The following is a 114660-nucleotide window of genomic DNA, read 5'->3' on the forward strand; positions in this document are numbered from 1 at the left end:
CCTGTAGAATTTCAAGATGTGCCTAACACCAAACAGCCCAGATGGAGCGGGCAGTTTATTGACCAGATTTTTGGCCATGGAGGTGAAGTAGATGTTGAGATTTTTGGCTACATCAAGACTGTCAGTGAGGAGGGTTATGGGAGTTTGGATGGATATGTTGCTGAGTTTAGCACCACAGCCTAGCTGGGTTTTAAATAGTTTCCATAGATCTCGTGGTTTGTGGATGTTTTCCTCAACTTTCTCATCCAAGTAGTTTTTTTTTGGCAGAAAGGATTAAGGAGGTTGTCCGATTTCTCAGTTTATTAGCCTCTAAACTGACTATTTCTAATTTGGCTTCAAGGTGTTTATTGGGGCCTTTTTTGAGTTTGTGATTATATTTGCGTTTCTCAGAGTATTTTTGTCTCCACCAGCCGAAGGCATGGGGGAGAATATGTTTTCCCCTCCGTCCGTCCGTGTGTCCGTCCGTCCGTCCGTCCGTCCGTCCGTGCGTGCGTGCGTGTGTCCTCGCAGTTTGTGTGCAGCTAATCTCAGTCGCCGTTGGCCCGGTTGCTGCCAAAGTGAGCACACACATTCCCTGGATGCCAATCTAGAACCTCTGCCTTAAATATTTCAAATGGGCTTTTTCTAGCGCCACCTAGTGGCCGATGTTCGCAAGACACATTTCTGTGCACTACTCTTACAGATTTTGTCCAAAAATCCTACAAATCGGTAGGCAGTATCTCGACAGTCATGTGATCGACACGGATTTGTCCGATTTTTCATATTCCATCCTGATTGGCTAAGATTGGCTTCCAAAGTTTGTAGGATTGAGCCATTTGGAACAAAATGCCTCAAATCCCAAACGCGAAGTGCAATTATCATGAAATCGCGCACACACGTTCCCACTAGGTCGAAGAAGAAATGCCACTTCAAATTTTTGAAATCAGCCTCATGGTGGCGCTATAACAGGCCGATTTGTGGTTTTACCTATAACTCCATCGATCAGTTTCAAACTTTGTAAGCGCATTCCCTAGAGGCCAAGGAAAAACCCTTTCCCTGCATTTTTCACATCAGCCTTTTATAGCGCCACCAGGAGGCCGACTTATGTAAAACACAATTTTTCCTATTATTCCTTGAGATTTTATCCAAAAATCATGCAAATCGGTACACAGTATCTCTATAGTCATGTGATCAAGTCAGATCCGTCTGATATTTCATATTCCATCCTAATTGGCTAATATTGGCTTCCAAAGTTTGCAGGATTGCTCCATTTTTGAACAAAATGCCTCAAATCATCAACGCAGCTTGCAATTACCGTGAAATTTGCCACACATGTCAAGGAAAGAATGCTACCATTTTCACATTAGACTGTTATAGCGCCACCAGCAGGTAGACTTTAGCAAAATACATTTTTGGAACACAATGCTTCAAATCATGCATGCAGCGTCCGATTGCCATGAAAGGTCTAAGGTGAAGAACATATGCCACCCTTTTTACATTGGCCTATTATACAGTAGCACCACCAGGACGCAAGGCCTGGTGGAGACCTGTGCTCGGAAGAGCACTGCTTCTAGTTTAAATAGATTTGTTTAGACCGAACAGAAAGATGCCATGGTCTGATGTTTTCCTGCTGGTTTCTGTCAAGGACTGCATAGTTCTTTTACTAATGTGACTATAGATAGGCTACTGTTGTTGTCTCCACCAGCCGAAGGCTGAGGGAGAGTATGTTTTCCCCTCCGTCCGTCCGTCCGTCCGTCCGTGTGTCCGTGTGTCCTTGCAGTTTGTGTGCAGCTAATCTCAGTCGCCGTTGGCCCGATCGCTGCCAAACTGAGCACACACACTCCCTGGATGCCAATCTAGAACCTCTGCCCCACATTCTTCAAATCAGCCTCATGGTGGCGCTATAACAGGCCGATTTGTGTGGCCTGGTTGTTACCAGCTAATCTCCGGCGCCGTTGGCCCGATCGCTGCCAAACTGAGCACACACACTCCCTGGATGCTAATTCAGAACCTCTGCCCCACATTTTTTAAATCAGCCTCATGGTGGCGCTATAACAGCCCGATTTGTGTGGCCTGGTGGAGACCTGTGCTCGGAAGAGCACTGCTTCTAGTTTGTCTCTGAGTTTCATTGATTCACAGATTTCCGAATTCCACCTTGGCTGTGAGCGGGCTTTAACCCTGACCCTACGCAAAGGAGCCACTTCGTCTAGGGTAGTGTTGAAAATGGATTTAAAGCCCAGCCAGGCTTTATCGACCTGAGTGCTAGCTAGTACTGGGGACCAGTCAGATTTCTCCAGTGTGTGATTAAAGGCTTCGCTAGAGTAGGTTTTGAGGTTTCTAGCTTCAACTGTTTTGTGGCCGTCATCTTTGGACTTATGTATTTTACGGGTGCAGTAAATGATATCATGGTCGCTTAGGCCACCACATTCAATAGTCCCACTCGCGGAGACTTTAGATTTGTCTGTGGTTACAATGAGATCTATGGTGGTTTGAGAGTTATCTGTAACCCTAGTTGGCTTGGTGATGAGCTGAGTGAAACCCTGTTGATTACATAGCTTATTGAATTTTTTGAATAGAGGAGCTTCTTTACGAAGCATGTCTATGTTCCAATCTCCAATAATGTATTTTTCAACATTGTCCACCAATGCAAGGCTCTCCTCCAGTAACTCACAGAAATCATTTTGGTCGGGCGGTCTATAGATGGCACCGATTAGTATGTTTTTAGCTTTCTTAAGAATCACTTCCACCCATACAGTTTCTAAAGACCTGTGTTGTAGGTCAGGGCGGGGGATATACTTAATACTGTTACCACCACCAAATCTGTTTCTATCATTTCTGATTACAGAGTAGTTGTCAATTTCGATCTGAGAGTCAGTGATAGAGGCATCAAGTTTGGTCTCTGAGAAGGTTAGACAATGGACCTTACCTTCGAGAATACATATGCTTAATTTGTTCAAATTTAGCAAACAAACTGTTAATGTATCATGCAATTCCAGACGGCAGATTCGTCTCACCATGGGAGCCAGACCTGCAGCCGGAAGTTTGGTGGCCTGCATTGGATTCCATGGAAGTCCGTGGAGAAGCTCATGAACAAACCAACAACAAACAATTATTCTGACTGTCTTAGACCTTTGTCAAATAATCACTTCTGGTAAATAAAAGATATCATATAAAACTTTTTTTTCTGCTATGTTACTTTTCAATGTGCACACTGTGCAATTTCATAGAGGTATCTAAAGAGTACAAAGGACGTTCTGAACGTGCCAAGGATTTAGTGTTGCCATGTGTGACTTTGGGCTTATTTGTCTTTGTCTGTGAAGTTGCTTGTAAATATTGGTTGTTGCAGGTGGCGTCTTGGGAGTGTGTGTGTGGGGTGTGTGTGTGGGGGGGGGGGGGGGGGGGAATCCACGTCTCCACGACCCCCAGGGGGTCCACGGAGGTCCTGCAGGGGGTCCGCGAAATTATGATTGATGAACATGAATAAATAAATACATTTCTTTCACTCTTTTCCCCCCAAATGTATCTTCAAATATCTTTTAAAACATTTTCCACATTTATGTTAAAAATAAAACATGCCTACTGTGCAATTGACATTGACATGTTGATAGTATTATTGACATTGTTCTCAATTAGGTATGCCTATCATGTTTAAAATAAAAGTATCAATTTGTTACATATGAAACACAATGTTATACATGAATATAGCCTACGAATGTTCAATCTGCTCCATCTGATGGAGCAGGATTGAAGACCCCTGTTCTAAAGTGAACAAGTTGCTTATTTCTTTATTTTTTTATTGATTGAAGAATGTATTAGAAGCCTGGAAAACGTACAGTTTTATGACAGTAGGCCTACTTGTAATCATTGGTACAAGGTCAACTAAAAGGAGATACTAGTAATATTTTAAGCCACTTTATGTATCTCATAACATTGAAAGAGACCGATGGAGCACAGTAGGCTACTTTGCATAGGATATGCAGTAACAAGGGAATGGGCTTTTTGTTGTTTTAACCAGTGGTTCTAAGTGGTGGTGGTGGTACCAATGTTTTTTTACTTGAGTAAAAAGTATCATCAATATTATCAATGTTTCGATCATTTGAGTACAAAGGAGTCCGGACCCCATGGAAACAAGCCATACTTATACTTTTTTGGAAAAATAATTTTAGCAGAACTTGTACTGTACTGTAGCCTACCTGTCTCTGCAAACTGTAAGTAATCAATCAATACAGCAATTTAGAAATAATCTCACAAGTTAAACTCAGGAATTAAAAATGAATGATATTAAAATATAATTAAAGTACCAATATAGAAAGTGCTCATTATGCAGAATGTCGCATTTGACAAGTTATCAAAATCCTAGCAGATCTATAGCTTGTTGATGGTTATTTTCAATACAGCAGTAAGTGCTCATAAAAGCCTAGTACCTGCCTGGCCCTAGTTGGTTATTTTGGTCTTGTTTTCCTAGGCCTGGTTGCTTATTTCTAAGAACCTGGCAACACTACTAGAAACGATACATGACGGAGGATGACGCTGTTTAGATGCTTCAATAAAATTATACAGTGTGCACATAAAAAAACAATTGATTGGAAAACAACCTGTGATATGCATTCTTTTATATTCCTGGACCGATTAACTGACAAAGGAGACAAACGTTCAGAAATATTTTATTCACAAGCATGGTCCAGCTGGCTGTCATCCTTCTGCCATGGACTCCATTGCAGTTCACACAACTTCCGGTCCCAGTTTTGGCTCCCATGAGCATCAATGGCGGATGCCCAGCCGTTTTGGCGACCATACCTTCTTATATAGTTATCTTGCTCTTATACCAGAAATACTCGAAGTGCAAACATATAGCAAAGGAATTACCCACATTTCATAGCGTTACTAGGGGAATCAGCTGGATCCTCCAAATGTCAAACAGGTGAGGTCAAATATCGGTATAAAAGGGTACCGTATAAATAGCTGTTGGCCGTTTATCAGCTACTTATCAGCTACTGTACACCGGACTATTGGGGGTTAACCAAAACCCTCTGTACGTAATTGATAAGGGGTCTATCCTTGGTGGCCCTTCTTTTTTTGTCTCTACAGTCTAAATCTCGCCACAACACGATGTGTTGTGAACTTGTAGATTGGCTCTTTTTTAACAGAATGTGAAATATGTGAAATATGTCAATCTTAGGCTAGAACAGGAATGCTGGGGGTCAAATGGTTTAGTGCCTTGCTCAAAGACACTCTCAGCGATACCGGTTCAAAGTGAACTATTGTTCAGATTTTCCACTCATATCTTCCCTGCTGATCAAGGAAATGACATAGCCCGCTGGTTCTCAAAGTCAGGTTCAGGGGCCCAAATGGACCCTTATGGGTCTGTATGGACCCTAACGTGTCCACTCCACTGGGTTCCATTTGTACTCTCTCAGAGTTACAGAACCTTATGGGTCCATGTGAAGCCCTAGTGCAGTGGTTCTCAACCTTTTTAGGCCCCAACCCCCCAAATAATAATATTTGAACGGGGGACCCCCAACCCTCATAAGCACTTACAGTTGAGGCATTCCATTTTGTTGACAAGGTCTTAAAAGTCCCCAAAGCATGTGTTGTAAGCCTATTTCGGGTTATTTGTTCTTTTAAATTTAAACCGTATTTGAAGTGGTCAAACTAGCATGTTCAATCTCCAAGAAAATCCTGATGAACTCAGATATTTCATAAAAGCAAAGATTAACCCAGCTGGCGTCTGGCATTAAAAATGGCATTTAAAAATATCCTTTTTTGTCAGGGCTTGTGTGGCTGACTTTAGCATTAATCTGCAATTTCTTCTCCTGGTTGGTTGTATGGCTACCAAAACATGATAATTCTGCATTATTGTGCAAATTGTTTATGAAACACAGTGCTAGTGTGTGTGTGTGTGTGTGTGTGTGTGTGTGTGTGTGTGTGTGTGTGTGTGTGTGTGTGTGTGTGTGTGTGTGTGTGTGTGTGTGTGTGTGGGTGGGAGGGGGAGGGGGGGCTCCTTACACACTGTTTCACAAATCGCAGGTTAGGAATTGTCTTGAATGCTTTTCAGTTATATTCAGTGATATTTTATTTTGCTTTCATCCATGTGTTTTTACTGTCCTGTTTCTTTCCCCCTCCATTCCAGGAGTCCAGAAGTTGACCATCAGCCCTGATGGGGGCTCTATCGTTGTCATCAGTAATAAGGTCAGAGGGTCGGCGTGCGTCGTGTGTGCCGATCAGGGGGGCTCTCGACAATGTGGTGCGTCTGTGCGGTTGAGCGACGCCGGCGCTGCCTCTCTGGAGTTCAACTGCTCCAGACCTCAGGATGTATTCGCCGTGGAAATTCTAAGATACATAAGTATGTGTTTATCAGCTGACTGCTCTGTAGGCCAATGCGAGGAATGCCACGAGTTGTGAGCTTGTTGATCGACTATTTTCGCTGTGCAACACTGTCATGTGATGAAGTATAAAATTGATTCGACTCTTTACTGACACGTTGTGAACTTTTAGATAAGCTATTCTTGCCTAATGTTCCCCTTTTACTATGGATGCTAGGGTTCAAGTGGTTAATGGTTATCTTACCTAAATTATTTGATATAAAGTATCATAATTGATCTACAAGCTGTCAGTTTGTAGATCGGCTATATTCAATTATTGTAAGATTATATATAAGATCAAAATAGCAATATGTTCAGAAACAACTTCCATAAAATCGTAATGTTCTTGGATATTTCACATAAAAGCAAAGGTTAAAGCCTCAATCTGTGATTTATTCACCTGGTTGGCAGGATGTAGAACAGCGGAAGTAGAACAGTGGCATGGCTCAGGGGTAGAGAAAACGCTATTAGAGCACGAAGGGTTCCCAGTTCGAATCTGGGCTCCCCCTGAGTTAATGTCGAAGGGTCCTTGAGCAAGACTCTGAACCCCTAATTGCTCCCGGTGAGTAGGTTGGTGCCTTGCATGGTTTCCTCCACCACCGGTGTATGAATGTGTGTGTGAATGGGTGAATGTAATGCACAATCTATGTAAAGCGCCTTGGATAAAAGCGCTATATCAATGACACGATGTGAGCTTTTAGATTGGCTATTTCCACTATCAATGTTCTTTTTTAAGTATTAAGTTGACAAATATGTCAGTCGTTTCTTTGTATATTTAGGTGTCATGTCTGCCATGTGCAACTTCAAAGCCTTCAAGCCAAACAGGAATGTAATTGTCATAATCGTGACAGCCCTATTCACAAATCACACATTAGGACATTGTCATTCCATTTAGCTTGAATCCCTGTTCTCTTCCCAGAGTGCACCACAAAGCTCTGTGACGGGATCGTCCTGCTTGAAACACCGGGCTCCCTTCCTCTGTCGGACTTCGTCCGCATCTTCACCTGGAACCTGACTTCCTCCTCCACGGTCCTGGCGTTCCGAATAGACTTCACCAAGACGGGCCTCCGGCAGATTGAGTCCACGCAGAGCTGTCCGGACATGCACACGTACATCCTGGAGGCCCTCCGGCCGCCTGGGCAGGAGGTGGCCATCATCGGAACCTACTGCAGAGACGGAGCCGTCCGCGGGGCTCAGGTGCAAAACCAGGGCCGGTTTTCCCTGAAAGTGCTGGCCAAGCAGAAACTGCAAGCTGCACTGTTTCCCGTGTCCGTCGGGGAGAAAATCAAATGTGAGTTTGTAAAATCCATGAATCTGCATTTTATATACCCCCTCTGGTCATTCATCTTTATATGGATATGTTTTTACCTACCTCTGGTTAGACTGAACTGATTTCCTTTTGGGGAATGTAGACTGTCAAATACTGTATGTTCAATTCCAAAATACCAGTTTTACAAGCTGAAAACGCATTGCATTGTAGCTTGTTGGGAACTACTTGTCGTACGACGAAGTATATATACTGTAGGGCTTAACTAGTTAAGACAATGCCCCCCCCCCCCACCTCTGTTCTTTTTACAAAACAAACATACAGTGCATTAACCTAGTCTGAGGCTTTAAGACAAAGCCAACGTGTTCCTGACAGTCTTCTATTCCCCTCCTCGTTCTCTACCTGCAGCACTCGCCAGTATCCAGGTGGTTTTAAAAGAGGGGACCTCCTCTTCAGAGCTGCTGTCTCCAAACTACCCCGACAGTCTTCCAGATGACGCTGTGATGGAGTGGGACATTCAGGTCGCGGCCAAACACAGTGCCACAGTTCAGTTTGTGAACCACACGCAGCCCCGGTGTCGAAAGAGCCGGGCTGCCATGGAGTACCTGACGGCGGGCACACCGCCGGGCAGAGCGGCGTCCGTGCTGGAGCTCGCAGCCCGCCAGGCAACGCCCATACGGGGCAACTTCTCCTTGACCCTGAGCAACTGTGACATGGACAGGAGCCGCGCCAACTCCCCCGGACTCTCTGTTCACTTCAAGGTCTCTGCTCTCAGGACAAGCTTCCCAGGTAGGGCTGTCACGATTATGACATTTTACATGACGATTAATTTTCTCTCAAATAATTGCGATTAACGATTTAATTGTGTTTTTGTCGTTGACACAATTACATTTCTGTTTGGCTTCTAGGCTTTGAAGTTGCGCTTGGTAGATATGACACATAACCTAAATATACAAAGAAATTACTGTAATATTTGACAACGTTATACTTAAAAAAGAAGATTGATAGTGGAAATAGCCGATCTACAAGCTCACAACGCCGATTATGACAAATAATCGCGCTTACTGTATGTCAAATAATTGCGATTAGACGATTATGTAATAATTGTGACAGCCCTGTTCCCAGGTTTGCAAAGCAGTGACACTCCGTTACAAGTAAAAGTCTGGAATTCCAAATTGACTTGAGTAAAAGTTCTCAAAGTACCAAAAGTAGAAAATACTCATTATGCAGAATTCTTCCCGTTTCACATGCACTTTTCAAATGTATAGAAGCATATACAAGCATTATGAGCTTGTAGATTGGCTATTTTCAAGTAGCCGAAATGTATATAAGGCTGAAGTGGTTAATTTAATATTCTTTTCAAAATCTACAAAGTATAAGTTCTAGTAACGTTTTCAAATAATTATAGTGGATTAAAAGTACAATATTTGCCTCTGAAATGAGTACAAGGCAGGCAGCCTCGGTGGATAGCTTTAAAGCACAGCTCAAGACCTATTTCTTTACTCTTGCTTTTAGCTAAATTTTTTAATCCCTATGCTGCTATTGACGTCCGCACGGCTCTGCACGAAATTGTTCTTCAATGTTCTATGCTTTTATTTTTTCTTGCTTTATTGTAATCATTTTACTTATCTCTTTTTTATGTATTTTTTATTTCTATTTTACTTTTTCTCTGTTAAGCACGTGTGCTTCATTTTATGCTCTGTAAAGCACTTTGAGCTGCATTTCATGTCATGAAAGGTGCTATACAAATAAAGTTTTATTATTATTATTATTACAAGTAAAAGTACAGAAAATTGGAAATACTCCAGTAAAGTAAAAATACCTAAACATTGTACTCAATTCCAGTAAATGTACTTAGTTACTTTACAGTACACCACTGCAAAGTATGCGATACTGTCGTTGGTATTGGAAACGTTATCATCGCTTTATGTCCAAAACCGGTCCTTTCAGTACATGTAAAAATAAACTTGACTTTAGTCACACGCTTGTTATTACATTTAAATCCCACAGACTCACTTTTACCCTGGTGTCCCTATTCGGGGGCGTGGGAGTATAGGTGGACAAAATACAATAACAGCACATCTACAAGCTCATAACACATCACATCGCTAAGCACTGTGAGCTATAATATTAGCCTGATAAATCAGTCCGCACATTACCACCCCCTGTTGGTGGGTGGTGTGTAGTGTGGACTGACCCCGGAGATTAATTATTTTATTTATTCTCGCCCGAAGAGCGGGCGAATTGAATGGGCCAATCAGGGCTGTAGACTTGGGGCACATGGTAGGCTGGTCCGGTCCCAGACATACCATAGCAGCAAGCATTGATTCTTGGTGTGACTGAGATGCTCTTGATGACAACCTTGCATGTTAGAACATCGTACAGGATGATGTCACCATGACACATTGCCTCGTGGCCTTTATATGAACTCTCATTGGTTAACTTAGGGGAGCTCCGGCATTGCAAATCTGTGCTACATGGCTGGCAGCGTCGGGCTTCCGCACGCACGCACACACACACACACACACACACACACACACACACACACACACACACACACACACACACGCACATCTGATGTGTTTCTTATTATCATGTGCAGTGCAGTGCAGCGTCGACCTGACCAAGAAGAAGGGCCTTTCTCTGAACATTGAGAAGACCACACCGGACTCTGACTGTGAGATGCAGATGGACTCCGTCCCCCAGGGGAAGATCAGTGTCCCGGCAGGAAAGCGGGCCCAACTGTCCTTCCAGGACTGCTACCCCGAAGACCTTCTCATAGTCGCCAGGCAAATCATAGGTAACTTGTTCCCTCCTAATGTTCTTTGAGTGTGGCTGTAGCAGGTTTAATTTCGCAGACTAAAACTACAGTATGACGAATAATGTTTGGCGACTACCTTTTTTCACTGATGAAAACTAAATAAAAACTGAGCTATGATGACTAAAACTAAGACTAAATATATTGACTATTTTGTCAACAAATAAAAACTAAGACAGGGAGGGACTAGTGGAGAAGAGATTCAGTAGAACTAAAAGACAAGTCATTTTATCTTTGGTTGCGCTCGGATGTTGCGCTCTGAAAATAGCGGATCTGAAAGCTCACAACGTGTCGTGCTGTGACGTGTTGTGAGCAACAAAGTATAAAATAGGCCTTTGCGATGCCATCAAGGCCTGCCAAAATAAACTTTCGTCGACAAAATCAACTGTAGATTTAGTCGACTAAAATCTTATATTTAGTCGTATAAACTACAGTAGACTAAAACTAAAACATTTCAGTTGTCTAAAATATGTCTAAAATTAAATGGAATTTTATTTAAAGACTATAACAAAATGTGCTGTCAAGTGTTAACACTGGGCTGTTGTAAAGGGCTGTCCATACTGTCTCCGACCACCAAACCTTTCATCAGAAAGGTCCGGTTCAACTAGAAAATTACATCACGCTGCTTCTGAGAAGCATTACCCCGAAATCCGACATCTGTATCTCTGCAATTATGCAGCCGATGAGTCCTGATTTTTAAACTCGAAAGGTTTTAAAAAAATTGCTAAAAGGTCACAGCTCAGTTGTTCTCTTTCCTGGCAGGACATGTTTTCTGTTTACTTAAGAGTTGGAGAGGACACAAAATACTATGGCACGCATGGACTTGTTTTCAAGACTTTTCAAGGAATAGAATCTCCACAATCGGGATCGGCATCGGCAGCCATTCATTCTGACATCAGTCAGGCTCTAGTTGTAGGTACAGTATCAGACTGGATCACCAAATCACAGCTCCATGGCGTGGGTGGTTGACCACCTGTGTGACTCATGTCACACATAAGTTACAGCAACGTTACAAACTTCTGCTCTGACTCATACACCTTTTTAGCTCTATGTATTCACACACAAGCTCACAAAGCGACCGCTTTGTGTCATTTACTGCTCATGGCATCATAGGTCTTCCTAATTGTCATGCAATTATTATCTGTGATATACTGTACTGTGTATCACCTTTTCGAGAAAACAGTTAGACTTTTTCATTCGCTGATTTGGAATCACAGTTTCACACTTCAACGTGACTCTCTGGTCCTACTCCTACTATCTCACCCTCTGATATGATTTCTCTAAAGAAGTGCTTCCCAAACGGTGTGCCGCCTGTGAGTCAAGTCCTGGTGTGCCTTGGGATTGCAACCACACATTAATTTACAATACAACTATACGAATTGATTGATTTTTTTACTTTTTTGAAAGATGCAAACGCTCCCAAATTTGACTGAGTGTGTATGTAGATATGTATATAGACTACGTAGCATTATGTAACTACGGTATGTACAGTATGAGTATACTGCAAACAGCTACAATACCGATGGGTGACCAAGTGGCGCTGTTGAGCAACCGACACACACACACACACACACACACACACACACACACACACACACACACACACACACACACACACACACACACACACACACACACACACACACACAGGTTTGCAATTGCTACTTTGTGGGGACATTACACATAGTCTACTATCTTTGTGGGGACATTCCATTCATTTTTAACCCTAACCCCAACCCTAACCCTAACCCTTAACCTAACCCCTAAACACCTTGTGGGGACCTATTCATTTGTCCCCACTTGTTTTTTTTCCTCCGATTGTACTATCTTTGTGGGGACATGAGGTCCCCACAAAGTAGTAATTCCCTGTCCACACACACACACACACACACACACACACACACACACACACACACACACACACACACACACACACACACACACACACACACACACACACACACACACACATTCCTCTCATACACACACAGGCTTAATGAAATTAACTGCTCTAATGCACCGCTTACTTCAGTACTTTGTGCCCACTCATTTAGAATAGAATAGAATAGAATAGAATAGAATAGGCCCTGGCCCCCGGCATGGTGGTCCGGGCTCCCTAGGACTTGACAGCGTGTCACTCTAGCCTAGCTTAGCCATACTATATTCACACTGCAGTTAACTGTGTGAGTGTGTGAGTATATATATATATATATATATATATATATATATATATATATATATATATATATATATATATATATATCCTTTGTGTTAACATGGGTAGATAGAGTTTAGCTGTGCTAGGCTAGTGTCACTCCCCATCTCTCTCCCCATTTCCTGTCAGTCTACTGTCCTATCAATAAAGTCATAAAAGCTTACCCCCTCCCAGAGATTAATGGGTGCCGAAAATAATAGAATAGACTTTATTTGCCATTTGCACGAATGCATAGGGAATCTTGGATCTCAGGTGAGCTCCAAGATATACCAATACAGAGGCAAGTTATATACCGGTACTATAAAATAAATTGGTGTGCCTTGGGCACAGAACCACGGTTTGAAAACCACTGTTAAGGTGTGTGTGTGTCATTTCTCCAGAATGTCCTGAGCTCAGAGGATTCTCCAGCCCCTTCGCCCTGACTGTGCCTGACCTCCGTAACTGCCCTCCCGCCCCGCTGAGCAGCATGACGTGGACCCTGCGCCCCCCGCACCACGGCACCGTGGAACTGTGGCCGTCCGCTTCCACCGGCCTGCAGCAGTCTCTGCCAGAGCAAAGGTGTGTCCAGAATTCTGCATCAATTAGTAATTGTTGAGGCAAACTGAGTCTTAGACACTTCCAAGTTTAGGGAGCAGTGTCCACAGAATACTATACTCCACGATACTCCACGAGCATGACAACACACCATAACAATACAATAAAGACATGAGAACAAAAGACAAATCATAAAATATGTATTCACACCAAATACAGTATATAATAATCATCACAATATTGCTGCCAACAACATTTCTCCCATATACAGCTCAGCCATTTATTAGGGAGAGCATACAGGGTCATATTTACTCCTTATTACTGGGGAGACATACTGTACAGTAGCCTGGATCAAGCCCATAGACCCCACCCACTCTCTGAACGGACATGCAGCTTCAGTCTGATAATCAGGCTAGGGGAGACATGTAGTGTACTGGTTTGTGTATTATTTTATATTAGGTTTTATAAGACTTGTTTGAGCACGTTATTGTCTTTGCGTTGAGTAATATGTTATGCAATACCCCCTTGTCTATTTGTAGTTGGAAACGATTGTCCAGAATACTTGTTAGTAGACGCGACTCTCGTAACGAAAGCATTGATGCCTTTATTAGGATTGATTCTACAAGGTTGGGACACATGCATGCTCAAACCAGTTCTATATTCTGGGACAGAGTTAATGTAGCTCCTGAGTTGCAAATAACAAAATTAGATTGCCGTAAACTAAATTCAGATTGTAGTTATTTGGAATGATTTTAACACACCATCTTTATTTAGGTCTTGAATAGTCAAGATACGTGCTTTCCACAACTCAAGCTTTTCCATGGCAAAGAGATTAACATTTGGAGAGGAACGCTGCTCATTCGTCTGTGTCTGACAACCCAGTCCTTTACGACCTGACGTTGAATCGTTACCACAACCAACCATGAGATGTCCATGTTTACATTGTTTCACCTAAGCTGTTTGTCTTCATGACGCTAATGACAGGACGTTTGAGCACACAGCAAAGATAGGTTCAAACATTGCGGGTGGCAATAAATTATACATGCAAGCGCTCCGCACATGATATACAGTACAAAGCGCTCCTATGCTCATTGCTCATTAAGCGCTTTCTGTGGGCACAGCCAATAATACATCAGAATACAGATCATGGGAGAAGGGCATTAAACATTCAGGGTGGTGGTACAGTAGTTCTTTGGAGAATGCAGGGAAAGAGAGTACCGTATATCGTTGCTGTCGGGGGCAAAGACCTCTTATCTCCATATTCTTAACTTGTTGTGTTTTTTTGTAAATTGGTGCCCTACTTGATCATACTACAGCAACGCACTGAAGCATCAAAAGTAGCAGATCCATAAGCTCGAAGCGTGGCGCGAAGCAACAGGTTTTGATTTGCTACCTCTGCTATTTTTTAATTTGAATCCTGATAAAGTAACATGAGGTTTCTACCCGACAAAGACAATATGCAAAGATAAGAGAGGAATGATCAGATGGTCAGACATATCATAAGGCAAAAGGTGAGCAACATAACAATATACGGTGTGATTCTACCACAATTCTTCCTCAGGTGCAACAACAGCGCGAGTCTCAAAATCTCCGAGGACGACGGCACTTCTGTGGGCCAGTTTTGCCCTCAGGGGCCCGTGCAGAAGATGCAGATCCACAGCAACGTGTCCGTCGTAGTTTCCAGGTCGGGGGACAAAGAGCTGGTGGCGTCACAGTCACTGCTAAATGCCCGTTTCAATAAGGAGATTGATGGTGAGATTTCAAAACTGGTGAAACATTTTCAATCAGGGACTGGGAATTAATTGATAACTCAAGCGTTAATTATGCATTGTGTATGTTTTTTTTAATATATATATTCATATAGTTTGTCTCTCGGGCCATTTTTACAGAGAGATACATATTCACTCCCAAGAAAGGCACCACCACCCGTTTGGCCACGCCAGGCTGGCCGGCAGGCATGAAGCCCTACTCCACAGTGGCTTGGATAGTCTCGGTGCCGGCCAAGATGGAAGCCAGCATCAAGTTTGCCAACGCCAGCCGGCCCAAGTGTGGCAACCGGCACACTAACATTGGGGTGCGGGGCCTGAGCTCCCCGGAGGAGATCTACAGCCGCCGGGAGGACGAGGCCACCTCTGATATCCTCGTCTACGAGACGTTCTACCTCAACATGTCCAACTGTATGCCTGAGTCGGGACTCAGGCATACAGTTCCAAAAAATGCTAAATTAACTACTACAGTTTCAAAACCCTGTTGTCTGTTTGTTCAACCAGACCTGATCCTGACCATCGTCCTGAGTGTGGTGGCAGTCCTGTGTGTTCTTACCATCACTATATTAGCAGTGGTCTGTGTGGTGATCAGGTGAGAGCGTCATCATCGGCTAGACTTTGTATTGTTATTGATGAGCAATGTTTATCACAAGTTAGTTTAGTGAAGTTGTAGTTATTATCAGCTATTGCTGTGTACTTACTTAAAAACCCATAAGTAAGGGATAATAAACGACGAGCCATGTGGTTAAAAACAATGCTTTGCATCAAGTTGTTTTCCTCTGCAGAGGGCATTGTTTTCTGTTAACCTCACAGCAGAGTTGATCGTCATACATTCATATTGGTAAAATGATTATTGATACTAGATTGTCTACTTTACTCAATCAATTTCCTGTATGTTTTCCTCTGTCTGTATTGTAATACTCTGAATTTTTTAAGTCTGTCCCTGACAAATACTGAATATAGCAGTAGATGATAATTTCTGCTATGTGGGTGGGTACATGAACCTATTAGATCTTAGTTTTCAAGGATCCATCTTAATTTCTTTTTCACAGAAACTCTAAATACTGTTCCTCCTTCCATCCTTCATACAAAACAGGAAAAAGAAGAAAAGGTTGAGCCACCAGGTGTCCATCTACAACCCTAATGGCGCCAGCTTTCTTCCGGGGCCCAACGGCTTCCCCAAGTCACGGGAAGACAACGAGTCGCACGTCTACGCCTCCATCGAGGACGAGCTCGTTTACACACACCTGCTGAAGAAGGGCGAGGACTCTGAGATGGAGGTCTATGGGGAGGTGGACACCTACCAGCCCTTCACGGGCCCCACAGACCTGCCTGGCCCGTCACGCTCAACGGGGGGGCGACGCGGAGCACATGAAGGTTGGAGTCTACCAGTCGTATGTGCCCCAGTCTCAACAGGCGCCTCCGCTGCCAAACAGACCCGCGAGCCACGGCCCGCCCATGGTGGACAACGAGCTTTACGGCACTGAGATTCACGGGAAGGCGGACGGTTCCTCCCACCACAGCGAGGAGGTGGTGCGTGGGCCCAGGTTGGACCCCGAGGGAGGGGACTGAAGAGGTGATCGGAGGCGATCTTATCACTCTGTTGCAACTTGACCACCATGAACTGTAAGGTAACCCCACCGGCATCTATGTGATAAGTTGTGATTTTACTTGAAGGACAAAAAGGAAACGGTCTTCATGCCCACATGAATTAATGTTCTCAGTCGCCACAACTGATTTCAGTCATTTTATAAGATAAACGATAAACTAGAAATAGATACATGATACATCAACACATTCTCACCCCCAAGGTGTCAGATACCTGACGCCCTGTCAAGTACCTTACTGCTTCAAGTAGGAGACGCTTCGTGTATGCCCAGTGGTCTAAGAAAAAAGGTCATTCCCCTAGTGGGATTCGAAACTGTTCCTGATCACGCCATCCTGATCCTGATCACGCCACTATTATCCACAACATACAGTAACACTCAAATGGTCGCGGATATTTCATAAAAGTAATGGTTAAAGTTAAAGGTAAATCATCAGATCAAGACTATGGTATTGATCTGACAATTGGCAAAAAAGTTAGAAATTGGAATGTTTGGAAATTGGGTTGTGCTGCCTTAGAATTATGTTTTATGACTGTATCTGACTATAGAAATGTGAATTCCTTGGCCGGGAGGGTTTACCAGGCTAGGTTAAAGCCTCTCAATCTGCAATTTCTTTAACTGGCTGGCTGTATGTAGGAACAACGGTTTACAATTACATTACCTAAACATAATAATTCTACATATTATTTTGTTCATTGTTTAGGAAACAGAGCGCTAGTGTGGGGGGGGGGGGGGGCTCCTTTCTCAAATTTCATAAATCACTGATAGAGACTCAATTGAGATTCGTTTTTGCTTTAAGCCCTTTCAAACTTGTCTATAGCCTCATTGGGCGAAGGCACACACTCAGTTTGATTATCAAGTTACCTTTATGCCTGATCTATACTTGGTAAAAATATACAATCGGCTATTTTTGTAACGCAGTGCTGGTGCGTTACATTCACCCATTAACACACATTCACAGAGACAGCCATACACCGAACCACCCTCTTCAGGAGGGCTTAGGGGTTCAGTCAGTGGATGTCTTGCTCAAGGACACTTCAGCGTGAAGCCAGTAGGAGACAGGAAAGAAACCGGGAACCTTTCGCTTCCCAAGCGGACGCTCTATTGCCAAACACATCCAGCGAGGCTTTTGTATTGTTTTTAACCAAAGGAATGTATTTAATTTGTGTTTGTATTGCTGTTTTGTACATACCTTTACATGAAATGTTACACTAAATAGGCTACATGTGTACAGTGTATGTTTCCAGTGTCTGAGAGTGCTGCTTACATTTTGTCAAAATAAGTAAGATTTTGAATCAGCCAAATATGCCTTATGGACAGCCATACAGTAATGTACTGTATGTATTTAATTTGTGTTTGTATTGATGTTTTGTACATACTTTTACATGAAATGTTACACCAAATAGGCTACATGTGTACAGTGTATGTTTCCAATGTCTGAGAGTGTTTCTTACGTTTTTGCTTACGTTTTGTCAAAATAAGTAATGCTAAGATTTGTAATTGTACAGTCAGCCAAATATGCCTTATGGACAGCCATACAGTAATGTACTGTAATGTACTGTATGTGTAATGTACTATGACCAAGAAACCAGAGTCTTGATGGTTTAATGCAGTGATTAAATCAGACATACATGTTTCTTTGGGTACCATATCTTGGTAGTAGGTACTGTTGAAAGTAGAGTGACCTTGTTGGTCCTAAAAGTCTAATAGGGATGGTCTAAAAACAAAAGTAGTTATTCATTACCAAATATCTTGTGAAAAACCATGAATGCTCTTGCATCATTCAGTTCAGAGAAGCACCTACAGAGGGAGACATTGCATTCCTCACTCCCATAGAACCCCAATGTTGCTAAAAGGTTAAATGTATCGTGTGCAGGCTGTTCTATAAAGCAGTGGTTCTCAAGGTGGACCCCCAGGGGTCATTGAAGGGCTCCAGGGGGTCCCCAGCAAAATGTGTTAAAGCTTTTCAGACAGGGGTCTGCATTAGCCAAATACATACATAAATGTGGGGGGCCTCAACGTGAAAATGTGCCCATAAATATGACAGAGACCTGCATGTGCATTTGTCAGCAGAGGAGGACCCTGAATTTGGGACAGACACTTGCTGAGAGAGCAGCTTTACCACATAATGACACAACTCCTCCATGTGCTATTAAACCTGCTAGCCAACTGGTAATTTTTAGTGTGCAACCACCACATAATCACAATGTAGCAGTAGAGGTGGAAGAAGTACTCTGATTGTGGACAAAGTGTTAAATAACTCTTACACTCTTATAGTACTCATTGCTATTGAGTTTGTGTTCAGTAGCAGGAGTGTCTCTCCAGCTCTTTATTAAACAGAAAATGCATTTTCAAGTCAGGATATACATTACCCAATCATCAGGATAGAGAACTCAAGACAGGATAAAATCAAAATATACTCAAAGGAGCTAAAGTAAAAATATGCTTTAATAATTATTAATAATCTAAATCTAAGTACTGTGCCTAATAGCTTAAGTTGTCAAAGACACACATGCACGCACACATACCGTACATATATTTGGATACTTGTCCAATGTCTCTTCATTCACTGAGGTACAGAGGAGGTTCCTCCTTTTAGACCTGACAGTGTGTATGTTCACGCTGCTATTTAAAGCACCAACGCAGATTAAAATGATATTAAACACTTCATCATCATCCAGCGTTGTTAGATCTATTTCTGGAGCCGCATGCTGGCTTCTGCCGGTGTCTCTATCAGTGAACTGTGAATCCTACAAGCACAGGAGAGTACTGGAGCACAGAAGAGCAAACAAACAATTCAAAGATGCATCGTTAGGTTTAGTTTTTTTTTGGTTTTAATATTGTTAGCTGACTGGCAGACCTCACACTCATCTTGGGCTCAGTCTACAGTGATGATTCAAAACCACTGCAGAATCAACAGTGATAATATTAATATCACACAGCAATTTATGTGTAGTAGTGTTAGTTGTAGTTCTATTTTGGTCATTAAAAGCAAAAACAAAGTACCCCCACAACCTGTTCATAGATTCCATATAGTTTCATCGTTTGACAGCACAATCATTGTGTATTTTGGATTCATGTCAATTTGTGTTTTCAGATATTTAACCATTTGAACCGTCAATAGTTACTAACCTTGACCTTTCACTCTGTAATTAGTCTGCTCTTTTTCCCCCTCTACACCAAACCTAGCGACCACTTGCTGAAAGCGTCCTTAGGGGGTTGGGTTCTGGTTTAGTGCTGCTAACCAGAAAGAAACACAGCAACAAGTTGTATTTCTCAAAAACCGATTAGATAATTACATTTCAATTTTCATACACAAATAACACTAATTATTAGTGTTTATAGTTACTGTAATACTTGTTCTGCATTCCAAACTACTGTAAAATGTCTTGTATGAACATCAAAAGGGAATGGTTTGTTAAAGGAACAGAGACCTTTTGACTTTGAAGCATAACATTCCTCAACCTCATACTCAATAGCACTGTGCAGATTTGAATATTTCTCTCGAACGAATGATGTAGGCCTACTGTAGTCTGTAGTTACAGGATATAGACGGCATTCAGAAGAGGATTGAGGAGGCTGCATCATGCCTCTCTAGTCTAGACCAGTGGTTCTCAAATGTTTTCATGTGAAGGTCAGGACCCTCAAATGTATGTATTTGGCCGTCAATCGCCATTTTAAAATACCTTGTCATGGCAGGGACCCCATAAGAGAAGATTGTCAAACATTGTTTAGCAGATCTACAAGCTCACAACGCGTATGTCAGCTTGTAAATCTGCTCTCTTCGAACAGCAGGTCAAGGACCCCACTTTAAGAAGCACAGGTCTTTAGACAATATTGAACTCGCAAACAGAGGCCTTTTCGGCACGACAGCTCTCGTCGAACCACTTTCCATTGGCCGTGGTAGAGAGGATGGCGCAGTTCTGGCTGCGGCCCCCGTCCGGCTGCAGCGTGATCTCTGTCTCCCAGTTCTTGAAGCGCACGCTGGACCCCGACTGGTCCACCCAGTGGCCGTCGGTCACGATGTCGTTGAGACCCAGCCAGATGTGCTCGTCGGTGCCGATGCTCTGTCGCACGTAGTCGTGCAGTGCGTCGTTCTCGTCTCCAGTCACAGGCGTGCTCAGACTGCCGCCCTTGGCGATGCAGTCGTCACTGGCGCCGTGGTAGGTCTTCTTCACCGCATCGGCCAGAAAACACTTGCCGAGGATCTTCGTGCCTCTCAGGCAAACTGAAAAGGGAAAGGAAAGGGGAGACCTAGGTAATACCGTGGGGGAAAGTTAGGGCCGATGCATACTCATCTTTTAAGGCCAGTCCATACTCTCGCCGAAACCAAACTTTTCTTCTGAGAGTTCCAACTTTCCGACGTGCAGATTTCAGAACTCTAATTTGGTGTAATGCTTTCCAGAAGTCGCGATTGACGTCATTTTGTAGTCGAACCTGACCTTTCCGACGAAAAGTTTGGTTTCGGAGAAAGTATGGACAGGCCTTTAGAGCCGAATTTATTTCGGTTCGATTCGGGGAGTCACAAAATCTCGGCAACAAAGAAAACAGCCGAACTAATGGCAGTACCCTACCTGCCCCCCCGAACCTCTGAATATTGTCATTGTAGTTTGGACAGAGCTGAACTGAAATAAATTCCGCTCTAAAAGTGGAGCATGCATCGGCCCTTAGTTGTTTAAGCTTCAACTTTGCTAATGGCTGCTTAGATGGTTCTGATGAGGGCTCCGGGGGAGGGTAACCGGAAGACTCGCCCCCATGTTTTTGAGGTCGTCGGATTTGACCCAGGGTGAGCATGTTCTGGGGTGAGCGTTCTTGTATTCGGGGGGAGCAATTAGGGTTTAAGTGTCTTGCTCACGGACACCTCAACACATACTGTACAGTAGCTGCTGGGGCCAGGAATCGAACCAGGGATCTTGTTTCCCAGGTGGCCTCTCTACCCATTTAGCTACAGTATAGCTGCTAAAGGGGGTAAGAAGAATGTTCCTTCCATCCTGGCTTTAAAGTGCAATGACACTTATTATTTTGTTAGGGACAGCCCCACACCCAGAACAGGTCATCGGGTGACACTGGACACACTACTTGAGTTGTAAGGCATGTGCGGGTGAAGAAAAAGTACATTATCGTACAGGAATTACAGTCTAGGATCTATAGTACTAGACCTTACCCGTTCGAAGATATGTGCTGCAAAATATGTGCAGAGTGTGGGTTATGGGGAAAGTAACTGTAACTGCATGGTGCGTGCGTGAGAATATGTGGGAGCATCATAATGTAAGGAGCAGCCCATGGAGGAGTGTATATTTATGATGGATACAAATGATTTAACAGCAAAATTAGGTGAATAGAAGTATGAGTATGTATGTGCTTGCTCCACATAATTTTTCCATACCCGTTGGAAGATGAGACACATTGATTGATTGATTGAAGGCTTTATTAGAAGTTTGCATAGGAAAATGTACAGATTCATGACGGTACAGTTCACTGGTACAAGGTCTACTAAAAGGAGATCCATGAAAAGACTAAGCTTATTTGAACAGGAAACCATTTAAAGGGATATTCCACTTTCAAAAAACCTTTTGTCATTGCATGGTCTAATCAGGCTTGTATGAACACCCTGAACAGTTTTTAATTTTATTCATTCAGTATTTAGATATTTGATGTAATGTTATCAGGCCCTCCAGGCTCAGGGCCTCTCCCCACACACACTCATTGTAACTTCAAACTCCATTTAAACCATAATAGATTCATTAAAAACACCCATTATTTTTTCTGGTGACTCATACTACCCTCCTAATACGTGAGCAGGCCGTGTTTTTTCCATAACATTTTTCATGTATTTTTTATTATTATTTGGGAAAATGGAAAAAATTAAATACAATAAAAATATATAAAAAAGAAATGAAAAACGTTATGGAAAAACCACGGCCTGCTCACGTATTAGGAGGGTAGTATGAGTCACCAGAAAAAATAATGGGTGTTTTTAAATAATCTATCATGGTTAAAATGGAGTTTGAAGTTACAATGAGTGTGTGTGGGAAGAGGCCCTGAGCCTGGAGGGCCTGATAACATTACATCAAATATCTAAATACTGAATGAATACAATTAAAAACTGTTCAGGGTGTTCATACAAGCCTGATTAGACCATACAATGACAAAAAGTATTTTTTGAAAGTGGAATATCCCTTTAAGTATCTCATATAACATTGAATGACAGACAAATAGAACACAGTACTATGCAGTAGATATTAAGAAAAGGAAAACAAAAAGAAAACAGTAAGTCTAAACAAACAGTAAATACAAGGAAGGGGCAGGGGAGGGGAGGGTTGGGCTAGGTTTTTACCAGTTGCGAACGGCTGCTGCCTGTAAGTGGTTTTTCAGGGCAATTTTAAAGGATGCTAGTGATCCACACTCCTTTATGGCCTTCGGTAAGGCATTCCACATTTTTGTGGTATAGCAGAAGAACGAGTTTGACCCTTTCTTTGAGTTGACTCTGGGTTGAACGTGATCTGTGGCACTGCCTCTGGTGTTGAAATTATGGACATCCTTAACGTTTATAAAGTATTTTATAAACGCCTTCATCAGGCATGATGCCTGATGAAGGTCTGAACGACCGAAACGTTGTATTAAATCTATTGTGAGTGAAGACAGTGTGCGGGACTCTTCTTCTCCATTCGTCAGTATTTGAGCCAAAACCCTAACCGTAACTGCTAGGCTGCTAGGTTATGGTTGAGCTCCCTCCCCCACTGTTCTGAACGAGAAGAACTCATGATACATTTGAGTACTCTAAACTATTCTGATTATAGCTTTTCAACATTGTTGCATATATTTACAATTATGTACCTTTATGTTGATATTGCTATACTTGGAACAAATTATCTGAGAAAAAAAACCCTGAAACAAATTTTAACTTATGTTAATGTCAAATAATATTAGCATGGTCATTTACAATGAGTAAAATATACTACCCACATGTGGGTAAAATATATACTAAATAATAGTGGTTGACCCAGAGCTGAGTAAAAAATTCTACCCAGGATGTGGTAGAATATCTTACTACGTGCTGGGTAGAAAGGACCTACCCATTTTTCTGTGTAAGATTTACTACTGTTGGGTAGGTCCAATAGTTGCCCAGGGGTGGGTTATAATACAACCCAGATCGGGTTATTTTCAACCCATCCGTTTTTAGTGTGTACCTTTTTGAGGTTATGATTTCATCCAAAGAGGATGGACTCGGTTTTTCCCAGGTGAATTGATAATTTGTTGTCGTTAAGCCATGTGCAGATCTTACTCAGTTCACCCGCACACATCACCCGTTGCATTGATGCGTGACCCATGCAGAGAGAGAGAGAGAGAGAGAGAGAGAGAGAGAGAGAGAGAGAGAGACTGCCACATTCCTAACTGTAAGAGATGTGTGTGTAGGCCCGGGGCTACAGATCCCATGGCCTGGAGGAACGGACCGTAACCCTGACAACAGGCTGTAGAGCTGTAGAGTGAAGAAACGCTAATAAATAGCTAGAATTTGGGAAAAATGGATTTCGGGCTCCGTCACCGTGTGTATAATGCTAATGGCCAATGCCATGTTAAATTTGAGATCAGTCGCTGAAGCGAGTGAATAGATAATCCATTGTGTGAGTGACCTACTGACTGACTGACTGCTCTCCCTAATTAGTATATGGATATACTATATAGTTCATTTACATTTAGGTTGAAACAGCTCACAAGTCACTCTTTTAGCACGTAAACAAGCACAAATAAAAATGATTTCACCAATACATAGAATCACAAAACCCAATAAAGCATTTATTTTTCATAAAAGAACTCTGGAATGATTGAAAGTCGGGAACGATGCCAATTGGGAATGCAATACCCATTGTACCCGCTGTCAGAGATCTCGTTGTACACGTCTGTCTGTGTGTGTCCCTTTTGTGCCATATATGGAGATCCCTAATATCATCAGCATGCTCATACTAGGCCTCTCTCCATAATTTGGAGTTAATACGGGGTCATACAACAATAAATTCAGCATCACACTGCTGTTGCCCTCCCCTCCTCCCCCCCCTGTCATCCCTGACTAAAGACTAAAATCTACGGAGCAGCTGCTTGCCATGTGAAGATCCTCTTTCCCTCCCACACATAACATCACATTTATACTGATGCTAACACTCATACTGGGCAAATAAAGACCACTCATGGAGCTCAAGTTTTAAAGTTAGGAAAGATAGGAATAATTGCTACCGAGTGTTGTTGTTCAGTAACAGCCAGGGGTCCTTCAGCTTTTTAGTAAACAGAAAATATATAAACCAGCTGAGAGAACCCCACAAAGATAATTCATCAGCTAATGTGTTCCATTTCCAATTTTCCCATGTATTTGTTTCATCACTTCCAATCAATGTCACTTTTTATCTTGTTTATACTATGTGAGCTCTGGATTACATTGATCAATTTGATATCCCGATCTGGGGAAAAAAGAAGAAAGAAGAAAATCTGTTTACTTAAACTCTCAAACACACACAGTACCTGTTTGTAAAGCTTGCTGCTCTTTCAGTAAATTCAGCTCCTGAACAATGTCATGAATCTGTGCCTTCATCTCCTCAATTGCAGCATTGACCGCAGCATCTGTTTAAAGAAGGAGCCAAATGCAACATAATTAATCTACAGCAAAAAGCTGCAACAGTATTTATGATAAAGAATCAAATGTATGAAAGTAAAAATAAAAATAAACATATTGTTTAAAAAAAAAAAAAGAATCAAATGTGGTATTCCGGTCAAAGATTCTCAAAGCCATTGCTATGTTTTGTCAAGATAAAAGCAATCTTACCCTTTCTGCCATTCTTTTTCTTTGGGGAGTTCTGCTGGAGTGTGGATTGTGCCAACAGGACAACACACAACATGAGGAACACATCTCTAGTATCCATAGTGCTCTGCTCTCAGTAGCAATGCAGTAGTAAATCCAGTTGTTAATGGATGGAAGGTGCACAACAACAGCTCTCTGTGGCTACGAGTACAGGACACAGACCGCACAGAGTGTGTTTTACACAACGAATGGCAGCACGGGGTTGCATGAGGAAGACTTATCTCAGAGAGAAGAAATGTTTTACAGATGTGGAACAGCCGCTTTGTGTTTCTTTTGAAATGGTGACAAGAGATAGATGAACAGTGTTGTACGCTGTGTGTTTTAACATGTTTGGGATGGCTCCATAATTATGTTCCCAAAGTACTAGTTCCAGAATACCAGAACTATGCCCAAGTGCACCAATTACAGCAATATTATATTGCTGATTAGGGATCAATATATTTTAAAAAGGAAAGGATTTCAACATATTTAATAATAAACACACAAGAAAATGCTATGTTCTAAAATGCAGATGCATTGTTACAAGTTCTAAAGTGTTTGGCAGATGGCAGTCACCTGGAGGTCCATTAACAAGTGACGTATGTCTGCCCATTGAACTGGCTATTGTGTTATTGTTGAGATCTGCACCAGGGCCACAAGTTGGATGTTGTTGGGGGAAAGTTCTCCCAGACAGACCCCCACATCTGGTTCCTCTTACTGGACTGGACAGGGTCCAGTTGACACACGCATGGAGAGAACTTGTGTAATGAAGCAACCCTGTTTTGAACTTTGTATTTAGCTTTTTAGGATGGTTGGTGATGTCAAAAAGTCTTCTCCCTCAGGCAAATTCATGTTTTCCTTAAGCTTTTCGAGGCACACCAAAGCCTGATCTTAAAGCAAGATTAGAACAGACAGCGTCTCATAGTGCAACAGTGAAGACCACTGTAGGACAAAACATATATTGAACAATGTGATATAAGATAACATTTAACATATTTATAAATATACCCTACATTACATTGTAATGCATAACATAAGGTACTGTCTGTACATTATTAGTACCAATACTTGAGTCAAAGTACTGCTGTTCAGATATTCAATAATAAATGCTCAATCAAATAGTGAACCTCAAGTGAAAGTTGCTCTGTTAACTTTTTTTACTTGAGTTAAAGTTAACCAAAGCGTTGCTTTTAAAAAATATTGAAATAATATAAGTACAAATTACAAATACATTTTCTTTTTAATATCAATACTTAGAGAACATTGTAACTGAAGACTCACTGGTATAATCAATGTGCTACACAGAGCCTACAGCATAGAAATGCAAACCATTTTATGAAACAAATAAGCTAATGCTATACAGTAGGCTATGTATAAAATCTACTGGCAACAGCTGCCTGTCATATCAAGTTGTGTAGAGAGAGAGAGAGAGGGAGAAAGAAAGAGAGAAATTGTGAGTTTTGTAGGTAACTTTACTACGCTATATTTGACAATAACGGATTCATAGAGGCTGTCTGGGAAACAGAAGGTACCCGGTTCATGTCTCTGCCCCAGAATGATACAACTTCTTACAGCCTTTATGCTAGTCCATGAATGACTGGGGCTGGGAGCTGCACTATACAGCTTGGAAAATGTGTTTCTGCAATCTGCATCTCTCTCTTTCTTCAAATACAAGAGTGTTGTTCGGCTATGTACTTATCATTGTCCATGTTTCAACCGAACCAATAACGCTTGAAGGACATGTAATTGTGTTGTTTCTTGATATTTCTGACATGCCAGTCAGATCAAAGAGGGTTCAGTAGGATGGAGGAGTCAGGTAGGAGAAAGGTGGTGAACATGGTGTCAGACAGTCTCACAGACCAAGGCTCTGGTTCACATGAGGCTACAGGAGATACACATTATAATTCTCTCTCTTCTAACATCCTTACTACAGTTTAGAAGTTTGTCATTCGCTATTTAAAGTAGTTGTTGGATAAGGATTGATTGATATCAATATAAAATTACATTTTAGTGTTAGACAACACTTTCAGTTTTAAAAGTGTCAAGGTTATTTTGTTTTGATCTAATAACTAATTACCCGTGACGAGATGTCTCCACTCCAGGTCTGTACAAAGATGTTGACCAGGGAAATGATATCTCAATAAATGTCAGACTGCCCTGGACATTGGATAACGCCAAAGACATATCTGGCATTTGTCCTTCTTACTACTAGGCCCAACAACACGAAAACATCTGATGTCCATTGTTATGTTATAATTGTCCAATCAGAATGCGACTCATGTATTCTGTAAATCCATATATCTGTGAAAATTATGTTTTGTATAGGCAGAGAAGCTACGATGGGTGAACGTACTTGCTGTACTGTACAATTTGAACTCTGAAGTATTTTTTTCAATACATCTTACAGAAAAACGGATTTGCACAGTGTGTGGACTCATTTCTTCTGTGCGAGTACTTTAATATTTTGGGGAAAACTGTCTATTCATATGGAATATAATAATCTTTCCATCAGTAGTAATTGGTACCAATGGTTACAAGGGACAATCCCACCATGTTGAACCAATGACTATCAAAAAGAAAACATGAACATTAGAGCTCGTTCCTTCTAGTGTTTAATTTCTCATCTCATTTCTCATGGCAAATGTATTCATTGTTCTTTGCAATAAACCATTATAGCTGCACATATTAAAGTGTGTGTGTGTGTGTGTGTGTGTGTGTGTGTGTGTGTGTGTGTGTGTGTGTGTGTGTGTGTGTGTGTGTGTGTGTGTGTGTGAGTAGGCTACAGATTTGTATTTGCACTTCTTGTAGCTGTCCAGCAGATGGTGGTGTTTGTCTCAGTGAATGTCCAGCAACCATTTCAAGTATACCTGATTGCAGGCCGCGGCAAGGGGCGGAGTGAACGCGGCAGGGGGCGTCGTGAACGCGGCAGGGGGCGTAGTGAACGCGGCAGGGGGCGTAGTGAACGCGGCAGGGGGCGTAGTGAACGCGGCAAGGGGCGGAGTGAACGCTACCGTAAGTGAACGCGGCGGTGGGCGGAGGCGTTTGATTATTGTCCACGACATTGCAAGCGGCGCGGAGCGCCGCGCGAGTTACGAAGCCGTGGTGAATGCAATCGTTATATTTATGCCCAGGCCGTAAGGCCTGGGCAAGCCCACGATAAACATCAGCATTGATGGCTGAATGGATAGCGTCGCCGACTTGAGTGCCAGAGATCACTAGTTCGAATCTCACCGTCGCCCCACTGCACACGTCACCGAAGCCCACGGTAACCGCCGCGTTCACTCCGCCCCTTGCCGCGGTCACTCCGCCCCGTGCCGCGGCCTGCAATCAGGTAAGGCTCAACCATTTGGAACAGTCAGGGTACCAGGGTGTCAAGTAGTACAATTTTGAGATATTTGCAGGCCTACTATTTGAGTATTTCAAATTTCCAATACTTTAACTATTCTCAATCTCCACTACATCTCGGTTCCAAATATTGTACTTTTACTCCACTACATCTATTTGAAAACTGGAGTTGCTAGTTACTTTGCACGTGTTATAGTTTCCCATTAAGGAATGATTATATTATATTATATTTCGCTCATATTATGTAATGATCTAATTCTAAATATCTGTATTTATTTATTGAGAATGAGATGCATAGCAGTATGGACCAGGGGTGGGCCATGGATGTTATTGACAACAGTGAAGACCAATGGGACGTCGCGCTGAGGCTGTGCCCCTTGACGCAGCCGGAAGCTTCTGTATTTGAACCAATGGGCAACGACGTTACTTGCACGCGTATATTTTTTTTCTATTGTAAATAAACGAGTGACAGAGACGTTGGTCAACGAACGAATGACAAATATCAGTGAAACATTCCACAGTCTCTCGTTAAACGCTTGTGATTTGAAGGTAATAATAACTATTAACGTAACTAGGCTACTCTTAGCATTCATAATTATCCATAGCGACACAACGCGAGTATATTTAGGCGACAAAGAGGTAAAGCTGCAAGATGCTTACTAATGCTAATAGCTAGCTTGAATGAGCAACAGCTGTGTCAGTTAAACATAACCGTTACTTGCTTATGAATATGAATATATATATATATATATAATTAGTTGTTAACTTTAGCTTTTGTAACCAATACTATGTCAGTGTAATAGCACTTATTGCTAACTAAACTAGGTATTTTAGTTCAGCTGCACCTAGCTAGCTTCCACTGTGGTCTGTGTCAAAGAACGGGAGAGTGTTTTCTGCAGGTGATTCAGTCCGAGTGTATCAAAGGGTGCGTTCGGAAATGCGCACCGGGTGTGGTTAGGTTTAGGCATAGTTTTACAGAGGTTAAGGTTAGGGTTAGGCATAGTTTTACTGAGGTTAGGATTAGGGTTAGGTTTAGGCACTCACTACACTGAGCACACACCCGGTGCGCATTTCCGAACGCACCCTTTGATACACTCGGACTGAATCACCTGCGGAAAACACTCTCCCGTCAAAGAACTATTCCTTTTTAAAATGGGACTCTAATTCCCACAAAGCAGGCTTAGTAATTGCCTAGCTGCGTGTGTTTTTATTTGCAAATCTTCAACTGCAGTGTCATACACAGTACTTTAACAATTTTACATGGAATCTTCATGCAAAGAGATTTGCTACATTGGTGGATCAGTGCCCTTCTTCTTTTTCCAACGTTTAATTTGAAAATGTTAATGAAATATAACTTTGCCAAGTACTTGAGGCGGCCTATATTTTTTCAAGCCTCGGATTAGAAAATCTCAAACAATTCTCTGAAGAAATATAAATAACCTCTGACGTCGTCTTGACATGACAGTATCTGTGTTGGCAGGCTGGGTTTTGCTAGTTACTAGTTCTAGTTGCAATACATTTATTTAACTAAGTGATAGTTTGAGTTAGTAATGTTATTCAACCATCAGCAAATGTATGCAATTTATTCCTGACAATAATTTACAAAGCCTCCCCATCATCTGCCACAGTGAAGTCTGCTGGTTTCGCAGAGGGCCTCAAAGAATGTACATATAATCCACCACTGAAATAATTATGTAGTATCCTGTGTAGTCCTATGCCTGAAATCAACTTCTACATGTTAAATGTTACCCATCAAGTTTTGTGTTGTGATGAATACTGATAGCAATAAAGCCAGACCAATATTCAGATCCATCTATATATATATATTAGTGTAAAAGTTCTTCTGTAATATGATTAAAAAACTGAAACTTTCATATAGTGAAATATTCAAAATATTATAATATTATGAGACCACTCAAAAACACAAGGATTTATAATACAGAAATGTCAACCGTCTAAAGTCAAAGTAGCTTGAAGTCCAGTGTGAAGTTTCTGCAGTCAGTGATGATTTGGAGTGATATGGCATCTGCATGCTTTTTTACACAAAATGTGGATGACATCGTCACATCGATTATACTGCCTATGTGTCCCAGGTTGTTCCCCTTTGGCTTCCAGATTTTGGGCATGTCTTTACTCTTTATAGGTGAAATCTCACCTATAATTGTAAAAAGAAAAGGTCATAGGCAACCTACAAGCTTACAAAATCAGTTTTTCAGAATTCAGTTAAGGGAATATCTTTTATTACATTTTCTATTATTGCTGACTGTGTCATGTCTGTGTATGTCAGGAACCCACTAAGGAAAATAACATGCAGTATTCAAGCATGCTGTATACTTGGCCAATAAAACACTTGTAATGATGATTTGCAGACCTTTGCTGTTCTTCTCACCTGCCTTTTTGGTGCCGTCATTGGAGAGATACAGTAACATCGTGCCACGGAGTCTGGTGGCCAATGACAACAGCTTCACCTGCCAGGCAAAAAAAGAGGAGCACCAGCCTCACTGTCACAGTCACTCCACGACACGTCACCTAGAAAGCTGTCCTCAGCAGAGCTCTACCCGCCCCGCCCTGTCCCCTTCAAACCCCCACCCCCATCGGTGGACTCTCCGTACTGTGTAGACCACTGGAAGCTGACATGTCAGATTTGAATAGAGAGGTGGTGGATTTGGTGTGGGGCAGACCCGCAAGTGGAGGAGTGTCAGCCTCTATCTTCCGTAGATGGGCACAAGGTACGATGTTTAACCACTTAAGACCTATGTACTTACACACACAGCGAAAATATTTGTATCCGTGTTTGGGAGAGGGAAGCCGTGCAGGGGAGGGTGATAATTGTCATCGCACATAATCCTACGGGATGGGGGGGGGGGGGTGGCACCTGTCAGCAGGGAGTGTTGGGCGTACAGATTGCAGAGTATGACGAAGGCTCTACGTCTCCTCACTGGTAGGTGAGTCATTAGGATACAACAGCAGTGATGACACATAAATGTGTGCGGGGAGGAATTGATTGGCATAACAACTGAATCGTGTAGAAATAGAGGTAAAAGCAAAATATCCCATAGCAATATCATGTATGAGTTGTGTACTTTGCTGATGGTCACACATTGATTGTTTTCATTTATACTTTTTCACATTGTGAAAATTCCACATGTGAACCTCGTACTTGGTGATAAAGTGTGTGTGACGGTGATTATGTTTTGTGTGGCAGGGTTTGTTTTCAGTGAGAATGAGCCTTCAGGCTTGGAGCAGTTAGAAGGAGGACCCTGTGCTGTCATTGCACCTGTTCAGGTACGAGCCACATATCTGCATAGACAGACAATTAATGGACAGACTGGTGTGCATATTATCGGAAAATTATAAATACTTCACTATTGATTTGGTTAATCTTCCAACATTTATAATATGCAGTAGTACCGATTATCCTAGTACTTGGAGGCAAGTCTAGTCCATGTCGTTCAAAGTTATTTGGACAACACGGTGTCCAAATTGATCTATCTTGTTAGATCGTTTCTGAACTGCCGCAAAGGTATATGTGTACCTGTTTGCATGTGCTTGATTCAGGGTTTGTGTTTGTTTGCAGGCCTTCCTTCTGAAGAATATTCTATTCAACAGAGAAAGTTTAGACTGGAGACAGATGACAGGTAGGTTGCCACTTTAAGACTGCTTGACTTCCAGTTGTGTTCTGTGATGAGTCATTCTATAATGTACTGTACTACTCGTATAAAAGTATCTACTGCTTATGGCAATGGCTTACTTGTGCAGAATGACTACTTACAAGTATTTCTATCACACTAGTTCAAATTTATTGTAATTATGCACTGTGGTAATAGTTGGTACTGTGATAATGACACATTGATAGCTTTTGCTTGCATCATAATCATCCATTGTGACCGAAGGTCGCAGATTAGTATGTGAAATGGCACCTGCTGACTCCGTCTGGTAGCTTTTCCTTTTTGTACAATATTCCTGGATTCTTTAAATAAATGCTCATGTAAATGGCATATTTGTGAATAGTAATAAAATTCTTCCAAATGGAGTATATTAAAACAGGAAGCATATTATACATTACTGAATGAGGACTCTGTGCTTATCATTATGAACACTGAGCGTTTTCTTTTCTGCAGAGGAGGACCAGAAGACGGCTCTGTGCTCCACTCTGAGTGAGATCCTAGAGTGTGCCTGCTCTGGTCCCTCCACCACCTACTGCCTGGTGTCATGGGCTAAAGGACAGAGCCCTCACACCACAACACACACCTCCAACACGCAAACACCTTCCTCACACATGCAGGGCACGCCAGAGCCGGAGAGCAGCCAGCCACTGCCGGACCAGCGACAGCCCAGTATGTTATCTGTGGAAAGGCTCATTTATACTTACCGTTGTCACTCAACAAAAAATATTTCGTTTTAAATGAAAAAGTATGCAGTCAATATTTTAAAATATAACTACAAGGCGCTCGGGTGGTAAAGTGCTTGCTTACCAACACGGAGGTTGTGGGTTTGAATCCACCATGGTGCAGCCCAGTGTTTGGGGGAGGGAAGCCAGGCGGAGAGGGTGATATCACTGCGTGTATAACTACCAGCTAGGGTGGCACCTGTCGGCAGGGAGTTTTGGATGGGAGGAGTAGGACAAAAGGCTCTGCGTCCTCCCAGTGGGGGCTCCTCCAGTCAGTTGGATACAACGGCAGTAACTACACAAAATGTGTGTTGGGAGACATTAATTGGCAACAACTAAATTGGGGAGAGAAAAGGCTAAAAAGTACAATAAGAGTATCACTACAGTTAGTTAAATGCATGTCAACTCATCGTGTGTGTTTGTGTCTGTGTCCTTTCCTATGTCTAGCTGCTTTAGCTTCTGAAGACCTTGGCTTTGAGCAGTTTCACAGTGTTCTACAGTAAGTGAACTTCACTCTACTCTACTGCGGCAGGGTTTCCTGCAGCACTTTATTGGCCAGGGGGGCCCCCTGGCCTAAAATCTGTCCCCCCTGGCCAAGAGACAAGAGTCAACCTCTCATTTTATGTTGAGGGCAAAAATAAGAATTAGTCTAAAATAAGGGAATTAATTTAGTTGTGTTTTCCGTCATCATGGGCACATTTATGTGTTATGTGTTCTTTATAGGGCAAAATTAAGAATTAATATTACAAATTAAGTGAATTAATTACTTGAATTAATTAATTAATTATCAAAAAACTTTGGCGCACACGCTTTGCGCGTGCGCCATGAGATCCCCCCTGGTCAAGACTTTTTCCTGCAGGAAACCCTGCGCCTACAACTACTTCTACCCTCAACCATCTACTCCACCACCCATTTTATTCAAGAACTAAAAACGCAAACATTGACAAAGGATACAGATTTTGTGGTCGACATTGTCTTCACAAATGTTGAGGACACAATAGTCAATGTGTTGTGCATCCAAGCATTGACACTAAGGCTTGCCCACCTGCCCCTGGCAGGTAAATACAACTTTTGGGCAGGTGAAGTTTGCTTTCAGGTTGCCCGACTGGGCAAGTGCTCATTTGAGAGGGGACGCAACACATGACATATCTGTCTAAACACCTATATGTGGCCAGCACGCTCTGTCTTCTGGTCTGTGGAATGTCAAAAGTGTGAAACCATACAGCCATATTCAATCATAGCTATGTAGGTATTTGGAGGTATTGAGGTATTACATTTTTTTATCGCACAGCCCCAGAAAGTAGAGAAATTAGTGTTAAATTGAGCGTTAAGTAAAATCTTAACTAATGCAGTATAATTTTATAATGGAATTTGTATAATATTGAACTGGTTAAACTTTTCAGTGCTCTGGGGCTCCCGGCACTCATCTCATCCTTCTTGCTTTCCCTGCGACTCTAGATAGGAAATAAACAAGTGTCCACCACTGAAACAATATGCCATAGACCGTAGCATAGGACAGATGACTTCACTGATAGGACTTTCCATCACACATTAAGAGAAGCAGAGACAGAAGACAGACTCCCTACAGAAAATAAATGATTAGAAATGACTTTATCCATTGTTATGTCATTTTTGTTTTATGTTTTCTTTTCAAAGCTGTATCTGACTTAATTCTCAAAGACAAATAATTAATTGTTTTTGTGAAATACCATAGATATTATAACACTTTATGGGGTGTATATATACTGTAACCCTTTGCCTTTGACACCAACCTTACCCTAACCTAGTTCTAAAACCCATCCTCATCCTCACCCCCTCTTTACATGCATGTCATGTATTTCCTCATGTGTATGGAATTGCAACATTGCACCATTTTTATGTATTTTTATTTTTGTGTTTATTTACTGAGAAGCATGTTGAGGTTCTCTGTGTGCCATCATGTGATATTATACACTAATACCATAATACACTTTAATTTGTATCTTACCATTTACTATACTGTTTATAATCCAGCTCAAAGTACTTTATAAGCAGCAGACATTATACAGACACTGTGTGTGTGTGTGTGTGTGTGTGTGTGTGTGTGTGTGTGTGTGTGTGTGTGTGTGTGTGTGTGTGTGTGTGTGTGTGTGTGTGTGTGTGTGTGTGTGTGTGTGTGTGTGTGTGTGTGTGTGTGTGTGTGTGTGTGTGTGTGTGTGCGTGCCCTACAGTAAGCGGTTGGTGCAGACAGTGAGTGAGCTCAGAGAGGAGGTGCTGTCTCTCTACCACACCTGGAGGGGGTGCTGTGGAGTCCTTCTCTTCCTCTATTCTGTCATCCTAACCAAGGTACAACCCCCCCATGGTCAATTACTTATACATTGCTATATCTCTGGATACATGTCCATATACAATAGTGTGTGTGTGTGTGTGTGTGTGTGTGTGTGTGTGTGTGTGTGTGTGTGTGTGTGTGTGTGTGTGTGTGTGTGTGTGTGTGTGTGTGTGTGTGTGTGTGTGTGTGTGTGTGTGTGTGTGTGTGTGTGTGTGTGTGTGTGTGTGTGTGTGTGTAGGGTATAGAGAACATTAGGAATGAGATTGAGGACACAGAGGAGCCTCTTATAGATCGTCTCCATGGCCATGGCAGGTACAACAACTCACCTTCTCACCTCACACATCAGTGAAGAATTATAATAATAATCCATTTTAATGCCAATAATGACGTTTGATGAATTGAACACAGCACTAGAAACATGTTCGCAAATGTGCATCACAATAAAGAAAATGTGCATATCAAAAGGGTTATTCCTATGTTTCGTATCTCTATTTAAATTTGTGTCATACTTTCTCTTTCTGTCTGTGTGTATTTTCCAGTCAGAGCCTGGTGAATCTGCTAGTTACTGGCCATGCTGTCTCTAACGTTTGGGACGGAGATAGAGAGTGCTCTGGCATGAGTAAGTTAACCACTTGAACCCTTGGTGTCACAATTCTGCGGGTGAACATTAGCCAAAAATAGCAGATCGGCGCTTTGCCAACTCGTTGTGAGCTCGTAGATCAGCTATTTGTGGTGAAGACATTTGGGGTAGAGGAGGGAAAAAGAGCCCACATAAACATGCATAGAGTACACCCATGTACCACACACATACACTTGCGAACAAACCTGTATAAACGGTATAAGGGCTGAATAAATGACTATTCATTCATTCAACCTTTATTTAATTTCTCGAAAAGATCAATTGAGGGAGATCCTCATTTACAATGATGCCGAGATTACAAACAGAAATTAATACAGAAAGAAAACAGTGATGACAACAATCAGTTAAAACAATTACATACTTGTAATGCACGGTTATTAAGTAAACTCCTGAAATGACCAACAGATGCTAGGGTACTCATCCTAAAATCTTGTTGCAAGAGATTCCAAGAATCAGGTGGGTGCACTAACGCTAAAGGCAGTCTTTCCCAGTTCTGAGTTAGCAAAGGGGACCTTAAGGACCAGCCAATCGCTGGAGCGAGTTTGAATGTAACTAGGTTTCTCACGTAGCATGGAAGAGATGTATGGTGGCAGTTTTCCAACCAGGCCTTTATAAATGAAGAGATGCCAATGATAGTTGCGCCTCTCCGACAAAGAACCCCAGCCCACCATACCATACAGGTCGCAATGATGAAATTTGCACCAGTAATAAACCTCAAAGATATATTATGTCTCCATAATCCAACACGGATAAAAATGTAGCTTTGATGATCCTCTTTCTACAAAACATGGGGAAACTAGTTTTATTTATATAGAGGCAGCCAATCTTTTGGCGGAGTTTTATAACAAGATTATCTATATGGTGTTTAAAATTGAATTTGTCGTCTAGCCATATGCCAAGGTATTTGTATTCTGAAACCTTTTCTATACTTGAACCATTGGTGGTGGCAATGTTCCCTCTAATTTTTTTTTCGGTCTGAGCAAACACTCCAACCTTCTGAGCACAACTTGAGCACTGATGAGCAAATATGTCGAGTGCACGAGTGTATACTGCGTCAGTGTGTGAAGTCATGTCAAGTTATGGCTTATTCAAATTTTATTACAGAATAAGTAATAGCGGTTCGACTACTGTTAATAAACTGTAGGCTACTATTGGTCAGTTAAATTTAAAAAGACGGGGGGAAAAGGGTTTTATATCCATTATTATTCAGTATTAGGCCTACAGACTGATTTCCCCCCTTGGGATAATAAATCTATCTATCTTATATAGTATATACACATGTTGACAGCATTGTGTAAATACAATACAAACAATGGGCCTAAATATGAGTAAAAAGTAACAATACATTGACATATTGATATTGACACATCTAAAGAAGTGTCATTATTATGAATAAAATACAGTCCAAAAGCACTATGTGTAGCCTACTGTATGTGCCAAAGTGCCAATGTAAGCATGCATGCGAAAATTTGGTATAGGCCTACCATTTCACACTCAATTTAAATTAACACTGGCTTTTGACCTTGTAGATTGCTTTCCCAAAAATTAAATCATATATGACCTAAGCTAGCCCATAACATTACAGAGAGGTGGACTCTCTCCCTAACCCTAACCCAATTTATATTTTTTATAAAATCAACAAGTTAATTTAACTCGTGTGGGGTTCCATTCGTACACTCTGAGTTACATATAGGGTCCATTTGGTTCCTAACTTTTGCTGGGGACCCCTGGAACTACCTCAAGATCCCCGGGGGTCCCCAGACCCAATTTGGGACCAATGCATTACAGGACATTATTTTTGTTACTGTAACTCGTCATGAAGGTGAGACGCCAAGCTTGTCAGCTCCAGAGAAACATTGCAGTTTTAGTTCATACTGTACCTGGATGCTGGATGGAGGAGTAGTGTGTACTGTAGGTCTAATCTCTGCTCTGCACAGGCGGGGGATTTCTTTATGAAACTGCACATTAGCAACCATGGTCCTTTGAGCTTCTGATACGCGAAGCAAAGCACATGCGTTTGTTTTGTTTTGGTAGCCTTCCCTACACAGCCACGCTGTCGCTGTTGCTAACGTTAATGCAACATAGAAGATGTAACTGAGAAGGTTTTATGACGGCAATAAAACAATTTAGTCGGAAGAAGTCTGTGTTTACCACACGTGCCTGCCTGCATGTGTGTGTGTGTGTGAGAGAGAGAGAGAGAGAGAGAGAGAGAGAGAGAGGAGGAGGGGAGGCGAGCGAGAATCGAGTCGAGTGACGGAGACAGAGCGAAAGGGAGAGAATTTGGCAAGAGGGGGGAGGCAACCAAGGCACGAGAGAGAGAGAGAGAGAGAGAGAGAGAGAGAGAGAGAGAGAGAGAGAGAGAGAGAGAGAGAGAGAGAGAGAGAGAGAGAGAGAGAGAGAGAGAGAGAGAGAGAGAGAGAGAGAGAGAGAGAGAGAGAGAGACTTAGCGCTGCCTATGTACACAAAATAATCAACTGCTGCGTTTCACAAATCTATTGGTGTTAATCTGCCGTGCGCTATGAAGATTTGTCGTGCGCGGGCGCGCATGCGCGCAGCTTAGAGGGAACATTGGGTGGTGGTGATACGGAGGTTGGAGAGGTTTATGTTTGGGGCGTTTCAGAAGATCATGTATAAAGACACTAGTCCTTGCCCGTTTGAACATATGTGCTCCGAATTATGTGCAGTTTGGGTAATGGCATGTGCACAGTATATGAGAGTTTGAATTTAGGAGTCTCAGAAGTAATGTTGGAGAACCCAGACGTATCAGTGATGTCAGTCATCTCCAAATTTGGGCACAGTTTCAGGATGCAGCTGTTACCATGGCGGCGGCGCATGCGCAGCGCAGGCGGCGGTATCAGTGATGTCAGTTATCTCCAGATATGAGCACTGTTTAGTACAGTGATGTCTGGTATATCAGACAGACGTTGGGACAGACAGACATTCGGTTGTTTATTATTAGGATTTTTGTTTCTCAAATGCCAAATTATATTTTAGTCATTCTCCTTCTTCCTCCATTCTCTTTCAATTATAAAATGATTATAATTGAAAGAGAATGTCTAAAATATATGGTAATTCTAAGTATTGTATGCCAGTGTCAACATGCAGAAATGGCCACCAGAGGGTGCTCATATCACACAGTTGTAGGCAGCTGTCATATTTCTGTGGTCAAGTCCTGTACCATGAAGTGTGTTCAGGATTTCTATTATCTATAATATAATATAATATAACCTTGATGGAAAATAAATTCAGTGTACACTTTTTCACTGTTACACTCCTTGTTTATTTTACATTCTCTCTCTCTCCCTTCTGTGTGTTTGTGTGTGTGTCAAGTGTTGCACGGGATCCATAAACAGGCTTCAGTGGGTTTCCTCACTCTCATGGAGTCTCTACGTTACTGTAAGGTATGTACACACACACACACACACACACACACACACACACACACACACTGGTACAAACAGAGATGAATACACAAGTTGATGTGCACACACAAATCAACACACTGCATATTATGCATACTGTACACACATAATATTACCACACATGCCCTTCTACTAACCCACATGCATGCACATATAGATATTCATCCTACACAGATGCATATCCGACATGCATGCACGCTCATGCGTACACATGCGTATACACACACACACACACACACACACACACACACACACACACACACACACACACACACACACACACACACACACACACACACACAGAAAAGAGTCTCTGAGGACACATAGTTTAAAGCTGTACTATGTAACTTTTTTTATAAAACAAATTTTAAAATTGTCCTAACTGTTAAATCGCTAAAGTTTTAGAACCCCCACTCCGTGAATTTCAGCTCTGAAAGCCTTTTCTTTATATGTTTTCTACTGACCAGTGACCGGGGCGGTCATTCGCGCAAAAATTGCGTCATCACACTACCGGCCAATCACAGCGAGGGTTATACAACTGCCGGCCAATCACAGCGCAACTTGAAGTGGGGTCGCTATGGCAGCCATATTTGTTGTCGCCTGTTTGTACCATCCCTTCTCTAGGTAATTTCGCCTACCAGGCAGGGTGAAGGAGTCCGTATCTCTGGAATTACTGAACGCACAGGAACAAGGGACCCCTTAAAAGATAGATCTCAGCGAGGTGGAGGCAGACGCGGGGGTCTGAAGGCACGAAAAACGTCCGAAAGACGCGGACGCGACCGCGGTTTGCTATAGGGCTAATGACCACTAGTTGGGCATCTTACACAGTATAGCTTTAAGTGAAAGTGATAACCATTATGAGTAACTACATTCTTGTTTATTGGTAAAGAGTGAGTTGACATTTAGATAGACCCTCTAGAGGTGTGGGACAGCTACAAACACAAATAAACACACGTCACACATTCTCACAACTCTCACATACGTTCTGCACTGTAATTGTCTCACACAAACTGTATTGCACGCTCACCAGCACAAAACGCATACTGTACACACAACTCGCAAGGGGTGTGTGTGTGTGTGTGTGTGTGTTTGTGTGTTCATCATTTGTGTGTGTGTGTGTAGCCGTGTACACAGTGAGAAACCAGGCCACAGCCACAGCTCCCATGTGAAAATATGTGTTTTGAGGAACGATCTCGGCTGACCACACACATCCCGAAACACAAATCTACACTCCTGTCATTCCCATCACTCCATCCCCTCTCGTGTCTCTCGCTCTCTCGCTCTCTCTCTCTCTCTCTCTCTCTCTCTCTCTCTCTCTCTCTCTCTCTCTCTCTCTCTCAATTCAATTCAATTTTCAATTCAAAGGGCTTTATTGGCATGAGAAAACATACGTTTACATTGCCAAAGCAGAAGTGTATACAATACAATCAGAACAAAATATGTACAGGTGAAAACAGTTTTCATGCATCACGGTTACGTGCAGGCAGAGCAGGGATATATTCATTGGTTTTTAAGGTGGTCAGGTTCCATTTGATATCCTTCTCCTATCACAGCAGCTCACGAATCTTGCTGCTGTGTTTGCACATTGTTTTACTTCACCCAGCAGGTATGGGAGTTTTTCATCATTGGTCATGTTTTCAAACTCTCCTTGTGTGCTTATAATCTGTGGGAAGTATGTGTCTCTGATGTCTTGGTACAGTGGACAGGTGGTTAGGAAGTGTAGCTCAGTTTCCACTTCATTTTGTGTGCAGTGGATGCAAAGTTTGTTTTCTCTAGGGAGCCAGGTATGCCTATGACGTCCTTTCTCGATTGTGCTCACTGAGTCTGTACTCTCTCTCTCCCCTGTCCCCTCTGGTCATTACCTGTACACAACCATGTTCACCAAAGTAGAATGCAGGAGAGATGGTAAAAGTATGCACAATGTGACATTTTGGACCAAAGATTACTCTGACCTTTTTTCTTTTGTCCCTGTGGGCTAGCCGTTGCCAAAATAAGCCTCGACACAGAGAGCGTGGCGATTCTGGTGCCTGGAACACAGTAATGTAGTGAACAAACAGACCAAAACTAACTATAAATCAGACTTAAGTCAACAACACTATAATTAGTTGCTTCTACAGACTTGCTGCCATGTTTGTGAGGTGACACATACTCTTTCTCTGCATTTCTATTTTATTTTAATACAGTAGAGACTGTGAACAGAGGGACGGGCGGGGGGGAGGGAGGGGGCTGGCTAGCAGCAAAGAGCCTCGGGTTGGACTCGAACCTGGGCCGGCTGCTTATTTAGCGTGAGGTGACACACATTTCTTTTTCTTCTTTTTTTTAATCTGATTGTCAAGTGAACTCTAATCAAACACATCGATATAGAATGTGAAATTAGCTTCTCTTCCATCACTGGTGCTAAAGTGAATGAACCAAAGAGAATGTCCTAAGTACTGTAGATCAGAAAACCCATCCGAGACAACAGCATAATGAGACTTCCATCTTGATTGTTCAAAGGCAGCTGTGGTTTCACTGTATGTTTCACTGCACGTTTCACTGCTTGTCAGATATATACATGTCTATACTGTCTCATCTGATATATACATTTTCGAACTAAACCAATGTTCCTTTTCTACTTAGTTGCGCATTGTCCGTCTACAAAGTGTGTTTTGGAGAAAAGCAACCAGTGATGACAAATGAGTAGCTTCAAATGAGCTGGATGCATTGAATACATTCAGAGCTGTTCACATGAATCTTCATGTTTGACTTGCTGTCCCTCTTCTGCCTGTAGGAATCTATTGATTGACGTTATCCTATGACAGTTGAACACATCCTGTGTTCAAAGACAGGCATACTCGAAGCATTTTAGAGTGCTAAATGAATATCTTCTCTAAATCCTATATTCACAAACCTCTAAACCAGACTTAATTAACAAATTGGTCTGCAATAACTTTAACTAAGTTAAAGTTGTACCATGTAACTTTTTTTATAAAACAAATCTTAAAATTGTCCTAACTGTTAAATCGCTAAAGTTTTAGAACACCCACTCCGTTATTTTCAGCTTCTGAAGCCTTCTCTTTATATATTTTCTTCTTAGCAGTGACAGGGGCGGGATTTCGCGCCAAAATGACGTAATCTGCATCATCTGTATACGTTGTGTATACGTTGCCCAATCACATCACCGATCATGCACACATGGTACACTACCGGCCAATCACAGCTTATCTGCTCTGGTCTCCAGGAAGCGCCTCCGCTTGGCTACAGTGTTTACCATGGTGAAGGATTTTAACCTCTTAATCCACAAATTCTGGCCAGAAAATTACGTTCTACCATGCGTTCTACCCCTCCACGGATTACTATCGGTCGCGGTGGTTTGCGGCGCCGCTCCAGTGGTCCGCGGCGGTGGTCCGCGACGACTCCGGACGAAAAACGTCCGAAAAAAGCAATAGCGCTACTGACCACTAGTTGAGCAACTTACACAGTATAGCTTTAAGAGACATTTTGATAGAGCAATTTGTTTGGGTGTTTAGCAGCAAGGGGTGTTCACTGTTCAGTTGAAACTCTTATCATATCCCCATACAACAAAAACATTTTATTTATATTTTTTCCGTTTCAATGACAATGAGTTTGTGTGGTACTGTATGTGGGTTTGTTCGATAGAGCAGGTCTCTTCTGCCTTTAGGAACATGGTAATGTTCTCCTGAAACTCTGCTCAACTTTAAACAAATGCTCTTGTGATTGATAGTGAAAACTGGTGGGAATTGGACATTTCATCTTCTGCACATTTTTGTGTGTGTGTGTGTGTGTGTGTGTGTGTGTGTGTGTGTGTGTGTGTGTGTGTGTGTGTGTGTGTGTGTGTGTGTGTGTGTGTGTGTGTGTGTGTGTGTGTGTGTGTGTGTGTGTGTGTGTGTGTGTGTGTGTGTGTGTGTGTGTGTGTGTGTGTGTGTGTGTGTGTGTGTGTGTGTGTGTGTTCGTGTTCTAGGTCGGTGCGTTCCTGAAGTCTCCAAAGTTCCCTATTTGGATTCTTGGCAGTGAGACTCATCTTTCAGTGTTCTTCGCCAAGGTAAGTTCAACTCACCCATACACACACACACACACGCTGTGTGTAATGTTAGCAGCAGGTTAGGAATGTGTCTTAGCAGTGGTTTGGTCATATATGGACACCTACATTTGTTTCTTGGCTTTTCAACTGTGTGCACGCACACTTGCAAGCGCACACACACACTATGTACAAATCACACAGTGGTCTGACTGTGTCTCCGTCCGGGTGTCTAAAGCCTATCATTTATACACAATGGTGTCACAGATTTCAGACACTTTCTTTACATTATTTTCAATGTGTGACACCATTGTGCATTAAGTATAAATCAGGCTTGCTTTACTCTTTACAAGTTATGTCTGTCGGCTTGCAAAAAAATAGTTTTCTGTGGATGAATTTGTATTCGATGCAGCTCTGTTTTGAATGCTTAAGTTTAGACCCCGCCCGGCCACTGTATAGAGGACTGGAGCAGTGATATCAACCGAATATAAATAAATAATGCACACTTTGGATTTCTGACCACTGACACACGATTTTTGTATTGGTGGTGTCTCAGGGAGATCTAGGAGATGCAAAAACGACCACAACGAACTTGGGCAAATCTGTGTGTTTGTCGCTTTCTCCGCAATGGCCTCATTGAACTCTCTCTCCCTCCACTACTGTCTGCCTTTCTGTCTCTACATCACTGGTTCTCATGGGTCTTGGGACGCCAAGAAGTCCTTGTGGGGGTTCCAGGGGGTCCCCAGCCAGATGAGCCCCATTACATTTTTCGGCGATTCGAAAATAGCCGATCTGCAAGCTCACAATGCTTTGAATCACGGGCTTATACTGTAGGTGTGCTGTTTTCGTAAGCCTTTACTTATGGCACCAAATCCTTCAAATGGGGGTCCGCGGCCAAATATACATTATCAATTTCGGGGTCCTTGACATGAAAATGTTTGAGAACCAGTGCTCTACCTGACCTGGCCCTGGCTCCATGTGTGATCAGTTTCACTCTCTTATCCGTATAGTAAGAGAGCCGAGATTATCCAGGACACACACACACACACACACACACACACACACACACACACACACACACACACACACACACACACACACACACACACACACACACTCCCATAACAAAGGGATCAGATGATTCGTACCTCTGCCCTGGGACTCAAGGTTTCTCTCAAGTTAAAACAACAGAGCTGACCTCACTTAGTGTGATCATACTACACCTCGTCACATCACAGACTGTGTGTGTGCACGCGCGTGCGTGTGTGTGTGTGCGTGCTTGGCTGCTTGCACATGCAAGCAAACAGTCACACTGTGTGGCCTGTGTTTCTGCATCAATGCATGTATTTGGTGTGTGCATCCATACACATTATCAACAGCATATCTGTTTGTGTGCATGTGTACAGTATGTGTATGTGTGAGAATCTGTGCTCAGCCTTGTATCTGTTGTGTGTGCGTGCATGCACCCTGGAACCCACACAATTTATCTCATCTATCTGTACATATGTAACTCTATACAGCTCCGCAGTCCGCATATTGATAATCACCCGCTTTAGGCAGAGCCAATCGATTCTCCTTCCCAATAGAGCGGAATGCAGCGTGACACAGCCACCACCATCATCACGATCAACATCATGTTCAGCGCCGAGCCACACCCTGGCTGCTACCTTGATTACAGCACTATTCCATACACATGATAGCACATCATTCATTCACTCACTGATGACTTGCAGCTATTACTATACAGCTTCTCTGGCCATGGTGACATGTTCATACACACACTGTCACTCACCCACACACACACACACACACACACGCTTACACTCATACACTCATCTGCACACTCGCATTCCTGAGAGAGGGAACCTGATCCTGATTAGCATTTGCATGTGTGTTTGTGTAATGTGTGCGGGTCTGCGCGCCGCGTGCGTGTTTCTGTGTGTGCGCACGTTGCAGTGCCCTCAGGTGCATGGTTTCCTGTAGGGAATGTGATCCCAGAGTTCCCATCTGGATCCGTTTGTCCTGCTGGAGAACAGGGAACACACGCGCGCACACACACACACACACACACACACACACACACACACACACACACACACACACACACACACACACACACACACAGCTGACCCTAGTCTGATTATAGACAGAGAGCAACAAATCCATGCCCCTGCTTTGTTGTGCTGCAGACCAGAGGTTTCATTACGGTGAGGTTAAAGGGACATCCACAGGGCGAGGACACTCTGCTGCTTGAGCGGAGGCAAATTAAGAAGCTGTCGCTCTGCCCTTTTAGCTTGGCACAACTGTTGTTTGACACTTTTTCAGCTGTCAAAGGGTCGATGGAGTATGATTTGGCCTTCAGTTTCAGTAATGTGTTAACCTAATATCGTCGCTATTTATTATGAAAACCTGCAGATCATATCCGTCCGTCCCTCCGTCACATGGCGTGATGCCTCAAGTCACGCTGAGGCGTAATGCCTTATTAAAAGTTAATGAGGCGTCACATCAGATCATCAATACGCGTCCTTGTCCCTTTTATGCCCATATATGGAGATCTCTGATGTCATCAATATTAAGCCCATATCTGGGAATGCCCTTATATGGACATATTGTGTCAGAGTAGGTCGGGAGTGGCTTGTTGTCGGTATCAGCCGGTAACACGCGGGAGTCTGTCCCCGTTACAATGCGCTAGACCCCTGGGAGATGGACTGCTGAGGTGGAGCGCCACACCTACCATCAGCTCCCAGTACTTGCCGCACAACTTGCCAAGCCGTGCTACTCATACGCTGAGTTGGCGGTGCCCGGAATCGAACCCATGACCTTGCGGTACAAAGGCGAGAGCTCTACCGACTGAGCTACCCAGGCACAACTGTGTCAGTCTCATGTGGTATATGATGTCAGACATCTGTGATGTCAGAATTCGGTCAGCTCCATATTTTGGAAAATATGGCCAACTTAAACAACCAACGAGGTCTCTGCATTTTTTTTGTCAAAGTTGATCCCATACCTAAGCGCCAGCGCTCGCCCAGCAGTCGTCACCCAGGCAGATGCTTACACACGCCCATGTGCACATGCCCATGTGTGCGCGCCCATATGCGCGACCACGTTTTGTAATATATTTTACTAGCCCTTACCCGTTCAAAGATATGAGCTCCAAAATGATGTGCAGTGTGTGGGTTATGGGATGTGCACTGTGCATACAGTATATGAGGGATGGAAAGTAACTTTAACTGGTGCTTGCATGATAATATGTAGGAGCATCAATGTAAGAAATACCCGTTTCGTTTAATGGCTACCCCCCCCCCCATCCCCCCACCCGCCTGCGCACACACCCGCCTGCCTACACACACACACACACACACACACACACACACACACACACACACACACACACACACACACACACACACACACACACACACACACACACACACACACACACACACACACACACAGAGAGAGAGCTGGTTAAACATGTTGCCTCATGCTAGATGCAGAATAGATGTGCCTCATGCTAGATGCAGAATAGATAGTAGATACACCATAAAAATGCTAACATACAGTATACGATTTGTGAAAGTGACAAACGGGCTTCACAGTTATGTTAGGTGTGTTCATATGCTAATGGTCATGCGATTTCAGATCAATTGCTCCAGCCACTGAGGAGAAACGCTGTTTCAGACAGACAGACAGACACTCACTCAGACATTCGCAAAATTATAGTATAGATATTGTACATAACTTCATGTTTGGTAAAAGTGCTTTTAAGCCTTTTCACTTGAACATTTTAAGGTATTTCACTTGAAATAATTTCTGGGATCATTTTAATGTCTACTCTGGGTATAATCGGTTATAGTTTTAACCATATTATGAAAACATGCGTAGCCTACATGGTTCTGGTGACTGATATTGTCCTTCTAATGTGTCAGGGGGCCTTGTTTTTTTCCCTTTTTCAATTACTTTTATTTTATTTTATTATTCTATTCCTGCATTATGAAATACCAGTCACCAGAACCATGTACATGTGTTTTCAATGAGTCTTAACATGGTTTAAATTGAATTTCAAGTTCAATGGGTTTATGTAGATGGGGAGCGTGTCTGATAAAATCAATAGAAAATATTGAATCAAGGAAATTAAAAACTGTCTGGGGTGCACACAAAAGACAATTATAAAAAGAAATTTTAGGGCTGTCGCAATAATTGCATAATGTGCTATAAACATGCCAACTGCAAGGGGTGCAAACTGCAAAGACAACGAGCGCACCAACCGCAGTATTGCATGTATCTACCAATTTTTATTCAAATGCACTATTTGTACTTTGTGTAGCCTAAACAGTTTGTTACATTTGTTTTGAATCATAGTTGTTTTGGGGGAGGGAACAATAGAAGATCAGTGTTTCCCTATATGCATTCACCAGCGGTGCCCGGCTCCTCTCCAGAGCGAGAGGAGAGCGATGCAGTCGCATTACTACAGTATGGACTTTAAGCTCGACGATTTTCAGGACGGCAACGCCAGGCGGAGTACGGCTGCTATGACGCAATCGCCGTAACAGTCAAAATCATTAAGCAAACAGCCGTTGGCGACAGGTTCCCACCCCTTTTACTGAACTCTTTGGTTCCCTTGGCGACGCGTCTATGCAGCAGACGTTGTAGCCACTACGTGAAAAGGGAGCTTCTGGCGTTGTAGAGACGGCTGCGACAGCAGCAGGTTTATATATCGAACACTGATCCATTTCTGGTTACCGGTGCCGTCTGCCGTAGCCGTCAAAGCTGAGGCTTCTAACTTTTTGTATGCAAGATCTTTTTGGATCATACCAATGTTGTTTCCTTGCTCATTCCAATCGAATGATTGGTGTCAACGGCGTTGCTTGCTTTCTTGACAAAACAAATATGATTGATATTGAACTTGATATGCTGTGATCAGGTAAGCGCAAAGTTATTGCCTGACAAGATTATGAAGTGATACGCTGTTCCTGCAAATAAAGGCTTCAACTTAATACAGACTATCTTCTGCATAAGCTGCTGAGTTTATAGATCAGCTATTTTCAAAAACTAACTTGTAAAATGTTAGCTTTAGAAGATGAGGGGGGTAGTCGCCTGGTAGTCGTGCATCGTGCACAGAAGTTGACTGTCAGTGAATGTCTTGCTATTTATATTATTAAATCACTACATAATGTTACAGTATATCATTGACCTAAATGACGTTACATCAACAACAAGGATAGGATGCTTAAAAAAGGTCCTGTATCAGATGACTTTGGACAGATGGAAAACCTCAGTTTAACTTGCAGAGTGATGCATTACTTTACCTGGGTTACATCTTCTGATCGTTGTACTTGAATGTTGACACACATGAAATAATAATCCCGTTTAGTGTTTCAGTAGCACGATCCTGCCACAATAGGCTACAGCTTCTAGCGACGACGTTGCCACAAGCAAAACCCAAGCCCCCAAGGTTATCAATTCACCGACCGGTATCGGTGGTTGGGGAAACCCTGTGCTATAGAGCACTGTTTCCGTAGAAAGATTTGTATGGATTTTAGTAAAATATCCCCTTTTTTGTTTCCTAAGTTTATACAAAAGAAATCACAACTTCTCATCAATTAAAAAACATTTAAGAAGTAGTGAATATAGCAGATCTACAAGCTCACAACATGGCGTGAAGTGACATGTTGTGAGCTTGTTGATCAGCTATTTTCACTAGTTTTGGGTCCCTCTTTTGGGTCATGAGGTAAAAAGTTTTGGAACCTCTGCACTAGAGAACCTCCATGTTTAGCTCCAGTTCTCAGCACAGCAGCATTTCCCAGACTCTAAACTCTTAGAAAAGCTTATGTAGCTTTTAGTAGCAGATATGGATCCATTCCCTTACAAAAGGCACTGAACCTGATCCCCGTCTGTGATGTGACAGCGGCTCCTTGTGTCGCCCCCCAGAGACCACTGTCTAATCCCCCCCCCCCCCCCCCTCTCCCCTGAGACCCCAGTCAGTGTGACCCAGGCTTTCAGACCATCAGCCTAACTGCATTACGGGGCTTTATCTAATCTACCTGCACAAAGGACAGCCCCCTCTCTGCTGTCTGTTTTACTAATGTATTTGTGCGTTCCGTGCGCGTTTGCGTGTGTGTGTGTGTGCGCGCGTGTGTGTGTGTGTGTGTGTGCGCGTGTGTGTGTGTGAGAGAGGGTAGGTGAGATGTGTGTGTGTGTGGTGGCACGTAATGGGATCTGTTTTTGGACAAGTGTTTCTCGAGAGACGGCAGAGGAGGGAGAGAGGGACAGAAAAGTACAGAGGGAGACGGGAAGAGCGGAACAGAGATGGGTAGAAGCTGTACATGATGGATGAGATGTGTCTTAGGGTCATGGTTGGACCATTATGTATTCTAATACTGGTCTTACCTTTAAAGAGCTGCCTACCCATTTAAAAGGCTTTTCATTACAGTGGTGTTCTTTGAAATGGAGGCTGGACACTTTATCAACTTCACAATGTTATTTTTCAATATGAACAATCTAACAGTAATGTCATGCATTGATTGATTCATTTATTAACACATTGCAAACGGTACAGCAACTACAATTTTGCAAGCAATGCTAAAAGTAGGGACGTGTAAAAGTGACCAAAATGAAATTCGATTACTATAATTCAACCACGATTGTAACTAAAGTGGTGGTGAAATAACAAAATGTAGAATAAATAAATATTACACTCAAAACTAGGTATCCTCTAAGTTGTAGTTACTATTGGTAAGAGTTGGATTATCTTATTTATTTTCTTTTCTCTAATTACTATCTAAAACATGAACCCTTGTTGTAAAAAAAAAGTTATCCTTTAACTGTGTAGCAATAGCTTTTCAGCTTCCCCAACACACACACACACACACACACACACACACACACACACACACACACACACACACACACACACTATATATATATTTACATCACTTGTGGGGACATTACATAGACTTCCATTCATTTTTCTGAATGAAGTCCTGTGGCCTTACCCTAACCTCTATCCCTAAACCTAACCCTAACCGTTGTGGGGACCTACTATTTTGTCCCCACACTAGAGCGTAGCATGGGTCCTCCAGGACCCGATAACCTGAGACCCGAACCGAGACCCGAGCCGTTTCGGGTCTAAAATATTCACTTGTCCCTCGGGTTAGGGTAGGGTAGGGTCTAATTGCCTCGGGTCTGTTCGGGGCTGTCCAAAATGCAGGATCCGAAAAGGATCCGAGAGGACCCGCGATTTAAACATATATATCCTTCAACTTTAAAATATATATTGTTTTTAATGAGACATGCATTGTAATACGCTCCCAAATCCATATTATCGTCTGTTCTGGCTTATTGAGTGAGTCCCGTTCAACGCATCCAATCTCAAGCGTTGCGCTGCTGCTGCAGTGAAAATCACGGAGGGCTTTTTTTTGCGAGGTGAAATACAAACAAAGGCCACCTGGCTGGAAGATGCAGGTTGGAACGTCATTTAGCCTATATGGAACATGTTTCTGGATATCATCTGTGGGGACAGGCGACATAAAGTCGGCGAAAATCTGTCTATCTGCAACACAAACGCACCGACGCACGCAAGCCAGCTGAGTCTCGTCTCGTCTCTGTGATCAGCCACGTGCACACATAGACATAAAAGGGGGCATGATCCCCTGCCCTTTTATCCATCTGTAAAAAGTGCCCTCTTCAGACCATGAATGATTTTTTTTTACATTGGTCAAATAAATTCAAATGTCCCCGGGCACTTTCCACATCATAACTGAAGGCTGCATTCAGGAGAATGCAGCCTTCAGTTACATTTCTAAAAGGCCCTTTTAGAAATGTCTGCCTCTGCCTCTCTAAAATTCTCTGCACGCCCTGTCTGTGATTATTCTGACGGGCAGCCGAGAGCGCAGGAGGAGGAAAGTTGTGTGATGCGAACTGTGGTGTCGTGGACACTACTGGACAGTAACATACTCACTGCCTGGACATGTTTGTGTTTGTTGTGTGATGTCATGTCACTCATGGTGATTGTTGAACTAGGGACTGAGTTCAAGATTTTCTGCATAATGCACGGCTTTGCACGCACGGCATGCGTCGCAACTCTCCGCCGATGGCTCGCCTATTCTGAGGGGCGGGTGAGGTGCGCTCAGCGCCACTCACTGCGCTGTCAGCGTCTGCTACTCTCAAAGTAGCCTAATATTGGAAAAATAAGCATAATATAGCATCGGACAAAGACTCTGCAAGATCGGCTCCTTTTTCCCCGGGTCCATTTTAGGGTCGGGGCCAATTTATTTCGGCTCTGGGTCCAATTTAATTTAGCTCCGGTTCGGATCGGATCCAACCACTATCGGATCCATTTCGGGCCGGGGCTAGAAAATCTGTAGTTTTCTTGGGGCCGGTTCGGCTCGGTCCAAATTTCCTCGGTTCCATTTCGGCTCGCATCCCATTTTTTGGACCCGTGCTACCCTCTACCCCACACTGTCAGAGGTCCCCTACAGGTGACTGTGTGAACATGCGTTTAGTCCCCATAAGTATAGCTAGACAAACTCACACACACACACACCTCATCGCTCCCTCCTGGGACAGGAAGAGAGGGAGGTTGATAGGAAACACAGGGGGTGGAGAGAGGAGGAAGGAAGGATGCGACAGCCACTGAGGGAGGTGAAGAGTCTCTTCTCTCCTCCCATGACTTGTTTCATCCTCTTCTGTCATCCTTCTCTCTCTCCCCATCACTGTGATGAGATTCACAGGCCTCATCTCAGCCTCTCCAGAGAGCACTATATACTGTATGTGTGTGTACAGTAGCACTGTAGGTCTGTGTGTGTGTGTGTGTGTGTGTGTGTGTGTGTGTGTGTGTTGTGGGTCAGCGATTGGTTGTGTGCAACAGCAGTCGGCCTCTCTGGTCCTCAGCGTCCCTCGACACACGCACGCACGCACGCACGCACGCACGCACGCACGCACGCACGCACGCACACACACACACACACACACACACACACACACACACAAAGTTGTTTTTGGCTTGCATCTAAGTAATTACTCATTATTCTCAACCCTCTGTCGCTCCATCTGTCTGTTCTGTTCATCCTGCTCTTGATAAGATGGCGAGTAACACACATACACAGAGCACAAACCGAAGACTTATTGTGCAGGGCTGCATAGTTATGAATATTCTGTATCTCCTCTCCTGCCTCTCACTCAGGTTGTTTCAGATAGTTACCTCCATCCGACTTGGAGAGGGTTGTCCATGCATTTATAACTTCAAGGCTAGATTATTGCAATGGTTTATATCTAGGTATTGACCAATCTGCTCTCAGGTGTCTGCAGCTTGTTCAGAATGCTGCTGCTCGCCTCCTTACTGGAAAGAAAATCAAACCCAAGTTTGAAGTGAACGGTGGTGCATGTGCATGTGCGTGTGTGTGTGTGTGTGTGTGTGTGTACGCACGCACACACATTCTTCTCCTCTCTCCAAAACAAAACGTGTGTGTGTGTGTGTGTGCGTGCGTGCGTGCGTGCGTGCGTGTGTGTGTGTGTGTGAGCCATATTTTCTCACTCAGGCCACCACTGGCATTGCAGTTGATGGTCAGGGCAGGCTAGACTCAACAGCACCTCTCTGGTCAAACAGAGGTAGGGTCAGGCTACATACACCTCAGGCTACATACAGACAGACAGACAGACAGACACACACACACGGATACACACACGGCCACGCTAAGGAGACGGTGTGACCACCGCTCAAAAAGCGTGACCCATATAACACCTATTCTGGCCCTACTTCATTGGCTCCCTGTCCGCTTAAGAATAGATTTTAAAATGTTATTGTTTGTTTTTAAAGCCCAAAATGGGCTGGCCCCCCTATACCTTTTGTGATTTTATCCAGCCTTACATACCAGCCAGACCTTTGAGGTCGGCTGACCAACTGATTGAGCATGGTGCCTCGTACAGGACCAGAGGTGACCGTGCCTTTGCTGTGGCCGGTCCCAAACTTTGGAATGCTCTACCATTTCACATTCGCTCCGCACAGTCCCTGGGTGTTTTTAAATCCTTATTGAAAACCCATCTCTTTTCCTTGGCTTTTAATACTGTTTAAACATGTATGCCATGTTCACTTTGTTTTCCAGTTCACCTTGATATGTTGCTTTGCTTTGGCTTCTTCTTTTCTTTTGCCTTGTTGTTTTTAATCTGTTCATTTTTTATCTTTGTTCTTGTTCAGCACTTTGGTTTCGATTTTGGTCGTTTTAAAATGTGCTATATAAATAAAGCTTGATTTGATTTAGTTATCTGGTTTCTGTTTAAAACTGAAGTACCTTACATTTGACTTTGATATGGGACTTAATGGGAATTAATTCTCCAGTCAGTATGATAGATTTGAGATGCACAATCTATTGGTCGGAGGTGCAGTATGTAATGCATGCATATGTAGGAACAATACCACAAATTCAATAAGGATGCATTTGAAACGCAAAAGATGGTCTGGTCTCCTTCATAGTACAGACCTCAAGGCCTGCTTCTTTGAAAAGAGAAAACATAAGCTCACATCAGACACAGGGATGGGCTTATGCCAGGTTATCATGCGTGCATAAAAAGGTAGACACTTCCTCCGGCTCTGGGTGTCTGTGTCGAGGGCGCCATTGTGAGGGATTCCTGTGCATCACAGAAGGGGACATTCGGTAGGCCCAGCGTGATCTACCCAGTAGATAGGCCAATCAGAGGCAGGTGGAGGTAGGTTTTTTGGTAACCCAGGGTGTAGTCGGAAATGGGAACTGAGGGCACTGATATGCACTCTGGTCGTTAGTTTCCGTCCTCCCTTTTTTACAGGTCGCTCCAATGAACTGCAGCAGCGAATGAGGCGTCACTGTCTAGGTTTTTGAGCAGTGCCAACCGCTCCTACATCTGGCTTTGTGTGTATGTCCATCTGTTCGCATGTCCGTCCCACATAGCTTGGCATTGACCAACCTTCGCAGGGCGCTTCCCCCCCGGCTCCACTGCAGCCATCGAGCGGCGTGTCAGCGACAGCGTCAACGCTGGGAACGTTCCCTTTTTAATTCATTAATAAGGGTGCTCCACTCGCTGCGTTCGGTGCCGGTGTCAGGCGCCAAATTCATCCGTGCACATTCTTTTTTTTTAAAGAGTGTGTGTGTGTGTGCGTGCGTGCGTGCTGGAACACATTACCATCCTGCCCCGTTTCTCATTGTTCAGCCGTACATTAGGACTCATTAATAATATGTGACAGGTCAGACCTGGTCCATTGTAAGTAACAGGATGAAAGGCCTGTGTCGGTGTCAGTGAATTCTAGTGTGTTATAAAGACACAACATGAGATCGCTCTCATAAGTGTGTGCATGTGTACTGTCCCCCTGTGTTGTGGTCCCTGTCACTTTACTGTGTTGTGGTGTTTTGCGTACTGCGTTTATAGCCTCGCTAGAGCCGGTGCTCCAACGATGGCCTTGTCTGTCCATCCGCCCGTCCACCACGTCTACCACTTTAGTTCCAAGCAAGATATCTCAATAACTAGGTGAGGGGTTCCCAAACCTTTCCATGCCAAGGACTCCCAAACAGCCATAGCTGTGTTGTGTTCTGTGAGACTGTGACACTATGTTGTGTGCTGTGTCACCATGTTGTATTGTGTCGTCCGTTCCCAGGCTGCTGTGACTGTTTGGTATTGTCTCCCCTCCATTCTCTGTTCAGTCTTTGCCCGTATCATCTATGACAGCAACATTAATCACCTGCCTACACTGTCTGTCACACCTGCAAAACACACACACACACACACACACACACACACACACACACACACACACACACACACACACACACACACACACACACACACAGTCCTCTGTAACCAGAGATACTGTAAGTCCCCTTCACTCACTTTATCTCTATTTCCTAGTGTGTGGAGGCAGACACGGTTGGGTGAACAGTTTTATCACCAACCTACTGTACTTACACACATATACATTCCCTTTGTAGTCTTTTGGGATGCAGTTGAGGTTAGGTGAACGTTTTATTAGTCCATCTCTGAACTCTCTCTCTTGCACTGCAGATGTTATGTTCTATTCGACCCTACTGTATGTGTAAAATCTGACAACGAGGTGAATCGTTAATATTATACTGATGTGTAATGTGACATCATGTAGTTTTATTGGCAATAACATTGTCTTGTAAAACTAAAACATTGCACTGTCATCTGTCCTTTCCATTATCTAATGGACAGTATGTTTTATATTGGTACTTCTGTGTCAACTAGTATAGTTTATGTATGTACAGTACATCTATATCAACCAGAATATTACATAGTTATCTCTGCCAGGAGATCTGTCCACAGATAAAATCACATAATGCCAGGTCTATCAGTGTCAAATTGAATTATTCTGCATTACACTGCTTAAAGTGCTTATACAGTATAGGCCTTCTCAATAATAAGCAGGACTTGAATTATTACATTAACTTCTGCAAAGAGGAGATCACAGAGTAAGTTGCAGTTTAGTGAGAGGAATGCTATATGAACTAATTTCTTGTCATATTGCTCTCCTCAGGAAATACTACATAGGTTTTAAAAATAGAACATTACATTATACAATTAGCATCATTGCTAAATTTGATAAACGGTACACTGCATAGTTACCTTCAACAGAAAACCCTGGCTTGTTAAAGTGTGTTTATCTTCTGCTCTGCAGCAGATCTGTGAGTTAGCTAGTTTAGACAACAGTTTGACAAACCAATAAAATTAAGGGGAACACACGCCGGCCGCGGAAGGCGCACGTCAAAACAGCCGCCCACAGTATTTTCATGAACTAACCCACACCAGCGGTATGCCGCCGCGCCGATACGCAGCTGTTCTATTTCTAGGCACTGCCACGCGTTGAAAATATTTTTCCCCACCAGGCGAGCGCCACGTGGCAGCGCACCGCATCTTTGCGCGCGGTGTTAACTTCACACGTGTCAATACTGTGACGCTGTGCAGCCGCCCGCGGTCGGTGTGTGCTTCCCTTTAGCTGGTTTTGTCTGAAGTATATTTTATATTGGTATTTTACATCTGTATCAGCCAGTATATTTTATTTTATATTGGTACATTTGTGTCTGTGTCAATCATATGTTCTATAATGGTACACCATTGCAAATTGCAGTAATATTTATCATTCATTGGCCTTTACTACTGTATATGCCGGTTGGCGTTAACTAGAAGAAAAACACAAAGTCCTTAAACGGGGAAAACCACCCATTGAAAATGGGTGGTTTTACCCTTAAACATGTAATAGTGGTTCCCAACAATGTGCTGAGGGACATCGGCACATTAATACTGCAATGTACTGTACATAATTTACAACATACAAAAAGTTGTTATTTTTAAAATTGACTATACAAGTACTTACTCTTTTCCAATACAGATGCAATATTTAAGACTAAAAAAGAATATTTACTTTCGGTGCTGCTTATCGGTTCGTAGACGCACCACTGCACCAGTAAAAAAAAAAAAAAGACGTGCTATCCGTTAAAAAAAAGCTTTGATGATTACATTACATAATATATCTTCAAAGACGTATTTGGCTGTGTCAGGACCTGTCCCCGGTTCCCGAGGCTAAACTAACGTGAGTTAAGTGACAACTTGTATTCCTCCAAACACACACACACAGACACACAAGCACACTCACAATCAGGGGACAATCCCCCTACAACGCAGCGTGTTGCGTTGCCAATCAATCAACAACAACACTGACTGGCAGCGATGCTAGCAGCATTACTAGCCCATCCACCAGTACAGCTGAGCCCTGATGGAGATGAAACATTTATGACAGCGACACAGCGTGGCATTCATCTGAAAGACTGTACGGCAACAGTGCTTGTGTTGCGGACCCCCGTGTCTCTCTGGGTTATGTTGCAACTGCAAGCTCAGCTCTCTCTCTCTCTCGCTCGCCAAGCTGTGTTCTTTTGTCAAATCTAAGCTGGCAAATCTAACACTTCGGTGGCCGATCTCTTCAGAATAAGCTATGTTGCGCTAGCAGCAATAAGACTTCCAGACAGTGGTCGATTTCTTAATGCAATAAGACTTCCAGACGGTGGTCGACTTCTTAATCTCTTCAGAATAAGAGTATCCTTGAAGACATTGAAATATGATTTCATTTGCATGATTCATTAAAACTGTAAATTAAACATTAAAATTAAATGAAAAAAAATATGTTTTTGTGTAAAAACCAAACCATTTTGGAACCGAATTAGGAACCATTAGGAACTGGAACCGGACTAATAGGAAAAATCCAAACGATACCCATCCCTATTTAAGACACACCCAGATATAAATATATTTTAACTACTTTCAACCTGGCATCCCTATTTGGGCATGTCATCCTCATAATTTCTCAAAAGAGAAGAAAGGGCGAAAATGGAAATCTACAAGCTCACAAACGTGTCACGATGTGTTCTTTGAGGTTTTGACTTTGTCCATTTGGTGTGCCTTGGGCACAAAGGGATTGATAACCTCCTTGTCATAAATCATGTCATACATGGAGGCCTTGTTACTCTCTTTCTGTACCAACACATGTTCGAAGACATTGGCCTGGACCTTTGCTTTGTCCCTCCTGTAAGGAGATCCCCACAGACACACTCTGTGGCCACTAACAGCCTCTCAGCACACACAATAACCTGCATGTATGGAGGGTGGAGCAGAGAGGACACGTACACATGCAACAATGAGGAGTAACTGTACCCCCACCCCCCCCACACATGTCTGTCCCAGACTGATTTTAGAGAAGAAAGGAAAGGAGAGAAGGACAGCAGAGCGAGTGGAAGGGTGAGGAGGCTAGGAGGGTGGGCACTCCAAAGTGAAGTACCTACTTATGTTCACAGAGGTAAGACAACAGGACTGGAGGGAGGGGAGAGGAGAGGGAGAAAGGTATTGTGGTGGCGTCCCACTCATGACTGGATGGAAGGAAGAGGGGGAAACAAGGAAGGAAGTGAGTCAAACAAAAGTGAAGTGCCCACTCGCATCTGGAAGGAGAAAGAGAAGAGTCCTGACAGTTCAATTAACCCTTCGAGAGGGTGAAAATGTACCCATAAGCGGATAGGGTGTACAGACCACTAAAAATGCTGAAATAAAGTACAAGCTGTATTCTCTCTTTTCATTAGAACCTTTTTTTTGTTCTGTTGGCATCAAGTGTACCAACTCCTCTGTGAATATTCTGAACCCATCCTTTGTACTACTGCTGATAAACATTAACGTTACTGCCCTAAAACTAGAGCCCGAAATGTAAGACCTGTTCCTAAAAATAGACACTTTAACATTGTCCAGGAATCCTCCCCCATCTCTCTGTCCTTGTGATGACATTTGGTTCTAATACAACACACACACACACACACACACACACACACACACACACACACACACACACACACACACACACACACACACACACACACACACACACACCCTTGCTGACAGCCAGGTCTTTTTTTGTTTTGTGAGGCTGTTGACTCTTCCAGAAGCCTTGTTTGAGTTCAATAAATAGTCTCTGTTTCTTCTCAGCAGGAATGTTCTGCATTACACTGTTCCATCATATTTGGCCCATTGGCGTGGTCGGTGTGCGTGCTGTTTTTAACTCTTTTCAGGGCAGTTTCCTACACTGTGCGTGCGTGCGTGCGTGCGTGTGTGTGTGTTTTATCTGTGTAGATGTAGATGGTCAGTACTTGTTGTTTTGCAGTCAGGGTGGAATGTGCTCCTTGATTTCATAAGACACGCTCGCAAAAACTTGGCATCAATTCCACCGTGTGGCAGTGCATGTGTGCATTCAGAGATTGCAGGCTTGTACTCTAGAATAATCAAATAGAAGCAGGCAGGGGACAGGTCTAATAAACAAACACACACACACACAAGTATGCACACCTTTATAAATACAGACATGCACGCACACACACAGATGCATGCATTGATATACTTGTAAACGTGCATGCATGCACACACACACACACACCCTGTTCCCTGTGGAGTGTTCTCTTCGTGGCATGTTTTTCCAGTGTTGCAGTGTCTTCCATTTAAACGTGCACATGCAGACAGGCACGCACGCACACACACACACTCCCCGTGGAGTGTGTTCTCTCTGCAGTGTCTTCCCAGGCCTGTAATGAAACCACATCAAAGACAGCAGGCCAGACCTGTCATCGCACAGACATACAGTAAACACACACACACACACACACACACACACACACACACACACGCACACACGTGCGCGCGCACACGCACACATAAACAAACACAGATATACTGTCAGACACACCGATGCACTCATTCACAAGTAGAGAGAGACACAAATGTGTGTTTGTCTGCGTCGCCTGCGTCTGAGTCACTATTTGTCACATGATCATTAGCATCTAAAACGTGTGTGTGTGTGTATTTGTGTTGATAAGGGGTCTTAAGTCTTGTCTGCCACATGCACATGACTGCAACAATAGTATTATCGGCGTGTTGTTCTTGGTTTAATTACCAGGTGACGTTATTACCTCTGTTCTGATTTGGGGCGGGTGTAATAAGCTGTGATTAGCTAGCTGACTTGAGTTAACTGCAGGACTTTAGTCTCATCCCCCATCGTCTGGCTATGCGAGACTAGCAGGACTATAGCAGTGGTCTGACGAGGTTCCGACTTGTGCACTTGTGGCCATATAATGGCCTACTTGTGTGCCAGCAGCGCACGCTGACGCAAGTACTACTTTCGGTGGTCTGTATGTATGTTGGTGGAAGTTAACTTTCCCACCCACTTGTTATTTATTTCAGGTCCCACTTGTTTTGGTGGTGACGTCATCAAGAAAGGTTCTCCCTAAATTTCAAGGATGCCCGTAACTCTTGAGAGTATTCAAATGGAACCAAATCGACCATTTGGATCCATTTGTATACTCTTGGGTACCTTGCTCTTTACTGTACTCTGTTCTTGTTTCTTTTATTTTAATTTTTTCTTCTTACTTCTCTGTAACTTTGTAAATAACCTTATAATTCTGTGCTACCTCTGGGCAACTGATTTCCCCCCTTGGGATAATAAAGGTTCAAGGTTCAAGGTTCAAGGTTCGTTTATTTAGTGTCCCTGAAGGGCAAATGGGTTACAGCGCCATAGACAACAGTACATCAAACAATACAATAAAAACAACCAAAAAACAGAACACATGTAGCGGACAGATACCTTAAAAATAAAAATAAAGTGCACATGACCATAAAGTGCATGCATTAAAGTGCCATGCAGAAAGTGCACATAGTACTCATAGTACTGGAAAGTGCAACTCTTATAGAAGGCCTAAAGACAAATAAAGTGCACGTACCTTATTAGGAATAGGTTATCTCCTGGACCTACCCATAACAGCGTTCAATGCGCAGATAGACACAGGGACAAATGAATATTTGTGCCTATCTATCTATCTATCTATATATCTTGAGTCACAGCCCTGTACATACTATGTAGAGATGTTGTGATTTGTTTTATTTTCTTCCCGATCTGATTCCGATACCCACAACGTGCCTATCAACTTCCATTAATACTTGTTAAAATGCTGCCACAAGTTAGTAAAATAACAATGCAAATAGTACAGTAAGAGAATAAAACAGTTGTGAAACATCAGCAAGTGACTAAGTAGGTTGGAGAGGCTTATTGTCAGTATCAGCCGAGAATGCAGGTGTCTATCCCAGTTACGATATGCTAGACCACTGGGAACTGAAACATTCAAAATACAAAATAATTGTCTACTGTAAATGAAATATCATGTGATTATACATAATGTGGTATCGGAACTAGAATGGCATTCTTGGTGATACTGATACCAGCATTTTAAGCAAGGTAATAATACATCAGTACATCAACATCAATACATAAATGGAAAGAAATAGTAGGTTCATCTAAGAGAAATAGGTAGACCAAGCACCTATTCAGTAAAAACGTAAATTAAATATGATCAGAAACATTTAAAAATGTTATCTAAATGGCATGTATGGTCATTGATAAAGGCCCATATTGTAAGAAATGGTTTTATATAGAACCTGAGGGTTCTCTGTCGCCACAAAAACTGTTCCATATGGAACCGTTGCAGTTTCTACAGAGCAATACAGTAAGTCATTTAATGACTATAATATTTCTCAGCCTGTGGTTCAGGGCCCGACGGTGGGTCGAAAACAATTCCACCCAGACCACAGATTAGTAACAGCACAGGGAAATGTACATTGTGTCACGACTTAAAAGGAGAAGGTCAGATCCAGGTTCTATGGCTTTACGTTACTGTACTGAGGCCAGCTCTGTACTAAGTATTAATGCTACTTTTCAGCACGTCTCTCCCATCGGGAGAACAGCCTGACCCCCTCTCACCTCTAGAAGTGAAACTAGCTAATGACAAATCTACTGTGTGATTTATGGAGACTGTAACATTAACACAACTGACCCCACTGGTCCCTACACGCTATATGACACAAAGTGTGTGTGTGTGTGTGTGTGTGTGTGCGTGCGTGCGTTGCGTAGCGTACACGCAAGTGAGAGAGAATTTCTGATTGTTTAAAAAGCCAGCAGCTGGAAGACATCTCCTTTCAATGTGTCCCTAAAACCTCATCCACACACCTCTCTCTTTCGCGCGCACGCACCCTTTCTCTCTCGCACTCTCTCTGTGTCTTTTTCCTTTGTTCGTCCCATCTCTCTCTCTCCAAATCCCCTCCACAACTATGCCCTCGATGTGTCTTTCTCTCCCAGTGTATATCCTGAGGACTCTCCGTCTTTGCTCAATTATCTACATAGTACATACTCAATCCATTCAATTCAGTTAGCTTCATTGGCATTACATATTACATAAAACGGGTCACAACAACATTACGTATTCAGTATAATAATCTATAGAGAGTTTTAAGTTTAACATTATATATTAACAATAATGAAAACAAGTACCCATCCTCTCAACTCCATGTGCAATGTTTAGCTACCCTCAGTAAATCTTTGTGTGCAGTTTGTTAATAAAGCCACACAAATCACAATTTAGTGTTCAGTGGCGCAGCCTCACTATATAGGGAAATCCAACACCATCGTCCTGCATTGGCAATCTGGCTGTGTACACTTATAGGAAATGCACAGAGTGGTGGCGCCATTTGACGTAAACATTGAGCTGTTACAGTAGATGGAAACCGTCATGGACTGTGGTGTTGAAACTTTTTGGCATCGTCGGTGCTTCTCTGTAAATTAACATTGCAGATGGCCATTTCACTCAATGTTATGAAGGATATTTATTATTTTCTAGATCAGCTTTAATGAAGTTAGATGAACAAGCTTTGTTTTCCCTCCAAAACACACACGTTAAGGTCAGGATTGGAGGGATTGAACTCTGAGAGGATCAGATGTGTTCCCAGCCCGTCAGAAGAACTGTCACATGTCACTGATAATCATTTGTGTTCCCCTCAGGCATTGTTGCTCTTCTAAGCTAAAGTCAGCAAACAAACACAGTAGATGTGAACCATAAATCACAGTGTATCTCTTAACGCACCACTTCCTCTCACTGTGTTTACAGTCCAAACACGGTGTCTCACTGCATCACTGCATCACTTAATAACCCAATAGAGTCCACTGATTACACAGAAAACACACACGCACGCATGCATGTACACATTCATAATATGCATGGACACAACATACAGTATAGACACTCACAAATAGCAATCATTATTTATTTATACACAGATCTCTCTCTCTCTCTCTCTCTCTCTCTCTCTCTCTCTCTCTCTCTCTCTCTCTCTCTCTCTCTCTCTCTCTCTCTCTCTCTCTCTCTCTCTCTCTCTCTCTCTCTCTCACACACACACACACACACGGTCTACATTAGCTGAGCTGTACACCATGCTCCACTGCAAGAGTTGTTGTTGACTGTTAGCAGACAGATTGTATGTGGTACATTATGTTTTCTGCCTTGAACAGAAATTTTAAGTTTATTTTTCTTGCATGACTTTCTATGTTTTCTTACCCCCCTGTGAAGCATTGTGAGTTTGTCTGTGTGTGAAATGCAGTGCACAAACTAGAATTGACAGAGTCAATTTTGACAAGTGTGCCTGCAGCTCGCTAAATGCGCGACCTTGTGCGGCGGTTTGGACTGTGAGACCATCCGCCGAGTCGTCCGTGTTTCGTTTTGAGAGGGTCGGTCCCCCTGAAAAACGCGTTCTGGCACGAAACGGTTACGTTTCGCGCGTTTGTGACGCCCCCTATGGGTCGAAGTGGAAATGCTTTTGGGGATCTGTTGAGTATGCTACCCGCGACCTGTGGTTGAAATTTAGTGTCGACTCGACCTTTTGTTTGTGAGTTAGGGCAATTTTTTGCCAAACGGGCCCCTCCCGCTAACTTTGGAAGCGTGTTACGAACGAACGGTATGGACTATCGAAATATCCTTTGACTATGTTTATCGCGTGGCTTCATAGATCATGTGTACCGGTTTTTAAGCCATATGAAGAAAATATGTAGGAAAAGGAGCAAAAAGTGTGTTTTGGAGAAAATTCAAGATGGCGGAAAATCTATCCATACGCAAATGGGCGTGGCCTATATGGGGAGATGCGTCATGACCCAAGGATTCCAGGGAAAAAATCATTTTAATTTTCCGACCTACGGTTCAACAGTTACAGGCCAAAACGTAAACTGGGCTGTTATTACGCCACCATGAGGCCAAATGACACTATTATTTTTTATTTAATCCTTGAAATCATTATGAACCTCCTCGCCAAGTCTTGAAACTGTAGCCCCTATGGTTTGCGAGAGAAAATTAATTGAATGTGAGTTTTGCGATTCCCATTATAAGTCAATGGGGAAAATTAATTCACTAATAAATTAATATCAATTAAACTATAGAACCTTTCTCTTAGCAAGTTACTAGCACACGATTCCCGAGTAAGCCGGTCGTTTTGATATATGGCGCGAGTGTGTGGTGCAAAAACTGTGGGAGGAGTAGCGTGCCAAACTTTGGGGAATTGTATGGACAGAAAGAAAGAAAGACTTAACTAGAATTGACAGAGTCAATTTTGACAAGTGTGCCTGCAGCGCGCTAAACGCGCGACCTCGTGCGGCGGTTTGGACCGTGAGACCGTCCGCCGAGTCGTCCGCGTTTCGTTGTGAGAGGGTCGGTCCCCGTGAAAAACGCGTTTTGGCACGAAACGGTTACGTTTCGCGCGTTTGTGACGCCCCCTAGGGGTCGAAGTGGAAATGCTTTTGGGGATCCGTTGAGTATGCCACCCCCGACTTCTGGTTGAAATTCGGTGTTGACTCGACCTGTTGTTTGTGATTTATGGCTGTTGTTTGTGAAACGTGCCCCTCCCGCTAACTTTGGAAGCGCGTTACGAACAAACGGTATGGACTATCAAAATATCCTTTGACTATGTTTCTCGCAAGGCTTCAAAGATCATGTGTACCGGTTTTTAAGACATTTGAAGAAAATATGTAGGAAAAGGAGCAAAAAGTGTGTTTTGGAGAAAATTCAAGATGGCGGAAAATCTACCCATACGCAAATGGGCGGGGCCTATATGGGGAGATGCGTCATGACCCAAGGAATCCAGGGAAAAAATAATTTTCATTTTCCGAGCTACGGTTCAAGTGTTACAGGCCAAAACGTAAACTGGGCTGTTATAGCGCCACCATGAGGCCAAATGACACTATTATTTATTATTTAATCCTTGCAATCATTATGAACCTCCTATCCAAGTCTTGAAACTGTAGCCCCTATGGTTTGCGAGAGAAAAATAATTTAATGCGATTCCCATTATAAGTCAATGGGGAAAATTAATTCACTAATAAATTAATATCAATTAAACTATAGAACCTTTCTCTTAGCAACTTGATAGCACACCATTCCCGAGTAACCCGGTCGGTTTGACATATGGCGCGAGTGTGTGGTGCAAAAACTGTGGGAGGAGTAGCGTGCCAAACTTTTGGGGAATTGCATGGACAGACTTAAACTAGAATTGACAGAGTCAATTTTGACAAGTGTGCCTGCAGTGCAGCTCGCTAAACGCGCGACCTCGTGCGGCGGTTCGGACCGCGAGGCCGTCCGCCGAGGCGTCCGCGTTTCGTTGTGAGAGGGTCGGTCCCCGTGAAAAACGCGTTCTGGCACGAAACGGTTACGTTTCGCGCGTTTGTGACGCCCCCTAGGGGTCGAAGTGGAAATGCTTTTGGGGATTCGTTGAGTATGCCACCCCCGACCTGTGGTTGAAATTCAGTGTTGACTCGACCTATTGTTTGTGATTTATGGCTATCGTTTGCGAAACGTGCCCCTCCCGCTAACTTTGGAAGCGCGTTACGAACGAACGGTATGGACTATCGAAATATCCTTTGACTATGCTTATCGCGTGGCTTCATAGATCATGTGTACCGGTTTTTAAGACATTTGAAGAAAATATGTAGGAAAAGGAGCAAAAAGTGTGTTTTGGAGAAAATTCAAGATGGCGGAAAATCTATCCCTACGCAAATGGGCGGGGCCTATATCGGGAGATGCGTCTTGACCCAAGGAATCCAGGGAAAAAATAATTTTAATTTTCCGACCTACGGTTCAACAGTTACAGGGCAAAACGTAAACTGGGCTGTTATAGCGCCACCGTGAGGCCAAGTGACACTATTATTTTTTATTTAATCCTTGAAATCATTATGAACCTCCTCTCCGAGGTTTGAAACTGTAGCCCCTATGGTTTAAGAGAGAAAAATACTTGAATGTGACTTTTTGCATTGTCCCATTATAAGTCAATGGGGAAAATGAAGCGTAGTTTTTTGCCAATTACGTCGCCATGGTAACGCGGATCGGAAAGAAAGTTACTAGCACACCATTCCCGGCCGAGCCGCACGTTTTGATGTATATATTGCGCGGGTGGCGTAAATGGTGCGGCACTAGTAGCGTGTCGAAGTTTTGAGAGTGCGCTTGTAAATTCAACACTAGAATTGACAGAGTCAATTTTGACAAGTGTGCCTGCAGCGCGCTAAATGCGCGACCTCGTGCGGCGGTTCGGACCGTGAGACCGTCCGCCGAGTCGTCCGTTTTTCGTTGTGAGAGGGTCGGTCCCCTCGAAAAACGCGTTCTGGCACGAAACGGTTACGTTTCGCGCGTTTGTGACGCCCCCTAGGGGTCGAAGTGGAAATGCTTTTGGAGATCCGTTGAGTATGCCGCCCCCGACCTGTGGTTGAAATTCAGTGTTGACTCGACCTATTGTTTGTGATTTATGGCTATCGTTTGCGAAACGGGCCCCTCCCGCTAACTTTGGAAGCGCGTTACGAACGAACGGTATGGACTATCGAAATATCCTTTGACTATGTTTATCGCATGGCTTCATAGATCAAGTGTACCGGTTTTTAAGACATTTGAAGAAAATATGTAGGAAAAGGAGCAAAAAGTGTGTTTTGGAGAAAATTCAAGATGGCGGAAAATCTATCCCTACGCAAATGGGCGGGGCCTAAATCAAGAGATGCGTCTTGACCCAAGGAATCCAGGGAAAAAAGAATTTTAATTTTCCGACCTACGGTTCAACAGTTACAGGCCAAAACGTGAACTGGGCTGTTATAGCGCCACCATGAGGCCAAATGACACTATTATTTTTTATTTAATCCTTGAAATCATTATGAACCTCCTCTCCGAGTCTTGAAACTGTAGCCCCTATGGTTTGCGAGAGAAAAATAATTGAATGTGCAGCAGCAGCAGTTCCTGGTGTGTCAGGTGACTGGGGGGGAGAATTTCTTGGATAGAGCGACATCTATGGACGGGGACCTACAGATAGGTTCTAGAGGCTTCCAGCCTGCCGCACTTCCAGGGGGTGGGAGGGGGCAGCGGCCTTCGGCCGCTGCCTGAGCACGCAAGTCCGGCTTGGTGCCGTCCCCTCACCTCGGCGCCTGACTCTGGCTGGAGCTTTACAAAAAAAAAAAAAAAAAAAAGTTGAGCTGACCTGCGCAGCCTGCGTGCGTGCGTGCGTGCGTGCGTGCGTGCGTGCGTGCGTTCAGTGCAATGTGAATGCATCTGACTTGGGAAGATAGATAGATACGTAATACACATGATATTTCCACAGGGAAGTCATTCACAAATGAACTAATTATTGATATAGGACTGTCATAGGTATACAGTGTCATTGACAGTACAGTCACTGGTACAAGCTCAACTAAAAGGTGATCCTAGAAAAGACTAAGTCAGGGGGAAACAATTTAAAAAATAAAACAATAAAAACAGCCGATCTACAAGGCTGCATGTGGGCTTGTGGATCAGGGACCCCCAGATGTAAAAAATGAGCACATGTGCTCACACGTCACACTTGTCCCCTGCTCATATCTCCCCAACCGTTGCCCCCATCCATGCCAGATTTTACACACACTCCACTTGCCTAACATACTACAACCTCCAAGGACCCCCGGAGCCCCAGGGACCCCCAAGTCCCTGGGGGACCCCCAGATGTAACACATGACCAAATGTGCAAAAATGACCAAATGAACACCCCAACGGGGCTGCTCACGGCCATTTCCTTGGGACCACCCACTCCTGGTGCTCCAGAACGGATGCAAAAGTGGTGGCGCCCCCAGTGGAGGACCCCCTGCCACTGCAGCACACATAAAATGCCGTAACTCGGCCTAGCAGCGTCCGGGAGAGCCGGGGCCGGTACCTATTCGTCCGCCACGGCAACGCGGACACCCCACCCCTCATTTCTCACATGCCCCTATTCTAGCGCCACCTTCAGGCCGCTTTTTATAACACCTTTTCCGACACTGCTACTTCTCTAAGTAATGTGTTTTTGTAGTGACTTTAAAGCTATATTACTCCACTTTTGTACAGTAAAATGTTACCAAAATGTTATCAGAGGTACAGTAGGACGTTCTTAGGGGATTGCCGTTGTAATAGTGAACAGAACTATTATGGTGTTTTTTCAGTTAAATCTCAAAGTCCAGAGATTTTGACTAAGTCACATGTTTTTGTAGTGACTTTAAAGCTATATTACTCCACCTTCTAAATAATGTGTTTTTGTAGTGACTTTAAAGCTATATTACTCCACTTTTGTACAGTAAAATCTTACAAAGATGTTATCAGAGGTAGAGTAAGACATTCTTAACACTTTGACTGCCACAATGTTAAGGGTTTTAAGGGTATAACCCTTGCCACCATAGACGGCCATTCATTTTTGACGGAATAAATTGAAAATGGTAGGATGTACGAAAATTGACAAAAATTTCAGAGAATATAGAGTCGGAACCTTAGCTTTCACCATAAAAATTTCGTCCTGCTGTGGTGTTCTGCTGTGGAGAAACCTGAGGGAGAGCGAAAGCTGTACAGATGAAAAAGGAGCATCAGAAATTTACTTTCTGAGATAATTGAGGTCAAAGGAAAAAAACTTTCAGAAGCCCTAGAAACAAATTGGTAAATGGTACAAGAACACACAGTACCTCTAAATGACGAACAGGGTGCCGGCCATAATGCTGTAAAAAAAAAAAGTTAAAAAAAGTTGTACCGTGGTCTAGTTATAAGGCAGGAAAGTGGAAGAAGCCAGGAGACTGACAGAGGCTCTTTTTTCATCTTCCCAGGATGAAGGAGAGACAGAGTAGAATCCACTGTGTTTTGACCTGGGATTTTTTATTCAAGCCTTCAGTTAGACATCAGACATCTCAAAAATAAAGATAAAAACTCTGATAAAGATTTAAAAAAAACTTTACATTGCTGTTTCACTTCAGTATAGTTGTAGATGTGTTCCATTGCAATCATCATTTTAGTCACTTCAAACTAAAACGGTCAAACTACCCTGAGCAATTCAAAGTCATAATACATAAAATTAAATAAAAATGTATGTACATTCATATGGAAATGTTTGTATTGACAAATTCAAGCCAACTGCGACAAACTTCACCATGTTAGAATCCAGACCAGGCAACTGCAAGTAAGAGTAATTATGAAAAAAAAAACATAATTACCATAAGGTATATATAATTATTTGCTATACATTTTATATACACAGGTACATATATTTCCAAAATAGCAGATCTACAAGCTCATAGCCCGGCACCGCGCTATGAGCTTGTAGATCTGCCATTTACATATGATGCCTAATAGCCGATCTACAAGCTCATAGCCCAGCAAGGCACTATGAGCTTAGTATTTTCATGGCTCTCCTTTTAGTAGACCTTGTACCAGTGAACTGTACCGTCATGAAACTGTACCTTTTCCTATGCAAACTTCTAATAAAGTCTTCAATCAATCAATCAATCAATCAATCCCTTCTTTGTATTTACCTACTGTATGTTTTTATACTGTTTTTTATTTCCCTCTTTTTTCCTGACTATATCTACTGCATAGTACTGTGTTCTATCCGTCTGTCATTCAATGTTATATGAGATACTGCAATGGTTTACTATGGAAATAAGCATAGTCTTTTCATGGATCTCATGATCTCCTTTTAGTAGACCTTGTACCAGTGAACTGTACCGTCATGAAACTGTACCTTTTCCTATGCAAACTTCTAATAAAGTCTTCAATCAATCAATCAATCAATCAATCAATCTCTCTCTCCCCAACTTTCTCTCTTGTATCATGGCTGTAAGGTTTATTCTAACGCAGTTGGTTCTCTAGCGAAAAAAAAAGAGAGAGAGAGAGAGAGAGAGAGAGAGAGAGAGGGAGAGAGAGAGGAAGAGAGAGAGGAAATCTGAGCAGGCTTAGCAAACAACGTTGGCACCGCTTCGATGGGTTACCTTTAGAATAAAACACGATAAAACTATAAACATACAATGAGGATTACCACTGGGATTCTTTTTCGATCTCCATCTCGCTGGATTGGTCAGACTGCGACGTTTGCGAGTGACTTATAGTGGTTGTTTTGCTGGGATGTGTTTGTTTTGCACTAAATGGAGCATCTGTCCTCCTTTCTCACCAAGCTAAGCTAAAGAGGCGTCAATTGGGTATGGCAAGCTATGGCAGCTGCCATACCTTGGCTACAGGGGGAATATAATAAAATGTACTGTAATCGTGCCTGTTGTAAAGTTATGGTAACATGACTGGTGTCTTGCACGCGAGCCTCGCGCGCGTGAAAGACACCAGTCATGTTGCCATAACTTAGCTTTTTCTGAACTGACGCCGCTGAGCTAAACGCCCTGCTCGATCGGTGGTCCGCGCGCGGACCACCTGTTGTGATCCGAGATGAGCATAATCATCTCTCATCTCATGCTTGCTCTTGGAGCGACGTCGGCGACCGCCCCAAACACGCCAATACACCACTGTATATCAATCAATCAATCTAGCAACAACCACTTACTTTATATAGCAGTTCTTTTCGCTGCGACGCCGCGGCTCGGTGGTCCCTGGTGGCCTGGTCGATGAACCATGACGATCCAGTAAAACTTTTCAGATAACATGTAACGGCTGTAGAAGTAGTCCTCAGTAGTATAGTAAAGCACTAAACTAAACCCCCCCCCAAACACATGCTGGCTGCTGCTCCTTCCGTGAATGCCGTCCATCCAGCAATCCCAGGCCTGGGGAGGACGGTCATGTACCAAATCACCATGGTAACACAAGGTAACACAAGCTGATTGGCCACACAATGGTAACCATGGTGATTTTAGTCATTCCAGGGCCCAGGACGGCTGAATCCAAGCGTCAGTGATACATATGCTCCTAATCTTGTGTTTAATAAAAAAAAGACATTTATGTGGCATATGCCGTTCGTGGCGGTGAAGGGGGGGTAAAAACGTATGTGGCATATGACCTCCGTGGCGGTCAAAGTGTTAATGGATTCCCATTGTAATATTGAACAGAACTATTATGGTGTTTTTTGAGTTAAAGCTCAAAGTCCAGAGATTTTGTCTAAGTAATATGTTTACGTTTCGCGCGTTTGTGACGCCCCCTAGGGGTCGAAGTGGAAATGCTTTTGGGGATCTGTTGAGTATGCCACCCGCGACCTGTGGTTGAAATTTAGTGTTGACTCGACCTTTTGTTTGTGAGTTAGGGCAATTTTTTGCCAAACGGGCCCCTCCCGCTAACTTTGGAAGCGCGTTACGAACGAACGGTATTGACTATCGAAATATCCTTTGACTATGTTTATCGCGTGGCTTCATAGATCATGTGTACCGGTTTTTAAGACATTTGAAGAAAATATGTAGGAAAAGGAGCAAAAAGTGTGTTTTGGAGAAAATTCAAGATGGCGGAAAATCTATCCTGGCGCAAATGGGCGTGGCCTATATGGGGAGATGTGTCTTGACCCAAGGAATCCAGGGAAAAAAGAATTTTAATTTTCCGACCTACGGTTCAACAGTTACAGGCCAAAAGGTAAAGTGGGCTGTTATAGCGCCACCATGAGGCCAAACGACAGTATTATTTTTTATTTAATCCTTGAAATCATTATGAACCTCCTCTCCAAGTCTTGAAACTGTAGCCCCTATGGTTTGCGAGCGAAAAATAATTGAATGTGAGTTTTGGCAATTCCCATTATAAGTCAATGGGGGAAATTAATTCACTAATAAATTCATATCAATTAAACTATAGAACCTTTCTCTTAGCAAGTTACTAGCACACCATTCCCGAGTAAGCCGGTCGATTTGACATATGGCGCGAGTGTGTGGTGCGAAAACTGTGGGAGGAGTAGCGTGCCAAACTTTGGGGAAAAGTATGGACAGACTTAAGTAAGTAAATATGAGCGATAACAATAAGTCTGCCCATGCTATGCATAGGCACACTTAACTAGAATTGACAGAGTCAATTTTGACAAGTGTGCCTGCAGCTCGCTAAATGCGCGACCTTGTGCGGCGGTTCGGACCGTGAGACCGTCCGCCGAGTCGTCCGTGTTTCGTTTTGAGAGGGTCGGTCCCCCTGAAAAACGCGTTCTGGCACGAAACGGTTACCTTTCGCGCGTTTGTGACGCCCCCTATGGGTCGAAGTGGAAATGCTTTTGGGGATTAGTTGAGTATGCCGCCCCCGACCTGTGGTTGAAATTCGGTGGTGACTCGACTTATTGTTTGTGATTTATGGCTATCGTTTGTGAAACGGGCCCCTCCCGCTAACTTTGGAAGCGTGTTACGAACGAACGGTATGGACTATCGAAATATCCTTTGACTATGTTTATCGCGTGGCTTCATAGATCATGTGTACCGGTTTTTAAGACATTTGAAGAAAATATGTAGGAAAAGGAGCAAAAAGTGTGTTTTGGAGAAAATTCAAGATGGCGGAAAATCTACCCATACGCAAATGGGCGTGGCCTATATGGGGAGATGCGTCTTGACCCAAGGAATCCAGGGAAAAAATAATTTTCATTTTCCGACCTACGGTTCAACAGTTACAGGCCAAAACGTAAACTGGGCTGTTATAGCGCCACCATGAGGCCAAATGACACTATTATTTATTATTTAATCCTTGAAATCATTATGAACCTCCTCTCCAAGTCGTGAAACTGTAGCCCCTATGGTTTGCGAGAGAAAAATAAGTTTTGCGATTCCCATTATAAGTCAATGGGGAAAATTAATTCACTAATAAATTATTATCAATTAAACTATAGAACCTTTCTCTTAGCAACTTGATAGCACACGATTCCCGATGAAGCCGGTCGATTTGACATATGGCGCGAGTGTGTGGTGCCAAAACTGTGGGAGGAGTAGCGTGCCAAACTTTGGGGAAAAGTATGGACAGAAAGACTTAAATAAATATATATGAGCGACGGTTCAAGAGTTACGAGGTAAGCGGTCCGTTATAGCGCCACCATGTGGCCAAGTGGAAATGCTTTTTGGGATTCGTTGAGTATGCCACCCCCGAACTGTGGTTGAAATTCAGTGTTGAATGGACCTTTTGTTTGTGATTTATGGCTATTGTTTGCAAAACGGGCCCCTCCCGCTAACTTTGGAAGCACGTTACGAATGAACGGTATAGACTATCGAAATATCCTTTGACTATGTTTATCGCGTGGCTTCATAGATCACGTGTACCGGTTTTTAAGACATTTGAAGAAAATATGTAGGAAAAGGAGCAAAAAGTGTGTTTCGGAGAAAATTGAAGATGGCGGAAAATCTATCCTGGCGCAAATGGGCGTGGCCTATATGGGGAGATGCGTCTTGGCCCAAGGAATCCGGGGAAAAAATAAGTTTAATTTTCCGACCTACGGTTCAACAGTTACAGGCCAAAACGTACACTGGGCTGTTATAGCGCCACCATGAGGCCAAATGACGCTATTATTTTTTATTTATTCCTTGTAATCATTATGAACCTCCTCTCTGAGTCTTGAAACTGTAGCCCCTATGGTTTGCGAGAGAAAAATTATTGAATGCGATTCCCATTATAAGTCAATGGGGACAGGTAAGGGTTAATTAATTTCTTAATAAATTCATATCAATTAAACTATAGAACCTTTCTCTTAGCAAGTTGATAGCACACGATTCCCGCGTAAGCCGGTCGATTTGACATATGGCGCGAGTGTGTGGTGCAAAAACTGTGGGAGGAGTAGCGTGCCAAACTTTGGGGAAATACATGTGTGTGTCCATGTCTGGCTTAAGTATGAGTGATAACAATAAGTCTGCCCATGCTATGCATAGGCACACTTAACTAGAATTGACAGAGTCAATTTTGACAAGTGTGCCTGCAGTGCGCGACCTTGTGCAGCGGTTTGGACGGTGAGACAATCCGCCAAGTCGCCCGTGTTTCGTTGTGAGAGGGTCGGTCCCCGTGAAAAACGCGTTCTGGCACGAAACGGTTTCGCTTCGCGCGTTTGTGACGCCCCCTATGGGTCGAAGTGGAAATGCTTTTGGGGAAACGTTGAGTATGCCACCCGCGACCCGTGTTTAAAATTCAGTGTTGACTCGACCTTTTGTTTGTGATTTATGGCTCTCGTTTGCGAAACGGGCCCCTCCCGCTAACTTTGGAAGCGTGTTACGAACGAACGGTACGGACTATCGACATATCCTTTGACTATGTTTATTGCGTGGCTTCATAGATCATGTGTACCGGTTTGTAAGACATTTGACGAAAATATGTAGTAAAAGGAGCAAAAAGTGTGTTTTGGAGAAAATTCAAGATGGCGGAAAATCTATCCCTACGCAAATGGGCGTGGCCTACATGGGGAGATGCGTCTTGACCCAAGGAATCCAGGGAAAAAATAATTTTCATTCTCCGATCTACGGTTCAAGAGTTACGGGGCAAAACGTAAAGTGAGCCGTTATAGCGCCACCATGAGGATGAGTGGTGTAATTATTTTTCGATTTATTCTTAAAATCATTATGAATCTCCTCTCCGAGGTTTGAAACTGTAGCCCCTATGGTTTGCGAGAGAAAAATACTTGAATGTGACTTTTTGCATTGTCCCATTATAAGTCGATGGGGAAAAATTAATTCACTAATAAATTAATATCAATTAAACTATAGAACCTTTCTCTTAGCAAGTTACTAGCACACCATTCCCGAGTAAGCCGGTCGTTTTGACATATGGCGCGAGTGTGTGGTGCAAAAACTGTGGGAGGAGTAGCGTGCCGAAGTTTAGAGAGTGTGCTTGTAAAGTCAATACTAGAATTGACAGAGTCAATTTTGACAAGTGTGCCTGCAGTGCGCGACCTTGTGCAGCGGTTTGGACGGTGAGACAATCCGCCAAGCCCGTGTTTCGTTGTGAGAGGGTCGGTCCCCGTGAAAAACGCGTTCTGGCACGAAACGGTTACGTTTCGCGCGTTTGTGACGCCCCCTATGGGTCGAAGTGGAAATGCTTTTGGGGAAACGTTGAGTATGCCACCCGCGACCCGTGGTTAAAATTCAGTGTTGACTTGACCTTTTGTTTGTGATTTATGGCTATTGTTTGCAAAACGGGCCCCTCCCGCTAACTTTGGAAGCACGTTACGAATGAACGGTATAGACTATCAAAATATCCTTTGACTATGTTTATCGCGTGGCTTCATAGATCACGTGTACCGGTTTTTAAGACATTTGAAGAAAATATGTAGGAAAAGGAGCAAAAAGTGTGTTTCGGAGAAAATTCAAGATGGCGGAAAATCTATCCTGGCGCAAATGGGCGTGGCCTATATGGGGAGATGCGTCTTGGCCCAAGGAATCCGGGGAAAAAATAAGTTTAATTTTCCGACCTACGGTTCAACAGTTACAGGCCAAAACGTACACTGGGCTGTTATAGCGCCACCATGAGGCCAAATGACGCTATTATTTTTTATTTTTTCCTTGTAATCATTATGAACCTCCTCTCTGAGTCTTGAAACTGTAGCCCCTATGGTTTGCGAGAGAAAAATTATTGAATGCGATTCCCATTATAAGTCAATGGGGACAGGTAAGGGTTAATTAATTTCTTAATAAATTCATATCAATTAAACTATAGAACCTTTCTCTTAGCAAGTTGATAGCACACGATTCCCGCGTAAGCCGGTCGATTTGACATATGGCGCAAGTGTGTGGTGCAAAAACTGTGGGAGGAGTAGCGTGCCAAACTTTGGGGAAATACATGTGTGTCTCCATGTCTGGCTTAAGTATGAGTGATAACAATAAGTCTGCCAATGCTATGCATAGGCACACTTAACTAGAATTGACAGAGTCAATTTTGACAAGTGTGCCTGCAGCGCGCTAAATGCGCGACCTCGTGCGGCGGTTCGGACCGTGAGACCGTCCGCCGAGTCGTCCGCGTTTCGTCGTGAGAGGGTCGGTCCCCGTGAAAAACGCGTTCTGGCACGAAACGGTTACGTTTCGCGCGTTTGTGACGCCCCCTAGGGGTCGAAGTGGAAATGCTTTTGGGGAATCGTTGAGTATGCCGCCCGCGACCTGTGGTTGAAATTCAGTGTTGACTCGACCTATTGTTTGTGATTTATGGCTATCGTTTGCGAAACGGGCCCCTCCCGCTAACTTTGGAAGCGCGTTACGAACGAACGGTACGGACTATCGAAATATCCTTTGACTATGTTTATCGCGTGGCTTCATAGATCATGTGTACCGGTTTTTAAGACATTTGAAGAAAATATGTAGGAAAAGGAGCAAAAAGTGTGTTTTGGAGAAAATTTGAAATGGTGAAAAATCTTCCCATGTGCAAATTGGCGTGTCCTATATGGAGAGATGCGTCGTGACCCAAGGAATCCAGGGAAAAAAGAATTTTAATTCTCCGACCTATGGTTCAAGAGTTACGAGGCAAGTGGTCCGTTATAGCGCCACCATGTGGCCAATTGGAAATGCTTTTGGGGATCGTTGAGTATGCCACCCCCGACCTGTGGTTGAAATTCAGTGTTGACTGGACCTTTTGTTTGTGATTTATGGCTATTGTTTGCAAAACGGGCCCCTTTCGCTAACTTTGGAAGCACGTTACGAACAAACGTAATGGACTATCGCAATATCCCTTGAGTATGTTCATTGCATGGGTTCATAGATCATGTGTACCGTTTTTTGTGCAATTTGAAGAAAATATGTCGGAAAAGGAACAAAAAGTGTGTTTTGGAGAAAATTCAAGATGGCGGAAAATCTATCCTGGCGCAAATGGGCGTGGCCTATATCGGGAGATGCGTCTTGACCCAAGGAATCCAGGGAAAAAATAATTTTAATTTTCCGACCTACGGTTCAACAGTTACAGGCCAAAACGTAAAGTGGCCTGTTATAGCGCCACCATGAGGCCGAGTGATGTAATTATTTTTTGATTAATTCTTACAATCATTATGAACCTCCTCTCCAAGTCTTGAAACTGTAGCCCCTATGGTTTGCGAGAGAAAAATAATTGAATGTGAATTTTTGCTTTCTCCCATTATAAGTCAATGGGGACAATTTAATTCACTAATAAATTAATATAAATTAAACTATAGAACCTTTCTCTTAGCAAGTTACTAGCACACCATTCCCGAGTAAGCCGGTCGATTTGACATATGGCGCGAGTGTGTGGTGCAAAAACTGTGGGAGGAGTAGCGTGCCAAACTTTGGGGAAAAGCATGGACATACATACATAAATATGAGCGATTGCAATAAGTTGCCAATGCTATGCATAGGCACACTTAACTAGAATTGACAGAGTCAATTTTGACAAGTGTGCCTGCAATGCACGACCTTGTGTAGCGGTTTGGACGGTGAGACCATCCGCCAAGTTGTCTGTGTTTCGTTGTGAGAGGGTCCGTCCCCGTGAAAAACGCGTTCCGGCACGAAACGGTTACGTTTTACGCGTTTGTGACGCCCCCTAGGGGTCAAAGTGGAAATGCTTTTGGGGATTGGTTGAGTATGCCACCCTTGACCTGTGGTTGAAATTCAGTGTTGACTCGACCTATTGTTTGTGAGTTAGGGCAATTTTTTGCCAAACGGGCCCCTCCCCCTAACTTTGGAAGCGCGTTACGAACGAACGGTACGAACTATCGAAATATCCTTTGACTATGTTTATCGCGTGGATTCATAGATCATGTGTACCGGTTTTTAAGACATTTGAAGGTAATATGTAGGAAAAGGAGCAAAAAGTGTGTTTTGGAGAAAATTCAAGATGGCGGAAAATCTATCCTGGCGCAAATGGGCGTGGCCTATATGGGGAGATGCGTCTTGACCCAAGGAATCCAGGGAAAAAATAATTTTAATTTTTCGACCTACGGTTCAACAGTTACAGGCCAAAACGTAAAGTGGGCTGTTATAGCGCCACCATGAGGCCAAATGACACTATTATTTTTTAATTAATCCTTGAAATCATTTTGAACCTCCTCTCCAAGTCTTGAAACTGTAGCCCCTATGGTTTGCAAGAGAAAAATAATTGAATGCGATTCCCATTATAAGTCAATGGGGAAAATTAATTCACTAATAAATTAATATCAATTAAACTATAGAACCTTTCTCTTAGCAACTTGATAGCACACCATTCCCGAGTAAGCCGGTCGATTTGACATATGGCGCGAGTGTGTGGTGCCAAAACTGTGGGAGGAGTAGCGTGCCAAACTTTGGGGAAAAGTATGGACAGACTTAAGTAAGTAAATATGAGCGATAACAATAAGTCTGCCCATGCTATGCATAGGCACACTTAATAAATAAATATGAGCGAGAACAATAAGTGTCCCCATGCTATGCATAGGCACACTTAAATATGAGCGAGAACAATAAGTGTCCCCATGCTATGCATAGGCACACTTAATAAGGTTTGACTGGACTTGTCATTATTGATGCGAGTCTGTGTGTTGGGTCTCTGCCCAGTGTGCTGTTATGAATGTCCACAAAGACCCCGCAGCAACTTGTAGAGCAGTGTTTCTAAAACGCTTTAATTTCAGGGACCCCCCGTTTGGTATGCATTAGGCCATGGACCCCCATAACTCTTTTGAGTGTACAAATGGAAACAAAGTCCATTTGTTTCCATTTGTTACAGTTACAGACATGTAAGGGTCTATGCTGTTCCTCTTAACTATCAATCATTTAGCTGGGGACCCCTGGGGGGTCCCTGGCTCCAAAGTTGAGAACCACTGATGTAGAGAAGCTACAGACTGAAGGTCCATATCTGGTGCAGATGAGCTCACATTATATCTTGAGAAGCAGCATGAGCAGATAGATGATATGAGTATACGTTTAGTGTAGGAAAATAAGGGATACTCATAATTTTATGTTCATCAGGGTAGAAAAAAGATCAGAAACGGTGCTTGGAGCATAATACAGTATGATGCTACAGTAAATCCCTCTTAAAAGTGTACAGGTCTGGATTTGCGGCATGGTGGAATTAAAATAGTTTAGATGGGTTAGCTGGTCCTCACTTATTTAATGGTATGTTAACTTATTCAATGTTCTCTTCCTTGCTCTCTTCTCTCGATCTCTCCGCCTCTACTCCCAAATCTCTCTCTCATATCTCTCTCTCTCCTCCTCCTCTACCCCTAACTTTCTCTGTAGGAAATGTCTCTGGTTGGTCCAGAGTCTCCATCAGAGCAGGCCAGGAGAGTCTTCCAGTCATTTGATCCTGAAGGTAAAGACTTCACTTAATTTATCTTAAATATGTTGCTGTCCTTCAAAAACATTATACACACTCAATGTCAATCGTGTTGTCATATTTCTGCCCATTGCTTCTTGGCTTCCTGCTGAAGTGAAAAACAGACCAGTAAAAGGATTTATTTCACCTTACTTTGATTCTCCCAAATACACAGACACACATTGACAGAAGAATGTCTTGGCCATGTTGTCTTTTCTCCTCCCCTCTCTTCATTTCAGAGCAGGTGTCTACATAACCTCTCCTCTGCTACTGAGTCCTGCTCAGCTCAGGGTTCTAATATTAGAGTTCTCAACGGGCCTGGAAATGATGTGATTTGATGCACAAGCCCGGTCATAACATACAACAATCAGTGAAAAAACAACCAGATGGGAACTGATGGGTTCAGGCCAACAATTATTCTAATTGTTCTGTTTGGGCTCTGGTTGCGCAAAAATATAATATAACAAACAAGTCGGCAACCTTGGTTTGCGATACTAATGAAATAGCAAGAATGGAACTGATTGGGCAATGTTTTGTGTGTGACCGACTGCCAATAAATCCCATTGCTGTTCGACTGTTGAGTCTCAGGTTCCGATGGGATGGTTGCTTGAGTGAGTTTGCTGGGTTTGTCTTTGTGTATGAATTAAATATGTGCGTATGGAATTAGATGTTTTAAACAAACGGATGAGCTCATTACTTGCGCCAGCGTAGCACCCAAGTACTACTTTCGGTGCTGTCTGTATCTGACCGACAGTACAAAGGCAGGACCATTAGCCAATTAGGGAGAACCTTTCCTGATGACGTCACCACCAAAACAAGTGCGACCTGATATAAATAACAAGCAAGTGGGTGGGAAAGTTGGCACCTCGACAAGAGTGCCAACTTCCACCCACATGCATAGAGACGGCACCGAAAGTAGTGCTTGCGTCAGCGTGCTCTGCTGGCGCACAACAAGAGATGGGCGAAAATACATTGAAAAGTATTTTGATACAAAATACAAATACTGGGTCAAAAAAATGTATCAAAATACAAAATATAAATACAGGCCAGAGAAATGTATTTAAGATTCAAATACGTATTTTGTATTTTGAAAATACATAAATACTTTTTATAAAAATTGATGCAATGATTAGCACTTTTATAGATTGACTGCCAAGTAGGGGTGTAACGATACATTTTAATAGCGATTCGATACATATCACGATACATGGTTGACGATACGATACATGGACGATATTGGTTAATTCATGGCGATACGATACGATTCGATTCAATGATTTAAAATCGATATAGTAACTATTTAGCAAAGAAATTAAATATGTGTGAAAGGGGTGGATAGTGCAGGTTTTTAAGGGAAACATGTACTATTATGGTTATAAATAAGTAAACACAGTGATTATCCGCCAAATACATGGTCATTGTATATTGACAAACCTGCACCTTGACATGAACCCAGAGATTACACATATTTATCGATAGACCAGAGTAGCTATATGGAAAGGAAAAGTAATTAAACCACTCCTTTAAAATTGTTCTTCTTAAAAATGCTAAATACAATGCACAAGTAGGTAGTATCGATACAATCGATTCTTTGCACTGCCGATTCGATACGATACAAAATAAAACGATTCGATTCGATTTTAGCTGTTTTCATTTCGATATACTTCGATTTTTTAAGTTAAAAACGATATTTCGATTCAGTTACTATATCGTTACACCCCTACTGCCAAGTATTAAATTAACTGGCGAGGCGAGCGGGTGCGGTCCCGTGAATTCCCCGCGAGTGTGCTCGTTTGTGCATGCATATGTGGGCGGTGAGAGATGGATTGTGTTCATCTTTGTGAAATACCGCGTGCGGTAACCGCTGACCCAATCGGCAGCCATAGCGGTGACCGTGTATCGTGTGGAAGGCACTTAAATTGACCATACTATGGTGTTAGTCTTGAGCAGGCTGCCTAAATGTTTACCACTGTGTGCCAGTGTGTGAGAGCTCAGGCTAGAAGTGCCTTCCACACGATAAGCGGTCAACGCTACGGCTACGGCTGCCGCTTGGGTTACCGCACCGCAGTGAGACACAAACACACTTGCTCAGTGAGTGAACGCCACAAGGTATTTCACAAAGATGAACACAATCCATCTCTCACTGCCCATGTACGCATGCACAAACGAGCACGCTCGTTGGGATTTTCACGGGACTGCGCCCGCTCGCCTCGCCGCCTCAAAACTTCGCTGCGCGGCAGCAATAGCCGCCCGCCTCTCATTGAAAATGAATTACTAGGAGGTGGTGACCGCGTATCGTCTGGAACCCACTTTACCGTTATCTTCTAAAGGAACTATGGCATGAGACTGAATGCACAGTTGCCTCTGCGCCAGTACTTCATAGAGTGCAAAACCCGCTCTGCCAGCCTTATAATAACTAAAACTGCACTCTGTTGAGGTGCCAACTTGCTCCTTGTGCAGGCCATGTATGTATGGCCTGCTTGCACGCCAGCAGAACGCGCCATGAGGTGCGCTCACTACTGGCATCACCACTGGCGATGCCAGTGATATCACCACTGACATCACCAGGAATGCTGGTCCCTCATTGGCTGTTAATGATGACATTGCCAGAAATGCTGGTCCCTTATTGTGCTACATGCTTAAACACACACAGCTACCTACCTACCAACCTACATACATACATACGCAGATAAACGCAGTACTTGCGCGCAAGTAATTCGAAATTGTAATCATAATGCACGATACATTTGAAGCAAACCAAAGTCAAGTGCTATGGCTGTATCACACACACACAAACCAACAGCAAATTAGATTGAAAGAAAATGTGTCTTTCCCCCTACAGTTTAAACCTTTGTGAATGTTTAGAATGTGTCCATTTGAGAATAAAATTACATAAAAAGTATTTTGTATTTCAAATACAGAAAATACTAGACCTGAAAGTATTTTGATACAAATTACATCCATTTTTTTCCGTCCCAGCCAAATACAAATTACAAAATACAAAAGAGTATTTCAAATACGTATTTCAAATACTGCCCATCTCTGAAGTAGGCCATATGGGCACAAGTGCACAAGTCAGAACCTCGACAGAGTGCATTCAGTTGATTTTATAATATACAAAAATGTAAATGATATGTATATTTCAAATACAATTCTCTCCTATATGCTTTCTTCTCTGTTCCTCTCTTCTCTTCCCCCCTCTCTCTCCCCTCTTCTCTCTTCTGGTTGTTTATATTGCTGAGATCAAATCCTGTCACAGCTGAGTCAACCTGCCCATTCAACATTATTTCTACTTTCTCCTAATCCTCTCTTCATCTTCTCTCTTTTCCTAACCTCTCTCTCATCCCTCTCCTCTATTTCATCACCCTTCCTCTCCTATCTTCTTTCTCACTTCCTCTCTTCCTATCTCTCTTCATCCTCCTCTTCTTCCCACTCCTCTCTCTCTCGTCTGCAGACAGAGCTGGTAGTTTATTGCTCCTTTCATCTCTCATTTGTTGTTAATGTTACTGAGATCAGAAACCTCATCCCAGCTGAGACAACCCCCCTTCTTCCTTGTCTTCTCTCCCTCCTCCTTTCCTCTTCCTCGTCCCAGCTGAGTCAACCGCCCCCTGTCTTTCTCTTTGTCTCTCTCTGTGCACGGTGACACAGAGGGACACCTGTAAACACAACTCAAAGTCCAGCACACAACAATCTCAAAACTCTGCATCACTCTGTTGATCTTGTTTAATAGGAGCATCTGTAACTGAATGAGTAGAGAGGCCATGTGGGAATCGTATGGTTGCCGGTTCAACCCGGTTCGCCCAGTCTGTGCTGAAGTGTCCTTGAGCAAGAAACCTAACTGTTTAGGCCTGGTATAGTTTGTCATGAGATGAATAACAAAAATAGCCAATCAACAAGCTCACAACGTGGCGCATCCTGACGTGTTGTGAGCTTGTAGGTCCGTTATTTATTTGGGCTAGTTTGGAAAAAAGTTGCGCTTGGCGGCATTTGGCAAGAGTTCTGTATGTGCTATGATGCCCAAAACGGGTTTAAAGTGTAACACAAATAATGTTTTAACCTGGTGACACATTTTTGGACATGTCATTATAGGCAATACTGTCCAAAATGTAAAAACTAAACAAAAAGGCATATCTCTCTCTCGTTTTACTTCAATTGGGTTCTTTATTCATTCTTCAAATGAAGAAACGCCTCCTTTTCTTTAATGAGTAGGAGTCTCTCTTCTTCCAATTTCTTCTTTTCTTCTTTCCACTCTTCCACAATGCCTTTAATCTTCTCTTGCATATTCAGGATCTTTGTCTCGTTTGTCTTCATCTCGTTTGTCATGTATTTATTGGTCTGTTCTAAAGACAGGAACATTTGTAACAAAGCTTCTTTTTCTTGTGTGAGTTGGATCCTCTCCTCTTCCCATTTGGTCTTCTCGACTCTCCTCCCTTCCTCTATGCATTTAATTTGTTCTTGCACTTTAATGATCCTGTTCTCTGTTGTCTTCATCATGTTCTTCATGCATTTAATCATCTGCTGAGCAGAGAGGAATCTCTGTGACAAGGCATCTTTCTCTTTAATCAGCTCGATTCTCTCCTCCTCCCATTTCATCTTCTCCTTAATCCTCCCTTCCTCCGTGTCTTTCGTCTTTGACATTTTCAGTATCCTGCTTTGCAGTATAGAACTATCGCGACTTGTTTGTATTGTATGGTGTGCCTTTACGTGGATCTTGGATTTTAGTCTATGATGCCACTTGACTATGACGTAGTTTATGATGTAGAGCTCCATTTTTGGGCAATGTTCCAGGCCTTATCGACTGACGGCATTGATTGATTGATTGATTGAAGGCTTTATTAGAAGTTTGCATAGGAAAATGTACAGATTCATGACGGTACAGTTCACTGGTACAAGGTCTACTAAAAGGAGATCCATGAAAAGACTAAGCTTATTTCAACAGGAAACCATTAAAGTATCTCATATAACATTGAATGACAGACAAATAGAACACAGTACTATGCAGTAGATATGAAAAGAAAAAGAGAAAACAGTAGGTCTATACAATCAGTAAGTACAGTATATACAATATATACAAGGAAGGGGCAGGTAACAGTAAGTCTAAACAATCAGTATGTACAGTATATACAAGGAAGGGGCAGGGAGGGTAGGGTTGGGCTAGGTTTTTTACCAGTTGCGAACGGCTGCTGCCTGTAAGTGGTTTTTCAGGGCATTTTTAAAGGATGCTAGTGATCCACACTCCTTTATGGCCTTCGGTAAGGCATTCCACATTTTTGTGGTGTAGCAGAAGAACGAGTTCGACCCTTTCTTTGAGTTGACTCTGGGTTGAACGTGATCTGTGGCACTGCCTCTGGTGTTGTAATTATGGACATCCTTAACGTTTATAAAGTATTTTGACAGGTACTTGGGTATCATAGTGGTGTGGTGTATCTTGTACACCAGGCCCATTGCAAGTTGCTGTACTCTGTCATCTACTCTGAGCCACCCTACTCTTAACTGGTGAGTAGCGGTGAGGTGAGTCTGATAGGGAAGGTTAAGCAGGACCCTAATTAGTTTATTTTGGGCTGTTTGGAGTTTAGTTTTAAGGGCTTGTGGGGCGTCACGATACCATACGTGGACTCCGTAGTCAAAGAGGGGCTGGATTATTGCACCAGCTATGGTCTTCAGTGTGTTGAAGTTGACCATTGGGGCGATCCTCTGTAGGAAACGAGTTCGTTGGTTGATTTTTGTTATTACTTTTGAAGTCATCTTTTCGCTGGAAAGATTAGCTTCAAGGATACATCCTAAGTAAGAGATTTCGTTTTTTCGTGTTATGACCTTGTCACCCACTTTGATTGTGAAGTCATCTACCTTTTTGAGATTATGATTTGATCCAAAGAGGATGGACTCGGTTTTTCCCAGGTGAATTGATAATTTGTTGTCGTTAAGCCATGTGCAGATCTTACTCAGTTCAGAGTTAAGTGTCTTTTCAACCTGCAAGTGGTCCTTGCCCGAGACTAGGAGAGCCGAGTCATCCGCGAACAGGAACAGGTTGCAGTCGCAAGCAGATGCCATGTCGTTCACGTATATTAGGAACAACAGAGGTCCCAGTATGCTACCTTGAGGAACACCACAGCTTACTGGGAGGGGGGGGGACAGGGTTCCGTTAATCTCCACCACCTGTTCCCTCCCCACCAGGTAAGATTGCATCCAGCTCACTGCTGCGCTGTCAAGACCGATGGCTTTTAGTTTCTCAATCAGAATAGCATGATCCACGGTGTCAAATGCCTTCTGGAGGTCCATCATGACCATGCCACTATATTTGCCCTGATCCGCTTCGCGTTTGATTTGGTCAGTCAAATAGAGAAGGCATGTGTCAGTGGAATGGGATTTTCTGAATCCAGATTGGAACTCGTAAATCAGATTATTCTCATCGAGATAACTTGCAATCTGTTCGTAGACTATTTTCTCCATGACTTTGGATATGGAGCTAAGAATGGAAACGGGGCGGTAGTTTCCAGGGTCTAGTTTGCTACCTTTTTTGTGCAGGGGGGTTACTTTTGCTAGTTTGAAGTCCTGGGGGACATGACCCTGTTCGATGGAAAGGTTAATTATGTGGGTAATGATTGGAGCAATGGTGGCGGCTGAATCTCTGAGAAATCTAGCTGGGATTTTATCAAGGCCAGTGGCCTTGTGCTGAGGTAGGGCGCTCAATTTTTTAAACACTTCATCAGTTGTCACTGTGGAAAGTTTAAAGATGAAATCGCCTTGTAGGTCGGCTATTATTACTGTGCGACGCCGTCGTATGAGGAAGTATAAATCGGGCTTAAAGTACTTACCGGTACTTCCCCCAATAAATTACTTTATTTCTACAGTTTACATACTCCGTGGTGTCTTGAAGACACAGAGACACTGAGAATATTCCTTACCGGTGAATCCAAAAATGAAGAAAATATTTTTTTACTTTTAACCGATTTAACATATTTTTATTATCTCCTAAACACCACTCATAGTGTTGTTTAGATTTTTTACTCTCTAAATCTGTTGAAATTATTTTCCAAAATATAGCCATAGAAGTAATTCAACTTGTTAAACATTTCCGGGCTAAACGGCCTCATGCACCAAAGACACGTGCAACATGTGAATGAGCTCTTAACTCGTGGCATGTCAGGCTTGAACAAACGAAAATTCTTTGTCTTCAAGACAGGTTAAGTAAACTATAGAAATAAAGTCATTTCTTGGGTGAAGTATTCCTTTAATTCAGAAATATCAACCGTAGATTATACAGACACATGTACCAGGTCTGAGCTGGAACACTGAGACTCTCACACAATGCTGGCAGACTGATAAAATCACCACACACACATAACACGCACAAATATTGTATACACATTCCACAGGCTCATACAGTACATGACACACACATTCACTTAGCACACACTGATAAAACACACACACACACACACACACAACACATTGTGTCTCACAGTAATAATAACACACCAGAGGTCCATGCTGGTGAAATGAAATGTGCGTCTCTGTGATTGAGTAAACAACATTCCCCTACTCCCTGCTGATCACAACAATATGCTGACTCGCACAGCTCTGTAGGGGTGGGTGTGGGTGTGTGTGTGTGTGTGTGTGTGTGTGTGTGTGTGTGTGTGTGTGTGTGTGTGTGTGTGTGTGTGTGTGTGTGTGTGTGTGTGTGTGTGTGTGTGTGTGTGTGTGTGTGTGTGTGTGTGTGTGTGTGTGTGTGAGCGAGAAAGAACATGTGTGCGCATACAAGCATGCATTTGTGAATTGGGTGGGTTTTTTCCTGTCCATTTGTGCATGGTTTTGCACAGTTTAAGCTTGTGTAAGTGCGTGACAATGTGCTCGGAAATTAGCTCACACACACACTTCATATCGTCGTTGTCGAGTGGAAACCTTGTACGTCCAAAACTCGTCGTTTTGCATTTATCATTTTAAAAATGATTTAAACTAGTGAAAACAGCCGAACAAGGTTTCTGCCCCACAGTGACGATATGCATGTGTGTGTACGCGTGCGTGTGTGAGGTGAGTCGTAGCAGCTGAGAGCAGTCTTGTCTGCTCCGGTCGCCTTGACACCAAATATGTAAACAAAACTGTCTGCTTCACTCTCTGTCACATCGGAGGGGGGGGGGGGGGGGGGGGTGCGGTAAGAGTTTTTGTCGGCTTTCTGCTTGTTCTCAAATCCATGGGTGGAGCCATGCATGTTCCTCACTAATACATACATACACACAAACACACCCTGACACGCAGACACCCTCAAAAGATACAAATCGACACATTCTATTGCATACACAGAAACCTAAACTCACACGTGGAACGAGAAAAAGACAAATAAACACGCCACGCATTATATTTATATAAACTCCTATACACACATGAATGCCCACGAGTTTTAGCTGTTCATACTGTACAACATGACAAACATTCACATCACATACAGTACATGCACACATGAACAAACACTCTAATACACACAGAGAAATACACATTACATTCGCAACAAAACACACAGAGAAATACACATTACATACGCAACAAAACAAACTCGTACAGACAGAAAGACGGATTCACATTACACACACAACAAAGCAAAAACTCAGGACGCAGAGAAACGGGCAAATTACTCAAATAACAAAATAGAAACTTGCATACACAGAGAAACAGACTTGCATGTACACACACAACAAAACAAACTCGCATACACAAAGAAGCACTCAGGTCACACACAAGAAACAGATTAGCATGTACACAACAAAACATACTTATACAGCACTGTACACATAGAAACAGACACGTGCACACACATGAAACACATGTACGCACGTATGCACACCACACATACACAAACTCACATGTGCACAAACCGATTCAGATGTGTACACACAACAAAACAAACTCACATACACACAGACTCGCATGTACACACATGAAACAAACTCGCATATACAGATAAACTGACTCACATGTATACAGTACATACACCAAACACAAACTCACATACACATACTGAAACAAAATGTCATACACACGGTTATGCACACATGCTGACGCATGCATACAGATGGTGCACACATTGGTTCTCCCTCTCTCTCACACACACTCACACACACACACACACACACACACACACACACACACACACACACACACACACACACACACACACACACACACAGTACACACACACTGTAGCCAGCGTTGAGCTGAGTGCTTTGCAGAAGAACATAAATTTACTATGTGTCACATGTAGAGTCAGCACTGCTTGCTCACTGTTATGGAAGGAAGGCGCCAGACACACATGTTTCTGTTCATTGTGTCCCACTGCCCTTGTCTGTCCCCATGTCCTCATCTAAACAGCATGCACTACCCCTCCACTGTCCCCATGTCCTCGTCTAAACTGCATACACCACCCCTCCATTGTCCCCATCACAGACAGACAAGTTCAGTGTGAAGACTGGATCTTTTAATTTGAAAAGACAGTGAACTCCCCCTTTTGTATTTTGTCTTTATTGAGGCAAACCGTAGGAAAGCTGAGAGGGTGATGGCTTAGGCGATGCAAACTGTACTAAAGCTGAGATGGAGACAGAAAGTAAGAAAGCTGAAAGGGAGACAGCATATGAGAGATAGACTGTGGGAAAGCTTACATTTTGTGATAATCAACATTTTTTTAATTTTTTGTACTGGTTGAAAAGAAAGGAAAATCTTCTATAAACAGATATATATATAAAAAAAATCAAACCTCGGTTCGAAGTGAAGCGGTGAATTCTTTCTTTGAGGACTTGGTGGGCCGGAGCTATGTTCTAGATCTATACATTCTGTGTTCTAGATCTATAATTTCTATGTACTTTAGTTCTATATTTTTATGAATTCTGAATGAATGAATGATTTTGTCTGGAGGGCCAAATTGTCATGTGAAGCCTGTACATGGACGGGACAGACAAGGCCACTCCTTGGGAATCTGTGGGAATCCTCAAAAAAGAGAGTGTAGTACAGCTGAGAGGGAGACGGTATAGCAGAGGGACAGTGTAGTAGAAACAGGCCTTAGGAAAGCTGAGATGGAGACATTGAGTCTGTTATGAGATAATAAGTCCAGCCATGGCCCAGACCTTGAGGAGTCTCCTGGTGTGATGACTTAAAGAGTCTACTATCATTAACATTCATGGACTGTAGAAAACTAGAAGTACCATGGGACAATCATCAGACTAAATTGACCTTCAAGCTGAATTTGGAGGCAATGTGTAAAAAGGGACATCAGCATTTGTGTGGTCTTAAACTGTCCCATTTTCACATCTACAAAACCACAATGACCCCTGGCAATTATTAAATCAACCTGTTTTTTCCCCCTTGTGTCATGGTTTGGTAACCTGTCTCAGGAGAAAAACTATTCTCTATACCAAAAGCACAACCAAATGTGTTATCAGCAAACTATCAGTTCTACACTTCTCACAACTGCAATGTAAAGTGAGCTCTGTCTCTCAAGAATGAATTTCAGCTCCTCTGCTCAGGCAGCCGTATCAGATCTACAAACTACAGTGCATTGCAGTGTATTTGTGAGCTTGTAGATCTGCTATTTCCATGGAATGTTTGCTTAAGCTCTGAGTGAGCGGGTATAAGTGTGTATGTGATACTATGTGTGCAGATGCACTTTGTCATGATGACCTCCTTCGTAGAATGTTTTAAAGTGTTTGTTTTGTTTTCATGTCTTATTGTTTTTAACTGGATTGCTGAATCTCCCAGTGTATAAATCAAATTTACTCTGGTTTACGAATACAGAACCTTGGACCTTGAGACGGGTTAGCAGAAGAGACAGACAGTAGGAAAGATGAGAGGGAGACAGAGAGACAGGAGAGATGAGGGTACAGCAGGATATAGATTCCAGCTCAGTGGGGGGATATATGTGGTTCCGAGAGAGTCTTAACCACTTAAACCCTCTAGTCTTGGTAAACTGGAACGGAGTTGGCTCTGTAAATTTAAAAGAAATTCCACAGAATCTACAAGCTCACAACGCATCACGTTGTGAGCTCGTAGCGCATCTATTTTTGGCTAAGGTTCTCCACAGAATGTGGATGTCTGGATTTCAAGTGGTTATCCACTCTCAACATCCACTTTCATAATTGAATAGAGAAATACACCAGTCTCATAAGTATCTAGTACTGATATGTAAATTAAGAGGATAAGTAGAATAAGTACAGTACAATGGAAATGTTCAATAGAACAAATCATTAGCTTCAGCTCTGTTCATGGTGTGAGTACATTCTCTGTGACAGATCGGTTATATTATGAGCCACAGATGCAACCAAATGTTAACCACTTTGACCCTATACTTCAACATACTGTACGGCGAATAGCAGAAACAGCCAGTCTGAAAGCTCACTATATGTCACCTTTATTTATTTTTTTATTTTTTTTTTGAAAGTTTTTGAATATTTTGCACCTACAATGGCCAGTGTTGCTAAATCCGTTTATTATAAGTGACTTCAGGGCTTGTTTTTCTGTAAGGCTTGTAAATATGGGTGGTTGCGGGTTGCGGCTTTTTGGGCTTGTTTCCAAAGTGTAGTTGCTTATTTAAGCTGGTTTCCTAATGTTGTTAAAACCAGTGGTTCTCAAATATTTTCACGTCAAGGACCCCCAAATTAATATGTATTGTGTCCAAACATAATTTTTTTCCAGGGTCCCCCATACAAAGATGTTTGTAGTTAAAATGTTTCAAAAATATTTCAAATATTTATTTATATATATATTTTTTAAATGGAAGGTCTACAAGCTCACAACGTGTCGTGTTGTGATGACGTGAGGTTGTAGATCGGCTATATAGGTTCAAGTGGTTTTGATGCTATGTTACCTCATTCTGCTGGGGAGCCCCTGCCCCTGTGTGTGATCATGTGGCCTAGTCACTTCTTGTGCGCTTGTTTTCGTAGACATGGCCGCTTGTTTCTCTCGCAAAATCTGTTAACCACACATTCAATCTCTTCCAGCCCCAACAACTTAAAGAAGTGGGGGGGGCGTATGGTCCTCACAAGGATAGAAGACCGCATGCACATTTACATCATGTATTCGTATTGATTTGAATGTGTGTCAAGTCCAGTTTAGTGTTTAGTCCCTGTCGAGTTGAATGGACTAGGGCAGATCTCAGATCTGACCTGCACTGTTAGTCAATTAGTCCTGTTCACACCGTGTGTGAGTGGGGTTGACATAACTGTATGAACCACACACCATGCTCATGTGCTAGTGCTTAAACAAGACAGATAACACACTCACACACACACTCACCACACCATGGGCAAACACCCATATGTTAGTGTTTAGCGTTGGTCCTGTCTCAGGTAGAGCAATCATCACTGCTCTGGAATGTAGGTCAGACACAGGAGAGGACAAGGCGTGTGTGTGCGTGCGTGCGCACACGGGCACATGTGTCTGTGTGTGCGTGGTGGATGTTTTTACTATGAGACAGGGTCCGTCCCCAGAGCCTGCCAGAGTGTGTGTGTGTGTGTGTGTGTGTGTGTGTGTGTGTGTGTGTGTGTGTGTGTGTGTGTGTGTGTGTGTGTGTGTGTGTGTGTGTGTGTGTGTGTGTGTGTGTGTGTGTGTGTGTGTGTGTGTGTGTGTGTGTGTGTGTGTGTGTGTGTGTGTGTGTGTGTGTGTGTGTGTGTGTCAGGGTCATCCAGTGCATCAACCTCTATTTAAATCTCTGTCTTGGTCTGTGTCCTTATACGTTAACGGATGCCTTTGTGGCATGAACAAACATCACTTTAACACTGCTATACAACACATTGCAAATGTACAGTACTAGTTTACATTTAGCAGTGTTTTTGATTTCTTGTTTTGTGTGTGTTTGTCTCTCTCTCTCTCTGTCCATCCGTCTGTCTCTCTCTCCGTAGATAATGGTTTTATCTCAGCGCCTCTGTTGGAAGACGTGATGAGAGCCCTTGACCTCGTCTCTGAGCCCGACTAGTAAGTCTTTACATACTGAAGGTTTTCTTTTGTGTGTGTGTGGAGATGTATGTTTGGCACGTATTCTCAAGGCATTGTGTGTATCAGAGTGCATGTGTATGTGTCTATGTATGTGAGAACTAGAGTATGTGTGCGTGGCACCTGTATGCGTCGTAAAGTTTCCAAGTCCAGAGTCACGGCCAGGCCAGGTCACTGCTCTGGTGTCCGGTTTCACCAGCAGACCAGTGTAAAGTAAGAACATGGAGGCAGGCATGATGAAAGACCAAGAAGAAAGACAGAGAGAGGGAGGGAGGGATAGAGACCATTAAGTGCAGGAAGAAAGACGGAGAACGCGGGAGGAAATGTTTTAAAGCGCAGGCTTCAAAAGAGAGCAGTAAGCCAGGCTGGGATCTCTTCTGGCTCCTAAACCGTGCTCAGCGGTGCTCCAGACCCACACATGTTCAAAACATCACAACACCACCCTGCAGAGACAGCCAGACTCCCCGCTGCACTCACAATCACAAAAACATTAGCGCCAAGCTTGAGTGTCGCATAAGGAATTTGCTTTGGCACGTAGTGCAGGAACGAACCAAGATTAAAACTAATTCAATCCTTCATCGTACGACAGTGTCGTGTAGTGATAAAAGACAATCTACCACCTTGTGACAAGTTTTGTATAGATCAGTTCTTTATTTTAATTTTTTTTTTTTTTTTGAGGTGGGTCGGTGCAGTGTTTGGGTCGGAGCAGTGTTGGGTTTGATATGTAAATCTATATGCGATTGGACACCGCTGCAGTATTGAGCCACTTAGTGGTCAATATGCCTGCTAGCTTTGACATGAAATTCGAGTGGTTTGGGTGCAGAAGCCCATGAAACAGGCCACATAATCACCAATTTGTCTCGGTTTCTTGTGCACTTGACGTAGATAGTCTCTTGTGTTCTTAAATACTTTGAATCAACTTCTCAAGATCACAGAATTAAAATGAGTAATGTCAAAAACAACTCTTAAAAACGCTAATAATCGTGCTAAAAAGCTCTCCCAGGATCCAGTGAACGACGGCCTGATGTCATCGGTAAGCGCTCCATTGACGATGAATCAGAGGGAGTCATGCCATATTTGTGTGAGCTTCTTACAACCTTAATGTTTTCATTTCTCTGTCGTGCTGACAGTTTTGCACAAGGAAGCTTGTCCACATCCCCCCATAATAATAAAAAAAAACTCGGGGTAACAGCACTGTGTCCACAAAGTCTGTCTCCCGCTAGCTGTCTATGGACCAAGTCCAGAACTTGTCTCCTGCTGACATGTTGAAGAGAGACATGGCTCTTTGGTGTACAGTATCTCTTTCGAAGAGACACAAATCTAGGTTGAACTGACCGAAGGGCATTATTTAATCCTTTCTAGAAAACCAAGGTCTATTGTACATTACAATATACAAGAATTACTTGAAAGATACTACCATGAAAGATTTTATGTTAATATTCCCTTGAATATACAAATCAGTTGTGTATACCCAGAATCATCTGCCATTTCTATTAGCATTTATTAAAAACATGTCTTTAGTGTTTGGTCGCATAAATCACATTCAATTACATGCTTAAGAAACAACAAGTGAGTCGAATAACAAGGCTGATTATTTACAGTTCAGTGTCCTGTCTAAAATAAAGCCAAGAACTCTTAAGTATCAGCCTTCTGTTGCAGCATTTTTTTGGCCATCAAGCATCTTCCTTCTTTACGTCTCAAGGAAACAAAAGGACTACTGTATATTCAAGTGTAGAAGAATAACAGTGTGTGAAATTTGTTCCAAGGGAATTTTCCCCAGGAGTTACTTGTCCGCCAAAGTGTTGTCAGCTTGGCATTCATTTCTAAAATCAAACAAAACACTGTGTGTGTGTGTGTGTGTGTGTGTACATGGCCAAACCCTGAGGAGGTAGAAATGGACTTCTACGGGTCCGTTTTTAGATTCAAGGATAGCGGATTATGGTCATATAAATTCTAATTTTGGTTGTAGTATTTGTGATTGTTACCTGTTTTTGTGTGGGCAAGGCAAGTTTATTTGTATTGCAGATTTCAACAATGAGGTACTTCAAAGTGCTTTAAGACAAAATTTGTGCAATACAAATTCTAAATGCAAAGTTTAATAAAAAAAATAAGGAAAGGAAGTATAGCATCCCTGCAGTTTTCTGAGAGTTTGTTCAAACGAATGCTGCCACTCCACATTTAGTTGATTCTGGGGATGTAAACCAGACCTGCCCCAGGTGACCTGAGAGATCTGGATGGTTCACGATTTAGAACAGGATCAGAAAGGTGTATTTTGGCCCTAAACCATTACATTTTTCATAAACCAACTGTAGTATTTTCATACTGAATTATTTGACAGACAGGGAGCCAGTTTAAAGATCAAAGAAGAACTGAGGTGAAATGATCTACTTTCTTGCTATTAGTAAGAACTTTTAACAGCAGCTTTCTGAATCAACTGCAGTCGCCTGATCAATTATTTTAGGGAGACCTACTGTATAAAGACAATGCCGCAGTAGTTATGGCTGTTGAGCCCATGACTACACAAAGATTCCTGGCTTGTGCTATGCTTTTTTTAACATAAGATGAGCAATGACTTAATTGTTCTTCATTTGTTCCATAAATCATTACATTACAGTTTTGTCTTTGTTAAATTTAAGAAAATTATGGCTCATCCAATCGTTGATTTGTTCAATCCATTGCTCCGTGTTAGTATTGGACCATAGTCCGCCAATGATACGTTATTCTTCCGATTTGTGTAATCTGTGGCAACATATATTTTGTTGTTTTCCATAATCTGAGCCAGTGGGAACATGTAGAGATGCATGAGGCTCCAGAATGGAGCTCTGGGGAACTCTGCAGGTCGTATTTGTCAGCTGAGATGTGTAATTACCTGTAGACAAATAGGTACTCGCTGTCCCTTTAGTATGATTCAAATCAGTTTAACATAGTACTATAGTCTCGTCTGCAATGTTGTGTACACTAGTGACTACTGCAACTACGAGGAGGAGAAAATTGTTGAACGAAGCATAACGGTGATCTCAAATTTTTTTTTAAATATGTTTTTGGGCTTTTTTTATGCCTTTGATAGGATAGTAGACAGACAGGAAATGGGGAATGACATGTGGCAAAGGTCGTCCGGATCGGGAATCGAACCGGCGACGCCAGCATAGCCTAGTATGTGGTATGCGCCTTGACCACTAGGCCAGCGGGCGCCCCTGTGATCTCGAATTTCATTGCCTAGTACAACCTCTGGATGCGTATTTTCCACAATGCCGATAACCAGCCCCATAGACCTGGGTTAGAACCACATGGTTGCCCTGCTGAAGTGTCCCTGAGCAAGAACAAAGAGTCCATAAAAGCTCTAAGACGTGTCATTTTGCAGCTGATTCCAGTTCAAAGAGTGTGACTACTGTACAGACAGTTCCCTCTTCAGGGTTCAAAATGTTGTCACGCAGGGGTGCCCGCTGGCCTAGAGGTCCAGGCGTATACCACATAGGCTCTGATGCCTGACAGCGTGACGTGGATCTGAGTTCCGATCCCGGCGACCTTTACTGCGTGTCACTACGTCTCTCTCCCTGTTTCTTGTCTACAAAAAATAAAGGCAGAAAAGCACACAAACTAATTCTTAAATAAAGAAGAAAGAAGAAAATATTTTCACGAAACACAGCTACGCATTAGAATCAGTGTGTTAATTTCTGTGTGAAAAAGGACACTTAGCAGTGTTGGTCAAGTTACTTTTAATAAGTAACTAGTTATATTACTAGTTACTAAAATATAAAAGTAACTAGTTACTTTACTTAAAGGGGTACTGTCACTTTAAAAAAGGCATCTTAAAATATTAGGTAATATTTTTTTGTCATTGTGGGAATGCGCAATTATAAGCCAATCAAATTAATTGACTGTACTTAGACTGTACTGGTCAGCTGTTGTTGGGGGGTGAGGGGCAGATTACACTGTGACATGAGTTTCAGACTATTTCAGACCGTTTTCAGAGAGACCATGTGACCTACTGTATTATAATTTTGGGGCGTGTCAGCGGATCTTAAAAAAAAAAAAAAGCGCAAGTCCTTTCCAAGGACCCACGCTCTTATTTTGAAGGCAGAGCTTCCGGAAGTCAAGTGTTTACACTCCTTTGACACCATAGCTTGACACAACACTACTGGCTTTAGCTTGATGAACATTCTATCAGTCACGGCAAATCACAGTCACACACTAAGGACATTTCAGACGGCAGCTAGTAATTAATTTTCAATGAGAGGCGAGTGCAGAAGCAGGTTAACAGCAGAGCTCTCTCTCTCTGTCTCTTGTCTCTCTCTCTAGAGCTCTTTCCCCGTGTCCACGTTTGTTCTGCCTCCGTGCGTGTGTGAGAGTCTCCTCCTCTCTCTCTCTCTCTCCCTCTGTCTCTCTCTCTCACATACACACACACACACAACCCGTCAACAAGTTGTCCTGCGACATGCAGCCTGCAGAGAGAAACAGAGTGTTGTTTTACCTTTTACAGTTTCAGTTCCAGCACCAGTTCAGCTGGATTAGATGTAACACAGTAACGCAGCCCTTTACATCACAGTAACTATAACGCTGTTACTCAATGGGAAAAAGTTTTACAAACTCAAATCTTTGGTCCTTAGAACAAAATATTTTAAGATGGGGACGGCGGTGAAATACGTATACTTTTGGGGGTCCTTGACATGAAAGATTTTGAGAACCACTGATATAGCAACATGTTTTTCAGAAAAACAGGATTTAAAAGATATTTGTAGAATCGGCCCCAGGTCTTAAATTAGCACTGCGGATGTTACTGTGTTGGAATTGACTTGCAGTCGCCTGTTCTTTGATGAAAACAAGAGGCTACTGTAGTTTGAGAGCATCAGTCCCCACATCACCCAGAGATCAGCTGAGTTTTACTATAAATTCCAACAGGATGTTTTCCATCCATAACGGACTCTTCATACAGAAGAACATACTGTAGTAACAGTCTCACTCTGTCACGCAACAACACAACAAACACACGCTCTAGGGTTTCAAACATCAGCCAGTAGTGATAGGACGATATCAAAGACATTCTCTGTTTTTTGTTTAGTTCGTGTCTTTTTGAAGCTTCCCTGTGAAAATCCTTTGTTTCTTTCATTCTGCATATCTCATTAATGTTGTGTTTTACAACTAAATCTGGTCTTCAGACATTGATTAGTAGCATTCACCTAATCCAGGTTTGACGTAAGGAGCGCAACTTTAACAGTCTATGATGACACCAGCCAGGGTAACGGAAATCATAGCATCACTAAATGCATGCATTTACACGTGTAATGACTGGTCAGTGAGGAAGTATGCAGCATGGTTGAGTGACACAAACCGATCACACCTCCTTCCCCAATACAACACAACACATGGGTACTGTCAATGGGGAAGTGACTGGCTCATGTTTATGCAACGGTGGGTTTAGTGTTAATGTTCTGATATTCTTTGAGGATACTTGCCCAAATTCCAGAGCATCAACATAAAGTTCCTTTTTATGGATGGATTTTGGAGAAGAAAAATACTTTTATATATTGAACATAGATGATTATTCTAAAGGGTTTAAACCACACTAGGGGACTTAGGGAAAGGGTCTTTAATTTGATTGTTTTTGTCCGTTTTTTCTTTATTTTTTCTTTATTTTATTTTTTTCCTTTCTGAACGGGCCTGTTAACAGTTCTCCCCATGTTTATGTAAGCATGGCGAGGATTGACAGACACACTCACTCAATAGCATCCCTTTGCCAACAAAGGGCATTTTGGTGCAGCTGAAAAGGCTTGGGATGACATAAAGACAGAACATGAACATTCAATCTGAGTGTCACCTGTATAAAAATGTAATATGAGCCAATATTTATTTTGGTGTAGCCCCTTTAAATCCTACAACTTTAATGAAATGAAATCCCAACATTTATTCTCCCTAAAGTTCCTCCAAATTAAAGTGCATTCCTGACTTTCGACCACTTTAAAACCTGCCCATTGGGTGTATTAGCTTCTGTCTAGAAGGTGGTCTAGAAAGTCGATATTTCCAAAACATCAATAGAAGCCTATTATTTGATATACCACTGCTCAACCACCTCCATCCCACAGCCCCCAAACGCTCATTTATTTGACCTATTACATGGAGCTCAGCCCTACAATGTTCTCGTCTGGGTATGAGTCTGCCTTCTCTCCTTATAAGGCCAATGAGATCTGTGGCTTTATTACTGAGAAATAAGAATAATAACACAGCTACGAGCTAACACACAGGAATGTCTGAAAAGATGTATATTTAGTACCGCTGTGCTATTCACTGAAGAGACACACGCGCACGGGCATACGCAAGTGAAGAATTACATACACACGTCCATAAAATTAAACACTTAAAGTACAGTACAAGCACACACACATACACACAAAGCACACTTTAACAAATGTGCACATAGACAAACATACTCTCACTCTCTCTCTCTCTCTCTCTCTCTCACACACACACACCACAGCCACACACACACACACACACACACACACACACACACACACACACACACACACAGAATCATCCACAGGTACCAACATAAACATTAACACACCAAACCACACTGTCCTGAATTCAATCACAGAATGACACCAACATACAGTGGAATCACAGGTTTGCACACACTTTCTCGCACAGACAGACACAAAATCACACACAGTAATGCATACAATCACTGTCAGAACACACAATTTAGCATAGATACACACACACATGCACACACACAGACACATCGTCGGTTGTGTTGATTAGTGAGGATGCGATGTTTTATCACACACGCACAACTACTGTATTGTCTTTTCATACCTCAGTCATCGCTCCTCTTTTCTCTCTGCCTCATCCTTATTATCGGTCTCTCTCTATGGATCTGTTTCCTTCTCTCTCCCACTGTTAACTCATTTGCTGCCATTTTAACATTGCACTGTATGGCTTTACTGCCATTTTGTATAATGAATATTTTTTTTTATATTTAGATTTTTCCTAAATTCTGTGTTTGCACGACCATGTCATACATTACTGGAAATGGAAGAGGACAAGCTGTAGTTTCACGAAAAAAATATAATCTTGCATTTACGATGTACCATTCTATAGTTATAGCCATTTCAAAAACCTTGTTTTTTGATTTTCCGAGCTTGAAAATCAAATGAAAAGGAGTTATTTAAGTTTTTGTGAATGTTCTCTTTTCAAGGAAATAACTCACTTGATATCTGTCTTTATGGCTTCAGGCACTTATCAGATGAGTGTACTAGTGTAATAAGTGTAATTGTGTATAACTGGAATTGTGTAATAGTGCTGTAATAGGCCACATCTTGCCCTTAGGGCGTCTTACTTCACACAAAGAGAAATACGCTTTTTATATTGGACTGGCCCACGATGGTCTGCAGTACCTCCTCACACACACATGCACACACACGCACACGCACACGCACACACACACACACACACACACACACACACACACACACACACACACACACACACACACACACACACACACACACACACTCACACTAACTATACTGTAGGCTATACACATACATGTACATAATAGCAGATCTATATATATATATATATATATATAAATATATATTGCTAAGCAGGTGGGAATGGTACCCCCTCCAACTGTATTATGTTACCCATTTTCAAATGTTTTTATTTTATTTGTGACACTTGCTTTGGCGAGTACAAACCACTTGCGTTTTCTCATGTCAATAAAGCTCCACCGAATTGAATCTGTTGGGATCCGTTAGTGTGCAGTTGCAGTGGCGTCAGTTCAGAAAAAGGTAAGGTATGGCAACATGACATGTTGCCATACCTTAGCAACAGGCACAATGAAAAGTACATTTTATTATTTCCCCCTGTAGCCAAGGCATGGCAGCTGCATACCCCTGCCATACCCAATTGACGCCCCTGTACAGTTGCCATATGTAGTTGCTGATCAGGTCCGTTTCTATACCGGATGCGGAAACGTTTATGTATGTGATTGTGTAAATAACCGGATATTAGAACGGATCACAAGCATAGAGTTATTGATCACATCAAGAAGAACGCATTACAACATTACAATGCTGTGTGCGATACACATGCTGCAGCTGATCACACTCAGGGGGAGATGCAGGAGCGCCACGATGGATCGATATTCACTTTCTTTTCAGTCTGCACGTTGCGTGCAGGGAACGGGACACCGACACGGGAAGCACAGAAACTTTGGATGAAAACAAAGGAACTTACTTTCAATGAATCGCCGCGATTGCTTACTCCACTGTTCCCGGTGGGATCCATCTGTTAGCGTGCAGACACGGAGAAGACAAGGCTAACGCTCGACGAGGATGTCTTATAAGTTTTACCGACGCGAATAGAGATGTTGTTTGTGGTCAAATCAGCCTCCGGACACGACATGGTTGCTTGACCAGGAGTCCAGGACACGGGGGGACATATACTCTGCCGCGAGCAGTGCCTTGTGATCGGAATGTAGTCGAGGGGACCCCCGCTGACGTGAGGTGAGGTGCAGATGTGTTATCTATTTGTTGTGATGGTTTATTTTGGTTCAGGCAGTCATGAGGCAGAGATGCTTCCAACTCTCTCTAGTTGGCTGCAAATCTGGACAATAGTGTGGTGTGTGGGGTTATGAAGCTGTGGGTTGTGGAGGCCATTAGCAGATTATGGCTTTTGAAGTGAAAATGTCACGGGATTTTGTTTGATTTATGAAGAACGGTCTCATCGAGCTGAACTGTTTAGTTGTTGCTATAGGCTAGGCTGGCTAGCCTCCGCTTGGGGGGCTTCCTACATGGTGCCATTCAGATTGACTTCTGGCAACACTTCCATTGTAGGGCAAGGGCATTGGTGTTGGAATGGGGGTGTGTGTGAATGGATGCATGTTGGATTGAGGGAAAAAAAAAAAAAAAAAAAAAAGAGCCTGGAAAAAAAAGACGCATTCTGTGTGCTGGAGGCTGCAGCGGTTGCCAGCACTGTTCCTTCTCTGTTGATTTTATTGAGATTTATACATTTATTACACTCTTGTTTTCAAACACACTCACTTTGATGTGTGATATTTTGGTTTCCTTATAAGATAGAAGGCTAAAACTTTTTGAGGAGCTGTGGGAGAGTCTAATTTAGCATTACATAATTTAAAAGCACATTGGCGGGATTCACGGGCGTGGCAGGGACGGACAGCGGGATTTTTACGGGATTCACGGCCATCGCAGCAAATGAGTTAATAAACTCATTCCCTGCTTTTTTTTTTTTTTTTTTTTTTAAAGCCTAGGGAGCCAAAGACGTCTTTTTCAGTGTTTCTGTTATCTGTTTTACACTAGATGGCGTTTTCTGTTTTACGCTAGATGGCGTTCTTCGCTAACATACAAGTCAACATTTGACCTTCAGTGACTCATTGAAACAGGAAAACGCATTCTGACCCTTCCAACAATCTGCTGACTCCTTAAAGATGTGATGACACGCCCCGAAAATGTACATTATGAGACAGAAGGTCACGTGGTCTTTCTACAAACGGTCTGAAATGGGGGCGGGACCGTTTATCACAATTCGCATTCTCACTGCAGTCAGCGCTCGGTGGCTAGATTCAGAATGCACGCTAAACTCCACCCCCGCCTAGCGACAGACAGTAGAGTACAGTTTGTACAGTAGAAGCACTGCGTGACGTCATCAACAATATTAGCCAAACATAATAGCCTGATATAGCTTTTTTCTGCATGTCATCACACCTTTAAGGCCTAAACGATGCAACCCGAATGTTGTCCAGTAAAAGTGATTAAAGGTGTCTCCACACCAAACGGCCTACAAGAAACTCTTTCCAACTCCTGGCAGACTGGCAGTCGGTGGCATTTAGTAAGCACAAACTCTAGTCTGCAGAAATAACATTGTTTTTGCATAGATCTCCGTCTGCCTGGTCTGTTGCCAGGTCTGCTCATTATAAGCGACTTTAGGTCTTCCTGTAAAGTAGCTTGTAAATATTCATAGTTGTGGGTTGCTTAGCTGATGTAATAGGGCTAAAGTGGTAAAAATGGTAGCTTCTTTTGGGCTTGTTTTCATAAACCAGTTTGCTTGTTTCACTCACAAAATGTGTCAGATGGGGCAACACACTTCAGCCTTGTTAGCAAACAAACGGTGCGATGGGGTGATTTCTCTCTCCATAGCACTATTACTAGCTTGCTTTGGAGTTGATTAGTATAGAAAATTGAGAGTTGAGATTGTGAATATGCTATTTAGTTAAAATGTGCGACAGGAATATGTCTCTGGCTTATTTAGGCTTGGTTTTGCAGCAGTAGCAAACTAATTCTATTCTACAACTCCCTCAATTCACCAACGGCCAAGGGCGACTCAACAAAACTGGGCAAGTCCAGTCTTCCAGTTTTCCGTCGATACTGGTCGATAGCGTTCCCGACCCGCTGCCGAAAACCTGCCGATGAGCTCCCTGTCAGCAACAGACGCTTTCCGCCGCCGATTCGTGGCCGAATCGCTTTGGTTAAAAGCCAGCTTAAGAATTTTGAGTTGAATAAGTCTCACTAGTCTCACTTTTATATCCCTTGATGGATGTGTATTTATTTTTAATTTCTCCCTCTCTCTCTCTTTCTCTCTGTCTCTCTCCCTCTCTCTCTCCCAGTGTGAGTCTAATGAAGAGTAAACTGGATCCAGAAGGTCTGGGCGTAATCCTACTCAGTCCGTTCCTGCTAGAGTTCTTCCCTGATCAGGTAACGTATGGGTGTGTGTGTCATGTGGTGACCATGAATGAGGTCACTGCAGGTGGACTTCTCATATGTACACACATTACATAACCGATTGCTATCCATACTGCATATTAACACACACACATCACATCCCAAATTCTAGTATTCATATAGCATATTAACACACACGCATACACACATTCATATTGTACGCAACCTTGGTTGTTCTATTACCCATATTACATTATAGATGGGTAGATAGACCTTTATTGATGCCATAAGGGAAATTCAGTTGTCATAGCAGCACCGTAGAATCAAACACAGGACAGTCACAGAAAGGGAAATAAGAAAAAAAGTTGTTAATGTTATGGATTAACATTAACAAACATTTGTCCTCTTTGGACCACAATGGAAATAAGCTCTCGATTGTACAGAAATAAATGCCAAAAACCGAAGTAGATTGAGACCCTTCCTTGACTTACCGCAGTTCAGATATCCCAGAAATTGCATTGGTTTATACTGTAAATGTAGTCAAAGTAAACATGAACATGAACAACCTATAGTTGTATGGAGAACATATTTGCAGTAAATCCACAGTGGACAGTGATGAATATGATCTATAAATGTTATACATTTACAGTATCTTAGAATATGTGTTGTCATATACAGTATATGGACAGTAAATCTACAGTGAGTATAATAAGGAATATACAATGTATCCCCAGTGGAAAAACCTTTTATAGAGGTTTGCTGCAGCGGGCCTCTATTTCAGAACCCAGTGGAAAAATAATCAACGCACATGTACAGCAAACACACACATCACATCATCAATTCTGTAACCCACACAGCCCATATCACTACTAACACGAGCACACACACACACACACACACACACACACAAGCTTGTATTTCTCACACACAGTATTTTTCTATCAAATCAATGGTTTTGATGCCAACAGCATTCCTGTGTGTGTGCACGCGTGTGCATGTGTGTGGTACATCATGTTGGAGGAAGGGAGGGGTTGAGAACAGAATACTGGCTTTAAGAACAAGGATCAGAGAGAGAGAGAGAGAGAGAGAGAGAGATAGAGACAAAGTAAGAGAAATGGAGTGAGAGAAAAAGACAGGAATGTGAGCAGGGGTGTCACTCCAAATTCTGGGCCCTGGGTACAAGGATTCGAATTCACTGCGGGCCCCCCATGAATGTACTTCATAGGGGGAGGGGTTTAATCCATTTAGACTGGGAACACATTATTTTGTGCTTTAACTCTTGAAAAATAGGAGATCTACAAGCTCACAGCGCGGCACCGAGTGCAGCGCTGCGAGCTTGTAGATCTGCTATTTTTTTTAAATCTTGAAAATTTGTGTCTTTGAATATTTCAAATCCTTCTAAGGTTTTTTGAAAACCCTATGTTTCTATGTCAGTGGTGCTCAAACATTTTCACGTGAGGGACCCCCAAAATGATATGTATTTGGCCAAAGACCCCCATCTCAAAATATTTTGTTCGAGGGACCCCCCAGAAGCAAAATTTGAGTACAAATGTTCACTTAAAAAATACATGTATTCAAAGATTTACACACATTTTCACGACTTTTCAAAAATAGCAGATCTACAAGCATGCAGCGCGCTGTGAGCTTGTATATCTGCTATTTTTCAATAGCTAAAGTATAAAATAATTCCAGGCCCCTCTACCTTGCCCCCCCCCCCCTTGTGTGACGCCCCTGAATGTCAGAGAGCTTGGCTAAACGGAGAGAGAGCGAGGCGGCAGTGAGACAGAACAAGAGAGATGAATAGCAACGGAAGGAGATAGAGAGAGGGAGGAGAGGAGGAGAGGGAGAGATGAAGAGAGAGAGAGCGAGAGAGTGGAAGTGTGTTAAAGTGATCAGGGCTTTAGGGACTCAACAGTGGAGTGACCCTCAGCCTCAGCCACAACGATATTATACTACCATTACACACACACACACACACACACACACACACACAAACACATGCGCACACACACACATACTCAGACACATGTGGGACTGGGCTTAGGGTTAGGGTTTCACATACATGCACATAAGCACAAGTAATGAGACATTCTCTCGCTCGCTCGCTCGCTCTCTCTCTCTCTCTCTCTCACACTCTCTCTCTCACACACACACACTCACACACACACACACACACACACACACACACACACACACACACACTTAACAAACACACGCACACTAGCATAGGTCTTGGCTCACTGTCATCGTTCAAACGTTTTTGTAACATCGGCTGTTTTAGAGAATTGAGGGGTTAGAGTTAACTTACACACACACACACACTCAGTATAAAACATGTACACTCACACACTTAACACGTATCAAACACAATCTCACACACACACACACACACACACACACACACACACACACACTTAAATGCAAGCCTGTGGGATTAATGTAGTGTTTTGGGTTGCAGGCTGAGGTATGTTGGTTTAACTGTCTGTCCAAGAATGTAAGACTGTGTGGTTTTACCTCTGCCTTTGTCAAAGATGTTAGCTTGCGCGTGCGCACACACACACACACACACACACACACACACACACACACACAGTTAGCAGAGGTGCACTGACGGTCTATTTAAAGTGTGTCCTGTCATGTCAATTACTACTGCAATAGACAACTTTTATTTACATTATGTTCATGACTGTATTGTTCTATACATCCTTATGTGTAATAACTTACTTCTAATGTGTTTTTGTTTTATTTTGTGAATATGTTTGCCTATTTCTTTATTGTCCTTGCAGTGTATTTAGTTTGTAAACAATGTTGTGATGTATAAATAGAATAGAATTCCTTATTCAAATGTGTGTGTGTTTCAGGACTCTGGGATTCCAGACTCGTTTCCTGTCTACCACTATAATGGTCTCAAACAGTCCAACCACAACGAGAAGGTAATCCTGTTTTTCCTCTGGTCTCCTCTCTCTTGCTCTACATCTCTGCCCTTTATTCCTTGTTTCTCCATACTTTCTGTCTCTCACTCTGGCTCTCTCACTCAAGCAGTCATATGTACATGCAGTGTATAACACCAGTGTAAACAGAATAGCTATCAATCATTCAATCTGCAGCATATCTGTTAATCCATCCATCCAGACGAGCAGTGTTGTTTGTGTTTTCACATGTAATTGTCCATCTATCTGTCACATTGTGTCTGTAATGTAAATCCACACAGACACTTGACATTTTACACAGGCTGAACTGTTGAAGAGGAATGCCGCAACAAACACCACACACCACATTAACACATGGACCCATGTGTGTCGTTACACACACACACACACACACACACACACACACACACACACACACACACACACACACAGCACGCGCGCGCGCACACACACACACACACACACACACACACACACACACACACACACACACACACACACACACACACACACACACACACACACACACACACAAAACAGCAGCAAGGCACCTATTAGCTACTGATAGCATTTCCATTCCCATACCTGAAGTTCCAGATGAGAATATCAGACGTGCTGACAGGACAGGACTGCAGCAGTGTGTGTGTGTACTTGTGTGTGTAGGATGGAGGGGGGCATTCCTGCATTCACAGGTAGTCCTGTGGAAAAAATGAAGTACTTTAAAGACTGCTGTGCATGCGTGCGCGACTGCGCGTGTGTATGTGTGTCTCATCCGTGTGTATCAAAACAACATCCCGGTTCCAAAAATGGAACAAGGGCTGAGCGCTTGTTTTCAGTGGAGATGACGGAGGCGCGCCAGCGTTATATTATAAACTCAATCTGATCTAGCTATAACAACAATCATGACATAGGCTATTTATTATAATCACTAATTCACTATGAAGTGTCTTTAATTATACCGGTAATTAAAGTAAAAATAGTTAAATAACAAGGACAAATTGTTCTGCCCACAACCTTATCAAACCAAAATGCCTAAACTACTGTAGATTTAGGTCTATTATAACTATGATAATGGTTCTTGTAAGTCCCAATTATTAAGTAGAATACTTGACCTTATAAATATAGAATGTTTATAATGTGTTATGATTATTTATTGTGTTATATGTTATGAAACATCGCATGTAGGCCTATTATATTACCTATAACCTATACACGAGTGAGCTCTCGGCACTTCCGCGCGGTCCAGGCGAACACAGCGGAGCGCTCCCTACCTCCGGTTCAGCCAATCACAAGCTTCCACTGCTGGAAGCGGGATGTTGTTTTGATACACGCGTCTCACCCATGCAAACCTCCATTCAGTTGCATCTGACCTCTAACTCCTCTCTAGAGGAAGTGAGTGACAGACACGGGTTCCGACAAAACAGCTGGCATAAGACTTTACCTGTGTTCAATTGTTCAAACCATCCTGACGTACTTATGTGTTGTGTCTTCGGTCAGGTCCAGGTTGTACAACCTTGACTTATTATTTAGTCCAGTCCAATGATTCTCAACCCAACTAGTTGCACATTGGAACCACTTGCATCTACGTACTTGCAATCACAACCCAAAACTGCACTGACCTGCAACAGGTCAATTCATGCAATTTCTTGCGACTGTTTTGCATGTTGCAACTGGTTGCTTTGCGAATCATCGGTGTGAACTGGGATTTAGTTGCGTGTGAATCTCACACACCAACAATTGAGAAGCTCACAATGCGTTGCTGCGTGATGCGTTGTGAGATTGTCAATCTGCTATTTTCTGTGCGTGACACCAGCATGCGACTAAATATAAATCAGGTAAGAGGGGACAACAGTGATCTGGGTTTTAATGTCTCTGTGTTCAGGTCCAGTACATAGAGGGGATCCTGGGTTTAATGTCTCTGTGTCTGTGTTCAGGTCCAGTACGTAGAGGGGACAGCAGTGATCCTGGGTTTCGAGGACCCCGTGCTGAGGACAGATGACACTCCTGTCAAACGCTGTCTTCAGACCAAGTGGCCGTACATTGAACTGCTGTGGAGCACCCAGCACTCGCCCTCACTCAACTAACACTACACACTAAGCCTGTTGGGGGTTTGTGTGTGTGTGTGTGTGTGTGTGTGTGTGAGTGAGTGACAGAGTGGTGGGGTGTATGAGTTAAACTGAGAATTTGACAAAAGGTTTGAAACTGTGTGCGTGTGTGTGTGTGTATGCAAACCCCCCAGTCCCCCACCCACCCCCAACCCTACGCTGCAGACCAGCTCTCTTAATAGGTCAGCAGGTGTCAAAAGACTGAGACAAACACACACACACTACTACACTCTTGGGACATTGTGAGGAACACATAAACACACATAAAGGATCGTTCTGAGAAACACAAACACACACAGGTGACGGAGGCAGTTTACAAGTTCACCGGACAAGTTTGGGAGACATTCTCCTTCTCACTTACTCACTCACTGCAAACCTCTGAGACTCACACACACACACACACACACACACACACACACACACACACACACACACACACACACACACGCAAACGAGCACTCATGGTTAACATTCTTTGGTTCTTGTCTGTCTGTATGGCAGGCACATCTTGGAATGGAACATGCATGGTTCTTAATAAAGTGACAATGTATTAAAGCAGCGATTCTCAACCTGTGGGCTGTGAGGAATGAAGATATTGTAAGTGGGCCCCCAAATAATTGGCAAAACACGAAGATTGTATTGATAAATATTTAAAAGTAATTTAACAAAAATGTTATATTTTATTCTGTATCTTTCTGATCCAAGCCAGAACACAATAGATTGATGTTTAAAAATAATCATGCCCTGAAGATCCTCACGGCTCACCCATCTGACCATGTCAGATTGGTGGTCTGCCAAGGGCTTTTCGAGATTTTCAATTGGGCCCGGATCCAGAAAAGGTTGGGAACCCCTGTATCCTGCTGTACCCAGAGCAATGGCATTGGTCACAACCGGGGACCTTCCACTTGCATGTCTGTCCACATGTTACAATGCTGCAAATAGAGTTCTCTACTCTGGTGGTTTTCAAACCTTTTCATTTCAAGGACCACCTTAACTCTGAGAACCTACAAATTACAGGTCCATTTGGAAACCCCCTCAATAAACCCTGAGGTGGGGTCCCTGAACCCCACTTTGAGAACCACCGCTCTACTCCCAAAAAAGTCAAATAGCCAATCTACATCGACACGTTGTGAGCTTGTAGGTCAGCAGCTATTTGAACTATTTCAAATGTTTTTCAAAATGTAAAAAAAAAAAGGCAAAGAAGTTAAGGCATTGATGGAAATAGGTATATATTCAGATGGGAGTCTGTGGCCAAATGCATTTCATTTTGGGGTACCTTGACATGGAAAAGGTTTGAGAACCACTGACCGTACATTAATCACCACAGTATTTCCTCTTCATTTAATTGTTGAGCTGGTGCAGGAACAAGTGGCTTTTGAGGACAAGCCGGGTTTGAATGTAAGTCAGTCACATGTTGAGTGAACTGTACTGCTATACAGGACTGGGGACAACGCTGACCAAAGCTGTCTATGGGGACAACAGCACACACATACATACACTCATAGAGATGCACTCGCATACAGTCACAAAAGGACATACACACAGGGTTACACATGGATGTGTACACACACACCCCTACCTATTGGTGTGCATACAAACCACACAGACATGCATAGAGGCCAACACATATACAAACCTGATTTAGTTGCACGTCTGTGTTACATGCTGGAAATAGCCTATGTGCTCACAATGGGCCACCGATGCACCAACGTGCTGTGAGCTTGTAAATCGGCAATCTTCGGCGCACCACTTTGGCAAGCTACTAAGAATAAATGAAGCGATGCAGTTCCATGTGTTTACAGTAAAGGGACCAACCTGCAGGCAGAGAAACAGTTCATCCCAACAAGTTCCAGTTTACAGGATGCCATATGTGTGCATGGTACATGCGCGAGTGTGTTTATGCGCTATATGTGTCACAACAGGATGTGACCAATGTCCTCATGTATTTATTACCACACTCCCGATGTTCTGTAATTAAAACCTGTTCTTTTTTTGTTGAAATGGAAGCGGCAGTGTTTTATTGTGCGTGAGTGTTGTTTCAGGTTGTAGGTCGCCGACTCTGCGATCCCACTGACCATAAATACGTTGTGAGATTTGACCCCACCCTCGAACCCACCACCGCCTCATGTTGCACCATCAGTAGCTAAACAACAAAGGCTTGTTTTTCATGCCTGCTCTTCACTACATCACTCATACATGCACTCACATATCGTTGCTGTCGGTTGGAAATGTTCAAAACCGTTACTATCACTATTGACTTGCTCACCGTTCATATTCACTTGTATTGATTTTCATTCATTTTTGTGTAACACTCTTGTTTGATGGAGTGAGGCTTTAATTTACGGGAGAAGTTGAAATATGGAGAGGTTTCGAGCTGACGAAAACGATATCTCACAAACACACAAAACGTATACGATTTCGTTCAACCCGTCCTCAGAGACTGTAAATCATTAGTTCAGTGCATCTAGCAAGACGGTAACGGTGTCTAATTCATTCTCTGTAAACAGCCACAAAACATTTGTCTCTCCACAGACACAGTCAGAGTCCTGTGTTGTCAACTTAAGCCTGATTTATACTCTGTAGTGCAACGGTATCGCTTGCCAAATAGAACTGATCTACAAGCTTAACATAGCTTTTTGAGATCAACTACTTTTGGCCAGCGGCACCACTGTGAAATGGACTATGAATTAAGCTTTATTGTCCAAGCTATCACTTCTGTGTGATGAGTTCCAGTTTCTCAGTGGCAGACCATTAGAAATCACAGTAGGGCTGAGCAGTGGGTCAAGTTTGAAATTGGGAAAAACAGAGTTGACACCAAGCACTATATAACTGTCTATGTTATACTTGTGGTGTGGACTGCTTTCCACTTGAGTTTAGAATTATTTTTAAACTAACTATAACAGTTATAGTGCTTAGTGTGAACAACCCTTATTAATGAACATGCATACATGATCTTTTATCAAGGATGCTAATTATATCAATAAAACCCACAGTAAAACCAGACAATAACGATTAACACTTGATAACTTCCATCCATTAAAAGCCACAGTAGGACAGCACTGGGTAAAGGTTTGACACTGAAAAGAATTATCTTAAAAATGTATTTATGAAATTGATGGTCTGCATTGACTAAAATGATTATTTAAACAATTTCCATTTTCATTCCATTTTTAAAACAGTTAAAGAGCGGAAACTACAGCAATAATACCAGTAAGACGCCTAAGGGCGAGTTGCGCCATGTCTTGGCCATCTGACCTCACATGGGAATGCCCAATTACCAATATACTGTATGGAGGCCACATACCACACTAACAGAATCCATAATATGGCCAACACAAATGGCCAAGACAGCCCATATCTTTGTGGCTCAGATCCGGGATCTCCATATATGGGCATAAAAGGGATTCTGTGATTGTGGTTCCCCTGACATCAGTGTCAGGCGTTACCTGTCCAGATGACGGACAAGCTGTGACGGTTCTGATAGTAAACTGCGACCTACGGTCGCAACAAAATCAAAGTGCATACAAATATTCTTGCAATATAGATTATTTGTTCATAAGTAAACTCTGTTATGAAAGCTAAACTGTCAGGTGGATTCATTAGACACTGCTGGTTTGCATCACATCACTTCATTTTAAATATAAACAATTCATACATAAGTACAGGCACTCACTACCATGTAAATAATTATCCCTTGCTAAGAACACTTAGCTGTGTGTGTGGGTGTGGGTGTGTGTGTGTGTGTGTGTGTGTGTGTGTGAGAGAGAGAAGTAATGACTGGGTGTGTGTCTAATGGACGCAACTAATGGAGAGAGGATGTAGGTCTAATCTGTGACTGGGTGCTCTAATAGAGTCTCATTGGGGACTGTGGGTGTTTGTGTGGTATTTCTAAATCAGTGGTAGAGCTGCTCTCTGCATTCTACTAGTAGAGACTATGAAGCCATCTATAAAACGCCAGTAGGAAATTACTTTCAAAAACGTAATGTATTATTTTCAATTAGAAGTATATAGTAAGTTGCACTTACTTTCTGTCACATTGTCCCCACCAGGGGGGGGCGATTTTTGTATACTTTATTACTCCTACAGATGTTGTCCAAACATTGTGCAAATTTGTACATGTTATCTTCATAGTCATGTGATCAAGACGGATCTGTCGGATTTTTTCATATTCCATCCTGATTGGTGAATTCCGAACATTAAATTCTTACGCCTACTACCCCTCTGGGGCATAGGCCGTCAACAAGCGATTTCTAGGCATCTCTGTCTTGAGGTGTTCTCACCAGTTGGTTCCAGATCATCTTCATGGTCTTGGTGTCGGCCTGCAGGTCTCTGCGCCAGGTGTTTCTTGGGCGATCCTTTTTCCACTTTCCCTGCGGGTTCCATGCTGACCCGCAATAACCTATTCTCAGGACTGGGAGCACTTTTTGGAGCGGTGAAAACGCTCCCAATAGACAGGTATATCCGTGGGTATGTGGGTGGGTGGCTGGCTGGGTGGCCGTGTCCGTAGTCTGGCAATACCTTGAGTGGCCACACACAACACACTAGTTAAAGGAGGGGCGCTGTTTTGTGCAGGCCAGGCACACTCACCTCAGCACTCACTCACATGTGCAAGGAACACACACACACACTACGCACGCACACACACACACACACACACACACACACACACACACACACACACACACACACACACGCATGCACACACGGCCCGCCCCCCACACTCTCACACACACACTACACAAACGCACGCACCCCCCCCCCCCCCCACACACACACACACACACTACGCACGCACTCACACACACACACACACACACACACACACACACACTACACTACACTACACAAACGCACGCACCCCCCCCCCCCCCCCCCCCCCCCCCCCACACACACACACACACACACACACACACACACTACACAAACGCATGCACACACGGCCCACCCCCCACACTCACTCCAAAAACAAGCAACACACACACAGAGGGGAGAAGCCACGGTTGCCAGATTCTGTGAGTGAAACAAGCAAACAGGTCTATGAAAACGAGCCCAAAGGTTTCACCACTTGACCTATATTACATTCGCTATTTTCTAAAAGCATGTTGAAAGCAAGCCACATAAGCAACTATACTTCAGAAACAAGCCCAAATAAAAGCAATTCGCAACTAGAGACTTTACAGGAAAAGAAGACCAAAGTCACTTATAATGAGCAAACCTGGCAACATTGTTGACATTCCTCAGTAACGACACAGTGTTATCTTAAAGTCAACAAACACCACTGGGACCAAGCAAGCATCGACAACTCATCTTCATTATTCACTCATACACAACCACATGCAGGAGGACATTTGGACAAGGACCTTTCTCTGCAGCTACCAGAACAAAAAACTTTTTGTTTTTTACTTTTGTGCGTAAAAGCACAAAAGTATTGATATCAAAATGTACTTAAAGTACCAAAAGTAAAAGTACTCATTGTGAATGTCCCATTTCAAGTGTATACAAATATTTTTAATGGCAAATCTACAAGCTGACAATGTGAGCTATTTAAATGGCCAAATATATATAGGCTACAGCTGAAGTGGTTAATGTATGATTTGTATAAATCAAAATCTACAAACTAACTAATAACTATCAAGTTTTGTAATGAATGTAGTGGAGTAAAGTTCGGATCCGAGATTTAGTGGAGTAAAAGTATCAGTTGGGAATTACTGGTCTTTATTTTATCTTATTTTATTAATGTAGGTCCTATTTCATTTTGCATACACTTTGCACTGTTCTATGTCTGCATATACTGCACATATTAAAGGGTTAGGGTTAACACAAGTTAAATGCTACACTTTATGAAAAATTACATTGACTCGTTGATTTTTGTGTGACTCATAAAATGTCCCTGGGACCCATCTGAAAGACCCCTCTTGAGTCCCGGGATTCATTACATTAAAAAGCTAGCAACATCACTGTGTTATAGATCTAGGACAGAATTCATAGATTTAGAACACATAGAATCAAAAACATAGACCTGGAACTGCTCAAATTCACCGCTCCACTTCGAACCGAGGTTTGATTTTTTTTTGTTGTATGTGTTTTGTCTGATGCAGCGTCTGTTCCCAAAAGAATAAGGAAGTGTATTGTCCATAAATAGTACTGTAGAAAAATACGTAGCCTACAAAACAAACATCATCTAACACACCTGGACTATTGATATATTGCTAGGGTCATTCCTGTGTTAATTTACACTTTGCCACACCCTTGGCCTTGATATGACGTTGGGGTTCACACTGGGGGCCTGAGGCAGCAGGCACGTGTCGTCCACACATAGACATCAAAGGGGGCTTGAGCCCCTGCCCTTTTACCCTTCTGTAAAAAGGGCCCTCTCCAGCTAGACCATGAATGCAGTTTTTACTATGGTGAAACAAACGCAAATGCCCTCTTTCCATACCATATACCTGAAGGCAGCATTCGAGAGAATTGCTTTTTCCAAACTCTCCTGAACTAGAATGCAGCATCTTATGTTGAAATAATTGCCCTCTTTGTGTAGAAATCCATGCCATTACACCACATCTCCAGTAATGACTTGATTATGCTTCAGTTCAGTGTGGTATCAAGCACCGAAGCTCACAACGTGTCGCAGCGCAACGCCTTGGAGGT

General features: G+C 42.8%; 2 protein-coding genes and 1 pseudogene across 4 annotated transcripts; 2 read left to right on the forward strand and 1 right to left on the reverse strand.

Moving 5' to 3' along the window:
- The first annotated feature begins 5850 nt into the window (after nucleotides 1-5850).
- LOC308299301 (CUB domain-containing protein 1-like) lies at nucleotides 5851-16513 on the forward strand (annotated as a pseudogene). The gene is made up of 9 exons: nucleotides 5851-5866; nucleotides 6110-6322; nucleotides 7261-7632; nucleotides 8017-8397; nucleotides 10211-10408; nucleotides 13022-13199; nucleotides 14737-14927; nucleotides 15065-15533; nucleotides 16038-16513. The product of its transcript is annotated as a CUB domain-containing protein 1-like (transcript).
- Nucleotides 16514-20375: 3862 nt separating this feature from the next.
- Nucleotides 20376-25460, reverse strand: clec3ba (C-type lectin domain family 3, member Ba; the record flags this gene model as incomplete). The annotated part of the gene is made up of 3 exons (XM_080743059.1): nucleotides 20376-20776; nucleotides 25063-25161; nucleotides 25364-25460. 3 exons carry the CDS (start codon nucleotides 25458-25460, stop codon nucleotides 20376-20378), a joined length of 597 nt encoding a protein of 198 aa, XP_080599185.1.
- A 3709-nt stretch (nucleotides 25461-29169) lies between these two features.
- Nucleotides 29170-109930, forward strand: LOC308305618 (ubiquitin carboxyl-terminal hydrolase MINDY-3-like). 2 transcript variants are annotated; one of them, XM_080750437.1, is made up of 16 exons: nucleotides 29170-29272; nucleotides 31093-31452; nucleotides 31929-32008; nucleotides 32301-32361; nucleotides 32845-33060; nucleotides 33561-33612; nucleotides 35324-35438; nucleotides 35660-35733; nucleotides 35961-36040; nucleotides 39392-39462; nucleotides 43445-43525; nucleotides 79251-79323; nucleotides 92208-92280; nucleotides 102923-103010; nucleotides 105839-105910; nucleotides 107842-109930. In XM_080750437.1, the coding sequence occupies exons 2-16, from the start codon at nucleotides 31359-31361 to the stop codon at nucleotides 107989-107991; spliced, it is 1380 nt and encodes a 459-aa protein (XP_080606563.1). In that variant the 5' UTR covers nucleotides 29170-29272; nucleotides 31093-31358; the 3' UTR covers nucleotides 107992-109930. The 2 variants fall into 2 exon arrangements, with proteins under 2 accessions (XP_080606563.1, XP_080606564.1); XM_080750438.1 differs by lacking the exon at nucleotides 43445-43525.
- The last annotated feature ends 4730 nt before the right edge of the window (nucleotides 109931-114660 follow it).

Source organism: Nannobrachium achirus (genome assembly GCF_963921795.1).
Source record: "Nannobrachium achirus genome assembly, chromosome: 2".
Taxonomy (NCBI): domain Eukaryota; kingdom Metazoa; phylum Chordata; class Actinopteri; order Myctophiformes; family Myctophidae; genus Nannobrachium; species Nannobrachium achirus.

Bases quoted from the DNA above. Each gene is read 5' to 3' on its own strand.
- LOC308305618 (XM_080750437.1), top strand. From the start codon at position 31,359: ATGTCAGATTTGAATAGAGAGGTGGTGGATTTGGTGTGGGGCAGACCC. The intron at 43,526-79,250 runs GTAAGTTCAACT...CTTTCTCTGTAG, and splicing joins TTTCAGTGTTCTTCGCCAAG to GAAATGTCTCTGGTTGGTCC. The intron at 79,324-92,207 runs GTAAAGACTTCA...CTCTCTCCGTAG, and splicing joins CCAGTCATTTGATCCTGAAG to ATAATGGTTTTATCTCAGCG.